This window comes from Trichoderma aggressivum (genome assembly GCF_033847375.1).
Source record: "Trichoderma aggressivum f. europaeum strain CBS 100526 chromosome Unknown scaffold_003, whole genome shotgun sequence".
NCBI lineage: Eukaryota > Fungi > Ascomycota > Sordariomycetes > Hypocreales > Hypocreaceae > Trichoderma > Trichoderma aggressivum.
The window spans coordinates 336,855-469,795 of record NW_026946369.1 but is presented as its reverse complement, the minus strand read 5'-3'; the positions used below and the strand labels follow the sequence as shown (position 1 = coordinate 469,795).

The 132,941-nt window shown below is 52.2% G+C and overlaps 45 protein-coding genes across 45 annotated transcripts; 20 read left to right on the top strand and 25 right to left on the bottom strand.

The window, feature by feature from the left end:
• Positions 1-2,098: 2,098 nt before the first annotated feature.
• On the bottom strand, positions 2,099-3,193 carry Triagg1_1265 (uncharacterized protein; the record flags this gene model as incomplete). Its single annotated transcript, XM_062895316.1, has 1 exon — positions 2,099-3,193. One exon carries the CDS (start codon positions 3,191-3,193, stop codon positions 2,099-2,101), a length of 1,095 nt encoding a protein of 364 aa, XP_062759604.1.
• A 1,270-nt stretch (positions 3,194-4,463) lies between these two features.
• Positions 4,464-5,438, bottom strand: Triagg1_1264 (uncharacterized protein; the record flags this gene model as incomplete). The annotated part of the gene is made up of 4 exons (XM_062895315.1): positions 4,464-5,002; positions 5,082-5,194; positions 5,275-5,346; positions 5,425-5,438. The coding sequence occupies 4 exons, from the start codon at positions 5,436-5,438 to the stop codon at positions 4,464-4,466; spliced, it is 738 nt and encodes a 245-aa protein (XP_062759603.1).
• Positions 5,439-5,915: 477 nt separating this feature from the next.
• On the top strand, positions 5,916-8,295 carry Triagg1_1263 (uncharacterized protein; the record flags this gene model as incomplete). The annotated part of the gene is made up of 2 exons (XM_062895314.1): positions 5,916-7,496; positions 7,552-8,295. 2 exons carry the CDS (start codon positions 5,916-5,918, stop codon positions 8,293-8,295), a joined length of 2,325 nt encoding a protein of 774 aa, XP_062759602.1.
• An 891-nt stretch (positions 8,296-9,186) lies between these two features.
• On the top strand, positions 9,187-11,664 carry Triagg1_1262 (uncharacterized protein; the record flags this gene model as incomplete). The annotated part of the gene is made up of 1 exon (XM_062895313.1): positions 9,187-11,664. The coding sequence occupies one exon, from the start codon at positions 9,187-9,189 to the stop codon at positions 11,662-11,664; it is 2,478 nt and encodes an 825-aa protein (XP_062759601.1).
• Positions 11,665-12,252: 588 nt separating this feature from the next.
• On the bottom strand, positions 12,253-18,107 carry Triagg1_1261 (uncharacterized protein; the record flags this gene model as incomplete). Its single annotated transcript, XM_062895312.1, has 4 exons — positions 12,253-13,189; positions 13,261-17,865; positions 17,944-17,966; positions 18,048-18,107. The coding sequence occupies 4 exons, from the start codon at positions 18,105-18,107 to the stop codon at positions 12,253-12,255; spliced, it is 5,625 nt and encodes a 1,874-aa protein (XP_062759600.1).
• Positions 18,108-19,753: 1,646 nt separating this feature from the next.
• On the top strand, positions 19,754-22,414 carry Triagg1_1260 (uncharacterized protein; the record flags this gene model as incomplete). Its single annotated transcript, XM_062895311.1, has 2 exons — positions 19,754-20,013; positions 20,080-22,414. The coding sequence occupies 2 exons, from the start codon at positions 19,754-19,756 to the stop codon at positions 22,412-22,414; spliced, it is 2,595 nt and encodes an 864-aa protein (XP_062759599.1).
• Positions 22,415-25,123: 2,709 nt separating this feature from the next.
• On the top strand, positions 25,124-28,641 carry Triagg1_1259 (uncharacterized protein; the record flags this gene model as incomplete). The annotated part of the gene is made up of 4 exons (XM_062895309.1): positions 25,124-25,587; positions 25,652-25,747; positions 26,223-26,562; positions 27,049-28,641. 4 exons carry the CDS (start codon positions 25,124-25,126, stop codon positions 28,639-28,641), a joined length of 2,493 nt encoding a protein of 830 aa, XP_062759598.1.
• A 333-nt stretch (positions 28,642-28,974) lies between these two features.
• Triagg1_1258 (uncharacterized protein) lies at positions 28,975-29,808 on the bottom strand (the record flags this gene model as incomplete). Its single annotated transcript, XM_062895308.1, has 1 exon — positions 28,975-29,808. The coding sequence occupies one exon, from the start codon at positions 29,806-29,808 to the stop codon at positions 28,975-28,977; it is 834 nt and encodes a 277-aa protein (XP_062759597.1).
• Positions 29,809-31,826: 2,018 nt separating this feature from the next.
• Triagg1_1257 (uncharacterized protein) lies at positions 31,827-33,226 on the top strand (the record flags this gene model as incomplete). The annotated part of the gene is made up of 3 exons (XM_062895307.1): positions 31,827-31,899; positions 31,977-32,860; positions 32,933-33,226. The coding sequence occupies 3 exons, from the start codon at positions 31,827-31,829 to the stop codon at positions 33,224-33,226; spliced, it is 1,251 nt and encodes a 416-aa protein (XP_062759596.1).
• Positions 33,227-33,561: 335 nt separating this feature from the next.
• On the bottom strand, positions 33,562-34,992 carry Triagg1_1256 (uncharacterized protein; the record flags this gene model as incomplete). The annotated part of the gene is made up of 1 exon (XM_062895306.1): positions 33,562-34,992. The coding sequence occupies one exon, from the start codon at positions 34,990-34,992 to the stop codon at positions 33,562-33,564; it is 1,431 nt and encodes a 476-aa protein (XP_062759595.1).
• Positions 34,993-36,713: 1,721 nt separating this feature from the next.
• Positions 36,714-38,456, top strand: Triagg1_1255 (uncharacterized protein; the record flags this gene model as incomplete). The annotated part of the gene is made up of 2 exons (XM_062895305.1): positions 36,714-36,836; positions 37,119-38,456. The coding sequence occupies 2 exons, from the start codon at positions 36,714-36,716 to the stop codon at positions 38,454-38,456; spliced, it is 1,461 nt and encodes a 486-aa protein (XP_062759594.1).
• A 534-nt stretch (positions 38,457-38,990) lies between these two features.
• Triagg1_1254 (uncharacterized protein) lies at positions 38,991-40,221 on the bottom strand (the record flags this gene model as incomplete). The annotated part of the gene is made up of 2 exons (XM_062895304.1): positions 38,991-39,387; positions 39,452-40,221. 2 exons carry the CDS (start codon positions 40,219-40,221, stop codon positions 38,991-38,993), a joined length of 1,167 nt encoding a protein of 388 aa, XP_062759593.1.
• A 1,159-nt stretch (positions 40,222-41,380) lies between these two features.
• Positions 41,381-43,648, bottom strand: Triagg1_1253 (uncharacterized protein; the record flags this gene model as incomplete). Its single annotated transcript, XM_062895303.1, has 3 exons — positions 41,381-41,930; positions 41,987-42,661; positions 42,732-43,648. The coding sequence occupies 3 exons, from the start codon at positions 43,646-43,648 to the stop codon at positions 41,381-41,383; spliced, it is 2,142 nt and encodes a 713-aa protein (XP_062759592.1).
• A 661-nt stretch (positions 43,649-44,309) lies between these two features.
• Triagg1_1252 (uncharacterized protein) lies at positions 44,310-44,715 on the top strand (the record flags this gene model as incomplete). Its single annotated transcript, XM_062895302.1, has 2 exons — positions 44,310-44,483; positions 44,575-44,715. The coding sequence occupies 2 exons, from the start codon at positions 44,310-44,312 to the stop codon at positions 44,713-44,715; spliced, it is 315 nt and encodes a 104-aa protein (XP_062759591.1).
• Positions 44,716-46,164: 1,449 nt separating this feature from the next.
• Triagg1_1251 (uncharacterized protein) lies at positions 46,165-47,689 on the bottom strand (the record flags this gene model as incomplete). The annotated part of the gene is made up of 2 exons (XM_062895301.1): positions 46,165-47,188; positions 47,406-47,689. The coding sequence occupies 2 exons, from the start codon at positions 47,687-47,689 to the stop codon at positions 46,165-46,167; spliced, it is 1,308 nt and encodes a 435-aa protein (XP_062759590.1).
• Positions 47,690-48,421: 732 nt separating this feature from the next.
• On the top strand, positions 48,422-50,898 carry Triagg1_1250 (uncharacterized protein; the record flags this gene model as incomplete). Its single annotated transcript, XM_062895300.1, has 6 exons — positions 48,422-48,466; positions 48,624-48,678; positions 48,793-48,866; positions 48,969-49,297; positions 49,388-50,611; positions 50,679-50,898. 6 exons carry the CDS (start codon positions 48,422-48,424, stop codon positions 50,896-50,898), a joined length of 1,947 nt encoding a protein of 648 aa, XP_062759589.1.
• Positions 50,899-51,782: 884 nt separating this feature from the next.
• Triagg1_1249 (uncharacterized protein) lies at positions 51,783-53,313 on the top strand (the record flags this gene model as incomplete). Its single annotated transcript, XM_062895298.1, has 4 exons — positions 51,783-51,816; positions 52,010-52,087; positions 52,165-52,589; positions 52,660-53,313. 4 exons carry the CDS (start codon positions 51,783-51,785, stop codon positions 53,311-53,313), a joined length of 1,191 nt encoding a protein of 396 aa, XP_062759588.1.
• Positions 53,314-54,397: 1,084 nt separating this feature from the next.
• Triagg1_1248 (uncharacterized protein) lies at positions 54,398-56,123 on the bottom strand (the record flags this gene model as incomplete). The annotated part of the gene is made up of 3 exons (XM_062895297.1): positions 54,398-55,162; positions 55,231-55,536; positions 55,620-56,123. The coding sequence occupies 3 exons, from the start codon at positions 56,121-56,123 to the stop codon at positions 54,398-54,400; spliced, it is 1,575 nt and encodes a 524-aa protein (XP_062759587.1).
• Positions 56,124-60,569: 4,446 nt separating this feature from the next.
• Positions 60,570-62,233, top strand: Triagg1_1247 (uncharacterized protein; the record flags this gene model as incomplete). The annotated part of the gene is made up of 3 exons (XM_062895296.1): positions 60,570-61,084; positions 61,159-62,145; positions 62,203-62,233. 3 exons carry the CDS (start codon positions 60,570-60,572, stop codon positions 62,231-62,233), a joined length of 1,533 nt encoding a protein of 510 aa, XP_062759586.1.
• A 677-nt stretch (positions 62,234-62,910) lies between these two features.
• On the bottom strand, positions 62,911-64,560 carry Triagg1_1246 (uncharacterized protein; the record flags this gene model as incomplete). The annotated part of the gene is made up of 4 exons (XM_062895295.1): positions 62,911-63,606; positions 63,690-63,970; positions 64,031-64,423; positions 64,491-64,560. 4 exons carry the CDS (start codon positions 64,558-64,560, stop codon positions 62,911-62,913), a joined length of 1,440 nt encoding a protein of 479 aa, XP_062759585.1.
• Positions 64,561-65,318: 758 nt separating this feature from the next.
• On the top strand, positions 65,319-67,468 carry Triagg1_1245 (uncharacterized protein; the record flags this gene model as incomplete). The annotated part of the gene is made up of 2 exons (XM_062895294.1): positions 65,319-67,220; positions 67,280-67,468. The coding sequence occupies 2 exons, from the start codon at positions 65,319-65,321 to the stop codon at positions 67,466-67,468; spliced, it is 2,091 nt and encodes a 696-aa protein (XP_062759584.1).
• Positions 67,469-67,871: 403 nt separating this feature from the next.
• Positions 67,872-68,323, bottom strand: Triagg1_1244 (uncharacterized protein; the record flags this gene model as incomplete). The annotated part of the gene is made up of 3 exons (XM_062895293.1): positions 67,872-67,911; positions 67,986-68,117; positions 68,202-68,323. The coding sequence occupies 3 exons, from the start codon at positions 68,321-68,323 to the stop codon at positions 67,872-67,874; spliced, it is 294 nt and encodes a 97-aa protein (XP_062759583.1).
• Positions 68,324-71,266: 2,943 nt separating this feature from the next.
• Positions 71,267-72,333, top strand: Triagg1_1243 (uncharacterized protein; the record flags this gene model as incomplete). The annotated part of the gene is made up of 5 exons (XM_062895292.1): positions 71,267-71,327; positions 71,387-71,693; positions 71,765-72,006; positions 72,089-72,159; positions 72,220-72,333. The coding sequence occupies 5 exons, from the start codon at positions 71,267-71,269 to the stop codon at positions 72,331-72,333; spliced, it is 795 nt and encodes a 264-aa protein (XP_062759582.1).
• A 402-nt stretch (positions 72,334-72,735) lies between these two features.
• On the bottom strand, positions 72,736-73,296 carry Triagg1_1242 (uncharacterized protein; the record flags this gene model as incomplete). The annotated part of the gene is made up of 1 exon (XM_062895291.1): positions 72,736-73,296. One exon carries the CDS (start codon positions 73,294-73,296, stop codon positions 72,736-72,738), a length of 561 nt encoding a protein of 186 aa, XP_062759581.1.
• Positions 73,297-73,694: 398 nt separating this feature from the next.
• Triagg1_1241 (uncharacterized protein) lies at positions 73,695-74,231 on the bottom strand (the record flags this gene model as incomplete). Its single annotated transcript, XM_062895290.1, has 1 exon — positions 73,695-74,231. One exon carries the CDS (start codon positions 74,229-74,231, stop codon positions 73,695-73,697), a length of 537 nt encoding a protein of 178 aa, XP_062759580.1.
• A 369-nt stretch (positions 74,232-74,600) lies between these two features.
• Triagg1_1240 (uncharacterized protein) lies at positions 74,601-76,814 on the top strand (the record flags this gene model as incomplete). The annotated part of the gene is made up of 1 exon (XM_062895289.1): positions 74,601-76,814. The coding sequence occupies one exon, from the start codon at positions 74,601-74,603 to the stop codon at positions 76,812-76,814; it is 2,214 nt and encodes a 737-aa protein (XP_062759579.1).
• Positions 76,815-77,077: 263 nt separating this feature from the next.
• Positions 77,078-80,785, bottom strand: Triagg1_1239 (uncharacterized protein; the record flags this gene model as incomplete). The annotated part of the gene is made up of 8 exons (XM_062895287.1): positions 77,078-77,484; positions 77,545-78,076; positions 78,139-78,172; positions 78,225-78,684; positions 78,735-79,751; positions 79,815-80,447; positions 80,517-80,696; positions 80,755-80,785. 8 exons carry the CDS (start codon positions 80,783-80,785, stop codon positions 77,078-77,080), a joined length of 3,294 nt encoding a protein of 1,097 aa, XP_062759578.1.
• A 526-nt stretch (positions 80,786-81,311) lies between these two features.
• On the top strand, positions 81,312-82,937 carry Triagg1_1238 (uncharacterized protein; the record flags this gene model as incomplete). The annotated part of the gene is made up of 3 exons (XM_062895286.1): positions 81,312-81,449; positions 81,501-82,398; positions 82,465-82,937. 3 exons carry the CDS (start codon positions 81,312-81,314, stop codon positions 82,935-82,937), a joined length of 1,509 nt encoding a protein of 502 aa, XP_062759577.1.
• Positions 82,938-83,015: 78 nt separating this feature from the next.
• Triagg1_1237 (uncharacterized protein) lies at positions 83,016-84,057 on the bottom strand (the record flags this gene model as incomplete). Its single annotated transcript, XM_062895285.1, has 2 exons — positions 83,016-83,865; positions 83,936-84,057. 2 exons carry the CDS (start codon positions 84,055-84,057, stop codon positions 83,016-83,018), a joined length of 972 nt encoding a protein of 323 aa, XP_062759576.1.
• A 475-nt stretch (positions 84,058-84,532) lies between these two features.
• Triagg1_1236 (uncharacterized protein) lies at positions 84,533-86,147 on the bottom strand (the record flags this gene model as incomplete). The annotated part of the gene is made up of 8 exons (XM_062895284.1): positions 84,533-85,044; positions 85,106-85,253; positions 85,309-85,378; positions 85,448-85,499; positions 85,564-85,595; positions 85,656-85,687; positions 85,926-86,015; positions 86,097-86,147. The coding sequence occupies 8 exons, from the start codon at positions 86,145-86,147 to the stop codon at positions 84,533-84,535; spliced, it is 987 nt and encodes a 328-aa protein (XP_062759575.1).
• A 900-nt stretch (positions 86,148-87,047) lies between these two features.
• Triagg1_1235 (CAZyme family GT62) lies at positions 87,048-88,217 on the top strand (the record flags this gene model as incomplete). Its single annotated transcript, XM_062895283.1, has 2 exons — positions 87,048-88,133; positions 88,197-88,217. 2 exons carry the CDS (start codon positions 87,048-87,050, stop codon positions 88,215-88,217), a joined length of 1,107 nt encoding a protein of 368 aa, XP_062759574.1.
• Positions 88,218-89,154: 937 nt separating this feature from the next.
• Positions 89,155-89,730, bottom strand: Triagg1_1234 (uncharacterized protein; the record flags this gene model as incomplete). The annotated part of the gene is made up of 2 exons (XM_062895282.1): positions 89,155-89,480; positions 89,565-89,730. 2 exons carry the CDS (start codon positions 89,728-89,730, stop codon positions 89,155-89,157), a joined length of 492 nt encoding a protein of 163 aa, XP_062759573.1.
• Positions 89,731-90,332: 602 nt separating this feature from the next.
• On the bottom strand, positions 90,333-91,247 carry Triagg1_1233 (uncharacterized protein; the record flags this gene model as incomplete). Its single annotated transcript, XM_062895281.1, has 1 exon — positions 90,333-91,247. One exon carries the CDS (start codon positions 91,245-91,247, stop codon positions 90,333-90,335), a length of 915 nt encoding a protein of 304 aa, XP_062759572.1.
• A 155-nt stretch (positions 91,248-91,402) lies between these two features.
• Triagg1_1232 (uncharacterized protein) lies at positions 91,403-91,989 on the bottom strand (the record flags this gene model as incomplete). The annotated part of the gene is made up of 2 exons (XM_062895280.1): positions 91,403-91,462; positions 91,519-91,989. 2 exons carry the CDS (start codon positions 91,987-91,989, stop codon positions 91,403-91,405), a joined length of 531 nt encoding a protein of 176 aa, XP_062759571.1.
• Positions 91,990-94,371: 2,382 nt separating this feature from the next.
• Positions 94,372-96,495, bottom strand: Triagg1_1231 (uncharacterized protein; the record flags this gene model as incomplete). Its single annotated transcript, XM_062895279.1, has 1 exon — positions 94,372-96,495. One exon carries the CDS (start codon positions 96,493-96,495, stop codon positions 94,372-94,374), a length of 2,124 nt encoding a protein of 707 aa, XP_062759570.1.
• A 645-nt stretch (positions 96,496-97,140) lies between these two features.
• On the bottom strand, positions 97,141-103,170 carry Triagg1_1230 (uncharacterized protein; the record flags this gene model as incomplete). The annotated part of the gene is made up of 8 exons (XM_062895278.1): positions 97,141-97,323; positions 97,372-101,732; positions 102,061-102,208; positions 102,264-102,500; positions 102,554-102,616; positions 102,678-102,737; positions 102,798-103,035; positions 103,091-103,170. The coding sequence occupies 8 exons, from the start codon at positions 103,168-103,170 to the stop codon at positions 97,141-97,143; spliced, it is 5,370 nt and encodes a 1,789-aa protein (XP_062759569.1).
• A 462-nt stretch (positions 103,171-103,632) lies between these two features.
• Triagg1_1229 (uncharacterized protein) lies at positions 103,633-107,154 on the top strand (the record flags this gene model as incomplete). The annotated part of the gene is made up of 8 exons (XM_062895276.1): positions 103,633-104,797; positions 104,873-105,390; positions 105,536-105,729; positions 105,783-105,861; positions 105,933-106,265; positions 106,320-106,681; positions 106,756-106,872; positions 106,965-107,154. 8 exons carry the CDS (start codon positions 103,633-103,635, stop codon positions 107,152-107,154), a joined length of 2,958 nt encoding a protein of 985 aa, XP_062759568.1.
• Positions 107,155-108,268: 1,114 nt separating this feature from the next.
• Positions 108,269-109,678, top strand: Triagg1_1228 (uncharacterized protein; the record flags this gene model as incomplete). The annotated part of the gene is made up of 1 exon (XM_062895275.1): positions 108,269-109,678. One exon carries the CDS (start codon positions 108,269-108,271, stop codon positions 109,676-109,678), a length of 1,410 nt encoding a protein of 469 aa, XP_062759567.1.
• Positions 109,679-110,087: 409 nt separating this feature from the next.
• Positions 110,088-110,793, top strand: Triagg1_1227 (uncharacterized protein; the record flags this gene model as incomplete). The annotated part of the gene is made up of 2 exons (XM_062895274.1): positions 110,088-110,388; positions 110,465-110,793. 2 exons carry the CDS (start codon positions 110,088-110,090, stop codon positions 110,791-110,793), a joined length of 630 nt encoding a protein of 209 aa, XP_062759566.1.
• A 446-nt stretch (positions 110,794-111,239) lies between these two features.
• Positions 111,240-113,120, bottom strand: Triagg1_1226 (uncharacterized protein; the record flags this gene model as incomplete). The annotated part of the gene is made up of 7 exons (XM_062895273.1): positions 111,240-111,573; positions 111,626-111,939; positions 111,994-112,243; positions 112,302-112,580; positions 112,635-112,745; positions 112,796-112,901; positions 113,012-113,120. The coding sequence occupies 7 exons, from the start codon at positions 113,118-113,120 to the stop codon at positions 111,240-111,242; spliced, it is 1,503 nt and encodes a 500-aa protein (XP_062759565.1).
• Positions 113,121-116,050: 2,930 nt separating this feature from the next.
• Positions 116,051-119,752, bottom strand: Triagg1_1225 (uncharacterized protein; the record flags this gene model as incomplete). The annotated part of the gene is made up of 2 exons (XM_062895272.1): positions 116,051-116,277; positions 116,476-119,752. 2 exons carry the CDS (start codon positions 119,750-119,752, stop codon positions 116,051-116,053), a joined length of 3,504 nt encoding a protein of 1,167 aa, XP_062759564.1.
• Positions 119,753-122,517: 2,765 nt separating this feature from the next.
• Triagg1_1224 (uncharacterized protein) lies at positions 122,518-123,808 on the top strand (the record flags this gene model as incomplete). Its single annotated transcript, XM_062895271.1, has 2 exons — positions 122,518-122,641; positions 122,709-123,808. 2 exons carry the CDS (start codon positions 122,518-122,520, stop codon positions 123,806-123,808), a joined length of 1,224 nt encoding a protein of 407 aa, XP_062759563.1.
• A 399-nt stretch (positions 123,809-124,207) lies between these two features.
• Positions 124,208-125,098, bottom strand: Triagg1_1223 (uncharacterized protein; the record flags this gene model as incomplete). Its single annotated transcript, XM_062895270.1, has 3 exons — positions 124,208-124,846; positions 124,926-125,006; positions 125,072-125,098. The coding sequence occupies 3 exons, from the start codon at positions 125,096-125,098 to the stop codon at positions 124,208-124,210; spliced, it is 747 nt and encodes a 248-aa protein (XP_062759562.1).
• Positions 125,099-126,409: 1,311 nt separating this feature from the next.
• On the top strand, positions 126,410-128,812 carry Triagg1_1222 (uncharacterized protein; the record flags this gene model as incomplete). The annotated part of the gene is made up of 1 exon (XM_062895269.1): positions 126,410-128,812. The coding sequence occupies one exon, from the start codon at positions 126,410-126,412 to the stop codon at positions 128,810-128,812; it is 2,403 nt and encodes an 800-aa protein (XP_062759561.1).
• A 543-nt stretch (positions 128,813-129,355) lies between these two features.
• On the bottom strand, positions 129,356-131,326 carry Triagg1_1221 (uncharacterized protein; the record flags this gene model as incomplete). The annotated part of the gene is made up of 2 exons (XM_062895268.1): positions 129,356-130,822; positions 130,901-131,326. 2 exons carry the CDS (start codon positions 131,324-131,326, stop codon positions 129,356-129,358), a joined length of 1,893 nt encoding a protein of 630 aa, XP_062759560.1.
• Positions 131,327-132,941: the final 1,615 nt, after the last annotated feature.

The window sequence follows — 132,941 nt, the reverse complement described above, 5'->3', positions numbered from 1 at the left end:
AACAGCTGTCTGGCCAATATGTTGGATGGACCCCGTCCAGGGTTTGGGAGGGGCGGAAAGAAGAAAAGACAGCGGCTGGGAGAAGGTCTGCTTTAGTGGCTGGACGGCCCGGGGAAAACGTCACAGAGGCGCGCTAGGGGCCTGTGGGAGCTGGGTTGGCAGCTGGAGGGTGCTGCAGCCGCTAAACGAGGTGCGCTATCAATCCCAACCTTGAATCCATCCATGCTTCACGGCTCTCGACTCTCGTCATCATTATTCTTCGTTGATGTTGTCAACAAATCCATGGATGTCCACAAGAAGCTTCCCCGGTCACTATACGAAACCATTCAAAGAGAGGCCGAAGAAGAACCGCCCACAGAGCGAAAAGACAACGCGAGGCACCTCTTTCCCGTACGCGCCGTCTCTCTCCTCCTGCTCTTTGGGATGGACGTTTCATGAGCTTCTGCTGCCCATCAGCATCCACCACCAGCCCCTCTTCCCAGCCATGGATTTCTGTCCCGCTTCAACCTGCATCTGCCTACATGTATGTACTCCATATCCTCGCCTACAGGACAGCATCTCACGCGTCCGCGTAACGCCTCTGTCCATTCACAAAGCCCAATTGCCGTCGCGACGTCGCTTCGCGGGAGCCAGAGCCAGAGCCCCGGTTCGCAAGTGTCCTTTTTTCCCAATCACGACTCCCTCGCTACCGCCAGGGCCTGCTTCCCTGGCCGTTGCAGAGTTCCCCACGACACATGGGATCCACTGATAACCCGTTTGACCGGACGAATCGACGAGAACTTGGTCGAAGCACTTTTGTTGATGCCGTGACCCATAGAGTCTGTACGGAGTACCGCTGCCGCCTTTTTCATGTGAAGTTGACGTGTCCAATGCGTTGCTCGCAGGCAGCCGAAGTGCATACATGCAGAGCCATCAAGGCCAGGTCGGCATGTCACTGGCAGCGGCTGGTTCCTTGGAGATAGCGGCGGGCCAGACTCGGAGTTGGAAAAAAATAGTAGCGCTGTTGCCCAGCAACTACAGCTGATCCTGTCTTTGCCACTCTAACAAGTGACGTATTGATGCTAGCAGACACCGCAGCCGTTAGCGTGGCAGTTGTAGGCTTTCAAGTTTTGACAGCGTTGGAGGTTGGTTGATTCCTTCGATGCTTAGCTATCCTGACTCTTCCAGCCTCCAACGTGCCCCCAGTTTCGAAGCCTCGAAATGGTGTCGTCAGGTGTTCTAGACCGTTGGCCATGGCTCACTGATTGCCGCCCCCGGCAGTTGGATGAATGATTGATTCGTGCAAGGACGCTCCCACGTCTCATCCAAGTACATGGCTGGCTGGATGGTATCACCGTGCCAAGCGCATGTAGGCACTCATCACAGAGCCAGAGCGAATGATAGACCAAGTCTTACGAGATGGAATCCTGGGTGGCGGTGTGATGGCATATTTTTGGTTCACGTGCTGGACTGACCAGCCACTCCGTGACTGTGATAGCACGAGTCGACCTGTCTAAAAAGGACTGGCTGGGACTAACCTGAAGTCCATGTGCCAGACTCGGGGCTCAACAAAACGGCCGACTAGACGTGGCCGTATTCGTATTGGTGATATTGCCTCGATGTTCAACACATGCGCACAACAACCAAAATTACCAACTTCAAACTCCAAAGAAAAAAAAAGTTTCACATTGGCCTATCTATTTCAGCAACGCGTCTCATGATAGTAACGGTATTGCGTAAATTGCCATTTATCGTTACAGCTGATATCATAGCGATTGACCGTGTTAACCCCAATGCCAATGCCAAAAACAGGTTGCCGCCCCGAAGCCTCAAGCCCTCCTCCGACGGATCAAATAAAAAAAAAAATACATGATGCATGATGGTGAATGTTTTTCAACGTCTCGCTCGCTCGCTCCGTATGTCGTGTCTTCCCGCATTAAAAAAGCAATAATCAAGAAAAGGAGGTTTATGCCGGCTTCCCACCCAAAGAAAGAATCACAATCACCAACTCCCATACCCAAGCCAAAATATTAAACAACGTCTGGGCAACCCAAAGCCAGTAAGCCAAAACTCTCATTGCCAGCAGCAATGCTTCAAAAGGAGCCATCGTGGCAATGAGTCACATCTTCTTAATACGCCTGTTAGCGACCCTGACTTTGCCATTGACCCGATCGACGTCCTCGTCGAGCGAGTCCAACAGCTCCGTCTGTCGCTCCACCTCCTCGTTGATTTGAATGCCCATCTCTTTCTGCCTCCGTATGATTGCGGCGAGCTGGTCGATTGCCTGGTCTTGGGCGTGCATCTCCTGCTTCTGTAGCAGCAGCACGCCCTGGTTGTCGAGCTCCCTCGTTCGGTCTGTTTCGGGCAATGGAGCGCCCAGTACCCGACTCGACGTCGCGGGTTTGACTCCCCCGAAGAGGTTCGCTCTGTTGGAAGAGGACGCATGCACTTGGGGCAGGCTACCGCCTCGGCTAGGGGTCATCACCGACGAGCCAGGCATCGTGCTGGCAAGCTTATCCAGACCATCTCGCTCCATCTTGGCGGCCGAGATGAGGTCGCGTCTTCGCCGTATCTCGCCTTCACCCAGTCTCCCCGACTCCTGCATCCTACGGAGGCCGTCCGAAAGGTTGCTAACCAGCCCGGAGGCTTTGACCAGCACTCTCTTGGCTGCCGCTGCCGCCTCCGCCGCCGCCGTGAAATTACCGCTGTCGGCCGCTCCGTCTCGTTTCGAAAGGGATTGTCTCGCTTCATGCAAACACTGCTTCACTTCCCTGTGAACATCCAGCCAGGCCCCCGGGTCCGCCACTCCTGAAGCTGTGCCAACCATACCTGCCGCCGACACTGTAGAGTTGCTCGTGCTAGAACTCGGCAGATTCAAGAACGTTCTCCAGGCCGACGTGTCTCGCCATCTTCGGTCCGGCGATTCCGCAATCACTCGCAGGTACTTTTCGAGGCCAAGCTGCCGCTCCCGCGTGAGCTCGGGCGAGTTGATGGTCGACCTGAGCCAATGCTTGCCGGGCAGGGGCAACGGCGGTGGAGCGCCAACTTGGCTGACCAAGGCAGTGTGAAGGGCGTCGAATTCGGAATATCGCTTCTGGACGATGAAGGAGCGCAGCGGTAGGCGAAGGCTGATGTTGTATAGCGTGTAGGGCTTCGATGAGCCTTCGTCAGAGACGCTCGTCGACGGTATCGCAATCTCGGGCGGTGGCGCCATGGCTCTTGTCGTTTCAAGGATCCGGCGACTTTTCCTGGTCTGCCTTGATGCTAGGCCGGGGGTGGTTCAGGTGATGGTGCTTTCTTTAGAGAATGAAGAGACAAGTTTTCTCTCTCTCTCTCCCCTTGTTATAGTCAGCGTGCCGAGAACTATGTCGTGGCAGCTTGTGATTAGAGTTTTGTGTACGGAGTAGTAAGGATTGATGACGATGCAAGTGTCGGGACAAGGAGTGACGGCTCTGTGCCAGTACAAGTACTTTACGCATACGCGCACAAAGTGTGTGCTAAATGCACGGAACATGTATGGATCTTTGGGGACTTTCAGTGGAACCAGCCCAGCTTTTAGTGCTTGCCAGCTGACGGCAGCCCCCGTAATACCGCTCAATCTGTCTCTGCTCAGGGCGAGCACTAACCGGTGGATACGCGACCCCTGCCTAGCAGCCGTGGGAAGTTTAATTGACGGCCTGCCTGGTGTCTCTCCTACTTTACGCTGTCCGAGTACGAGTGTTAGCTGGAGATGCAACCGAGTACGTCTGTGCAATATCGGACATCAGATGAGAGAGACGAAAAAGGCCCTGAATGCGGCGTATCGCGAAATCAAAAAGATGCGTGAAATTCCATAGCCCTAGGGCTAAGCATCATTCGGGACAAGTGCCCCCCGGATGGCGATGGCAACGCTGGAATGCTACTGGATACCGGGTAAGGACCACGTGCAGCTTCATGGCCAGGCACGGAGTCGGCATGCCACGAATCTCGCTGTACCTTGCCGATGCAATGTGTCGCGTGCTTGTTGGCAGACCACATGCAATCTCTGCCGAACGTGAGCGGAAAGGGACGAGAATCCCTTTGCGAGTGCGGCTGTGGATACGGCGTCGCAGCTGGTGGCCGTGGTGCACTTGACCGCTTCTATAATTGGACATTCTCGGCGCTTCGTGGTTGAAGGATCCGAGGGTATGTTCCTTAGCTGACTGTGCTTTGATCCGGGCAAATAAGAATAACATCAACCAACACAAAGACGTATTAATAGTAGTATTGTCCAAACAGTTGTGGTACTAGTTTGCTCTATAGGATTCACACCCTAAGTCCTCTAACAAAAAAAAAAAAAAGAAAGGTGTAAATTGCGGCACCCATGAATGCTTCCATCACGCATGAATGGCCATATGCTTTGAATCAACAGCCCCAGTCCTTCCAAATGCTCCTCCCCATCTGCTCCTCTCCCATCCCCTTCTAAGCAATCAAATATCACGGTCCGATAGCTTCGTTTTTTTTTTTTAAAAAGTCTCCTGGTCGTCCATACCCTCAGCCTCGGCTGGGATCTCGAAACCCTCCTCCGTAGAGTACAGGATGTTCTGAATGTGCTTGACCAGGCCGTCCTCTTGCTTCTCAAGTTCGGGGTCCTCCTCCACGGCTTGCTGGATCAGCAATTCAATATCACGAAGCTTGCTAAAGTAAAAGTCTCGTTCGCGCTCCAGGCCGCCCACGCTCTCCTTCAAAGTCGTTATCTCCGCCTGCAGAGCTGCGGTGCCCGGGCCTGGTGCTGCCTTGGCGAGACGAGGGCCAGTGCTTGGGGTGGTGCCGCCAACTCGTCGGGCAGCGGCGCTAGAAACAGCAGCCCTGGGAGCCGGCGCGGAACTGGCCGCGGGCGCACCGCCAGCCTTTCTTCGTGCAACAGCGTCGTAATCGTGGTCGGGGAAGTTGAGGTCCCAGAACTTCTTCGTCCATTGCAGGAACTCTAGGTTATCCTGCATCTTACATTTCACCAACGATTCGACGGGGATGGGCTTATCGACCTGGTGCTTGAGGAACGTGTCTATGTGGGCCGTTAGGACCTGGTCTGCGTGAAAAGGGGGCACCCAATCCAGGGGGGGGATTTGGGCAAAGGCACATACTCTGCAAAACCTTGAAGTTTTGGATGTAGGCGTAATCGCCGCTGACGTTGAACTTGACCTTGGACATAGGCACGTCCATGTATATGCTGTCAAAGACCTGGCAGAGCGCGGCGCTGGAGAAGCTCGTGTCAGCCGTTTGTTTATATCGTAGCGGGGTTGTTCGTCAGGCGGGGTGCCAAAAGAACACACTCACCCAGTTCCGCACTGCTCGACCTTGGTCATGTTGAGCTGAAGGAGGCTGTTCAGCCAATTGAGGAGCTCTTGTCTGTTGTTCTGCGGTCAGCCAGTAGCCCCCATCTTGGCTCCCGAGAGCCTCGGCGCGCGGAGAGAGAAGGCGACATACCTGGATTCACCCATTTTGTCAGGCTATGTGATGCAAATAGAAAGTTAGGGCAACCGAAGGAATAGCTATCGCGACGAGAATGCGAGTTTTCAAAGGAGAGAATATATAAAGGGCAGAGTACAGATGCTGGGTATCGCCTAGAAAAAGGGACTGCAGCAGCCGGTGTCGTGGCGCAGGGCAGCGAAATGAGGATGACAGGAGAAATTTATCCAGCTATTCGTTCGCGTGTTTGGATTGTCAAGGTCGTCCAGAGGCCTGTACTTTGACAGGGTCGGCCAATCAACGGTGGCGGGGTCGCTCGGAGAAACAGCTAGGGAGATAGCCGCTAATCTACCGCTTTTTTTGATTGAGAGCTGCCTCACCGCCAAAATTTTCAAAAAACGGCAGAAAAAACGGCTTGGCGCAGAAAAGTCGCTGCTTTGAATTTTTGCTTGAGGCCCCGCCAGCATCAACGAGCTTCTGTAGCAATTGCGTTGCGAAAAATCCTCAAAATGGCGCCGTCACAGAAGAGACCGATTGAGGACGATTTTATCCATACCCTCTCGGATAACGACGACCAAGTTGCCGAGGAAGAGCAGGTCGCCGTTCAGCCTCCCAAGAAGAAAGCAAAGACGAACAAGAAGTCGGCCAAGAAGAGCAAGGATGAGGAGCCTCAGCCGGAAGAGAACGAAGGAGTCTGGGGGCAAAAGGACGAGAACGACGGCGCCATGGACTCTGATTTCGAATTCATGGTCGACGACGCTGGCGATCTCGGCGAGGATGAGTTTGAAGGATGGGGATTCGAAGGTGCAAAGAAGGGAATGGCCGTCGAGAAGGCCGGCGTCGACCTGGACGAGATTATCCGAAGACGAAGAGAAAAGAAGGGCCAGAAAGGTGGCAAGGAAGGGGATGCTTCCCTTGATGATGGAGCGGACATTGACATGGACGACGGCGAGGACGGAGTGCTGGCAGAAGATGCATTCGGCATGAACGTGGACTCGGATGCCGAAGAATCGGGAGAAGATGCCGACGCCAACGGTGACAAAGAAGGTAATGGCGACGAAGACGGAGACGAAGACGAAGATGACGAGGCAGCTTCGGACAATGACTCGGTAGCCACACCCGTCAATCACCCTGACGATATGTCCGATGACGATGAAGAAGATGCCGAAGAAAAAGCCAAACGAGATGCCTTCTTCGCTCCTGAAGAAAAGCCAAAGCCCGGACAAAAGGTGGACGTTTCATCGTTTCAGGCCATGTCTCTGTCGAGACCGATTCTGCGCGGTATTACCACTGTTGGCTTCTCAAAGCCGACCCCCATTCAGGCCAAGACCATCCCTATCGCTCTCATGGGCAAGGATGTTGTCGGTGGTGCGGTCACAGGTTCCGGTAAAACAGCAGCGTTCGTGCTTCCCATCTTGGAGCGACTCCTTTATCGACCCAAGAAGATCCCCACCACACGTGTTGTGATTCTTACTCCAACCCGTGAGTTGGCAATCCAGTGTCATGCGGTAGCTACAAAGCTGGCGGCGCACACCGACATCAAGTTTACTCTGGCTGTTGGAGGTCTCAGTCTCAAGGCCCAAGAGGTGGAGCTTCGGTTGAGGCCGGACGTGATTATCGCCACACCTGGTCGATTCATTGACCACATGAGGAACTCGGCTAGTTTTTCTGTCGATACCGTTGAGATCTTGGTGCTTGATGAAGCCGACCGAATGCTCGAGGATGGATTTGCCGACGAACTCAACGAGATTCTCACTACGCTGCCAAAGTCACGTCAAACGATGCTCTTCTCCGCTACCATGACTTCCACCGTCGACCGTCTCATCAAGGTCGGACTCAACAAGCCCGTTAGGGTCATGGTGGATTCTCAAAAGAAAACTGCAGGCACATTAATCCAGGAGTTTGTGAGACTTCGTCCAGGACGTGAAGAAAAGCGGATGGGCTATCTGGTACACATCTGCAAGAACTTCTACACGGAAAGGGTCATCATCTTCTTCCGCCAAAAGAAGGATGCCCACAGGGCTCGAATCATCTTTGGCCTGCTGGGCTTTTCCTGCGCGGAGCTACACGGTAGCATGAACCAGACACAAGTAAGTAGTGCCATCTGGTCCAATCCAGTTGCTTGCTAACCTTCATCTCCAATAGCGTATTTCCAGTGTTGAGTCATTCCGAGACGGCAAGGTTTCCTATCTATTGGCAACAGATTTGGCCTCTCGTGGTCTCGATATCAAGGGCGTTGATACAGTCATCAATTACGAGGCTCCCCAGTCAGTAGAGATTTACGTGCACAGAGTTGGTCGAACGGCCCGTGCTGGACGCCGTGGTACATCAGTGACTCTTGCCGCCGAACCCGACCGCAAAGTCGTCAAGGCTGCCGTCAAGGCTGGCAAATCTCAGGGATCCAAGATTATCAGCCGCGTCATCGAAGCCAAGGATGCCGACAAGTGGCAGGCCGAGATTGATGAGATGGATGATGAGATCGAAGAGATCGAGAAGGAGGAGAAGGAGGAGAGACAGCTTGCTCAAGTTGAGATGCAGATCAAGAAGGGCGAGAACATTATCCAGCACGAGGCCGAGATCAAGTCCAGGCCGAAGCGAACATGGTTCGAGACACAGCAAGACAAGAATAACGCCAAGCAGGCCGGAAGGGTTGAGCTGAACGGACCACAAGCTACAAAGAAGAAGGGCGGCAACGTCAAGCTGAGCAACAAAGACAAGAAGCGTCTGGATGCAAAGGCAGACCGATCAGATAGCATGGGCTGGAAGAAGGGCAAAGGCGACGCCGAAAAAGCTGCCAAAGCCGCCAAGGCCAAGGGGGGCAAGAAGGCTCCTGTCAAGGGCAAGGCAAAGGCAAAGGTACAGGCGAAGAAGCCTCGGGGGAAGAGGTGAGCAGGTGGTTGGAGCCAGTGGATGTCAAGTGCTGTAAATAATCTCGTCGTTTTGCAAGTCTTGTTCAATAGGAACCGTTACTTTGTGCACGTTGATTCATGTTGATTGATTATACTCGGTACATGTACTTACTTATACTCGGCATATGCACATGCACCCCGGAATTCTGCCTTGGCGCGTGCCGTGATGATGACATAATGCAACTAGCTCCATCATTTCTCGACCGCAGGCTTGACGCTGTCATGAACCAAAGCATGATCACGAGGCCAGCACGAAACTCTTTGGCAATTTGCAGCAAATGGCGTGAACCGCTAACTGAAGCTTTGCGCATGTCAGGCGCCCGCCGCATGTGGTGAATCCAGGGAGCAACCGACAGCTGTCAGAAGACTGGCTCGCCTGAGAGGCTCGAACAACGCCTGGAGCTTCCTCTCTGCGCCTTTGCCGGCAGCGCATTGGCTTTGCCGGCTTTTGGCTCTGCCGTACGGAATATTATATCTATAAAAGGCGGCTCGGATTGGGGAGACCTTTCCCTGTCTGATTAGTCACTGCAAACCCCGGACCAGGCTGGCTCCTTTCAGGAAACTCTTCGGCCTTGTTCGACCTCGAACGCTGCATCGCCACAGCCAAAGCTTTATTCGAAATCTATTACCACGCGCTGTCCGAGATCGCTACCGAGAGCGACTGTTCAATTTTCGCCTCAACACCCTTCCGAAGCTCAAGCATCGCATACAGAGCCGTATATACCGGTACATACTTGGTCGACAGAGCAAGCGACGAGCCGTTAATCAATTCGTTCGGCACGGCCAACGGCTGCTGCAGGGGCATTCGGGACGGCGGCCGATCAAACATGTGACAGTGCGACCGACTACATCACCACTTAGACAACTCAAGATGCCACCGCCGGGGGAGATGGGCTATGGCCCTCGGATCAATGACACGCAGACGGGAGATGCTGACAGGGGCGAGAGGGGCTACCGACGGAAGCGGTTCGCTGCTCTAGCTGGAGCTGTGGCTGGCAATATCTATCGTACCGGCCAGATCGCCGTCACCGAGATCAGGGAGACTTATGCCCAATCCAGGGCTCGGGGCCTGGATGGCGAGTTCGACTCACCCGGTAGCATGCATATTCCGGGTGCGTTCCCAGATGTGGCCGTGACAGCGCAAGGGAGCGGCGAGCAATTGATCATGTTCCCAAGCTATGCGAAGCAACATACCAAGAAGGAATGGGCACGACCCTCTGCGTACGAGTCGGAAGCCGGCAACTTGGAGGACGAAGACTACTGGCGATCAGAATGGGAGAGACACCAGGACGAGAGAGCGATTGTAGATGTCGATGTTCGTGGCTGGATATACCTTCCCCATACCGGCCCTATCACGCGGCGAAATCGCATCTTGATCGGACTCGCGCGCCAGCTCAGTGGCATCCCCGTCCCAAGAGCAGATCCGGTTCAAGCTACTGCGCCTCTTAACCCGAACGATGAACTAAGAGAGCAGGAGAAGATTGCGCAAGAAGCTGCTATGATTGAGCGTAGGGGGCGGGAAGAGAAGCGCATAGCAAACGCTGGCGCCTACAGCGAGCAGCCCCGTGAAGATACCAGTTTTGGAGGGCCTGCCTACCCTTTGCCTAGGCCGTTGCCAACTCGAGCAGATAGCCGAACGCCCGACTCGCTCTCGGGGAGTCCCAAACCTCCTCCGACTAGACAGAACTCGGCATTGGCCAACGAGCTCACAGAAGCCGAGTTGACGACTGCAAACGACAACTTGATGGCCAGGATAGCACCTTTCATGACCAATCCTTTGGTTGCCCTCCCCATTACAATATTCTTTTATAATGAATCGAAATCCCAATCACGAAACGTCCTCACAGATGACGCCGGTCATTTTGCTATTCGAGCGCCTCTAGATTTTGTTCCTACACATGTTAGGGTGCTAGTAAAGGAAGGCCTCTCGACTACGCAAGAGGTTAACTACATTGAACCATACGGTGTCAGCCTCATCAGCGACATCGACGACACCGTTAAAATGTCGAACATCTCAGCGGGGGCAAGAGAAATCTTCAGAAACACTTTTGTCCGTGAGCTGGCTGATCTCTCAATTGAAGGAGTCAAAGAATGGTACGGCCAGATGCAAGGACTGGGTGTGAGCGTGCATTACTGCTCCAATAGTCCATGGCAGCTGTTTCCTATGCTAGCCACCTTCTTCAGGGTGTCCGGACTTCCAATCGGGTCTCTACATCTGAAGCAGTATTCAGGCATGTTGCAGGGCATCTTTGAGCCTGTGGCAGAGCGAAAGAAGAACACCCTCGTTCGCCTCTTGCGAGACTTCCCGCAGCGCAAGTTCCTCCTGGTTGGCGACAGCGGAGAGGCCGATCTGGAAGTGTACACAGAGCTGGCACTGGCGTATCCTGAGCGAATCCTCGCAGTCTTTATTCGAGACGTGACGACTCCGGAAACGGCGGGGTACTTTGAGCCATCGTTCGAAATGAATCGACGCACAATGTCTGGCTTGACTTTGAACAACGGCGGCCCTGCAAACAATCGGCCAGCAACACGGCAAAGCTCAGCTGTGGGCTCAGTTGGTGATTCAAAGCTTCCCTCCGGACCAGTAATGGGTACTCTGATAGACTTTTCCGATGAGCCTGAAGAAGCAAAATTAGATGAAGCCGCAGCCTTGGAGCAAATCAGAAAATCAAGACCGGGTCCGTCAGCCAGCGCAACAGATTTGCTTGCTCGAAAACCGCCGCCGCCGCCTCGCCCAGCCAAGCCCGCGGCTCTAGCCAGCGCTCCCACCTTGCCAACCGCCAGGAAAGCGTCCGTGGGCCTTGGGATATCGGGGGCTGGTGCAAATAACAGCCCTGAACCACCGCCGCCGCCCCCGAGGAAACCCGTCGGCCAAGGCGGCGGCAACCAATCGGTCCACCCGCTGGCACAGATACAGAACTCGTCCCAGCAGACAATAGAGTCCACCAAGACGGCCGACAAACCGCCTCCCCCTCCGCCGCGCCGGAGCACCAAGAACCTCAGCCCACGAATGGCCTCGTTCCTTCGTGGCTCGTCATCCAACGCAGACGTCGACTTTGATCCGCTGCCGCCATCGCTCGCACCTGTGCCCGCGGCTACTGGCTTATCATTCTACCGCCCAAGCAGCCGATCCGGAAACACTTCGCCTTCGGGATCGCCTACTATGGGCGCGGTGAACAAGAAGCTCGAGCTTTGGAGACGGCGTTTGGTGAGGGCGCATGATCAACTTGATCATTTGGGCGTGGCGCTGTATACGTGGCGCAAGGGGCAGGATGTCGAAGCCGAGGCTATAGGGATTATAAAGCGGTATTTGTCCGATTTGGACAAGGAGAAGAGGATGAGGAGGTGATAGACTAATAGAAATTGGGGCGGGTTGGGGATTTGGTTCTCTGTTCTTTTTCTTTTACTTCCTTTGTGTGTGGTCTGGATACGCATGGGTTTCTGAGATGGATAGACTCTTTGTACTACATGTTCTGTTAATTTCCTTCGTGTGGTATTATAACTGTTCGGAATAGAACGTGGATGTCGAAAGATTAGGGAGAGGGTTTGTGTATACCAAACAGACAGATAATATAACAACCAGTACTCTACATAGCCAACATCACATCTCATAAACAAGGACTGAGTAATCAATAAATGTGCAGTGCAACCTCCATTTCAGACACAACCGCCTCCTAATAGTAACTAGTTTTATACGAGAATTCCTACATCCAAGCTCAAATACAGGACAGGACGGGACGGGAACGAATACCACAATAATAAACAATGCACCATATGAAGATTCCCAAACAACTCCTCCAAGTGTATCCTCTTCCCCAATGCTCTTGACGCTCTTTGAGTTCTAAGAAACCAGCCTTCTTCTTCTTCTTCTCTAGAAAGAAAAAAAAGGAGGCTCGTTCCATCTACAACCCCCGACGAAAAAAAGCTGTAAATTCGACTACCGCGGATTATTATTGCTAAATGCCCCCGTGAGGTTCATGTGCATCATGGCATCAGTCGTCCAATCCGTTTCATCATTGTCATCTCCCCAAAAGTCGAGACCTTCGCGTCCATCGACACCCGGCAGCCGGATCTGAGGCGGCCCTTGACTAAACCTGTTTCTCCTGGGCGGCGGTGTGTTTGGCACGGGGGAGGAGAACTCTTGCTCAGCAACAGACGGAGCATCAGTTCCTCTGGAATTGAACGGCCTCTTCTCCACCTGTTCATAGTGTTGCGCCGGCTCAAAGTGTTGCTGCCGCGGTTGCGGTGGTGGCGGAGGTGGAGGCTGCGACGGCTGTGCTGGATGCCCCTGTTCAAAGTGATTATAGCCATATCCTTGGTTGTTTGACGCCGGCGGATTCTGGTTGTAGTTGTGCATTGATGCAGTTTCTTGGTTACGTTCCATACCGGGGTAATAAGCTGTCGGCGTTTGTGGCTCCTCCTGTGCAGAAGTATTATACGCAACAGTTTCCGCATGGGCCATATGATCCATCTGCTGTGTAAACTCCTCCTGTTCCAGAATCTGTGGTGCCTGTCCGACGTTTCTCATGTTGGGTGGGACGGCAGCGCCCAAGCTGCGGAGACTACCCGTAGATGTTCTGTTGCCCTCCGGTCCCTCACCTGGCTCGAGCACGCTGGCGTCGAGATCTCGGATGGCAAACTGAGCCACGGTGCGCATCTTTCGCGTAACCCAGCCGGCAAGTATCTTTCCGCGTTGTTTCTCTCCCAGACGAGATCTTGGGAAGTCGCCCTTGTTTACAAAGGCCACGATATCGGCAACGATTTGGTGTTCGCTCAAGATGGCGTTGACGATGACAGGCACTATGGAGGCAAGATAGGACTTGCGGTTCACCTCGACTAAGACTACAACCAACCCACCGGCTTGGAACACCGCACTATATATGAATTCATTAGCCATGATTGTTTTCATGTTAGATATTAAATCAAGTTAGATGAGACAACTTACCAGCCGTTTGATACAATGTTGCGATGGCAGCGCTCTATCGAGAGCTCAATGTCCATGGGGAAATGGCTGAGACCGTTGATCTCAAAAGTCTCACCGATGCTGCCGAGCACAAACAAGACTTGCATTTCCACCAGAGCGCCATTGGGCCCGATGGGTCGGTTGACGTTGTGCAAGAAGCCCAAATCGCCAGTTCGCACATATCGCACATTAGGATCGCCGTCTACTGTCCGGCCATCGAAGCGCTCCACGTCAAAAGCATCTTTCGAACCGTAGAATGCCTTTACACACGCCTCCGAGTCAACCCAAATCTCTCCGTACTCTCCATCATAGCAATGTGTACGGCTCTCGGGATTGACAATGGCAATCTGGGTAGACACTGGGACCATGCCGGAATCTTGCAGCAGGAGAGCTTGGGGGTCTGTGTCGTGGTCGACCGGAACGATCAGACCGCGTCGAAGAGCCTTGGTGTCAAGCCAGAGTTCAATGGGCTCGATGCACATGTACGACCTTGAGGCAATCATCGGGTTAAGAACATGAGAATAGACGGTATTGATGGCCGTTAGATCTAACCCGGCTCCCGCGAAATGCATCCGAACCTTCTGGAATACATCTACTCGCGGCCGGCCTTCCGCAGAGATCATCATATTCTTGAGCTCGTGCATCGTGAAGCCCTTGGCTTGCATCGACGACATGGCGTGATCAAGCATCTGTGGCGTTGCGTACGTGTCTTTAATCTTGTATCTTGACAACGTAACAAACAAGGATATGGGGCTTTGAGCGAATTCAACAGGAGACAGCAAATACGTAGGAGTGCCGACGTATATGCCCATCAAGCAAGTATGGACGAAGCCAAGTCCTGTTGTGCTTCGTACGCACCCAAGTACGGGCCTCGAACTCGTCATCTGGCAAGTCTCTTTCTGCACTTTGCACATGCCCAAGATTGTGTCATGTCCAAGCTGGACGGCAATTCTTCGTTGATCCGGTGTCCAGTATGTCCAGATAAGAACAGGATAACCGGGTCGAATCCAAGCAGGATCTATTGTTAGTCCGAGCTCTCGAAGACCATTGTTCTGTTTAGGAGGCTTCGAAGTGTTGTAGGTATTTGGCATGGAGATTTTCAGAATTTGGGCCGACTGTTTGATGTGGCTCGAGACAATCTTGAGCTTGAGCAGATGGTCCACATCCTGGTTGACCAGAACCGCCTTGACCTTGTAGTCGGCAATCAGGTGCAGGAAAGCAGGGACATCTTCATTCAGCCGGTTCTGGTCGAGCGGCGCCATTGGTATGATGACTGCACCAAGGTTGATTCCCGCATGAACGGCATACACGAATTCCTCCGAGTGCGTATACATGAGGACCAGATGGTCGCCTGGTCGTACCTTGACTTTGTTCTTTAGATACATGGCCACAGCAGCCACCTTGGAGTCGAACTTCTTCCAGGTAATTCCCTTGCCCTCTCTGCCCCTGCCATCAATGGTGCAGTAAGAAAGCTCTTCTGGCTGGCGAGCGACTCGCCATTGGATGAGATCAGTGATGCACGAAAAGTTGTTGAGCGGTGTAGACGTTCTGTCGTCAATGACAACTTCTCTGCGATCAATTCCAGAGTACTGCTTATCAGCCGGAGCCAGGATGTTTGTCCTCGACTCGGAGGCGATCGGTGACCAGATACCACCAATTGGATCAACACCAATAGGGAGGTTGAGAACTGCATGCTCAACGCCAAATTTGACATGCACGCAGGGAAGGTTTCCTAGGTCAAACTCGCGCCGACACAACATGTTTCCAATTTCTCGTCTCCCGTTCTTGATGACTCGCGGAAGCGCGTTCGGGGCTGTGATCATAACGCAATAAACCCGAAGGTGATGTTCCTGCATAAGAATCTCCATGCATTTGTCTGCCAATGAATCCAACAAGACAGTGTCAGGTTGCACAGGTGGGCCGCCTGAAGTGAGAGGCGCCGTTGACGCTGCTTCCGACTCGAGAACCACGACAGGCAAGTGTTCGTCATTGACAAATACGTCAAACGCAGAGCAGTCATGAATCTTGGGGACATTCTTGACGATGCTCACCACAATGTGCTGAACGAAGAAATACCTATACTCAGCGATACCCGCGTGGCCGTGCTCAACCCATTCAACCTTTTGCCGGATTCGGTCCTCGTACAGACCCAGAACATAAATCTTGCCCTCGATCACTGTACCAAGAAGGCCAGTCCGCAGGAACTCTGGCTCCACGGCAGTTGGTGTTGGCTCTCCAGGCTCAAACTTGTAAGGGCGTGCGTGGAAAATGAGCTCCGTGTTCTTGGGTTGCGCCCAGAAGCCTCCAGAGAGAGATGGCGAATCAACCCATATCTCACCAACCGACCGCGGAATTGCCAAAAGGCCAGTCTCGGGGTCCACAACGGCAAGCGTAGCATCTGGAATAGGGTATCCAAAAGCGCCAACTCGGACCATGGTGGATTCCAATGAGGTCTTCTTTCGAGCTTCGTTGCCGTGAGCGATAACAATGACTTCGTTGGTCTTTAAAGCCTCCCGATCCAGGATGACCTCTCCTAACTCGATCTTTTCATCCAATTCCTTGGTAGTTGCTGCTCCACCGCCCAGCAGACTGCCGAATCCGTTTGATGGAGCTGGCTTCTCTTCCTCTTCTTTTTCACCATCAGATTCCTTGCCGGAGTCGTCTAGCTTCAGTTGAACTCCCAACCGCTCTTCGCCGCCGAGCCAATCTCGAACGCTGATAATCATTCCACCATGTTCCGGAAGACAGAGCATCGGGGCCACAACTTCGCGCGCCCGCGGATTTCTCAAGGGCCGCAGCCATCTATCTGCCAAAACTTCGTGAAACTCGCTATCAATAGTAAGAGTGTCAATCAAGCATAGCTTCACTGCCTGAAAATTCGGCTCCATCCCCTTTTTGAAGTTTCGTGTCGTCATGGGGTCTTGCTGGTAGTTGTAGGCAGCCCGTTTGAGCCCTGGGTAGTCCGCAATCATGACGGTTGCCCTGTATTTGGTAATCAGATGCGCGTAGAGGCCAGGGGACTCAACGGCTTTGTTGTCAAACCAGACGGTTGTGTGGCCGCCGTAAACAGTCAGCAAAATACCAAGTATCATACCGACTCCCTGTCGAGGATCAAGATAAGAGAGCAAAATCTCGCTACTTGCTCCGCCACCGATGAGCTTTCCGTTTTTGTCTCGTAGGGAAGAGTTGAAAGTATCGCCGGGGCCATTGCCAGGAACAGTAGAGATGATAGCACTTAGACAGGCCATCTGGTGCATTATTGTTCGGTGGCTAAGAACGACACCCCTCAAGTCGCCGGTTGGAGCACGAGAGAACTCAATGTAAGCCAAGTCTGGAACGGTCAATGGGGGCACGTCCTCCTTCTTCTTTGGATGGTAACTGCCAAACTCATTGGTCTTCCACCACTCGACTCCTTTAGGCCACGTGAGTTTCTGCGTGGTAATGTCTCTCTGGAAATTCTTGAGGTTGTTTTCCGTCGTGAGGGCCAGATGGGCTTGCGTAGAGGTGAGGATATAGTTTAACCGCTGGTAGTCCTGCAAGTCATTGATTGGAACTGCCACTACTCCAGCAATAAAACAGCCTAATAAGGCGATGGCGAAGTCGATAATTTCAGTATCGCGATATATGAGGGCTACTCGGTCGCCACGGTACAAAGGGCTCTTATCTCGGATGACCTGTGCCACCTTTTCGGCTCTTGACGCAAGCTTATCCCATGTGATGGACGCCATCTCCTTGCCCTTGCTATCAAGGACCCAAAATGCCGGCCTTTTAGCAGTAGTGCGGGCACGATGACGGAGCACTGCGGCCATGTTGTCGAATGATGACATGGGCGTATTGTTATCGTGAGGGTCCTGAATGGCAAATGGGACTTCTCTTGGCTCAAGCGGAGCCTGGTATTCCAGTATTTCGGGCGGTGGCATATCGTTGGCAGTGAGCATCGGAGGCGCCATGGCGGCCGTTGGAGAGAAGGCGTCACCAGAGTATCTCGGACCTCCGCCATAGTCGCCCATCTGATTCTGTTCATAGTGCTGCTGCCCTGCGAAATCCGAAAAGTATGCCTGGTTATCAAGCAGCGTTCTGGTTCTGCCGTCGTCCGGCTGGTGGTATGATTCGGCGTATGCACCGTGTTGGTCGGGATTAAAGGCATAGTCTCCAGAAACCATAGTTCCACTTCGCGTGGGAGGATCATTGCCGCCCCCTGGCAAGAAAAGCGAGTCCCGCTGTGCTATAACGGCATTATCGGCCATCGGTCTTCCGGGGCGTAAGAGGTCGGCTGGCGAAGGGTTTGAGGGCCCGTACGAAGAGCCCGGTGGCGGAGCGGCATAGCTTGAGTCGGGGCGCTGCGCATAATCGCCATAGTTGCTGTTCTGGTCGTGATAACCGCCTCCAGCACCGTATCCACCTCCGTAGCCACCGCCCACAGACGTCGAGGTCATGACAGAGGCTCGTCGGCCATCGCTCGAGGGATGCGTCGAGGTCTCGGGAGAGTGTATGCTCAAGCCGGAGCGAGACTGCGGAGGAACCGGGGCCGGGGCTGCTTGATGGTGAGCAAACTGCGAAAGCAGCATTGTCCGCCGCTTCTGATATCTGCAACGTTCTTTGTCAGTTCGCGATCCGCCCCCTCCGCTGATGTCATCGCCAGCATGTCTGAAGCCTGTTGCTCACCCTTTCTCAGTAATATCGCCCTCCTGCGCACCACATCGTCAGCCCAATGTTTATGTTGAAAGTCATGGTGAGAGGGCTGTAGAGGCTTCTGGCGGACAACCTACCTCCAACTCGCGGTCCAGCTCCGCGAGCCTCGCCCGAAGCTCAGGATTGTATTCCGCCATGATGCAAAACAGCGCGCTGCTGGTCAGACACTTGCGCAGCACTTATGCTTGACTGAAGACGAGGGACTGGCGCTTCGCCATACCCAGACTCACCAATAGCGCGAGTCTCGTGATGTTGAGGTTTCTAGGTAGTTTGGCGGCTTGCTGCTAACGGCGAGCTTGTTGCAGCCATTGCTCACCTAGAGAAACGAGGGGCTGCTCCAGGTCTTTTAGCGGTTGGCCAACCGCTATGAGGTAGCGCTGCTTAGCACAGAATTGCCAGGGCAGAGGCTTCGCTAGGCCGAGCTAGGCAAATGTCGAACGCGCGAACACGAGGTCTTATGTAATGCTGGATGAAGATCACGAAGAGATGATACCGGCTGTTTTGCGCCGTTTGCGGTGGCCTTGCAAGTATATTTTCTCTCCATTTGCGGAGAAATACTCTTTTCCCGGTAACCCCGGCATCTCCCTACCTATCTCTGAATTTGGCGCCTGTAAATGCTCAAACTGTGACATTCCGTGCTCGGAAGAGAGCGCTGTAATGCGGTGAATAGCACCGGCAAGTTACATATACGAGGGAACGGCTGCAGAGGTTCACATGATGCTCTCGTATAAAATGGGCAGGGAATTAATTATAGTATCTGGTGCCATGGATTTATCTCTCGTTGACGCCTATCTACTAACCCTGGCCGTGAGAAACCACAACGGTACAGACACGAGTTGCCGTCTTACTATCGCGATGCTATCGTGCATGAGCGATATACCACATTCAGTTGATGGTCAGAACAAACCGACATGCTGCATTCAATTTTTCATTTCCAGGCGAATAAAAATAGCACTGCTTTCATATTTCATATTTCATATTTGCACATTGACAGCATCCTGCTAGCATGAACCTCTGGGTAAGTCATTGAAATCTAATACGCACCAAAAAAACACCAATATCAGGTCAAAGAACATGCAAGTCAAAGAGACTGTCGCTATGATTGTCCTTGCACTGTTTCTCCGAAAGGATCCGTCACAAAAATAGAACTGTCCCCCACTCTCTTTCTTCTTCTTTTCTCTTCTCTTCTTCTCTTTCTACTCAGTTGTGGGTTCTCATTCAACATGATAAGCGTTCAACATAGCTGCTGTTCAAGGCGCAATCACAGAACAAAACTCTGTCATTGTAGTTGCGGCTTTCAGTCAATGTTTCATTATGATGAAGGCTTTCATACTTGGTTTCAGGTCCTGAAACTGTTCGGTCATTCGGCTATTAATATCTCCTGTTCAGTGAATCCGGGGTAAATGTTCTTTATATGCCAACGTTTTCTTTAGCCTTGCTCTTTGTCCAGATTTCTTCAGCGGATCCTTTCAACTTTGTTTCATCTGTTCTACTCTTCTAGAATAATTCTACAACAAATAAACAAGTCATTGGGAACAATGAATTCATCTGTTCACTTGTCCTCATGTTTCAAAACTTGATGTTTCGAAACTCGGTGGTGAGCTCGTGCCATGAACTTAAATATGGTCTACTTCTCCCCGTATAATTTACTTGATACGAACACAATCTGCATTCCATCTCGACTGACACCAACATCTGACAATTCTTCTTCATCTGAACACAATACTGAAACTCTTTACCATATCATTTTCTTCTACGTAACATCAGGGACAGCATACCGAACATGTCCGACTCATACGGCTCTCAGCACGCCAATACCGAGTTCCTAGACACATGGCACCCTGAAATCACAGACACGGTCAACTTGGACGGCCAAGATTTCGTGCCAATCTCTTTCTCGGAGCAAGTATATGCCGAATCACAGTCAGGAATGAATCCCGAAACGCTGGATTTCCTGACTGCTACAGATCCCTTTAACCCCGATGCGGCAATGACACAGGAACACACCCTCAATATTGATCTTTCCCTTGACTGGATGGCACCGTAAGTACAATTATACAATACGGACGTCGTATCGTTCTTCATTCAATTGCTAATAATTTGTTGAAGGGGTCCATCCAGCAATCCATTCCCACATATCGGGATTCCGGAGAATAACGCCTCCCCTTCACAGAATAGCAACCAGCTATTGGTACCATTCGGCCAGCAACCCCCAGTATACAATTTCTCAGATTCTCACTTTGACCAATACCCAGAACAAAGCCTTCAGGATAACCCACTGTCCTCATATCCGTCCCCCAACTTTGCCACTCGCACCATCTCTCCGCCATATGGCCGCCAGGTTCTTCAACAGCCTAGGCAACTTCTGCGTTCGGCCGCCGAAACCCCTTACAGCAACAACGTTTTTGGCTTCGATCCAAGCCCACAAATTACATCTAATTATAACACTCACAAAACCCCCGCCAGCACAAAAGAAACGAATCCATCTTCCCTTTGTAGCCGAAAGATTAGCCTCAACAGAGCCGCAAAGAAAAGAGGTGATCCGAGCTGCGACCCATCTCTTTGTTATGCATCGGATCCCGCCAAAATCACCCCATGGGGCAGTCTGTCTTGGAACGGACAGCACTTGTTCAGCTACACCCCAAAGGGACAGTGGTTGCGTGACCGTTGCTTCACCAAACAGCAGTTTCGAGAGTACGCAGACAACTGTGGAAAGGACACCGTCTTTTGGGTCCAGCAAGCCCCCACGCAGTGCAATCATCGACTGGAGCCCGAGGACAGGATCTGTCGCTGGGCGAACTGCCCCGTCGCCAACAGAACCATCACGGCGGGATGGCTTCGTGTAGCCTTCGACGAATTCCCTCACCTGACTTCCAGTGGAGTCCGGGATCCATTGAAGTGCGCTGGCTCGCTCCATCTATATTGCTTTGAGCAGATTTTCAACCCTTTGGAGTTTCATCTATCTGGCCGTCTGCGCCCCGAAGACAGACAGTTTCCTTTCGAGGATAAGAGCGTGGTGACGCTGGAAAAGCTGACTGATGCGGGCATCATAAGGGAGGCTTACCAGCCCTGGTTTGAGCAGAGAATGTTCAGCCCCTATCAGCAGCCACGAGAATATCGCGACTCTCTGTCTTATCGGCTGACCAAGTATCATCTAGACAACCAGACGGCAGCCCGGCAAAAGGCACGATCGAAACGAAACGTTACCAAGACTGAGGGCGAGCGCAGGACCATTGATGTCCACATGGGCGATCTGAAAATGTTTGTTGAAGCCACGAATAGAGTCAGGAGGACGAAGAAGGTCAGAAAACTTGAAAGGGCCAACACCGAAGACGCCGATGGCTTGAGCAATTCTTCTTTACAACAATGGGTACTTACTAGCACACGCCCAACGATGAACGCAACACAAAGCGGCATTGTGGACTGGGTTCCAGAGCTAAATCGAGGGGAATCGCTCTCGCGCGAATCATATCAACCAAGGGGAAGCTCTTTAGCTGATGGAAATGTGCAAGAGGTTTCAGGTCATAGAATGGGACGGATCTCCGCACGGCAGACGCAGTCATACCTATCACGCTTTTCTTCCCCTGATAGCCAGAATCAGGATTCTAATACATATCAGTTCAATCCTGAATTCAACCCAAGCATGAACAGCAGGCAGCCGCCGAGCTATTTTGATCCCCTGAGTACAAGGCCGTCAACTATTCGACCCTCGATCACCGCAGCGGGCACATTCCCCAACTACCCTCAGAATAGTCACATGGACGTGTCTAATCACAACTACTCTCAGAGTGGTATGCGACAAAGGCTCAACAGGGCAACCCAAACGCACCCTCGCTCGGGCCTTGGGCCGATCATAACGCAGTTTCAACAACATCACGCATATTCTGTGAACCGCTCAATAAAGCGTGACGCCTTTACTCAGACAAAAAGAGGAACCCTGCAGTTGCCTGTAGGCGGCAGCAATATGGGCTTCTTTGACTCACACCGAGGGAGTATCCTGACTCGCGGGGAGGTAGATTTTGATCTTCTCATTGACCCTAGGATATCCGAGGTTGAGCTGGAGAGTAGCCAACACCAGAAAGAAGCTGGAAGCGAGGCGAATGGTGCATTTACGGCCCACGCACTAACGGGCACAGATGCATCTCAGCCTCTAGGACTCATGGACGGTGCCGTGAGCCCGCGGGTCACAGCTACATCACCATCTTGGGATAGCCTCCTGGATTTTGGCGGTGCTAATGGTGCTGGTCTTTCTCCTCTGGGCAGATTCTTTACAATCACCAATCCCATTGGTGGTGAGAGAGCCACAGCTCTTACTGGCGTCAGTGTACAGCATGTAAGCAGTCCCGGAGTGGCCCGCTTTAAGCGGAAGAATCTCAGCCCCAGCTCGAGCACGCAAAGCAGGCAAGGCAACAAAAGACGGCGCACGGATACCTCACAATTGTAGAGGCACGCCTCTTTAGATCAACACTTGCAGTTCCTCGGGCGGTGTTGGCGAGGGGGCCCTTGCAGCCCCCGATAAGGCCCATGAGAGAGCTGCATCGGCACTCCCGAGGTGGAGAGCACTTTGGGCTGGCGTTGACTTGCAGACACGGGCCTAGCTTGTGGCCAGCTGGCAGACTAATGGGATGCCCTCTCGCCGAAAAGAGCATATGAGTGCAATTAGCTTCTCCGGGACAAGGAACGTGAGGGCGTTGGCGGTTGTCAAGGTAGCCGGACAAGATGAGGCGAGTATCGACTTTGCTTGGCATGAGCCACAGGAAACCCCGAGCATTCGCAAGTTGTTACCGGCACAGTCTTGTGAGCTGACAACAGAGTCTGCGGGACGACATGTTCCACACAACAGGCAGGCGGACGCAGTGTTGTACATTGTTGTCTGCTCGCCTGACGCTGGATACTGAGGGAGGGGGACCGAAAGGCGTCTCCGATTCGCTCGTCACCCACACATCTAGACAAGTTAGCAAAGATGTTCTCGTCACAACTTGAAACTTGAAACTTGATAGCCGCATATACTTATACGTAAAGCTCGCCCCGCCTTGCTTTCAAACTATTGTTATATGGGGAGCTTCTTCTCAGGTTGTCAAAGTCCGATTGGCTTGCTCTTCTCGATGGTGATTACAGCAGGACGTGAACTGAGGCTTGATGCTGCGTGATGCTGCTTACCATGGGAGCGGGACGCAATATCGACAGGGGCCCTTGTCGTCTTATTGCATTGCTTTCTGCCTGTTGCTCGTGTCTATTAGTAGCAGCAGGAATTGTTGGCACATGCCTGTCATTTCACTGGGAAAGCCGTTTGACATTTCTGCTATGTGGAGGAGGGGTTTGGGAATATACATGTACGAGTACATGCAATTGCACACTTGGGCGCATGGGTTCTAAAAAGGTGGTGTGGGATCAGCACGTGTTTTCAATGGTATGGATTGAAATAAGCAGCGCTTGCGCTTGCAACTTGTTATGCATGGATTAGAGGAGTCGTTAGAGGGCGTTTTGTATGTAAGAGTAGATAGAGGTTTTGGATTAGATGAGTGGTTTGATGGATTTTCGTATGTAGCAGATAGACATTTCCTTATTCATTTCATTTTGTTGATTGTTTATTTCCATAGTGATAGAACTGGTTACGATAACATTTTGACAACGGCATGGGGAGATACTCTAAGAACCAAGTAGGTGAATACATGGATGTGCTTCCTCCGTATCTCGCCATGATCCCCAACAATGGCTGTAAGTCGCTTAGAATAATTGATATGGTGAGAGATTTGTCAATTCCACGGACTACAAAGAAAGCAACTCCCGCACATGCAAACCATTGGCTCGGGGTTATTCTGGGGTCCCGTCAATGCGTCCTTGTTTGCACATGCAAGCTCCATCAGGCTGAAGCCAACTGCAGGGGGGCCTGTCAACACATAATACCAGTAATACTCACGTGAAGCATCTCATACTGTATCAGCCTGCTGCTCGACGGATACAGTGATGGGGAATCGCGATGCTTAGCCCATGGACCCAACAAAGTCCCTGGGGCTCGACGGACGAACGCCGATGGGCCTAAAGAGCAGTGCTGTTTTTAGCTGTCCCAAGCACTTGCATCAGCGAGACATGTTGCAGCTCAGCCTCCCCACAAGATGCCGGGGTGCGGGTGGGTTAATGCACGTACGGCGTAGCTTGAAGTCGTTTTACTGGCCGGAGCGGCATGTTGGAGATCCAACGAGGCCAGATCCATCCGTGCTGATCAAACAACTGCTCCCGCAAGACGTCAGTCGACTAAGTTAGTGGTTGCTGTTGGCGCTACTGCTGATACAGGCGTGCTTCTCGTATCTACATGCAGCTGCTACGATATACCTTGACGGCTTACATGCCAGGTCGGCATCTTGCCGTATCTATTGTTACCGGTTACGGCGCTTCTTTGCGGCGGGACATGGAGGTCAGACTCGGAATCAGCAGAGGCGTTTCCAAGGTAGCCCGGATATCGCTACTAGGTACTCACTACGTATAGAGTTCATACCGTGTGCATTTCCGTTGACTGAGGGGGGCCTCGTGCCGTGCTGTAACTGTCAAGTCCCGGATTTTCAGAAGCTAAAAGCCGCCACGCTTGCTCCAACAGGCTTGATCGTTGAAGATCCAGGAGGTCAAGTGGCAGTGTGCTTACCTGATCAGGCCATTGATCTCAGCGAAGCCTCTTTGCACGAAGAATTAATCTTACACGTAAAGTTGGATGTTACCTTGCCCGGTAATGAGAGGCCAGGCGCCTCCGTGTCGTACAGAGTGTAATGAGATACCCGTGGTACTTGTACTTCGCATAGCTGCATTTAGAAGGACGACGAGGAGAACAAATGCCATCCATCCAAGGATCTGCACTTGCACCCAAGTACCTATGTAAAGTCGATGTTATAAGTGAGGTGCAATATATCGAGCGCGCAACCTAGCAAGCAAAGCCGCAGTAGCGCCCAAACCCACGGCCCCGAGGCTGGGGGTCCAGCCCGCTGGAATGGCGTCTTTTTTTGCAACATGAGCAAGGGTTACATTTCAGTTCCCGTTGGGTTGCTCATTTAGGGCAAATGGTGAAGCTGCCTTGATGCGCGTATCACCGAGCATCGTACGCCTCACCTTTACCTGTGTCGTACAGAGGTAAAGTAAAGTGCCTGCCAGGTACCACCAGTGCATGCAGCAAATTAAAAGTACCCGGTACAGTCAAAGTCCCGGTCAACCCTGGGGCACTCCAGGTCCTCTGTACAGCTGCCTCCACGTCCTCCACGTCTGTCCTCCCAGTCGTCACACATTTTCCTTGTTCTTCGCACGCCCCCTCCCCTCCACCCCTTGCAACAGCATCGCGGCGACGCCGAAACTAGACGCGCTACGAGGTGACAATAACGACGCTAACAACCATCGAACGGACTGGACGGACAGCCTGTGCTGCGTTGCGCCGCAGCGCTGCGATGCGATGCCGCAGGCGCAAGCAATCGGAGCCCGTGGGTGGGTTCAAAAGGCGAGCCGTGATCCTGCTTGTCGGCCCTCGACGGCCATCTTGGGCGAGGGACTGGGCAAACAGTTCAGTTCAGCACAGGCACGCGACGACGACGCTCATCACGAACCAGTCACAAGTCTTTCTGCTTGGTGCCGTGCCACGTACGAGTCCTCGTCCTCGGGCTCGTCCCTGTAGAATCGGCGGCTCCGTAAGTCGACGAGCCAGCGAGCAGCATACCGAGCCCGTGAAGCGATACAGTGTCTGTGTCTCTCTGCTGGTGCTGTCTGCCGTGCTGCCGCGGTTGGTCCAGCCCAGCCCCAGGTTCGTTCGTGTCTCTGCAGTGCAGTAGGCACGAGAAAGCAGGATTCCCGGCTAGCCTGCCTGCCACATACGTACGTGCGTACATATCCCACTGCAGAGCGTCATCACGTCTGCCATTGCATTCCCTCGGCGATTTACATATTACATGTTGGTATCACGGCACACATCTGCGAACCAAGCAACGCCAGAAAAAAGATCCTTGGCGCCGGGGAGCATCGACTATTTGGGAGCCTGAGATAATTTCCCAATCTTTCCCATAATATTTTAGACTCTTCCCTCCCCCATCAAGCAGACGAGAGCCTCGGTGCTTTCTCCCACACGCCCCTCGGAAAACAACCACCACTGCCTCGCTCCGTCTGCTCACCCACTCTCACATCTCACCTTGATCTTATTTCCTTTTTCTTCAGCGAACCGGCTAGTCAGGGCAACAAGCTCGAGTAGCGCCTCGTGGGGGGAAACAAGACGAAATCGGTAGTCCAGCCTCGGTCACGTGGGAGCCTTTACCGTCCGTCAGCGCCACTGGCCAAGGAGAAGCCGAGATCAAGAACTCCCTCTCTGAATCTTTGCCTTCAAAGAACCGCCGTGGTACTTCTGCCCCTTCACATTTTCTGGGGTTTGTCTCGTGTTGGGAGGCCCCTTGGAGTTTGGGATTGGAGATCGGCGTCGGCTTTGAGCGTTGCGCGCAATCTGCAGACTGGCTCGACACTATCGCGGCATCACTTGGCCATCGCGACTCGGCAATCCACCAAATCCTGCAGCGCTTGTCGAGCATGACGGAGGGATTGTCATCACCTGCTTTGCAGGTAATCATATTGGTATGTTCCCAACTTACTTTCTTTTTTTCTTCTTCTCCCTCTCTCATTTTGATTTTGTGCTCGCTTGCTTGCTTTTTCTCGTATCCCCCATACGCGAATCCCCATGACTTTCTCATAAAACCTCATTTCCCATCACCTCCTCATAGAGGCGATGCTCCGTCAGACTCGAAATTGAGAGCGCGCAGATCGGGTAATTTGGCCGTGGCATTTCCGATCGGGATGCGTCTGCCGCCAGGGGGTCAGTGCCCCAGATCAAGGGACAGCCAGCCAAACCACCCCTCTGCATGAAACGTCTAGCCAGGTCAGCTATTGTCTGGCCACAGTCGTTACCCCATTGGCACAGCTTATCGTGGGGCAGCGTCTCTCATCTGACAGCTCCGGCTTACACGCATGCCATGCACCTTGTTCTGCACTCACTGGAAGCCGTCACAACATCTCACAAATGGATGCGCATCAGATGTAGCATAATTGCTCACTCTTACACAGGGTTCGGGAGGAGGTCCCCAAGAGTCAAATACAACGGCGTTTCTCGTTCGCTCAGTACCATTGAACTGGCGCAAGGGTTCAATAGTGGCCGTTGACGGAGGCGTTCACTTGTCGGCCATCACTCGTCTCATCGAAGAGGCCTTGCCAGAGTCGCCGCCGCCGACACCGACGCCGTCGTCTGTTCCCGCTCGCCAAATACTAACCACCGGTCCCTTTGCCGGCCTGGAATTGCCGTTCACCACGGCTGCGGCAAACGCTGCTCATGTGACTCGCACCCTCGTCGACACCTATCTCATCACCCACCCGCACTTAGACCACATCTCTGCCTTTGTTATCAACACGGCAGGCCTGCCCGGTACTCGCCCCAAGAAGCTAGCAGGCCTTCCGGGCACTATCAAGGCTCTCAAGGAACACATCTTCAACAATGTCATATGGCCAAATCTTAGTGACGAAAATAATGGAGCCGGTCTCCTGACATATCTTCGACTGGTCGAGGGCGGAAGTCCTGCGCTGGGCGAAGGATATCTGGAAGTGTGTGACGGGTTGCTCGTCAAGACATGGAGTGTGAGCCACGGCCACTGCATGGAGAAGCATTCACATCGTGGTTCCTTCTGCCACCCAGCGCCGACTCGTCAAGGTAGCCAGGATGGGTCAAGTATACCGCTTCGACGTGATACCTACTACCCGCATGCTCATGACTTTGCGGCTCAATTCGCTCGTCGTGAAACCTTCAACCATCTTTACCCTCCCACATCCTTCTCACGGCGCCAGAGCTTGATGCCCCAGGGCATGGCCACGCCCATATTTGGAGGAGGGGGAGACTTTGAACCACGGCCCTGCGTCAACGACTCCAGTGCGTACTTCATTCGGGAAGAAACGTACGAGCGTGAGGTGCTCATTTTTGGAGACGTGGAGCCGGATAGCCTTTCTCTCAGCCCGCGGAATCTACTGATCTGGCAAGAGGCGGCGCCCAAGATTGCATCCGGAAAGTTGGCGGCCATCTTTGTCGAGTGCAGCTACACTGACGCACAGCCCGACGAGCGGCTATTCGGTCACTTGAAACCCGCCTACCTCATCGAGGAGATGCAGGTTCTGGCAAACGAAGTAGAGGCCGCACGAAAGGTCCGTGCCCTTGAGTCTAAGAAGCGCAAGCGGGACGCCGAGGAGGACGCCGAAGTTCAGCGGAAGAAGGTGCCGGTTGTGACGATGCAGAGCCCCGGGTCTGATGACCCCGTATCTCCCAAGTCGGCCAATCCGTACAACATGCCCAACGATTATTATTTCAACGCCAAAGAGTCCGACTCCGAGACACCGCACATTGCCACCCCTACTGGGGAGCTATCACTGGACGAGTTTGCGGTTGATGGCTCGATGATACCGCCGCTCACGCCCGCCATTACTGCCGCCGCTGATTCTGCTATAAAGAAGCCCCTCGAAGGTCTCAAGGTCGTCATCATTCACGTCAAGGAGACGCTAGCAGATGGGCCGCAGGCCGGTGACTCAATATTGAAGGAGCTGAACGAGCATGAGCGGGGAGCACAGCTGGGCTGTGAGTTTATCATTTCCAAACCGGGCCAGAGCTTTTACTTTTGATGCCTCTCGATTCACTTGATTTTCTCTCTTCGCCCTCTTGAATTACTAGCATTTTCATGTTTACTTCATCTGGTTATAGGGAGTCCTTGGTTACGGGACGGTGGTTGGGAGGGGAGTCTTTGCTGACGATCTTTTGCAACGGCCTTTGTTTGAGGTCATCAGTACGATTGATATGACGAACACGTTTTGTATACCACTGCGTTTGAATAACACGCTGATTCTTTTCTTATAAATTCTTTTTATCGTGCGGTGCCTTTACTCATCTGTGCTCATTCATCTGTGATGTTCCTTTTCTTTAGAACAATCCTATGCGCAATCAGCGTCACTTGTTGTTTATTTGTTCCCATTCAAGAGCTTCTCATAGCCTTCAGCACCGCCAAGATCAGCCTCAAACTGCGGTCTTGGTATCTGCAAAAGATCAGTCGTCTTGGAGTAGATGACGCCTCCCATGCGACCAATGGGCTTCAAGACTTCGGGGTACAGCTCATCCTTCTTTTCGCTCAGTGCATCATTCCTTGCCCAGAACCGAGTCCCCTCAAAAATGACCAGCCAGGTGGACACTCTCCCTGGGTTTGCTCTACTCTCAATCTCCTTGATAGATTCCACCTTGGCCTCGATGCTGAATATCGCCTCCTTGACTCGCGGGGCCTTGACGGTCTCACACGAATAGTCTGCTGTCAGGCCGGCAACGCCCCATTCAGACGTCCCGTAAGGAGCGTCTATGCTGGTTGAGTTGGCGGCCTCGATGTAGTGCTCCGAGATGATGTTGATGACACACTCCCCCGAGTCGCGCACATTGACAAAGGAATCCCTTGGCCCGCTCGGGGGATGCGCAAAGCCGACAGCAAAAGTAGGCGGATCGTGAGTGAAGACGTTGAAGTAGCTAAAGGGAGCGAGGTTTGCCTTGGTGCCGTCGGCGGAGAGGGTGCTGATGAAGGCGATGGGGCGGGGGGCGATGGCGGAGATGAGGAGCTTGTAGTTGGTGAGGCCGGAGGCTCGATCCTCTGCCTGGGGGTCGATGAGCGTGTGACTCTGGGCTTTTTCGTCTGGTTGGGAGGATGAGGGCGAGGCTGCGTTGAGATGGTTGCTGCCCTGGCCGAATTTCCAGTCCGGGTTGGGAGATGGGCCTATACGGACTTGGCTCGTGGTGGTAGCTGAAGGGGCCATTTTGGATAGATGTCGGGCTTTTTGTGTAATACGAGTGGCTACAAAGAAACGACTACTTCGAGAGAGCATGGCAAAGACGACGGGCGGGTTTCAAAACTAGGTATATATACGTAGTATATAGGCATTCGTTCGAGTCAAGGAGCATCAGGATTTGGCAGTTGGTGGAGTCGTGGGGTTTCGGTGTGTGGCGCCCCCATGCCATACCCATATCAACTTGGCGATGCAGGTAGTCGCCATCCTGATTCATAAGCAGAGGACATGGGAGTGCCGCTTTTTCAGGAGATGCAGATAAGACGCCGATGGCAGACCGGTATGAGACGATTGGGACATTGTTTTAACGAAACGAGGCAAAAGGTCCCCAAAAAGACCGCATGAGTAATCCATCACTAACCAGCTAGGTTCGTGTCTTTGGAATCAGACGGTTGCTAATTTTGGAGAGATCTGGCATAACTAATGGGGACGCTTTGCCTGTATGCGTATTAATTAAGAATGGGGACTGCCTCGGTACATCGTAAAGAGGGTCGACAGAGGAAAATAGCCCTAGCGAAATGCCATGCTTGGACAGATAGGGCTGCAGGGAAATGGCCCAAGATCATCTACGCGGTGACACAACGGTACGAGCCGAGTGAAGCTGAAAGTACATGGATGGCGTATTTCAAGCTTGATTGAAGAAGAGATACCGATTAGGGACTTGCACGTTTTTACAGTAAAGACGAAAATGGTTTATATGGACATCTTCTGTCGTGCTTGTAAACTAAGTGCCACGCCATTAAGTGGGATGCCGAGCAAGATCTTGTACAGTGCACTATAAAACTGTGTTGGAAATACTGTAAGCGCAGCTTCGTTACGAATCACCTGTTTCTTAAGACCCCTTGGAGAGAGAGTCAGGTATGAAATAGCCCAGATGGCAAAGAACAAATTCCAAATCAAGATTTGAAATAGGGCTTCTGAAAGAAATATTCAACTTTTGCGCCATGTAAGCGCTTGAGTCGTACGCTTGGCGTGTGGCATAGGTATATATAGAGTTTTAGTGGTCTACTGTTCCAACAAGTTCACAAAGCAATTTGGCGCAGTGGAAGCGCGCCGGGCTCATAACCCGGAGGTCGCACGATCGAAACGTGCAATTGCTACTCGCTTGTTTCTTTTTTTGTTCTTTTTTTTGCCATTTTTACCCGTTCTATTCTGCTTTCTTGTTCATTTGTTTGTTTCATATCATCCTTTGTAATGTTATTTTTCTCCTTTATGTACGCTCATATGAGGAGAAGAAAGGGAAAGCAGCCTCCTACTCACTGCTTTGTTCCTGTTCTCATCATGGACCATTGTCTACTAGACAATCTGCACATCAAAAATCATTGAACGCAGCATATCTAAAACATCCGGATTGCGAACAGGGGATGTCTTCAGCCGCCTATTCGCCCCCCTCCACAACTTTTCATCATCTTTGGTATAATTGTATTGGCTTAACTGCCTCTTCTCGTGGTTCATATTACACCACCTAGTTTCTTACAATCATCCAACCCTGATTCTAGACCGCCAACCGTAGGATACAAAAGTTTCGTGGCGATTGGCAGTTGGGGCGTTTCCTATGCATTGAGGGTTTGCGGACCAGCCACCCCCTAGTCAAAGCTTGAATTTCCTCTTACAATTTTGCAATTGATTCGCTCAACATGCACAACACAGTCAATTGACACGCGCCAAAGCCACAGGCGTGATTTATCTAGAAAAAAGAAGAATTAAGGGCTTCCATCCAGGGTAGGGTTGCCAAAAAAAAAAAAAAGTCCTTGTACAATCACTTGCTGCAGACAAGTGCGGTGACTGCATGTGCACAGTACCTCGAGCCTCCCCTGTCCTCAACCTGTCTTTTAAGTTTAGGCACGTAAATCTGGCCTTGCTCACCGTCCCACATAAAAGCACGTCGATTCGCCCCCCTTGGAGACTTTGCGACAATCCAAAACACACGACAATTGGGAACTTGGGCTTCGTAAATGCAAGGGTAAGCGAGTCGAGCCTTGCAAGTCATGAAGATCGAGTATCTGGTTGTCGGGGTTCTATCCCTGCTGACTCCGCTGGCAGCAGCATGGAGCAAAGAAGGTACGGAGCAGCATGTTAGCAGCGAAGACGCTGGCCTTGAATTGCACAACTGACGAATCATCGGCGGCCTTGTCCAGATCGTGAAATCTTCCGCATCCGCGACGAGATTGCCGCGCACGAAACCGATCCCGCGGCCAACTTCTACGACGTCCTCGGCGTGACCAATTCCGCCTCGCTCGACGACATCAACAAGGCCTACCGCAAGAAGTCACGGCTGCTTCACCCCGACAAGGTCAAGCAGCAGCTCGTCGCCGAAAGGACCAAGACGGACAAGAAGAAGGGTCCCGCCTCCAAGAAGCCTTCGCAGGCAGAAGTCCGCAAGGCCGTCAAGGAGGCGTCGGAGCGCCAGGCACGTCTCTCGCTCATCGCCAACATCCTCCGTGGCCCTTCGCGCGATCGCTACGACCATTTCCTCGCCAATGGCTTCCCGCTGTGGAAGGGAACCGACTACTACTACAACCGATACAGGCCTGGGTTGGGAACGGTCTTGGTGGGCGTCTTCATCGTGGGCGGAGGCGCCATCCACTACCTTGCGCTGTACATGAGCTGGAAGCGACAAAAGGAGTTTGTGGAACGCTACGTCACCTTTGCGCGGAACGCCGCCTGGGGTAATGACGCCGGAATTCCTGGCGTCGATGCTTTGCCTACGCCGCCTCCTGCCCCTGCCCCTGCTCCCGAAGAGGATGAAGCTGCTGCCCCGCCCCAGCCTAGGAACAGGCGCGAGAGACGCATGCAGGAGAAGGAGACCCGAAAGGACGATGGAAAGCCCTCATCCAGGAAGGCTCGCAAGGCTGTGAGCGCAAAGAGCTCGGCGCAAGGAGCATCTGCCTCGCCCACCCCTACTGGTGTTCGCAAGAGAGTCGTTGCTGAAAACGGAAAGATTCTCGTGGTTGACTCTCAGGGAGACGTCTTTCTGGAGGAGGAAGATGAGGAAGGCAATGTCAATGAGTATCTTTTGGACGTAAGTATTCAAAGTAGCCTCTCAAAAACTACAGACGGAGGACGCCAATTGCTAACGCGCACATCTACATAGCCGAATGAGCTTCTTCAGCCTACCTTCAAGGACACCGCCGTGGTTCGCGTGCCTGTCTGGATCTTCCAGTCAACCGCCGGACGTTTCTTGCCTCAGGGCAGCGTGAACGCCGAGACTGACGAGACCGCTGAGGAGGACTCTGACGTTCCCCAGCACACGCCCCCAAGCTCGGAATCCGCTGGCGAGGACTTTGAGATTCTTAGCAAGAGCACGGATTCTCTGAGCAAGGTGAAGACTTCTGGCGCTCAACAAGGAGGAAGGCCCGTTAAACGCAAGACCAACAAGAAGAAATAAATGCAGGGGAGGAGAGTTGCGGTGTTGGACACTGGCTGTTGATAATGGAGACTTGATGAATGTGAAAATGAGACGATGAGCATTTTGTATTCCTTGCGTACTTATCACTTTGTCCTGCGAGGAAGGGGGCCGGTGGATATGGCAATATGCCTGGTACACGATTTCCATTGATTCTATGGACTGAATATTTAGGCGAGGAGGGGTGGGGAAAAATAGAGTGAGAATTTCAATGACTGCGATGTATCATCGGAACAAGAGATTTCGGTTTATGTGACAACTCGGGCCCTTGTGCCATCTATTCAATCTTTCTTTTCTTTCTTTTCTTGGTCGAGAGATCAATCTATTACATCATCTCGCAAGGAAAACAAGTTCTGCATTACTTCCTCGGCCTTTGCGCGCACAGCGTTGTGGTACATGACGTTTGTCTCAAACGTCTTGACGTTCTTGACCAATTTCGCCGTGTTCTTGGCAAACTCGTAGTCCACATACATGTCGGGGATGTAAGAGGCTGCATAGACGGGAACTTCATTCTCGTGTAGCTGCTGGATATCGTAGAGCGCCGGCCAGTCAGAGGCAGTGGCAAGCCGCTCGGCAGCAGCCTTCAAGGGGATGAGCTCCGGATAGGTGTCAAAGTGGAAAGGAAAGATCATCTCCCCCGAGAAGAGGAGCGGCTGGCCGGGGGCAGTGGCGGAAGCGTTGTCTCTGCTGAGCCAGGAGAACTGCGGAAGGGATTGGCCGACACGGTGGGCAGCCCAGTTGGAAACACTGCCGGGCCCGTCGCAGTAGATGGCCTCGTGGAGGATGGCGTAGATGATGTTTGTGTCAAAAGCGGTAAAAGTCTCGAGGGGGGCGAGAGAAGCTCGCGTGAGGAAGCCAAACTGGTCGAGCGAGGCCTTGAGCTGGAGAAGGATGGCGTGAACCTGGTCGACGCCGCCGTGGCCGCCAAAGGCAATGCCAATGGTCAATAGACGGGGCACCGTTAAGAAGCCTCCCCCGGGCAAGGGGAGGCCCTGCTGGCCGCCCTCCTTCTCGATGTGCGTCGCGATCTGGCGCAGGGTCTCTGCGTCGTCCGGGAACTTTTGGTAGTAGGCGGCGTTGCGCTCAATGGTTCTCTGGAAAGTTGCCTCGTAGACCTGCTCGGCGGTTTTACCTACTGGGGCGAGGCCGCCGGTCAGGAAGACCTCGCGCAGGCCTTCGGGGTGGAGAGACAGGTAGGAGATGGCGATGAAGCCGCCGTATGACTGGCCAAAGATTGACCACTGGGCCTTTTGATCGGGCAAGCCGTCAGTTAGGAGCTTGCGGACAGCTTCGCAGTCGCGGACGGTGTTGTCCTGACGCATAAGCTTCAGGTAGTTTGTCTGGATCTCGACGGCATTGGGTCCATTTCCCCCAGGCAGCCGGGCAAGCATCGCTGTAGAAACAGGAGTGCTCAGGCCGACACCTCGATGATCCAGAAACAGCACCTGATAGCCACGAGACAGTGCGGTGCGCGTCAGGGGGTGATCTTGAGGCTCTCGGTTACCAAAGCCCGGGCCGCCCTCAAGATAGACGATCCATGGCTTGGGAGTGGGAAGCTCGTCGGGAGGGAAGATGGGGACCTCATGCTTGGTTGCACTGCGGCCAAAGAGGGTGATGGATCCGGCAGATGGGTTGGCATAGTCTAGAGGAACCTGGAAGAAGTGCTCGGTGACGAGAAGCTGGCCAGGGACGATGTGGCTTTTGCTGCGAAGCAGTTTGGCCGCGGGGATGGCGAATCGTTGCAGCATGGTGGCGATGTTGACTTTTGAGGTGAGAACAGTGAAAGGATGAAACTAGACAAGTTGGTGAGCTTGAGCAGATTGAGGACACGAGTGAATGCGAGGGGCTTTGGAAACCCATCAACCTCACCCCGCCAAAGCAACGTCTGATGATGTGCAAGCACTGACCTATGGTGCTATGATATACCTCTGCTTTCCCTCACTGCAAGATGATTAGGGCTCGTGCCTTCACCCTAGGATAAGATTCCGTTTGTATGTTTAGACGGATTCTTATCTCCATTCACCAAGGTTGTCAAGATTACGAGGGGTGGAGAAATTGGGTGTAAGCGGCCGTGTTATCTCATTGGTAGGCGGCATGTGGCCACTTTGGGCCGTTGTACCGACTCAAGCCATAAGCCCGAACCGCTGACGGTGAATCCGCTTCTACTAGGTACCTAAGGTATTGAGGCATTCTTATCTGTGCATAGGTGTGTCACATGTGTTGTTATTGCGACTACGGTCTGGCTTATAAAGAGATCTATCGCAGTGAATCATTGCTCCTCGTCGCTGTGATTGCTTTGCGCCTGGTGCATCTTCTGTGGTTGACCACTCACTGTGCAATGATGTCATTCAAGGGTATCCCGTGAAGATTCTCGATCAGATTACCTACTAGATCTCGAAATGTCTAGCAATAATTACAAAGCTGGTGGTGTTCCTGTTTCTCCTTGAAGAAGCCCGTTTGCCTACAAAGTAGGCTCAAATATGAAGACGCTTGGTACCTAGGTCTAAAGGCAATGTGCTGTCTTCAAATATCAGCCTGAGCTGAAGGATTCGTCGAGCCATGGCGTATGAGCGCGCTCTTGTCGATTTTGTCCAATGCTGTCTGAAGTCGTTCCTTCATGCCATTGTAATCCCAGCCATCAAAAGAAATCCATCGTCTGCTTGGTAGCTCTCCCGACGGCGTGCTTGCTGCCATGGCACAAATCTTACGAACTCGGGACCTTGATGGAGGGTGATTGAATACGTGGGATTCAATCTCGAGGCAATGAAATCAGGCTCTGAGGCCCTTACTGGTGAAGGAGGACCATGACCAACAGCTTGAGGCATGTTGGCTGTGTGATGTGTGGAATGACGAAACATTGGGATCCAGTGTCTCGGGGTATTCACCTCCTAAATGGTTCATCCTCCCACTGGCGGTGATGTTTGAAGAAATCCAACATGTCCGGGGCGAGGCTGTTCATTCTCCTTGACATCTCGAACCACTACCCGTGGTGACTGACATAGGTAGCTACCTCTAAAGAAGCTCTCAAATCCAGCCCCGCTGTACCGCATGTCGTTGATATTTGTTAACCAGCGAACCGAAATTGCCCCAGCCTTACCCAAACCACAATGCTTCCCAGGTTGGACCTTTTATGAAGCTGTGGCTCTGCATAGCAATGTGGTGACAGTCCATCTTTCATAAATCGTATTATTTACCTTTTTATTGTCCAGAAAACAGGCATCAGTACGGAGTAAATACATCATCCAACTACAATCCTTGCTGACGAATCATTCCCACGAGTTCGTCACGCGCTTTTGCGGCACCGCAACCCGCAATCGGCCAAAGCGCGCCCCGCTTCAGCCAGTTAAAACTCCGGCCTTGCCTTCTGAGCCTCTTTTTCTTCTCCCTGTTTTTTCTCTTCCATTTTCTGTTTTCTTTCTTTCCTTCTTCTTCTCGTGGCCAAGTCTCACAAAAACTTGAGCCATCCGGAATGGCAGATTTTCATCTTACTCAGACCGTAGCGGACGCTTTCAACGCGCTTGCGGATGAGGTTCAGGTTTTGACGGACCGAAAGACAATTCTCGAGCATAAGCTGCGTTTTGCGCACGAGCAGGTAAGCCTCAAAAAAAGAGCTCTTCTCTTTTTTCTTTCCTTTTTTCTCCGACATCACTGTATATAGCCTTGCATATACACAGCCTTTTGGGGACTGCCAACATGATGAGATATCATTAGCTCTAGATCAATAGCAGCCAATGCTGCCGGGATTGACAACCTGATTATCACTGATCCGCACTGTCCCCCTTTCGTTTTTCATTCTAGCCTGGCTAGAGATTCCTCGAGGTCGTCTTGCATCTTGATACATTGTCCGTGACTAACTCGTCACCTGCTCTTACAGTTCCAGTACTTGGCCGATAAATATGCGCCCGCTACACCAGAGATAGCCGAGACTTTGGCAAAGCTCCAGCTCCCAGCACACACCTCTGTCGATGATACTTTGCCCGTGCCTCTTCCTAAGCAAAGCTCTCTGCAGTCCCAGCACCAGATTGCTCTCATCATTCGTGACGGACGCCGCGCTGCAAACAAACTGGTCGCCTCCTTGGGTGAAGCCAGTAAAACCACAGCATCATCCAGAGACACGCTGTCTCAAACCTCCCACGTAGAAACCTCCATGTCGACTGCTCTGGAACAAGATTTCACCGTTGAGGGGAAGAAAGGCAACCTGCAGTGTCCCTTTGCTAAGGATGCCGCTGCTGGTGCCGACCAAGACCGGGAGCCTGAAACCGGCCCGGACTTGGCCCCAGATCACACTGAAGACCCTATTTGTGTTGCCATGTACGAAGAAGAGACGTCTCAGCAAGGCGCCGTAAACGGAACTCAGGCGAGCAAATGCCCTATCCGATTCTTAGACAAACACTCCCCAGAGGAGATTGCTCATTATGTTGAAACGCACAAGCACGAGCTGCCTCGCAGCCACGAGGTCTGCGTGCGGAGATATCAGCGCAACGAAGAACAGATTAGGAAATTGGATGCAAAGTATGGAAACATTGTGAGCATGATTGAAGACCTGAGCCATCTCCACAAGCCGATGCTGCCTGACGAGGAGCACGCACGCCGCCCAAGCGATGCCACGAGAACTTCAGCAGACCGAGTAGAGAGTTGGGCGCACGCCGTCAGCTCAAGCACGGACCCAGAAGCCCCTGCTGAGCCGCCGACCGACATGGATGAAGACCGACAAAGTCATTTCGACCGGCCGCTCAAGGAGGTTCGAGTAGGAGAATCACCGAGCCGCCCCTGGGGCATTTCCGTGCCCGTCTATCAACAATCCGGCAACGGAGGAGGCCATCCTATGTCGCCGCCCCCTGCGCCCGTGCGAATGCCGAGTCCTGCACAGAGCACTCAAACTCCGGCGAAGCCAGCTGGAAAATGCCCCTTTGGCCATGGAGCTAAGCCACCTGCTTTCACCGGTCTGAACATATCGACTTCACCCAATCCCCAGACTCAGAATGCCCCAGCTCCGAACAACGCCCAGGACCAGGCGCCTTACACCCCAACAAAGGCGCCTCATGAGCACAATCCTGTCCAAGAGTACCGCACTTCTATTCCGCAGCCTACCTTTATCAACCCGGATATATCGAAGGCGCCAAACGCTCAAATGGTTTTCACAGGCCCTGTCTTTATTGGGTATCCAATGGAACAGGCCATTCAATTTATGAATCAGTATCAACAACGTTGAAGACTGACTTTCATATTGTCCTCATTTTCGACCCTACTCTCTGTTACACTTTTATTCAGCAGTCTTATTCGCAGCAGAGGACCAACATCAGCATTGCTTGTTTACGGTTTTAGTCTATTCGGTCAGCTCTCTATAGCGGCGGCGTTTTGGTTTTTTTTCTTTTTCTTTTTCTTTTCTTACAGGGGCAAAGATGGTATTGCCTGGGGGCTTTTCAGGGCTTTTGTCTAATTGCTCGGTGAATATTGAGCTTGGGGTTTCTTTGATAACATGATTGTGAGCAAGCGACTACTTGATGATTATACGACATACGGGGTTTGGGTTCGAGCAAGTTTTAGTATAACATAGAATGGCACAAGAGCTATCGTATGCTCCGATTTGAATATTGATATTGATTTTTTTTTTTCAATTAATCATCTGATGACCTGCACGCCTTGTGAAACACGTCAACGCCAGTGCTCTTATTCTATACGTAAAAATTCGTTATAAACAAAATCATGACATGTTTTTTTTCATAACCCCCTGTCCGTGTGTAGTCTAGTCTTTATTCAGCTTTGTCAGTTTCGTGGTAACGTCTTGTTCATCATCATCATAGCCATCGCCCCAACCATCATCCCCCTGGTTGTCCCACAGCGAAACGTCATCATCGCCCATGACGTCGGCCGCGTCCTCGGGATCCATGAGGGTATCGTCGGTGTCCTCGTAGCCAACGACACCCTCCTCGGCGGCATTGATGGTGGCCTCCTCGCGGGCGAGCTCCTCGGCGCGGGCCATGGTGCGGCGGTAGATGATGAAGCCGGCGGCAGCGCCGATTGCGCCGCCGATGAACATGCCGATGTAATTGATGATCTTGTCGCGAAGGGACATGGCGTCGCCTTGTTCGGCGATGATGGCGAGACGGCTTCCGATGAAGATGTGGATGAGGAGTTTGGGCCTGGAAAGACAATGTTAGTCAAACTGGTGGTGTGACAAAGATATGACAAGGTCTGGGTCTTTACGTTGACAACGCTGTCGAGATGACAAATGATAGAGGGGATATGCTCGGGATCGTAGCAAGGAAGCCGTTGCTCAAGCTAAAGGGCAGCGGGCAGAAACGGATGCCCGTCAAGTAGAGGATCCCGTCTCTACGCAGAACCTGGCCGAGCGCAACGAAGCGGTGGTCGTTGCCAATCAGCTTGTTGACATGGCCGCTCAGGACGGTTCGACAGGCCATAAAGGCAGCCAGACTACCGATGATGCATGCCGACGCAGCAATGGGCCAGCCCATGGGGAATCCGTAAACGAAGCCGGCGATGGTATTGGCGGTCGAGTATCCCACAATGGGCGGGACCGAAGTGGCGAAGATGAGCATAAAGGCAATCAGCCAGCCACCGGGAATCTCGCGCCACGACTTTGACACCGTCGCCAGCCAAGCAAAAAAGGCCTCCGAGTACAAGATGGACAAGATGATAAACGTCCACCCCAGGCAAATGACGAAAACAACAAGCGACCGCTGCAGCAGCGAGAGCTTCCAGAACGCCGCGTACATCCTCTCGCTCCATCTGAGATACATGGTCCACTGGTCGCGCACCCAGCCCTGCGCCCCCGACGATATCCGCTGCGACCGCGAGATGCTTCCCGAGAGGCGATGGCTCGCATCCCTGCGAGCCCAGCGCTGCGGGTGCGGGAACCGGGTTTCCGACGAGGACAGCGGAGGAGTCTCCGACGAGGGAGAGGATGGTGTTGGAGAGACGCTTTCGGCCCTCGGGGGCTGGTATTGGTCCGCCATTCTTGTGATTCTAGCTCGGGATTCTGCCTATTTGGCCTTTTTCCTTGTTTTCTCGTGGTCGTTTGAGGGGTAAAAGCAGCTCGGTGCAAGATCAGGAGCTGTCTGTATATCCGCGACGTCTTCGTCGAACCGAACCGAATAAAGTAGATATCGTCAAAAGATGCAGAAGAAAGGATGAAGTCGGATATGCGAATATCAAAGACCCCCAAAAAGTATTATCCTCTATCCACCCTAGCTCTCCATTCCGGATCCAACAGAAAAAACAAGAATATCGTGTAAAAAAAGTCAATGTTGGTTTTGAGTTGGCTGGCGGATTGCTCGGTCGATATTATCGAGATCGGAAGCGCTCCGGCTCGTATCCCTGCGGCGAGTCAAGTCCGTCGACGCCCAATCAAGCTTAAGAAGAGGCGAAAGAAAAAAAAGAAGAAGAAAAGACGATTGTTGTAATTGCAATGGGCCTTTTACGAGGAAAGAGAATGATGAATCAAAGAGGATGAAAGGGTTTAGCATAAGCCCTTCGATTCCTCGTCATCTATCGGTGGCGGTGTCGCTCGATAACAAGGTACCTCGCATGTACTTGTGCGGCCCATCTTCTTAGACCCTGAGTGCAGGTACCTGTGCGTCCACCCGTATCCTGTACCTGAGGCGCTGTATTCCCCCCAATTGGATGGATGGGACGTAGCTCAAGGAACTGGTACCCTTACGTCAGCCCCACCGTCACCTTAAAAGCTTTAAAGGAACGGCCCTTGTTGTAAGTCCGCCAATGGGAGCTGCTTCTGTAGAAACGTTGCGATCCGTGAGACTGATAATTGCTTGATACATTGGCTGTGTCAGTCAAAATCATGCAACCGTCAATAAGGATGTAGATAGTCAATGTGTACTCGTATGTGATGATGCTGTCAAGCGTGTATCACCGCACTCAGTACGGAGTACCGGCTGGGGAACAATGACTGCTAGTACCTGTCAAAAGGTACCTGATGGATACATGTACAACACAACACACCATTCACCAAAGTCGACGTGCCGTGATAATAGCAGAGTTCAGTTCTTCATGAGATACGTTCTACCTAACTCTCTTCCTCCAACTAGGTAGTCCTTCACACTTCCTCCTTTTTTTGCATCGGTTTTTAAGTCTTTTACTTGTTTAGTTCTCGCATTGTCATCGGCGGCCGCTTGGACCCTTGGGAGGGTCCCTGACCAGCAGCCTGACTTTGCCATCGCCAATCTCGACACCTTGGCTCAGAATGTCGACTGCGGCTTTGTCTTCGTCGGCCCCATCTCTTGCTAGTGACTTGTCCCAACTGCTGGCATCCACTCCCAAGATGCCGCCCATGCTGTTGCGATCTCCCGGTACGGAGAACTCGCGGTACGCATATCGCCACTCGTTCAAGAATGCACGGATTGCTTTTCCCACCTTGTCCTTGCCGTTCTTGCTGTGGTGGCCAGTTCCGGTGATGGCGTAGACAGGCCTACCTCCCTTTTCGTTCTCCAGGAGGACCTTTTCCAAGTACTCAACGGCTTCCTCTGGATGAAGGCCGTGAAGGTCGACGTATACCTCTGGCATGCCGTCCAAATTCTTGTTTCGCTGCTCGTAGAGTTCGCGAGCTGCCTCCCTATGGGCCTTTCTCATCAAGTCATTCTCGCTCTGGCCACGGAGACTGAGAGCCTTGGCGGCTCGGGCATCGTTACGATTCCATGCTTGAGCAGCGCTGGGATTGGTGTTAGAGTTTCGATCTATTTTTGTTTCAGAGCCATGTAGACGTACCTTTGCAAGAACTTATTCCTGAGGCCGCCATGCTTTATAGCATCTTGACGGGCCTTGAGATATGCCTTGTTGGCATGCTCTCCAGTTTCCAGCCAAGGAATGTGTTTGGGGCTAGGAATTGCGAGCGCTGCAGCACTGTTTTCGCCATCTCTGCCAATAGTGCCGTTGCCATTGCTAACGGGTTTACGCACCTCCAGCCTTGGAGACGCAGGTGGGTTCATCTTGACAATATCCGCCAAAGAGCTAGGGGTGCCGTTCTCCTTGTGGCCGTGCCCTCCTCGCTTACCGTGATGCTTCTTCCCTTGTTTTGCAATGGCCGACCCAAGAGACGGGAAGGCCTCGTTGTCATCGAGGGCTGGGGCTACGGCATGATTTTCCTTTGCCTGATGTCGGCTTCCGGGCCTCGATCTAGGTCGCGGGCTCTCTGCTCGCAAGGATCGCAATCCCGGCGATGCGCCGATTCCAAAGGCAAAGTTGGGACTACCAACAAAGGCTCCATCGGAGTCGCTAGACTGTAGGGAGGGAAACGAGTTCATATCCTGAAGCATCAAACTGCTGTGGCTCCTAGTAGGAGTATTCGTGCCGCTCTCCAGCGACATCTTGCTCACAAGCTTAGTTGGGTCATGCGAGAAGATGCACGTTTCGCCGGCCAGGCAATTGCCCATGATCCAGTACCTAGGTTGACAGCGTTAGCAGGTTTGGGCTTAGAAGTACCCTATATGAGTTTTACGCTGTCTGCACTTACTTGCACAAGTGGTTGCTGAGGTCATGACTGAACCGGCAGTCTGCGCGCAGACACTGGCCAGTCGACATGTAAAATTTGCAAATAACGCCGGCCTTTTGGTTCACCGGGGTGGACGGGCGACCCTCTGCAGATATTGACTTGCCAATGAGAACGTTCTTGGGCTCATCAAGTCGCACGCCGCCGTCTTGCGGAACCTCCATCATGGATGTGATGGTTGCGCTCAAATCGTAGTTGTGTGCCGCAAGGGCTGATTCAATCTCGTCATCAGTTCTCGTATGTCCCAGGATTGACCTGAGCATGTCGTAAGGCGACATGTCAATCTGCTGCGAGGACATGGACGAAAACTCAGGGGCGGCGGCATTGAGGCTCCTGGTAGTGCCCACAGACGACGAGAGACTAATGGTGTCATCGTTGACCAGCCAGTCGACATTCTCGATCTGATATTCTCCGAGAATCTCGGTGGCGGGGGTGGGATCGCTGGCAAACTCATATGCGTTGAGATTTGGGCTATGGGGAATCACGGGGGTCGCAAGGGCCAGACGAGGAGAAGCCCGTGGCGATCCAAAGGGTGAAGCTGTGACCGATTTGGTCCTGCCAAAGGTAGCGGGGATATATCCGGGCGGCGCAAGGGGACTAACGGCCAGCCGTGGCGAGCCTGACAATGGAGTGCCGCCCCTCCACGAAGCCGGAGATGGTCGTCGCAAGATGGTCTGACGGATGGGAGGCGGTGACGTTGAGGTCCCTCCGCATTCACGCCATCGCCACATGACATCGAGGATGGCGTTATCCAAAGACATGCCAATCATGTTGGTTTCTCTTTTGAACAGCTCCTCTATTCTATCCGTCTTATCTTCGTCTTCGAGCCTTGGGTCCTGCAGGATAGGCAGGCACATCTCGTAGTGCTCGTCTAATACCATGATTGCGGTTGGTTGGACCTGGCGAGACGGGCCAGCTCAAATACCAGAGTATGTATATATGTGTGTGTAACAAGTCGGCGAGGTGTTCTACTCGGTAGAGATTCGGTATCGAGGCAAGGCTAAAAGATCAACGCTTGCGATCAAAGTAGTCGTAATATATATGGCCGAATGGTGGGGACCAGCGCCGAAGAGTAGATAGGGAAGCAAGAGCTTCGGGAGTGGTGGTGAATAAAAGAAGACAATGAAGCTGAGAATCAAAGCGCGGACCGATGATAAAGAAAGAACAAAGTACAAGCTCCTAAGAATAGGTGTTGTCAGTGCTTGCTGAGCAATAGGCAAGGTATGCTTTCACAAAGGTCCGATTATCAAAGCTACCTACCTAGGGGTAGGTAGCCATGTATCAGAGTCACAAGCACTCACAGCTGCGAAACTATTACGAGACAAGGATGACGATGAAGAGTGAATCAGAACTGGATTTATTATAGACGACGGGAGAAGCCGAGAATCGAAGAAACAGAGAGGCCAGCAAGCGGACACAAAGGCGCGTGGACGGTGAAGAAAGGGCGGAGAAGGGCAGCGACGAAGCTTACATTGCGTCGCAAACCCCGGCCCAGCAAAGACAAGTTTCGTGGAGAAGTCGAGCGCCGCACTCGCTGTGCCGATGGCGAGCTGCTGTATCGTCGCCCCTCTAAAAGGCCCTGCTCCGGTCAAGGCAGAAGATGGCAGAGGATGGACAGACGGCGAGAGAGATGAAGGAAGGGTTGAAGCTGACCAGATGGACGAGACTCGCGACAGGTCGGTCGGTGGTGGAGGCGAAGTTGGTGGCCCGCCCCTGGTAGGTGGCCCAGTAATAAAGCCGCTAGCTGCCCGGGCGGTCCTTCGGGGGGGTTTTGGGTACCTAAAGGCTAAAGCTGGACAAGGTACAGGTGCTTTGGAGGGGGACTGCCGGACACTTCTGGGGTCTGGTATTGGATTTCTTTGTGCTTCTGCCACTTGTTCTTGCGGCCGGGAACTTGCCGGGACAAATCAAGTCGGACCAACCAACATCCATTGTCAAGATCGATTGAAACAAAGCTGTGAAGAGCCGCAATGGCGTGCTTATGGCTGCCTCGTTGCTGTTGCTGTTGCTACTGCTGCGGTCAATACCTTAGGCGGTACCTCGAGCGCTAACTGACTTGTTGTACTCATACTCACTCACTGCCTTAGCACCGACGAGTACACGAGTTGGATGGAGCACTGGAGCTGTCTTGGTCTGTTCTTTGTCCTCTGTGTTGCTCTCCTCTCTCTCTCTTCAACTAGCTCCTCCCCCCCTTCGACCAGCGGCCAACTGTAGGTCAAATATAGATCAGTCCATTCAGCAGCACAAAGCAACCGACAGGTCCAACAGCTACATCCATGGCCGCGGACGCTAGAGCCTCTTTCGCGGGTGCTCTAGCATGAACAGTCCCAGCTAACTCGCAGTGCTAACAACAGTAGTGCCGAGTCAGTGAGGTGCCAGTCCTGGGTTCCGCCGGCGGTGATTGGAGGGAGACAGATTACATGGATGGACTTGAGTTGCTTCTGCGGGTGGCTTCTCTTGCTGCAACTCACTCGGAAGCTGTGCTGTGTGGTGACGTGGTCGGCTTCTGCTCTGATTTGCAACCAGTCGTGATCCCCCTGAATCCCACCCGCTACTACATCCCACCACCACCACTTGAGGTAGTCCAGTCTGGTGCAATATTGGATTTGATACCCTCTAAAGCCATCCCCTGGACCCTCTGCCTGAAACTCTCCTCCATCCCATCGAATCTTACGCCTTGACATCTAGGGAAATCGGGGTGATTAGCGTCTGGTTTCTTGAAGCCCAAGCGCCAGTTGGTTCATCCCAGTCCAGCACATGCCCAGCTAGACTGATATCAACCCCAACTCGGATATCTACATAGCCCAGCCAGCACCTTCATTCGCATCTCCGTAGTGCTGCCACTTCCAAATCCGCCCGCATGGCAAACGGTCACTCCGAATCTTGTCCCCAATTGTGTCTCGCATCAGAGGTCAAGAGTCGGGGACAAGGATGACAGCATTGATTCCATCTTTTAGCTCGTGTTCACTATTACCCAATTGGCAATTGCCCGCAATGGGCTTGAGCAATCAGTATTCACAGCCAGCGCCACAGGTCTCATGGATATCAACCTCCACGTATTTCCCTATTTCAACTTGTGTCAGGGGTACCTCTCTGCTTACAAAATAATCACATCACACACAATAGAGGGCCATGCAGGATCAACCCTGTAGAGCCCCGCAAAGTTCAAGTTGTCGTGCATAGGTACATGCCCAGTGCGTTGTACTCCGTATACCCACACCCAGAACTCCCTACTACCTGGTAGTACCTAGTAATCCTATATCTACATGCCGATACTTGCAATCTATCACATATCGCAAGTTGTATATACGCGTGTACTTGTATGTCAATCATTCATGCCAACTCCCAAGATATTCATCAATCATAGATACAGTGCCCAGCTATACATAGACTGCCGTTACGGGATCTCATCATCATCGCCTCCAAACCCAAAACTAAACCCTTCTGCTTGCTCTTCATCTCGGCCCACCGCCGTATCCCACTTTCTCTTTTTGCCATTCTTCTTATCAGCCAATTCTAGTGCCTTCTCCAGAACGTCTGGGTAGTTTTGCTTGAGTCTGGCTGTGAAAAGGCCAAAGGGATCTTCCACGTCTCGCGAGAAGCCAGAGACTTGATCCGGCTTGTCCCTTAGGAACGACAAGACCTCGGAGACTAGATTTAGGCTGGGAGACTGAGGGACAAAGTTTTGTGTCAGCGCAATGCCCTTTTCAATGTTCACCACGAGATGCCACCATCCACTCGGAACATGAAGTATCTCTCCAGCATTGCAGATGCCCTCAACACACTCAGGCATGTGTCTCGCCTCCTCGTGGAACGTGAGCAGCCACTCAGCAATGCTCAGGGGGCTTGTCACCTCGCTGCTGTCTGAAGATACGTAGACTCCGGGTACCTGGGCCGTTGGCGGAAACATGATCCAGTATTTGGACCCCTGAATCACGGCATTCCACGCACTCGTCCCATTGGGATCCTTGTGGAAAGTAGACCCGCTTCGTCCGGGCCCGATAATCAACCACCGGTGAGCCGGCCGCTCGTCTCCCAAGACCTCAAAGAGATCTGGCCCGAAGCAGTCCGGCCGCCAATACGAGGCACCCTCCGAGTGTCCGACCTTGAGCTCCATCTTCTCAGCGAATTTTCGATCAAACAAGTAGAGAGGGCTCTCATCTCTGTTCCGGTTCATATAATCACAATACTGTGAGAATGTCCAGTCCACTGCTTCGGCACGAAACTCAACATTGGCGAACTTGTCGAGTAAGGAATGAATGGTCCACTGGGAGTAAACTGGCCATTCTTGAATGCACTCTGTCAAGACAAAAGGTTGTTCGGTCCATCTTTCGGCATACTCTTCATATGTGAGGTTCTCAAACCGGTGAATCTGATTCGCTTTTGGTATCCCTGTGACATATTTTGCCAGCTCAATATTGCTGCAGGCAAAAGGTCGATGTAGGACATCGGAAAAGACGTTGCTACAGTCAACCTTTGCTTGTCGATCACTGTCAAGGCCCAAAACGGTCGATCTCCATGATCCCCGCCAATTAATAGATGAGCTGCTCGTCGATTGGGATCTAGAAATTTATTCCACGTTAGCTCGTGTCATATGGTAGGTATGTCCACACAAGGAAACCCGTGGCTAAAAATTACCGAAGATGGAGGGCTTTCCATAGCTCTTCAGAGTGGCAGAATGCATATAAAAACTTGCATGTAGACCCAAGGCTCAACAGTGAACTTTTGTCGAAACCCTCGAGAACAAGGGCAAGGATCTCATCAGGTAAAACTGCCCATGTGCCAATACTTCTTCGGGCAATCGGCCTGGTGGCGAGATACTGATTCCCCAGGGGCTTGACTCCGAGAGGGTGGGTTGGAATTGAATCAGAATGGCTGTCGCCAATCGAGTCGCTGGCTTCGTGTGAGATTGCTGAAGGCATGATGCTATTCGCGGCAAAGAATTGAACAATTTTTAGGCATTGAAAACCCTGTTGCGCAAAATTCGAGCTGATGAAGACCAAGTAAAGTGTATGTTCTAATTTGGTAAGTAATGAGATGATATTTGCTATTTCTAGCGAAGAAGACCAAGATTTTTTTGGCTATCAAGCACAGCTGGTCGTGTGGTGTTGACAAAAGTTGTTAGTGGGCAGATTCTTTCTTCTCTGCCCAATGGCTGCTGTCGTGCCGAGTAAAATGGGGCCATCACAGCGAGAATACCAGGACAGAGAGGAAAGAATCCCGTTTTGGTCACCTCGATTCTACAATTTATGTTTGATAAAACTATTATTAGAAATAAGGTGGTATATACTTCTCGCCAAGTATTTATCTAAGCCGCTACTAGGTACTCGATGATCCAAAAGATATATCGACCCATCGTCTTATAAACTGCTTCGCGCGGCATCACGAGGATTGTTAGGTACCGCCTAGCAGCAGCGCTGAGCCGTCTGCTTCCCAAATCCTTACTAATCCCGATCCCACTACAAATACACACCCTCTGATTGGTCCAGATAGCCGAGGACCGACACATGCTTTTCCGAAGTCTCCATCTACGAAAACGTGACATACGCTGCCAAACCTCCAAGCATTGCCGAGCTGTCTGTGTAAAGCCATTGCTGCTTCAAATTTTTGCGCGGACGCAGCCTGGTGACCCCGGATTTCTTGCTTCGCTCACAATGGCATCTTCTATGGCTTTGAGGAAGTTGGCCTCTGGCTCTTCGGTACGTGACCAGGAAAAAAACCCTGCCGATTCGCTCGCTGCCCCTCCGTTACTCTGCGCGCAAAACGGATCGCCGGGCGAGCATAGCTTGGAGGAAGCATGAGCTGGATTGGCCTCTTTTCATTCTTGCAGCTTGCCGAGACTGACATTGACCATAGTTTTCGCGATTTGCCAGGAGCCAGCTTAGGAACTTCTCATCTACTCGACCGGCAGGTAGGTCCACCCTGTTCCGAGAGCTACAATTTGCGATTTGCGAATTCCGATCGAACATCGCGGGAAGAAAAGACACGCATGCGATCAGGTGCTGATATATGTTTTCGGAAATAGCCCGCGTTATCACAAATGGACCTCTGAGAGCAAAGGAAGCTTCCCCCTTTGTTAGCTCCAAGTACCCCGTCATTGTACGTCGGCCCCCTCCCCCGCCCCCAGATTGAGATCTCTCTGGGTCGGCGAGACAAGTTGCAAGAGGACATTGTCAATTGACCATGCGTCGCGACTATTAGGACCATGAATACGACGCAATTGTTGTCGGTGCAGGCGGTGCAGGTTTGAGATCAACAATGGGTCTTGCTGAAGCCGGCTTCAAGACTGCCTGTATTTCTAAGCTCTTCCCCACACGAAGTCACACGGTAGCTGCTCAGGGCGGTATCAACGCTGCCCTCGGAAACATGCACGAAGATGACTGGAGATGGCACATGTACGACACTGTCAAGGGCTCCGACTGGCTGGGTGACCAGGATGCCATCCACTACATGACCCGTGAGGCCCCTGCTTCCATCATCGAGCTGGAGCACTACGGCTGCCCTTTCTCCCGAACTGAGGATGGCAAGATGTGAGTTTCTTCAATCATGCCATGATACCAAGCACCTTGCTTGGTGCCCCTCCCCCGCATTTTACTAATACGGATGTTTTTTTGTTTTAGCTATCAGCGAGCTTTTGGTGGTCAGTCCCAGAAGTTTGGCAAGGGTGGCCAGGCCTACCGATGCTGTGCCGCCGCTGACCGAACCGGTCACGCTCTTCTGCACACTCTCTACGGCCAGTCTCTCCGATACAACGCCAACTACTTCATCGAGTACTTCGCCATCGACCTGATTATGCAAGATGGTGAATGCCGTGGTGTCCTCGCCTACAACCAGGAGGATGGCACCCTGCACCGATTCCTGGCCAACAACACCGTCCTGGCAACTGGTGGTTACGGACGTGCCTACTTTAGCTGCACATCTGCTCACACCTGTACCGGTGACGGTATGGCCATGGTGGCCCGAGCTGGCCTGCCCAACCAGGATCTTGAGTTCGTTCAGTTCCACCCCACTGGTATCTACGGCGCTGGCTGCCTGATCACTGAGGGTGCTCGTGGTGAGGGTGGTTATCTCTTGAACAGCGAGGGTGAGCGCTTCATGGAGCGATATGCCCCCACCGCCAAGGATCTCGCCTCTCGAGACGTTGTCTCTCGATCAATGACAATGGAGATCCGCGAGGGTCGTGGTGTTGGTGCTGAGAAGGATCACATCTTCCTGCAGCTCAGCCACCTGCCTGCGGAAATTCTCGCTGAGCGACTTCCTGGTATTTCTGAGACTGCCGGCATTTTCGCTGGTGTCGATGTCACCAAGCAGCCCATTCCTGTCCTGCCTACTGTCCACTACAACATGGGTGGTATCCCTACCCGATACACTGGTGAGGTTCTTACCATTGATGAGAACGGCCAGGACAAGATCGTCCCCGGCCTGTTCGCTTGCGGTGAGGCTGCTTCAGTGTCTGTCCACGGTGCTAACCGACTGGGCGCCAACTCCCTTTTGGATCTGGTCGTCTTTGGTCGTGCCGTTGCCCACACCATCCGTGACAACTTCACCCCTGGCGACAAGCTGAAGCCTCTCGCCGCCGATGCCGGTTCTGACCACATTGAGGTCCTTGACAAGATCCGAACATCTGACGGCCCCAAGAGCACCGCTGAGATCCGTCTGGCCATGCAGAAGACCATGCAGACCGAGGTCAGCGTTTTCCGAACCCAGGAGAGCTTGGACGAGGGTGTCCGCAGGATGACCGAGGTCGACCAGACCTTTGCCGATGTTGGCATCAAGGACCGCAGCATGATCTGGAACTCGGATCTCGTCGAGACCCTTGAGCTGAGAAACTTGCTCACTTGCGCGTAAGTGTTATCTACGACACCCAAATCGCATGTGACAAGAACTATGACTAACTTTTGCATATCGCAGTGTTCAAACCGCCACCTCCGCCGCTGCCCGAAAGGAGTCTCGTGGCGCTCACGCCCGTGAGGACTTCCCCGACCGTGACGACGAGAACTGGATGAAGCACACTCTCAGTTTCCAGAAGCAGCCTCACGGCAAGGTGGACCTGACATACCGCAAGGTCATTTCCACTACTCTGGACGAGAACGAGTGCAAGCCTGTTCCTCCCTTCAAGCGTGTTTATTAAGCAGCTAACTACCCAGCCGTTTTAATATGGACGTACAGTACGTGTTTGAGTTTATGAGCAAAAAGTAAAAGGGTCATGTTGGCGAAAAAAGAGTTGTCTAATATAGTATCCTCTGCATACGCGCGAAGCAAAGTTTCGTTCGTAAGGGTAAATGGAGGTCCAGTTAGTACGGATATTGATTGCCACCGAGGCGTAATATCTCGATTAACACTAGCTATATTGTATTATATCAAAGTTTGAGATTTAGCAAACACAAAAAAATTATTAACATTCCCCAATGAGTCACAGAACATTCAAGCCTTTTGCGAGATAAGCCAAATCCTCTGTGACTCGATGCCAGCCAGCAACACCAACATGTGATGGAGCGTAACCAAAAGGCAGAACCCGCCACAAAGTGTACTGTACTGCGGCTAGGGACTAAGTTTCTTTACGGCTAGGGACCTTACTGGATGCTAGTGCACTGTACTCCATATTGACAGAATGGAAAAAAAATTCTTGAATGCTAACTTCGCCTGTACAGTGCTCTAGGTACCCTAACCGCTGCCCCACCAGGCCACCCCGACCCCCAAGTGATTGGCCACAGCCATGGTGGGTAGGAAAAAAAAAACAAGCATCGCCCCTCAGTCGTCTTTTTTTTTCTCTCTCCTCTCTCCCACCTTCAACTGACTATATCATCACGACTTTTTTTTCCTAGGTTCCTTCTGCTCTCGTATATTTCGAGAGTGTACGAATCTAGTCGACAACTTTTCCAGTTTCTCAACCGTTTCCAGCCTTCTCTCGAGAGAAGTCTGTTGTCTTCTTGTCGCTTCCACCCCGCCTACTTTTTCTTCAACCATTCTAGGTCGAGCTGTGCTTGATCTAGATCTTCTTCTTCAACCGCAATCATGGCTGACAAAGGACTCGAGGATGTCCCCGAGGGTGAGTTGGACTGCAAAATCTCCATCATATATCTGGCGGACTGTGGTGTCGGAGTCTTGCGGAGGCTTTGCTTGTGCGCGCAAACCCTCGCAGGCTCTTTTCTGACTTCGACCCCACGATACCCAACCTTGCGATCCCCATGGCGGCCCCGCCCTGGTTGTTCGAATTTTTGCTAACGGCGGTTGCGTTACAGGACAAATCGAGTCTAACTACGACGAGACCGTCGACTCCTTTGATGACATGAACCTCAAGTCTGAGCTCCTCCGAGGTGGTGAGTGCTATCCATCCTCCGCTCCCGCACGAAGTGACTTTGCTACAAAAAGGGGCCAAAATCTAACAAGGGGCTAGTCTACGCCTACGGTTTCGAGCGTCCCTCTGCTATTCAGCAGCGTGCTATTATGCCTGTTATCAAGGGCCACGATGTCATTGCTCAGGCCCAGTCCGGTACTGGAAAGACTGCCACTTTCTCCATCTCCGTTCTCCAGAAGATCGACCCCGCCGTCAAGCAGTGCCAGGCTCTGATCCTTGCCCCCACCCGTGAGCTGGCCCAGCAGATCCAGAAGGTTGTTGTCGCTATTGGCGACTTCATGAACGTTGAGTGCCACGCCTGCATTGGCGGCACCAGCGTCCGTGAGGACATGAAGGCCCTCCAGGACGGCCCCCAGGTCGTTGTCGGCACCCCCGGCCGTGTCCACGACATGATCCAGCGTCGTTTCCTCAAGACCGACGCCATGAAGATGTTCGTCCTCGACGAGGCCGATGAGATGCTTTCTGTAAGAAATCCTCCAACCATGCCTTGTCGGCTAGTGATGCGGCTTTGCTAACATCTACCGCCTCTTCCAGCGTGGTTTCACCGACCAAATCTACGACATCTTCCAGCTCCTTCCTCAGTCCACCCAGGTTGTCCTGCTCTCCGCTACCATGCCCCAGGACGTCCTTGAGGTCACCACCCGATTCATGCGTGACCCCGTCCGTATCCTCGTCAAGAAGGACGAGCTTACCCTGGAAGGTATCAAGCAGTTCTACATTGCTGTCGAGAAGGAGGAGTGGAAGCTCGACACCCTGTCCGATCTGTACGAGACCGTGACCATTACCCAGGCCGTCATCTTCTGCAACACCCGCAGAAAGGTCGACTGGCTGACTGACAAGCTGACTGCCCGTGACTTCACCGTCTCTGCCATGCACGGTGACATGGACCAGGCTCAGCGTGACCTGATTATGAAGGAGTTCCGATCCGGCTCCTCTCGTGTCCTGATCGCCACTGACCTGTTGGCCCGTGGTATCGATGTCCAGCAGGTTTCCCTGGTCATCAACTATGATCTCCCCGCCAACCGGGAGAACTACATCCACCGTATCGGTCGTGGTGGTCGTTTCGGCCGAAAGGGTGTTGCCATCAACTTTGTCACCGCCGACGATGTCCGCATGATGCGTGAGATTGAACAGTTCTACAGCACCCAGATTGAGGAGATGCCCATGAACGTTGCCGATCTCATCTAAAGAAAGATTGCCGCCGCGTCTTTTTATTTTTCAACCCGCTCCGGGCTACCATCTTTTTTTTTGATATCGCGTAGCCCTGTTTACGATAGTTGGGGACCATCTGTGGGAGAGAGGCATCGTTCCAATATTTGACGGTAGCTGCTGATAGATTCAAACGTTTCTAGAGAGGGGGGCATCCGGGACCGCAAATTCGAAAAAGCCGGTCTCGAGGGGGCGACTTGCAAGGAAAAAGGGGGGCAGGATTGACTGCGTGACGAAGGCTCAGGAAGTCCTTTGCACCTTAATGACATGAAGGTGTGGCGGGCAACCAAAAGTAATGCAATGATTCTCTTTTTTTTAGGACCCTGTTCCTGTCGCCTCTGAGTGTCTGTATCTAGGAGTCGCTATCATGATATGTGTCTTTTGTTCAAAAAAAAAAAGTTTAGTACTACTACTTCAAGCTTGCCTGCTGCGTGTCAACGTGAAATCATGTCAAGTGAGCTATCGTCTCTCTGCTCCTTCGTGTACTCTGTATGGCATTACCAAGTCATTAACCCATCCCCCATGTTATAAATAGCTCATACGCAACTGCTGTCTCCCATATGCAAGTACAAGTAAGAACACACATTTTTAAACAAGCAAAAACCCATAGCTCACACAGAAACAAGAAGAGAAACCGGTTTGAACGTGATCAATGTACTGTCAATTAGAAAAGTTGTCACAGATATATAGGTACATAGTATATATATGTCCATAGAGCACTGTCGAATCCAGTTACGACATGAGATTTCCAATCATTTGCCTGCCCCTCTCCAAAATAAAAATAAAGAAAAATCGCAAAAAGAAAAGAAAGAAAAAACGCCCCAAGTGGTATATGTTGTAGGGTAATTAACATCCTTTGCCCCCCCTACTGTCTCCCATAAAAAAATAACTGAGAGGAAAAATAATCATCCTGTTCCCCAGGGGAGGTTTTTAATCTCGCTTCATCAAAAAAAGTAGTAAACAAAAGAAAGTAAAGAAGAGTAAAAAAAAAAATCGTCATCACAATTTTGAAAGGGTTTTTGTTTTTGTGTTTTTCCTTTTTTTCGTGTTGTTTGGTCATATCTTACATTGCCTGGCCAAAGGAGTTGGGCGGAGGAGCGCCGCTGTATGCGCCGGGGATGGGCACAGCGTCGTATGTTGGCTCGTCTGCGGCTACAGGAGCGTGCTCGTGCAGGGTCTCAGACTGAGGCGGTGCGGGAGACAGAGGGCTCTGGGCCTTGTTGGGCGTGGCAGAGGGAGCCTTTGTAGGAGGAGCCTGGAGCTTGAAGGGAAGCTGAGGCTTGGAGAACTGAGAGGGGGGCTCGGCGACGGCCTGGACGCCTGGGGTGAAGGTGCTCTTCTCGTCGATGCCGCCGAGGCTGCCAAAGTTGGCCGGGGCGTGGCGAGGCGACAAAGCGTATTGGCTAAGAGCGGGCGACTTGGGCGGGAACATGCCAGGCGTCATGGGGACGCCTCCCATGGTGGGGGATCGCGGGAAACCAGGGGTGTTGGGAGCAGACTGCGAGCGAAGCTGTGCGAGGTAGAGATCGGAGCGGGCGCGGTCACGAACGTCCATGGACTTGTGCAGGCGGCGCTTGGAGTAGTAGCGGTAGAAGATGACGCTGTAGAGCAGGATGCTGATGACCTCGAGCACGACCTCGATGATGATGCAGATGAGGGTCCAGTTCTGCAGGCGGCACACCAGCGAGTACTTGACCTTGTCGGAGAAGACTTCAGATCGGGTGTTTTGCACGCAGGACCATCCCCACATGTCTTTGTTGCCGCCGTTGCTTTTGGAGTTGGAGAAGACGGCAGCGGCGAGAACCCAGAGGATGAGACTGACGATGAACTAGACATGAGATGTTAGTCTGAATACAAGCCTGAGTATTGAAGATGTAAAACCCAGGATATACGTACCCAACCAATGGCGAAAATCGTATAATAAGTGCCAACCTTTTCAGCGCGGCGATGTCCTCCGCGGCAGTATGCGACAAAGACCAGGACCGAGATGGCGAGAGACACACAGGCCATGGCGAGGACGAGCTTCTGGGCCCAGGGGTTGGTTCCATTGGCCCACGAGGGCATCTTGCTCTGCTGGGGGAGAGACTTTGTGGCGTTGAAGATGGCAAAGGACGACGAGAGCATGGCGAGGATGATGAGCGAGCAGCTGAAGTGAACACTTCGGAGGGCGAACTTGGCCATGCGTACGCGGACCTTGATTTTCTAGAATGGGGGAAAGTCGTGTTAGCTGTCATTTCTTCCCTTCCTTGTTTGGACATTCAGATTGCTCTCGAATATAGACGTACCAGATCCCTAGCCTGCTCCTTTTCCGTCTGCTGCTCCCGCTTCTCCAGAATGTCCTCCTCGCGGAACGTGGGGCTCATGATGTTGAACGTCCTGGCAGGTGTTCCGGGAACCTTCATGGCGCTCTTGAGGGGGGACTTTGGCATGCGGACAGACTCGCGGTCACTGCCCGAGTTGCTGATGTAGCCAAAGCCGACATCGCCGGGCTGGGAGTCGGAGGCTTGGGCGTTGGGCGGGTCGGCAAAGGGTGAGGCGCCGTTCTCGACGGGCGAGTGGACAGACGTTGCTTCGGCGAAGCGAGGCGTCCGCGGTACCTTGAGCGAGCTTTCTGACGAAGAACTTGACGAGGTGCCGGTACGGGCGTGTGTGAGGTTGAGAGCGGTGGGCCGCTTCTTCTCGCCAAAGTTGAAGCCTGCGGGCGTGGGCGTGTCAATGACAGCTGCGTCTTGCTGCGCCGAAGACGGCTTCGTCTCCTGCGTCAGTGATGACGAACCTTGGTTGTCCATTTTGGACTTTTAATGTGTTTTGTTTTTTCTTAGTTTGGGGGGGTTTGATATGATATCAAATATGTTGTAGTGTTTGTTGATCGTGTAAGTCAAAGGCAGGACAGTTACACTCGAGAACCCAGAACTCTCTCGACCCAGTCGATGCGTGTTAGGCCTCGTAGCAAAAGAGAGAGAAAAGAGAGAGTAAGGGAAATACACCAAAAAAAACAAGCAACAGTACAGTAATCACGATTGAAGAAAAGTGTGGCGAGTCCAGCTATCGAGGAAGCAAGAAGGAGGAAAAAAAGGGAGGACTCCAAAAGGCCGTGGCGGGAGCGCAAGAGTTTTGAGGACAACGGCGACGACGCAGATGCGACGAGCTCATTCGACAAAAAGAAGACGAGGCGAGGCGCCGGCCAAAAAAAGAAACCCGGCGAGTAGTAGTATTGGATAGTAGTACTCCGTAGATGCAAGCTCTCTTTTTTTCCCGCTTCTGCGGAGCCGAGAACTGGGTTACCGCTCTCTTCTCACTCGCCTCTCTGGCCTGGGTTTGAGGGGTGTCGATGGCAAGGGCCCCCAATACAGCTCAGACGACGATATTGGATGGGATGGCGGGCGATCTGATAGGCGACTGGAGGGTGTGATGCGCCCAGAGGCGTGCGCGGCTAGCCGCCGAACTGGCCACGGCGAGATGCAGATTGGCCCTGGAGGGGTCTGATTGTGCAGATTGGGCGCTTTGAGGGCGGGTCTGAGTGAGTGCCTGTCCGTCTATATTGCTGGCAGTTTGCGTGTTATTCACACGAGTACGAGCAAATGTGCGTGTGGTGAGATGGAGTGAGACGACGGGAAGAGAAGGAGGAGAGACAGACAGACAGTCGCCAAGGTAGGTAACAGACAATGGTAAAAAGAAACGAGAACAGGAATCACGCAAGGCTACGGCTGCACTATTATCTCACCCAGCTTTAACCTCCGGGGGACCAAACCAACCCAGCCCAACGTCCATCAACTCGACTCTGCCGTGTGTTCCATACAAGCACTCCGTAGGTACACACGCACGAGTAATATTGAACCCGGCACGTCTTTTTCCCTTGCTGGCGGGCGCGGACCCGGAAGTGGCTGGCAAACCTCGTGGTTGGTTCTGTCAAAAAGAAACGAGTACGCAGCCATGCTAACTCAACTTGTAAGCCGCCAACGCCTCCCCCCCCTTGCTAGTTTTTTTTTTTCTCTCTCTCTCTCTCTCTCTCTCTCTCGCCTCTACTCTCCGGCTTCAATTCCAGCAGGCAATCAAAAGGTAGCAGCAGCAGCTTCTTTCTCCGCTCGACGCGCTGCAGCTGCCGCCGGGGACCCGAATTTCCAGTGAGACGACGACGACCCCCCCAGCCCGGCATCGTGATTGGCCCAGCCCCAGAGGCACCCGCGGGCCCATTTTGGGGCCTTTGCAGGGGCTCCAAGTGCTAATGTCTCTGTGCCCGCACGCTGTCGGGCCAATCAGGGACCCGGACGCCTGTGATGGGCGCAAGCCACTGCAGTCTGTCGGCGGCAATCAGCGATATGGGATTTGCTGCTGCCAGGGCCCGGGTCTTGCTTCGCGCCCAGCTTTTATTCTTTCTTTTTTTCCGTCTCAAGACATGGAGCGAAAATGTTTCTGCATATCGAGCTACGAGCATGTCGTGTTGCTATTTTAAAACAACACCCATGTGCTTCAGCAGCCGCCCGCCAAAAACTTGATTCTTGATTTTGTCTCTCCATCTCCATCTCTAATCAACTGATTCAATTTTCACGCAGTCCATTCTCGCCTTCTTATTCTTCTTCCTTTTTCCATCGTTGGCACTAAGGCAGCCCGTGGCGTGAAAGCCCGACCAAGCCCGTCAGCAGACGCTGACCATCCCCCACAACCAAAGTTCGTCTACGCCTTTTCCACACTCGTACTGCAGCTCCGGCTCTATCGCCATCCGGGGGTGGGCGGTCAACGGGTTTGCCCGTGGGCCGTGTTGCAGCTGATTTTCCCTTGTCTTGTGTCTGCTACGGGAGCAGAGTTGTCGTTGATCCGGAGAGCCGCATGCGGTTATTTGTAATACTGAGATATCCCAACTGCACAGGCGGTGCTACAGGAGTACGAGTACGGCAGCAACAACATTGGCCCTGTTCATGTTGGTGATGGAGGCGCTTTTCGTGCAGTGATTCTCGCGTGTGGACCCTGCCTTGTGCGACGAGCAACTCCATTGTCGGTTCATGGTATGGGTGCATGCATGCCATGAGCTACAAAGTGCCCGTGCTACCATTGCTTTCCACCACTTGGTTACCTATATAGTAGGTTTACACACACACAGTTTCAAATCACATCAGTGTGATAGCAGTAGTACCGTATAACCTCGCAACATTCGCCTGTGGGTCTCCCCAGTATTAAACCCTGTTTTCGCCCAGAGAAGAAAGAGGCTAGCTTCCTTACGTTAGCAATTGCTATCATTAGGAACGGTCCACAGGCGAATTTTGCGAGGTTATACGGTAGTAGCATGAAGCCCGTCGAGATATTACTGTCCGTCTCCACGCCAAGAGCCAAGCATCTGCACGGTTGCATCTCTCATCACCAACCAACAGATACAAGTGCCCTCATTGTATGTACGGGTTTTCATCCGTGGCCCCCCATCAAATCCCAAAGCAGAGCAACATTTCTTCATTCTTTCTGCTTTGCATCGCCCCCAACACCCGTTTCTTCCCCATACGAGCACGGCCTGTCATCACTTTACTTGCATGACAACCCCATCTACCGGGAAATCACCAAACACCCAGGCACGTCATCGGGTCAGCATTTAGCACAACTGCTAGAGGGTGAAATCGAGTGACGAGTAACTTCAATGCCATTTGCCATATGAGTTTTGTAGAGCTCCCGGGGTTCAATCGGCCGTCACGAGCCTTTACCCGGTACTGAATTACTACCTACTACTAAAGTGCCTTATCTATGTGAGCTTCGACGGTTGCTTGCGGGCACATACCGGCTGATGTCGAATATCGAATTATCCCAACCAATGACCAAACGACTGGTCCCTGCGTTGGTGAACTACTGGTAGTAATCTTCCGCCAGATAGACAAGACGTAAGAATTGAATGCTTTTTTCAGCCAACTCCCTGCACCCTGATCGGCCCTTCATCTCTTCCCAATGACAGCTCCGTCATGTGTGTAGTTTCTTCCCTGGTTGGCGTGGAAGCTCTCTCTTCAGGGTTGCCTAGGTTAGTTGATAGCTCTCACCTACGCCATAAAGTAATTCCATGTTTAACCTAGGAATAGCGCAATTTCCAGGTTCAGCTCTTGTATCCCATTGAGTGCCATAAGGTGCCATCTAAGTACCGTCGAAAGTTGTAGCCAATCAAAGAGTTCGAAATTGAGATTTCTCCCCTCAATATAGAAGAAAAGTGGGTACGGTACATAGATGGCACCTTATGGCACTTAAAGGGATCTAACGGACATTTTTGGGACATGTATAACAACTTGTTGTAAGCCATTTGCTCAGTAGAATAATGAAACATCTCAGTTTCCTGCCTTGGGGGAAAGAGAGCGCGTTCTCAGATACGAGAGCGCTCAGTTTCTTCGCTCAGTATCCCGCTGCCACTTTACTCTTCGTCTAAAAATTACGTTCATACCTACCACTCCACCTATACCTAAGGTATCCGGATTGTCGCTGCTTTTGACGCCAAGTGAGCGGCCGGACGTGTATACTAAGGGTGCTACAACAAGATAGAAAAAAACACTCAAGTCTAATAGCTTCGACCTATCTAGGTGTTTTAGTATTCTTTACTTACCTAGGTACGCAGTGTCATTGGTATGCGTGCTGCTTGCGGCTGGGCGTTGTTCCATACGTGTCGTGCAATGGCTGTCTTGGGAGACTCGAGTGCACTGGATCGTTGGGAACATCGAATATGTTCCTGGGTGGTGTTGGCGTGTGGAGTAATGTAATTCTTCACGTATCTGCTACTATCGCTACCTTCTATACCATCTGCTATTATCCGCTACCATATGATATTGGATGATACTATTGCTGCTTCCGCTACTATGACTTGGATCTTTCGATATGCAAGTTCAATGTCTACTGTACTCTAGGCCTGTAATTCCAGTCAATTTCATAAAGCTCCATAGAGGGGCTTGCCAACGAAATCTGGCTGTGGAGGGGCAAGAATCCTTATCAGTTTATCGCGCCTAATCCGGCTTAGCGTAAGAGTCATCATGCTGCACACGATGAATTTTGACTCGACGGTGAAATGACTGCTTGTGCTTGTGCAAACCTCCGCAATTTTATAGCAGTCAAAACCTTGGAGGTGCCTGCCTTTTCCCTATTGAACTTGGGTCGTTTGCACGTGAGCTCCCTCACCTCCCTCCAACCGTCGAATCTGTCCAATTCTTAAAATAATTCGCAGAATACCCTCTCTCGACCTCCCTATCAAGCATCAACTGCCCCGCCCACCTCCCGTCACAATGTCCGACGACCCCAAATACGACGATATCCAGTCCGACTCGGACTCTGGAGAGTCCATCGACGCCCAGGATAACGTTGAATCCCTCGAAGACAAGACTCTCAAGCCGGCGCTGAAGAAGTCCAACCCCGTCATCCCCAACCAGGCAGTCGTGAAACCTCCGCTGCCCCCACAGACCGATCCCAAAGATCTCGATGTTTCCGTCCTGACGCCCCTCACCCCCGAGATTATTGCTCGCCAGGCGACCATCAACATCGGCACCATTGGTCACGTCGCTCACGGAAAGTCCACCGTCGTCAAGGCCATCTCTGGCGTTCAGACCGTTCGATTCAAGAACGAGCTGATCCGTAACATCACCATCAAGCTTGGATACGCCAACGCCAAGATCTACCAGTGTGACAACGCCGCCTGCCCTCGTCCGGGATGCTACCGAAGCTACGGCAGTGAGAAGGAGGTTGACCCTCCTTGCGAGCGAGATGGCTGTGGTGGTACATACCGACTACTAAGACACGTCTCGTACGTATCAACTTCTCCCCCCGTCCCGTCCCTCCTTAGCCAAAGGACCGTAACATGAGATTAACCTCTTCCAGCTTCGTCGACTGCCCTGGTCACGATATTCTCATGAGCACCATGTTGTCAGGAGCCGCTGTCATGGACGCCGCCCTTCTTCTCATTGCAGGCAACGAATCCTGCCCTCAGCCCCAAACGTCAGAACATTTGGCCGCCATTGAGATTATGAAGTTGGAAAACATCATTATCCTTCAGAACAAGGTCGACCTGATGAGAGAAGAGGTTACTCAGCAGCACTATGAGTCAATTCTCAAGTTCATCCGTGGAACTGTTGCCGAAAAGTCTCCCGTCGTCCCCATCTCTGCCCAGCTCAAGGTCAACGTTGATGCTGTTCTCGACGCCATTGTCCACACCATCCCTGTGCCCGTCAGAGACCTCTCCCTGGAGCCCCGTATGATCGTCATTCGTTCCTTCGACGTCAACAAGCCCGGTGCTGAAATCGACGACCTCAAGGGTGGTGTTGCTGGTGGCAGTATCCTGCACGGTGTCCTCAAGCTGGGCGATGAGATTGAGATCCGCCCCGGTATTGTCTCACGCGACAACAGCGGTGCTCTCAAGTGCACTCCCCTCTTCAGCAAGGTCATCTCTCTCAACTCGGAGGGCAACGACCTCAAGTATGCTGTGCCCGGTGGTCTGATTGGTGTCGGTACCCAGATCGACCCTACTCTTTGCCGTGCCGATCGTCTGGTCGGTTTCGTCCTCGGTCTCAAGGGCAAGCTGCCCGACATCTACAGCGAAATCGAAATCAACTTCTACCTGCTCCGACGTCTGCTGGGTGTCAAGACCGCAGATGGCAAGCAAGCCAAGGTCGCCAAGCTGGCCAAGAACGAAGTCATCATGGTCAACATTGGTTCCACATCAACCGGTGCCAAGGTTGCCGCCATCAAGAACGATGCTGCCAAGCTGGTCCTGACCAGCCCCGTCTGCACAGACATCGGCGAGAAGGTCGCCCTCAGCCGACGTATCGACAAGCACTGGCGTCTTATCGGATGGGCTACTATTGCGGCGTAAGTCTCCCTGCCTCTTCCCCCTATTAGTTGTTGAAGCTAACATGTATCGTTCAGTGGTATTACTCTGGAGCCCAGCTCAGCATAAGAAAGAAAAACTTGTCTAGGTATATAGCTATTTATTATGGAATTTTGGGCTGGAAGATACGCCTACGGGTATCTCTTTAATAGAGTTAAGGCGGCTTTTTTATTCTATAGTCAAAAAAAATTTCAAATTACCCCAATTCGATCATCAGAAATAATATCACGTAGCTGAAAATGTCCGAAAGATGGAAACAGGGGCACAGGTTATTAAGATCGACATCCAGCTAGCATGATCTGTTATGACAAGCAGTAAAGTTAGGGCAACATGAAAGGAGAGGAAAGCTACACAGCCTCTATCCCAACGGAGCCATCCATTATTACCGCTACCTTCTCCTACCATCTGCTACTATCGCTATTTTCATCTGATATATACTACTACCTAGTACTACTACCTCCATCTACTAGCTGGTGCTACCAGGTAGCATATTTATTTGATATATAGCCGAGAATAGCTGATCGAACAAGATAGCCCTGCTAAAGAGACAAGGATATCGAGCTTCAGTGTGTTCAGTTGAAACGACTACCAATCCAACTAACGAAAATTGAACTTGGAAGAAACCCAACTTGACGTACGGGGATGGGCATGAATAACGGAACAAGATCGCAAGGCACAAACCGCTACGGGATCAATTGACTTGAAAATTGGGACAACCCATAGTATTTACTATACATGATGCAAATCTACTTGCGCACTTTTCGGGCGTGGGCTACCAGGTTCTCTATCACACCTTCAAATGCCTCGCGATCCCCGATTTTCTCATCTGTCCGTTTTGTCCAGTAATCCAGCATCTCTTTGGCTGCTCCCTGCATGGCCTCTAACTTGGCCACATGCTGTTTTAATTCTTGATCCGTCATGCCGTCTAGCGCTTCATCCGTCGTCTGGCAAAGATGCTTCGCTACCACCAGGTCTAATTCCGGCTGAGGTGGAGGCCCCTTCCTCCTCTTAGATGTCGACGGCTTTCCTTGAGAGTCTATTGATGTGGACGAAGCATTTCCGTCGTTTTGTTTGAGTCTTGTCGCTGATCGCAAGTCACTTGAGCCTCTAGGTGAAGATGCAGGGATGTTGAGTGACGGCAGCACAAGCTTCTTCTGCTTGGAGGCTGGGAGGATCTCATCTAAATCTACGGGAACTCCGAGGGAGACGAGGAATAAACGGCGTGTCCGTGAACGAATCCAATCGGGTGGCGCGAGGGGCGGGGGAGCGACGAGCTGGGACCATAGGGAGGCGGAACGTGGTGTAAGGAAAATAGATGAATCTTTTGATAAGTGTGGAAAGGGCTGGAAGTCGAGTTCTTCAGGGGGAAAGAGATTCGGTAAATTCGGTTCTACTGCGGAGATGACTTCATCTAGGCTGAGCCCATCGAAGTCGGGTATCGACTGCAAGAATGTTAGCGTTGAAAAGCAAAAGGCAGCATTTAGGAGTTTTTGTTTCGAATCTGACGAGGGAATCATGCGCATACAAATGGTAATGATTGTTGTTGGAGAATCGGTGGAGGTGCCGGTGTTGTGGTTGTAGGCTGGGCATGTTGAAACCCATCCTCAAAGTCATCAAAGTCATCGTCGTGACCGCCCTCCTCAAAGTCATCGAAATCGTCACCGAAATCGTCGACCTCATCTTCCTCTTCAGCTGCTACCTCTTCATCTGCTTCTTGATCCTGTGTAGCTAAGACTGTTGGTTGGGAAGATGTGTGAGAGTCCCTCCTAGAGCGACCTGAAGAGGACGTGGGTGAAAGAGGAGCATCTGCAGCTCAGTCAGTGAGCGTCCTACTGTAAGTGTTGAGAGCGCTTCAAGTATCCATACCCGAGATGGCATCTTCATTGCCACTTCTTAGCTCGCCATTTGGGCTCAATATTATATCGGGGGTGGCATCTGCCTTGTGCTTCTCTTGCTCTTGTGGGTCGTATTGGCCAGGATAATCGCCTGTAGATTCTTCCACGAGTGTGACAGGAACATCGACCGATTCTAGAGGAGTAGAAGGTGGGGACTCGGTGTCTTTCACGGGTATCATGGCAATCTCATCAGGCTCAGCATCTTGCTCCCTCTTCTTGTATGCCTCGGTACCAGGCACTTCTCCAAATGACGGTTCATTGTCGACCTTTTCCACTCTGGTCTTGGGGAGCGGCGAGCTGACGCCAGGACTCGTGGGCGCAGACTGTGCGTCTGTAAACTGGTCTTCCGAATCTGAAGCCTCAGCTGTAATAAAATGTCAGCAAGGTCTGGGGATCACATGCATCGTCCAATACCCAGAACAAAGACATACCCAGCTGATGGGCCCCCGGGTCCTCGACGTGGGTCTGTGGCGGGGGTTCAAGTTCCCGGGAGTCCGCCATTGCCTCGTGCTGGCACTCTATAAAGCTGGAAAACTATTGGCAAATCGGTTCAGGGGTGTATCTGGATCCAGGGTTCGATTCGTGGAGGCGAATATCGGGTATGTAGGTGTAGTTGAAAGCAACGGGGGCGTAGTCCTATGTCGGCGTCGAGGCCAGGTACACCAGCGTCTTCAGGACATGCCGTTTGCACAGTGGTTCAGCCGTACTCGTATGTATCTAGACTCGTCTGAGCTCGAAAGGGGGAAAGGGCACAGTGTCTAGCCAGGAAATGAAGGTGTCTCAGTCGTTGGTAAGTCGACTATCATGCAAGTAACATGGAGCTCTTGGCCGGAGGCGTGCTTGCGCTATCGTCACGTGGAGGAGGCCACTAGTACCTGATACTGACAGGGAGGCTGTGGCTGGAAATTTGGTCTCTGTGGCTGGGGTTTCGCGAACAGGCTCTCTCCAGCCACAGCACGGCTGCGCGCTCTAGGCCTAAGCTCCTAAGAAAACAGAACCGCGAAAAAAGCACCTAGCCAACCATCAGCCTTGGGGCCGCTCAGTAGTTTTGTTTTCGTTTTCTTCCCTCTCGAATCCGAACCATCGCAGGGTGAGCTGTCGGCAATCCCACACGGCCTCCAATTCCCCGTCTTCATCTTGGCTGAGCTTTGGGATATTATGAAAGCCTGCTGAATCTCCTGATTTACAAAGCAGCTGCCTCGCGCGCATCACGACCGCCGACGATTCAGACAAGCACCAGATAAACCACCCCAATCGCCATGGCTTTCAGCTTTGGAACTCCGAGCACTTCGGGTGCCGCGCCCAATAACACTACCAGCACAGCGCCAGCCGCAGGTGGTCTATTTGGCACTGCTCCTGCTGCTGCTGGAACTCCCAGTTTTTCTTTCGGAAAATCGACGACTCCAGCCACCAACCCTCCTGGAGGGCTGTTTGGAGGCCAGAGCAACACCGCTGCGCAGAAACCAGCTGGCGGTCTTTTTGGAGGTCCTGCTGCTTCTTCAGCTTCTGCCACTCCTACCACTTCCGGGGGAAATCTGTTTGGTGGAGGATCCTCGACGACTCCGGCGACATCTGGTCTCTTTGGCGGCGCGGCCACTGGAGCGTCTGCTACATCGGGTGGCTTGTTTGGCAGCGCGACAACTAGCACAGCACCAGCCGCTGGTGGTCTGTTCAGTAACAATGCATCTACCACTCCGTCTACAGGTGGCTTATTTGGAAACAATGCTGCCAAGACTGCAAATGCACAGACAACTCCAACGCCTGCTCCATCCGCTGGGAATCTGTTTGGAACCGCCAACCCTTCACTCTTTGGAGCCAAAACACCAGCCTCTGGCTCCCAGGCTCTTACTCCGGCTACTGCTAGCACTGCCGCTACTGCAACTCCCGCCAAGCCCTTGTTCTCTATGCCATCGACGACGCCGGCCGGTGTACCGCCAGCCAAGCCTGCAAGCTCAAACTTGTTTGGAACCACAGGGACCACTGCTCCATCGAGTGGTTTGTTTGGCAACGCCGGGGCCAAGCCTGCTGCTACCTCGGCCTCCGCCTTGACTGAGAAGCCTGCAGCTGCTGCCACATCAGGATCAGGGCTGTTCGGTGGTGGAACTCAGTCATCTACAAGTGGCCTATTTGGCGCCAAACCTGCTGCCCCCACGGCTGCCGCACCAAAGACTACAGGCCTCTTTGGCAACACCGCAACTACCGCTGCGGCGCCGGCATCATCCACAACTACCGCGGCGCCGACCACTGCTGGAACAACTTCCTCTCTATTTGGAGCTAAGCCGGCTGCTACCACGACCCCAGCGGCGACATCTGCGGGAGGTCTCTTTGGAACAGCTCCTGCTGCGACCACTACCTCTGCAGCCTCTGGATCTACCCCAGCTCCCGCCGCCGCTTCTGGTTTATTTGGACTGAAGCCGGCTGCCGCCACTACCGCAACTTCATCCTCGGCAGCCCCAACAACCGCCAAACCTACTACTTCACTGTTTGGTACCACGGCTGCTACTACTACTCCTCAGCCCGCCACAGCTGCGACCACCACCGCAGCCACGACAACAGCAGCACCAGCGGCCGCAGCGACTACGACTGGCGGCTTATTCGGAGCCAAGCTTGCTGGTGATAGGGATGCTGCGAAGCCAGCTACCACGACTGGTACCACCAATGCTTTGGGAGCTTCCACTACCGGCCCCCCCTCTCAGATGGCCCGGCTAAAGAATAAGACGATGGAGGATATTGTGACGCGGTGGGCTTCGGATCTGTCCAAATACCAGAAGCAATTCAAGGAACAGGCTACCATTGTGTCCAATTGGGACAGAAACTTGGTGGACAATGGCGAAAAGATCCAGAAGCTATATCTGGACACCTTCGAAGCAGAGCGGGCCAGCCATGAGATTGAGCGCCAACTTGCCGCTGTGGAAAGCCAGCAAGAGGAGCTGGAGGCTTGGCTGAACCGTTACGAGTCAGAAGTTCAAGACATGTTTGCCAAGCAGATGGGCCCTGGCGAGCAACTCGGAGGACCTGACCAAGAACGTGAACGCACCTATAAGCTGGCGGAGAAGCTTACCCAGCAACTCGACGAGAAGTCGCGAGACTTGTCCAAGATGGTCAAGGAGATCAATGACATTTCCGGAACTTTGAGCAAAGGAGCCAAGGCAGAGGACCCCGTAAGTTTTGGCATAATCTTCAATTTTCAAAACAAGTCTTTGCTAACGGCATGATGCAGCTGAGCCAAATTGTTCGGGTGTTGAACAGCCATCTTACACAGCTGCAATGGATCGATGCCAACTCCTCAGCTCTGCAAGCCAAGGTCACGGCAGCGCAGAAATCCAGCAGCAACCTGGGTAGCCACTACGGAAGTGGAGAGAGCGATGTGGCAGAGAGTTTCTATAGATCTTACATGGGACGGAGGTGAAGCATTTCATTGGACATGGGTGATTGAAATTGGAGTTCTGGGATGGTATCAGGAAAGAATGAATCTAATAAAGGCCTTTTTTTCACATGCACAATCAACAGGGGACCCGGTGGAACACAGCACCGGAGTAGCTCTTTTTTCCTCTTGTTTTATGTAATTCTTTTTTTTTGTTCTTGTTTCGTAAGATGGAGAAGAGTTCATGTGGCTGTCCAGTACCTAGGTAGACGGCAACATGGAAAATATGCAGCATATCAAAACAATGTGTAGCCCAATTCGACCTCCAGAGGAGTTGCTTGTTCCCAAACTTCCCGGTCTGAACTGCTCAGTTAATGGCCCGCATGTGCCAAACATGAATCGATTTCGTCTTCTTAGTTCATCTCATTTGTGTCTTTTTCCACCTCTTTTAGTTTTGCTCGCCACCCTGTTCCTTGGTGATCTCATCGCTAAGACGCCCGGTTCATTAGTATTGGGGACGGGCCAATTGGGAGGGGGTTACTAGAAGGGCTGTTGCGCGTACATGTGCTTGGCAAGGCGGTCGAGGTGCTCTTGCTGCTCGGTGAGCTTCTTCCGGAGCTCGAGGAGCTTTTCCTTCTCGCGCTGGCGGATGGCGTACTCCTCTGAGGCTCTTTCGCGGCGCTGGAAAGCGTCGCTATACCAGTGTGCAAACTTGGCGTTAGATGACGATCTCTTCTTTGTCTGACTTGGCTGTATTTAATTGGGAATTGTGACTTACCCAGCGCCGCCCAGCTTGGGGGGAGCACCAGTGTCTCCTTCACTCATGGCGCGGGCAGTGGTGGTGAAAGCGGCGCGCATGGGACGGAAGGCAGCCGTCTTGGTGAGGGTTGTGCGGAGCATGTTTATGAGAGGGGGGTTGCTTTTTGTTGTGGCGGGAAAGGGATTCGAGGTGGTGCAAGTTGAAGGGAGGGAAATTGAAGCGTGGGGGGAGGGAAGTTGAGGTTATAACGGTTGCTTGTCGCAATTGGAGCTTTTTTTTTGGCCTGAGGAGCTGAGCCGCGGGCAGAGAACAGAACCAGCTGCTGTGCTACGGACCTGGGAGTGGCCTGAGGGGCTGAGCGTCATAGGCCGGCAATGCCAGTGGTTCGATGGCCGTTAATCGGGAATAGTGTCGTTGCTGCTTTTTTTTTTCTGGGGGCTGTGGGGAGATGGCAGATTGTTGGCGAGGCTTCCAGATGGGAATCGAAACACAATGATGGAAGCAAGGCTGCAGGTGTGTTTTATTGTTGTTCCAAAAAAAGAAACTAAAAAAAAAAGTTGATATCACTGCCTGTCCTGTTAGATTTGCAGGTGAGGTGTATTGAATTGGTCAAGCTAAGTGACTACCATTTATGACTTTGATATTGCAGCAAGCATGCAGCAAAGCACCGGACAAGAACTTGTATTGGCATTGGCAAGAAAAGAATTCAGTTTGCTTCATCCCGCAAACCAATCGCCACTTGTCATGCGGAGACAGTCCAATCTCAGAACCATACATCACGATACGATCGGATAATGTGGTGGACTGATCGGATGCGTTGAGTTTGACTCGAGCGCAAGCAGCTGATGTGGATGCCGGGTCATTTCGGTACAGATGGTTGCGTGCATACATTCTCCATCTACTCCGTACTGGATTCAGAATCAAATGGAATCTGGCCCCAGGTGTGAAAACTCTCTTTAAAAGCTACCGGTATCTAAGCATATCACTTCACACACTGAACTGGGCTGGTTGCTTGTATTTCTCTTGTTGGTGTAGAAAGTGGTTAGCTATCCAGTATGCTCTCTCGCTTCGTATTGCAAGGTACTCATAGTAGATAGGTACTAGAAGATGGATAGTGATACTAGCAGATGGTTAAAAATCCAAGTAGAGAAAATTTGCCTCTTTTGCGGTCTACTCATGATAATCAACCCTGTATTCGCTAGATTGCTGGGTTCCCTGCCTCTTCACCTTTTCATTTATACCAACCATTGTATCCCGGGTAAGTTAGTAATGCGAGACTGTCGGCTCGTGACGGCCCATATGACCATCGCGATCCTGCTTACTAAGGATCATTCATGGTTCAGCACAGGAGGTGCGAGTGCGAGTGGAAATTAACACCCAAGGGAGTATGATGTAATGGTAATTTCACCCATCGCATCAACTTGGTTGGGTGATCAAAAGGTACCACGCTCTTACTACCACTGGATACCACCTAGCAGGTACGAGTTGTTGCTCTTGTTATTATGGATATGCCTTGTTTGGATCACAGAGAGATTAGATTCTCTCCAACGCATCTCAGAGTGGGGATGCGCAAGGAGCTGGATTGCCGTCCGGGATAAAGGGAAATGAATACCCAATACCTTAGTTTGCTGCTGGACATGGCCGTAATCTCCTGCCGACCATTTGACCAGAGCCGCGTGACTGGATTGCCGGAACCTCATCTTATCAATGAATGGGAGGGCGATGCGAATTGGTCGCAATGGCACCAGGCAGCCACCACGGCGAACAAGAAGGTTGAATCGCGATTATGCCCTTTGAGCAAAAACTTGAACAAAAAGGCAACCAAGGCACAGGATGATGACGACCCATGGCTCGGTTTAGGACTAACTCAACAATACGTCAACGCCACCCACTTGGCGCATTAGGTCTTCAGTTGGTGCTATTTCTCGTCCTGTCCCGTCCTGTCCTGTCCTGTAGAAGCAGCATTTGCAGGCTGGTGCTTCTGCTTCTCTTTGGTTGGGTGCTGGGTGCCCCCCCCATCCTCCCTGTACCTTGCCGTGGTACCTGTTCTCAGCACTGTGACGTGATGGAGAGACAGGGTATGTGTGAGGGACGGTACCTAGATGTACGAGATTAGCAGGTCATCCGACTGCGTAACCAGGCGCCGTTCAAGTACCCACACGTCCCTGTACTTTGCCCACCCCAAGCCCTGGAAAGGGTGAGGCTTCTACGGCACGTGAGGCCCGTGGGCAAAAGCGTTCGACAACCGCTATTCGCTATTAGGACGCTTGAATCAATGCGCTGGCTAACTGGGACCCGACCTCAGCAACAGCTTAAATCTTGCAAGTTCCATTCCCTTTTCTTCTCTCTCAACGAAGCATCAACCCCCCCTTTTCTCCCAGAACCGCGTCTCATCGCACGTACGTATTCTCTCCCGCCCTATGCCTATGCATCCTGCCGAACTTTTCCATCACTCTCCTTTGCCCACGACAGCAGCCCATCCTCTCCCGCCCTGATAGCATTCCCGCCTCGCTATGTGAGCGCCTTATGGCATGGCGCGCGCCCCTCCTCGCTGTCGTCATGGGCCTGGCAACCCCCCGGGCACGCAAGAGGCAGCGCTTCCAGAGCCGTCAATCGCGTTGGGACCGAGCAGCTGCTTGCGACTCTATCAGCGCTATTGGGCCCTGGAATCGCCCTTGTTTCCGTCGCTCGGGCGCCTGCTTGTCTGTCGCGGTAGCTGGCGCATTCGCTGTTAAACCCCCTTTGGTGGGGTTTAAGGAGCGGGGGAGCAAGCCTCACTTGGGCCTTGTCGTAAAGTCAGCCCTGCGGCACTTGTTCCTGCCACGGTGCTTTCGCGCAGGATTTGCTTGTTCATCTTGATGAGGCTGTGGCTGCTGCCTTGATCCCCTTGCACCGATTTTTCTTCCTCTTCGTGTTAAATTCTTCCCATTCCCCTTTGTCAAACCCTAAACACTCGCCTTTTTTGCCTGATCCAACTCTCTTCTTACTTTCTGCGTTACGCCATCTCGGACGCGTGCAACCTGCTGACTGATTGAGCCCAGCTGCCATAAAACTCCAAAAAATCTCAAAAACCAACTGTCAAAATGGGTCACGAAGATGCTGTTTATCTGGCCAAGCTCGCCGAGCAGGCCGAGCGATATGAGGGTTCGTTGATGGCTTTTCTCTCGCCCCGATCGACCGCGCTGACCGAAGTTTCCCAACAGAGATGGTCGAGAACATGAAGATCGTTGCCTCCGAGGACCGCGACCTGACCGTCGAGGAGCGCAACCTCCTCTCCGTCGCCTACAAGAACGTCATTGGTGCCCGCCGTGCCTCTTGGAGAATAGTCACTTCTATCGAGCAGAAGGAGGAGTCTAAGGGCAACTCTTCTCAGGTTACCCTTATCAAGGAGTACCGCCAGAAGATCGAGGCCGAGCTTGCCAAGATCTGCGATGACATTCTCGATGTTCTTGACAAGCACCTGATTCCTTCTGCCAAGTCTGGGGAGTCCAAGGTCTTCTACCACAAGATGTGCGCATCCCATGCTGCTTCCATTGACTCCAATATGCCGAGTTGAGCTAATTTCTTCTTCCCCATCACAGGAAGGGTGACTATCACCGTTACCTTGCCGAGTTCGCCATTGGCGACCGCCGCAAGGACTCCGCCGACAAGTCTCTCGAGGCTTACAAGGCTGCTACCGAGGTTGCCCAGACCGAGCTGCCTCCTACCCACCCTATCCGCCTGGGTCTTGCCCTCAACTTCTCCGTCTTCTACTACGAGATCCTCAACGCCCCTGACCAAGCTTGCCACCTCGCTAAGCAGGCATTTGACGATGCTATTGCTGGTAAGTTTTCTCTTCCGAGATGGGGAAAAGAGCCCATTTCGTTGGGTATTCTAATTGAAATCTGCTGACGCATCTGCCACAGAGCTCGACACCCTCAGCGAGGAGAGCTACAAGGACTCCACCCTCATCATGCAGCTGCTGCGTGACAACCTGGTTCGCATTTATCCCACCCCCGTGATTGGCTGCACATGTTTTGCTAACTCATCATCAAAGACCCTCTGGACCTCTTCTGAGGCCGAGAACACCTCTGGCCAAGCCGATGCTCCCGCCAAGGAGGAGACCCCAGCTGAGGCTGCCGCCCCCGCTGAGGAGCCCAAGGCTGAGTAAACTCAGTTGGGGGAGCGCAGGATGAATCTCTAGGCTTTGGTCGCTTTGGTATCGGATGGGCTGGTGTCTACGGAGTGGATGGAAGACTTCGTTTTTGATCAAGAGCTTCGGCATCGTTTAGGTAAACACGCAACTTTCGGGGAGAGAACCGATTTGGTTCCCCCTCAACGGACTGGCATGGAGGATTGAAGAAGAGCATATTGGAGGTTCTGCTTTTAGACTCTTGATGCGTAGCCGTCTGGACAAATAAAAACTACTAAAATTGCTTTTTAATATTATTTTACTTTTTACCATGTAACCCTTCCCATATGCTTGTCGGTTGCTTGACTCCTGAAAACGCCTTGCTAACCATACTCACGCTTCGTCCTTGCGGTGAAATTTGTGGTAAATTCTACAATGAGGTCAACTCGGTTCCTTTTTATTTGATGTCGACGGATGACTGTCATCTGCTTCATCTACAACGGCAAAGTGAACTTTGAGCCAAAGGCTGCAGTCGTGACAGCCGACCATGAGCACCCCCTCGTGCTCAACTTCTTCTAAATCTGACTCCTGAAAGGAATACCCGCGATCATTGCCGCAGCGACAGGATCTATACCAGCGCTCTTCCTCTTCGTCGAACTGCAAATCGTCCAAATCGACGTTTTCGATGCCTGTCTGAAAGCGAGCCTGTGAACCGTCGCTGTTGGCCCTGGTGAGACGCAGGTTGGCGTCGTAGGTGCTGCGCTGGCGAGGCGATGAGAGAACTGTGAAGGCTTGTGTGATTTGGTCTATGGTGTAGAGTTGAGACGGGGATGAGGCTGATGTTGAGACCGAGGGAGTAGCAGCAGCAGCCTTGTCGGGATGGTGACGGAGGAGAGCCTTGCGATAGGCCTGTTTTATGAGTGTGGAGGGGTCATGTTGGGAGTTGAGGAGGGTGGGGGTGAGACCGAGAATCTCGTAGTGAGATGGCGAAGAGACCGCCATGAGGTGTGAAGAAAATTAAATTAAACAGAGTGAAATGCTTAAAAGACTTGAGCGTTTCTACATATGGCTCTTAGATGTTGTGTTTGAAGATACTGGAGGCGGCAAATTTAGACATGTCAAAATCACGTGATGCTAATGAGCCTTTGCTAACAGAGGCAAGGACATGATGGAAAGTTGGATCAATGCAAGGTGAAAAAGGAAGCAGAGAGAGTTTGAAGTGAATCTGTATATTCGTTTCTCATTGTTGTACATAGAAATACACGGCACATGTACATAGTCGCCGGGATAAAGTGGTTTTTCTCCTGCATCATTTCGTTTATTTCGGGAACTTGGTCCAGTTTCTCTTCCCAATCTGTTGTGCGTTTTTCAAGTCAGCTATGTTCCATGGCTTGTAGAAACTAATGGGGGATAAGTAAATCCTTACACTTTTCCATGCCCGGATGAGTCTTGGCATCTCGAGCATGGCTTTCCTCCTCTGTTCCATCCTGGATGACTGTGTTAGTCTCGAGTGATCCAACAACACGAAGAAGATGGATAAGAAGGTGATTGACATACTTTGCAATCATGTGTCGTTCGTGGATGTGACCCTTGACCTTCTGTCCCACACCCGTACCCTTGACTCTCAGACCATGCTCAACACGATGAGCCAGTTGGTATTCGGTGCCCTTGGTCGTCTCGGGCAGCAGCTCTTCAACGCCGTGGTCCCGCGCGAGCTTGACCAGCTGCGCCTGTCTTCGATGTGAGTAGACGGGATCCTGCCACCGCCCGGTCACGGGGTGTTTGTAGAATCGAAAGGGATTTGGCCGTTGCTCCTGGAACGGCGTCGGAGCAGTGCCGGGTGCGACGAGCGCTGCGGGCGGCCAGCGCGCAAAGAAGCGCTGCAGCGGCTCTGGGAGGCTCTTTGCGAGCTGGACGAAGCTGGAGGAGGAGGCCATGGGCGCTATGAGGTGCCAGACACTGGCATTGGCCTGGTTTCGGAGGGACGAGGGCGGAATGGCAGGGCTGTTCTGCTAGGTATGACTTGATCGCGGGGAGGCTCTTTTTTAGAGGTTCCTAATTTGAATTCGAATTCGAGATTGCCAAGGCTGAACATCCACTAACAGGGACCCGCTAATACTAGTTGACCTCATTGGTCATAAATCTTTGGGTGGGCCTGAAGCTCTCCATAATTCATAGCCTTGTCTGCTTCCTGCTTGCCCAAGTTCAACATTCAATTTATTTCACGTCAGAAACTACCTGTGCATGCGGACCCTTGATTCCTCTTTACCTTGCCTACTGAATACAACATATACCACGGACCCGAAATGCCTCTTGACATAGAAGAGATCCTTCGGAAAAAGAAGGCAGCCGATGCTGCTGCGGCTAAACCTAGATTTATCCCCAAGGCAGAACGCGAACGACTAGCTGCTGAGAAGGCGAAACAGGAGGAAGAAGAGAAGAAGCGTAAGGCGGTGGATGATTCACAACGGCGGCGGGACGAAGAGAGAAGATGGGAAACCCGCGCAAACGGCCTGCCAGCCTCTAATGGCGCCCTTAACGGCGCCCCCAACGGCATCGCGCCACCCACAGGTCCAAGGGCGATGAATCAACAGGCTGGAGGCGGCGGCGGCGGTAAAGGCCGAGACGGGCGAGATGGACGGGACGGGCGGGACGGACGAGATGGAAGAGATGGAAAGAAAAACTCAAAGACCGAAGGCGTCAAGCGCTCAGCGGCGGAGATTGAGGACTCGCTACTACGCTCGCGGTACCTTGGCCCAGAGGTCAACCAGCAGTCAACCTTTTCGGCCAAGAAGAAGCGGATGCGGACGACGGAAAAGAAGTTTAACTTTGAGTGGGATGTAGATGAGGACACATCGAGAGACAACGATCCGCTATATATGAGCCAAAGCGTCAACAGAGGCGGCTCCCTGGCCGGCGTCGGTGGCGAGTTCGACAAAGAAGCCGAGCAGCGGGCGCGCAAACGAGCAAAGATGATTGAGCAGCGCGACCTAGAACATGGCAAGGAGAGAGCAATAGGAATCATGGAAGACTTTTACAGGGCGCGGGAGAGGGCGCGGGAGAGGGCTGAGAGGACGGGCCTGGGACGGCACTGGTCGGACAAGGACCTCAACGAGATGCGCGAGCGAGATTGGCGCATCTTCAAGGAGGACTTTGGCATTTCGACCAAGGGAGGCGCGATTCCCAATCCAATGCGTAATTGGCAGGAATCCGGGCTGCCGCAACGGCTGCTTAACATTGTGGACAATGTTGGCTACAAAGAACCCTCTGCTATTCAGCGAGCAGCCATTCCAATTGCTTTGCAAGCTCGCGATCTTATTGGCGTTGCCGTCACAGGTTCCGGTAAAACTGCTGCTTTCTTACTGCCCCTTTTGGTGTACATCTCCGACCTGCCGCCCCTCACAGAGGCCAACAAGAACGACGGCCCGTACGCGCTCATCATCGCGCCAACTCGTGAACTGGTGCAGCAGATCGAGACGGAGGCGAGAAAGTTTGCTGAGCCGCTGGGCTTTAGGTGTGTCAGCATCGTTGGTGGGCATTCGCTGGAAGAACAGGTCTTTGCTCTGCGCAACGGTGCCGAGATTATCGTCGCTACGCCAGGTCGTCTCGTCGATTGTATAGAGCGAAGACTTCTTGTCCTAGTGCAGTGCTGCTACATCATCATGGACGAGGCTGATCGAATGATTGACCTTGGTTTCGAGGACTCGGTCAACAAGATCCTCGATGCGCTACCGGTATCCAATGAGAAACCGGATACAGATGACGCTGAAAACGCCCAGCTCATGAAGCGGTATGTAGGAGGCAAAGACCGATATCGTCAAACTATGATGTACACGGCCACCATGCCACCGCTGGTTGAAAAGATTGCTAAAAAGTACCTTCGCCGTCCCGCCATCGTCACCATCGGTAATGCAGGCGAGGCCGTCGACACCGTCGAACAGCGCGTCGAGTTCGTTTCCGGCGAGGACCGGCGCAAGAAGCGGCTGCAGGAGATCCTCTCCTCGAATGCCTTTGCGCCCCCCATCATCGTCTTCGTCAACATCAAGCGCAACTGCGACGCTGTCGCCCGCGACATCAAGTCCATGGGATGGTCCGTCGTCACGCTGCACGGATCGAAGACGCAAGAGCAGCGAGAAGCCGCGCTCGCATCCGTCCGCTCGGGGCAGACGCAGGTCCTCGTTGCCACCGATCTTGCTGGTCGTGGTATCGACGTGCCGGACGTCTCGCTCGTCATCAACTTCAACATGGCAACCAATATCGAGAGCTACACGCATCGTATCGGTCGTACTGGTCGTGCTGGAAAGAGTGGTGTGGCTATTACGTTCCTGGGCAACGAGGATGCGGATGTCCTGTATGACCTTAAACAAATCTTGAGCAAGAGCTCCATCTCAAAGGTACCCGACGAGCTCAAGAGACACGAGGCGGCGCAGTCGAGGCCGGTTCGCGGAGGAGCCAGCAAGAAGGATGAGGCCGCTGCCTCTGAAGGAGGCAAAGGAGGAGGCGGCAAAGGAAACTGGTAACTTGGCCAACTTCTTATATAATGTTTTATGTAAAAAGACGGAGTTTAGGTTTATTACTTTAATCAGATGGCAAAGAGATACTGGTCATCATAGTTTACGACTCCTTCTATTTTGGAAGAAACCTTGACTATCTTAACAGCTTTTTATTATTCTTGTTTTACTTCTCTGTCGTGTCCTCTAGAGATTTTACCCCTTTTTCCATCTACATGAGAATACAGCCCTTTAGATCTCAGGCTACTGTTTTCGCACACAGTCTATGCTGTCTACTCCAACTTGAGCTGCTCAAACTGCTTAATTGTCTCCTCCAAGCTGTGCTTCTCCTGCTTGGCATCAGCCAATCTCTTGAGATCTCCCTCCTGGACGGCCGCAGACACCTTCTCCTTATATCCAGGATCCGCGAGGAGCTTCTCCTGCTTCTGGATGTTGGTGGTGGTCTTCTCGAGCTTCTTCTGGGCCTTTGTAATCTCGGCATCCATGTCCACTCGGCCCTTGACGTGCAGGAAGACGGAGGCAGCGGTAGAAACGGGGTAAGCAACGCTGCCCAGAGGTCGAGGAGCGTCGGGGCCGACGACCTCCATGGTCTTGACGCTCTTGCCGCTGAGCGACTTGATTGAAGACACTTCGTTCTTGCAAGTCTTGAGAGCTTCAGGGTTGTACGCCTGGATGATGACTATTTTTGATGTCATGTTAGATAATGGAGCGGGCTGATTTGTTATGGAAATCTACTTACTCTCAGCGTCCTCCTTGATGGCATACTCTGACATGAGCGATCGGGAGGCCTTGGTGCAGTCGAGCACAAGCTCATAGGCGGCCTCTGACGCCGGATCGTCAAGAATGGCATCGTAAGTAGGATACTTGGCAACCATGATGGACTTTGTCTCATCGCTGGGTCTTCGGGGCATTCTCTGCCACATCTCTTCGGTGATGAAAGGCATATAGGGGTGGATCATTGTGAGAGCTCCTTCCAGAGCAGTGTACAAAGTCTGGATGGCCGAGTTGCGCTCCTCCTCAGTGCCGTCGCGGATGATGGCCTTTGAGTTTTCAATGTACACGTCACAAAGCTCGTTGTACCAGTAACGGTAAACAATGATGGAGGACTTTGAGAACTCTCGATCGGCAAGGGCAATGTTGATCTCCTTGGCGGCCTGGTTCATCTTGTGGAGAATCCATCTCTCAGCCAGAGTCTTACCAGGAACAGCTCCAGTTTTTGAGGGAACAAAGTCCTGGGGAAGACTTCCCAAGACGTACTTGGTTGCTTGGAACTAATGCTGATGTTAGCCGCAAGAGAAGGAAATAACAAGGTGTTGGAATTTTCATGACATACAATCTTGTTGCAGAATTTTCGGTAACCGTGGATACTAATGACGGTGTTAGCGTAGTCGAGAGGAATCAACATTGAGATCCGCTTACATCTTGACTTCCAAGTTAATGTCGCCACCACCGGTTGTGGCATTAATCATGGTGAAACGGAGTGCGTCAGCGCCGCACTCCGGAATGCCATCAGGGAAGGCAGTCTTCTGGTACTTGGTCGCCTTCTGGACCTCACTGGGGTGCAGATTACCCTGAAGGAGCTTTGCGTGCAAATCTTCCAGTTTGATACCGGCAATGACATCGAGAGGGTCAACGACATTACCCAGACTCTTGCTCATTTTCCGGCCCTCTGAATCTCTGACGAGACTGTGGCAGTAGACCTCCTTGAAGGGAACCTGTCCTGTTAGCTTCAAGCTGAGCATGATCATTCTGGCAATCCAGAAGAAGAGAATATCCCAGCCAGTCTCGAGAACGCTCGTGGGGAACAGCTTCTCAAAGTCAAGTGTCTTCTCGGGCCAGCCCAAAGTGCTGAATGGCCACAGACCAGATGAGAACCATGCTATAATAGTGTTAGTGTCGACGTTGTAAATAGAGGCCGTATGAACTCACTATCAAGAACATCCTCATCCTGCTCAAGAGTGAAGGTCTTGTCAGGGAAAGCCGCTTGGGCTTTCTTCTCGGCCTCTTCTCTGGTTCTTCCGGTAAACCAGAGCTTGTCCTCGGGGATGCCCTCGGAGCCGCCCTCAATCTTGGCAAAGTATGCAGGGCATCTGTGACCCCACCACAGCTGTCGGCTGATACACCAGTCATTGATGTCCTCCAGCCAGCGGAAGTAGCTCTTCTCGGCGCTCTCGGGCTGAATCTTGATCTTGCCATCTCGAACGGCCTGGAGAGCAGGCGCAGCAAGCTCCTTCATTCTAACCCACCACTGGGGCTTCATAATAGGCTCGATAATGTCCTTGGACTTTTCACACAGAGGAACCTTCATCGGGTTGTCCTTCTTGTCCACATACAGACCCTTCTCCTTCAGAGCATCCTGGATGGAGTATCTGACATCAAAGCGCTTCTGGCCCTTGTATGGCCCAGCATTCTCGTTCATCAGTCCATCGTCAGTGAGAATGTTGATGAATTCCAGCTTGTGCTTCTGGCCAAGTGTGAAATCGTTGGGGTCGTGGGCCGGAGTCAGCTTGACGGCTCCGGTTCCGAATTCCATGTCGACATACTCGTCGGCGATGATGGGCATCTTGCGACCCGGGATGAATGGGTGGACGGCATTCTTGCCAATAAGATGCGTGTATCTCGCGTCCTTGGGGTGAACAGCAATACCAGTATCACCCAGCATGGTTTCAATACGAGTAGTGGCAACCTCGACAGTCTCGTCGCTACCCTCGATAGGATACTTGAAGTGGACAATGACACCGAATTCGACCTTCTTATCATATCCGGGGACATCGAGGAGCGTCCTTCCAGCGAGCTCCTTGTTCTGGACCTCGAGGTTCGAAAGAGCGGTGTTGAGCTTTGTGCACCAGTTGACAAGTCTGTTGGCACGGTAGATGATGCCCTCCTCGTGAAGCTGAACAAAGGTTTCAACGACGGCCTTTGTCAAGTTGGGATCCATGGTGAAGGCTGCATATTGTTAGTCACAAGGAATCAGAACTCCAAACCCTCGTTTGAATTGACGATACGCACCTTCGCGGCTCCAATCAAAAGAGCTACCCAAGCTAGTCAAGGCCTTGTTGATACGCTTGTGGTAATCCTCCTTCCACTCCCAGACGGTCTCAACGAACTTCTCTCGGCCGAGGTCGTGTCTGGTCTGCTGTTTCCGTCTCCAGAGCATGTTCTCGACAACACTCTGGGTAGAGATACCGGCATGGTCGCAGCCGGGAAGCCACAGAGTAGTCTTGCCTTGCATCCTGTTCCATCGGATCATGAGATCCTGAAGCGAGTCGCCCAGGGCGTGTCCCATGTGCAGGTTGCCGGTGACATTGGGAGGCGGGTGGACAATGACGAAGCTACCTTCGTCCTTGACGTTTCCGTCTGCAGTGAACTCGGGCTTGAAAAAGCCCTCCTTCTCCCACCAGCTATACCATGCGGACTCGACGGCAATGGGATTGTATGCCTTGAAGTGAGGGTCGTCGAACGATCGAATGCGCTTCTTCTCTCCGACGGGGGTATCTTCGACGTACTCGGGTAGCGGCTCCTCCTCTACCTTCTCCTTCTTTGCCTTCTTCTCCTTGACAGGAGCGGCGGCAGCGGCAGCAGCCTTTGCCTTCTTCGCTTCGAGTTTGGCGGCCTTCTCAGCCTTCTTGCGCTCCTTCTCCACTGAAAGGATAAGTTAGATGGCAGCTCCTGGGAGATGAGGTTGGACGTGGTAAAACTGGGGTTCCTTACACTCCTTTTCAGACTTTACTTTCGCAGGTCCCTCGGGAGCAGGGACAACGCCGGCATCTTGACCAGAAGCGTGCTCTCCAGGAGCAGCAGATTGGGTCGAGTTGGCAATCTCTTGCTTGACCTCGCCGGAGACCTTGGGAGGCGCGGTGTTGGTTTCCTGGATACCCTCAGTCGCCGCGACTATGAGCCATCCCTATTAGTGACAATCTCCAACAGCCCTGTTCTAACAGTAACGTACTGGGATTTCCTCGTCCAGAGTTGGTCGCCATGATTGCACGTGTGGTGGTAAAAGATCTTGCAGGATAAACTGACCGCACTCGAAGTGCTCGAGCCGCGAATCTGAACGTCGTGCTGGATGTTCTTCGGGGAAGCCCTAAAGTGAATTGGCCTCCTCGTCAATCCTAAGCGTCAAAAGTCCTATGATTGCGCTATCGGGATCCAGAGTCAAAGATTCTTGGTCTGAAATTTGAGTCACTGCCCTTATCAGGTGGGATGTTGAGGGGTGTGGCGGTGCCGCGGGGTTCAGATCGTAATTTGGGTTCCAATTAGCGATCAAGCCACAATGAGCGCCACAGACGCTCTTACATACATGGGCAAACCAACTTGACTAAGGAATTCCATGTAAACCGACGTTCTTCGGCATCATCATCATCTTTCCATGAAAACTTCTTCATTTTGTTTTCTCTTTCATTCAGTAATGACGCATTCACTATAACGAATTACTTGAGCACCTGCCTTTAAATAAGTTCAGCCAGCATAGTCTTCGCGCATGTTTGGCCTGGCCTCTTGTATAAAATGATCACCCGGCTATCCCAGCAAGCTGCGAGAAGCTGGCTTTCACGGAGAGGCCCATCAGCTTTGCGAAAATCCTATTCAAGCTCTTCTGGTAACAGCCAAACCAGATTTACATACGCTCTGAAAGCGGATGAAAAAGTGAAGGGATTTATTTAATCTTTTGGATATCAATTTGTTAATGCTTCTTAGATCAACTATGGAGAGCTCTTCGAGAAACTGAGAGGCAAAAAAATCCTGGAAAATGACGACGGCCACAACGCCGCAGTGCTCCTCGCAACGCCCAGCTTTGCCAAAGACCTAGAAAATTTAAATATCATGGGAGATTTTGCCAGACTGATGGCTGGTTCCGCGGAGGTGGGGAGATTCCATGTGTTAAGCGCAGTGGTCGACCATCTGGCAGCCCCGATAGGCTCGCTGAGGCCTCGCCAGGGAATATCAGTCTTACGAGGCCATTTGGATGAGATGTTGCCGCATCTGTGGCAGCAACATCTTCCAAAGTCCAAAGACGACGCAGATTCAGTGTCCGCTCTCACATTTAGCCTGGGAGATCCCGCGTTGACGTTGCCGCTGGCCAGAACTACATTCCACAACAACAGAGCATCTACACTTTTGTTATCCGAGTTTGACTTGACTCAAAGTCCTGCCCAACTTGCCCGCCAAACGGAAAAGCACACACAATTTGTGAAAGTCTCACTAGACGATGACCTCAAATCATTAGCCCATCTAGACATGTGGACGCCCCTGATGCCGTTGACGCAGCCCCGAACCGTGACTGAGAGTTTCGGTAACATCATTCGAGGAATTGAAGTTGACGGAACCACTATTCCCGCATCTACTGAGCTGGAAGACATCGTAAATGCTCTTCATAAACAGGATGCCCAGTCTGGAGTCTTATCTGGGCCAGTTGGAGTCTGGGCAATGGTCACTCCCAACCCAGAGACGTCAGGCGCATTGGAAGAATGGCTCGAAGAAGCCCCCGAGCCAATTTCGGCCCTACCAGATGTTGAAGACATTAGAGATACTGTGAAAGCCACCGCCCAGCATCTCAAGCTGCTTTATAGTCATGGCGGCCGCCTGTACAAGATTTGTAAGTGTGAAGCTCGTAAAGATAACATGTCTCTTAAGGCAACAAAGAGCTGATTATATGAATTAGTGAGCGGCGGCGGCGGCTGGGGAGCCAAGAAGGGATTATTATCCCTTGACCCTCAACGAACGCATTTTTCCCTGTCAGAAGAGGAAGAGATGCAGAACTTTATACAGTCAATGAACGGCGGTGGCTTCACTCCTGAGGGCTCACAGATCCAGTTCTTCATGTCCGCACTGGCCCTTCCAGACATTACGGAACCCTTTGCTCCTGGCGTTGCGTTTGGCGTTGCTGGAGATGTTGCGATTCCCAGAGAGCCTGAGCCAATTGATGGCTTCATCGGACAGCATTTTGGGGCTCTTTCGAACTCGGCCGTCTATCTCTCTGGCCAGGGCCTGCCCGGCGGTAAAGAAACAAAGCTCAGTGTGCCGCATTCACGGGTATATGGGAGGGAACCCGAGGCGAAGATGGGTGTTTTGGGAAACTTGACCTATGGATTGGCGGATGTCGGAACAATCGTGTTGGCAGGACTGAGGCACTAACAAGGCCATTCTATCTAATAGCTGTATATATCACCTCTCATCACCAACTATATACTAAATCCAAATAATCGCAACTGTCTATTCTGTCTTCTTCTTCTTCATCTCCAGTCCCTCCGCCAACGCCGTTGCAACATCATCCAAGCTGGTCCCTCTCTTTCTCTTCCCAATCTTCTCCTGTCCAAGAACCCCGTCTTCGGCAACCGCCTTGTAAACCCCAGCAATGCCCTCAAACACCGTTCTATCCCAGCCGCCCTCCTCATGGAACGTCTTGGAAATCTCCTCCATCTCCCTCACCCAACGATAGGCCTTTGGAGGCATCCCCGGCACGCCCTTTTCCGCCCTGGTTAGCATTGCCGGCACCATTTGGTTGAGCTCCAACTTCAGCTCATCCACCACGCCAAGCCGATGCGCCGTCGTAAAAGACTGCGTCACCAACGCCGTGAAACCCTTTGTGATGGATGCAAAGCACATCTTGAGACCGCTCGCCGCACCAATATCCTCCGAAATGGATCGCAGCTGCAGCACAGACGCGAGCTTCTCCCCGTCCGGCAACGATGTCAACGAATGGGGCCCCGAAACAGGAATGCTCGGCTGATCCCACACGGCTTCTTCACCCTCTTGGCTGGGCTTCTTAAGGCTCGGGGGCCCGCCCAGGATGCAGGCGTCGATGAACTTGACGGGCACCCTCGCCTTTTCAAAGAGCGCTACGATGCTCTTACACGTCGATGGTGCAACGGCATTCAGATCGACGTAATAAAGCGTCTCTTTTCTCGAACCACCCGACGAGGCGTCCACAATTCGCTGAGCCGTGGCCTCGGCATCGCGAGGCGGGACGACCGAGAAGATGACACTGCACTGCTGGACAAGCTCCAAATCGGACGACAGGAGCTCGACACCTGCATTGCGGGCTCTCTCAATTGTGTCCTCGCTAGAGACGAGCTTTTTAGTTTACAAACTCTATGTAGATTTAGTCCAAGTTCATCAATATTCCTACTCACCTTCGTCCTTGACAGTTTGTAGAGACGGGGAAGCCATGCGCAATTAAGAGCCTGGCAATGCCAGCGCCCATATCACCCAACGACAAGATGCCGACTTTTGTTGGCACACTTGTACTCGCCATTTTGATGGGTGATGTCTATCTGGTAGATTTTTTCTTATGAGAGAGGAGGGGTAGATAAGAACGATGTGCCTACCAGATTGCACTCTATAAGTTGCAGCAATGGCGTATTACAGATCTTAGCTGACGAAATAATAGTGTCCATCAAGTTATATCCGGGCCGCGATATCATTTGGATGCTATGGCGCTTGTCAATGGTGGATCTGCCCCTATCTCTCAGCAATACACCCATCCTTTTTGATACGCCTAAACGCGGCTTCTTGGGTCTACGGACGCTGAAAGTCACAGGCAATGGCGAAGCAACATGCCATAGCTTGACCCGAAAAGTAATACAATTGTAATGGCAACACACCCTGCTTAAATATATATATATGCACCGTCCTCCCATGCTTCAGATGGCATTTTCTGTAAAAACGAGTCCAATACTCCAATACCCTCATAAAACACGTTCCCCTTTACCAAAACATAATGATCCAGGTTACTCAATCATGTCGATGTCATCAGGGTTAGCGGGTGCAGCAGCCTCTCCGCTGGGCGCGGCAGCTTCCGCAGCAGGCTCTGGGGCACCGCCGTGGGCGTTGAAGTAATCCTCCATCTCGGCGTCCAGTTCCTCCTGGGTCTTCTTGAGTCGCGGCGTGTTTGTTCGTGTAGCACGGTCGCTTCCTCCGCTTCCTCCGTTTCCTCTGCCTCCCCGGCCGCCACGAGCAGCATCCTGATCCCTTCCACCACCCTCTCGTCGGGCACCAGGGCGGCGCCCTCCCCCTCCACGGCGGGGCGGCATGGGGCTTCTGGAGCGACTTCCACCCGGAACATATCGATCAATGCCCCTGCGAGCGGCATCTTCTTCATCGTACCGCCGAGGGGAGAGTGATCGAGATCTGCCACCAGGAGCAGAAATGCGTTCGGACAAAGGCTTGCCTGGCATCACAGCAGTATCAAACGGGTTTCGAGAAGGCCCGCTTGACATGACGCTCAAACGGATTGGCTGGCCTATAAGGTAGTCTTGTCAGTTACAAACATCTAGGCAGCGAGCTCATTTAGAGAGATGTACCGTTCGCGTTGGCACCATCGAATTGTCTCACAGCCTCCGCGGCATCGTCCTTGCTTTCATACGTTACGAAAGCTACGCCTTCGGACCGCCCAGACCGATCATAACGCAGTTGCAGCTTTGTAATCGGGCCAATTCTTCGGAAAAGTTCCTGTCGTCATGTCAGCCGCGGCTTCAGGGCATCCTTCATCCCCAAATTGACATACATCGAGATCTTCCTCGGTGAGATCGTAGTGGATATTTTCAACTCGGAGTCGTGCGCCGCGGGCCTCTCCCCTATGAAAGAGAGTCAGTAAAGGGGAGAGACTTTGAAGCATGGCTTCTCTGGTTTATGAGTAGGCTTACCCGCTGGGAGATTCGCGCCTGCGACGCGGTGCAGGGCCTCTGTTGCGATACGCTGGAAATCATGAGTTGGGTTCAACGGAGAGGAATTGATTCATAGAGGCAGGATGTGACTATACTGTTTTCTTCGTATCGATCGTGTACCCATTCGCTGCACCAATGCCATCAGTATGTATCTAGTTGTTTGTATATATGGTTTCTCAAGACCAACCTATCCAAATTTCGAGGCTCGTTGCGGAGAGACTGCGCGGTCGACCAAAGAGCTGGTTAGCGAGGAAATCACAGCGTAAGACCCAGTCACGGATCGGCAAAAAAACTCCGAAAATCGATTGACCGAAGGAGTGCGCAGAGCAATTGACGAAGTCGAGTGCCAGACGATTCAGAGGGAGGAGAGGAAGGGCTCAGTTTCAACCTTTGACCGAGTGGCAAGTCAGCCTCGCGTGCCAGCTGGAAGCCTGCAAAGGGGAACGACGACACGTACCTTTTTCACCCCGTCACGGGGATAGTCTTGACGGTCTTGACGGTCACGACGGCGGTCGCCACCGCGTCGGGTTCGAGATCCATTGCTGCGCTGATGGACGAGTTAGCCATGGTCTTGCGACTTCGGGGGAGGACGAGGCTGGCGGTATAGAGATGGGATGCGTGCACCAACCTTGTCCGCAATGATTTCGTCGAGGCCGCGGTCCATCTTATCAGAAGCCATTGCGAAGATGGAGATAGGAGATGCTGCAGATAGATGTACACTCGCGCGGGTCTGGCCTAGGGACTCGACGGTAGAGGATGCTTGGAAGAAGAGAAATGTTTTGAGTCGTGACAACTGAAGGCGGAATTGTCCTGCTAGAAATGCAGCGACGACTACTACTACTAGCGATGGAAGCCGGGAGCGGTACCACTCAGGCACATGCGTAAGAACAGGGGGGTTTCGGGGTGCCCAGTGCACTTGGTCTATCGCTACAGGTATGACTACAGGCGATGTGGGATTGATGGATCTTTTTTTGGCTCCCATCTGCTTTTGTCAGGCACACACCGCATTGACCATTTCCGACATTGAAGCGATTTACTCTACTCTTGGGGATAATTTTCAGATTGATCTAGAGCACTGAGAGAGTTGCATTGATCTCTGGCGGTACGCACTACCTTGAGTACATTGCCAGAACTGCCCGTAGCATGCGCTGGTGCTATCAATCCCATTGATCCATATGTCGAAATTTTATACTGCGATAGGCCTAGCCTGACATAATCGGAGACCCCTGATTTAGAGGCAATTGCTCGTATTTTTGACTCTGTCCTCTTCCCAGACCAGAGTACCACTTGGTACTAGCGAGGGCGTACAGTACCAGAGCACGAGCAGTTTGCTCTGCCTTCTTTCGCAACTCCTGCACAGACGACCAATATTCAACGTCCATGCCCTGACGCTCGTTTCTGCTGGACGCATCAGTGTCTTCTTCTTCTTCTTCTTCTTCTTCTTCTTCTTCGTCTCATCTAGCCCTCCTGTACAAGCGCCGCGCTGCTCTCCGGTCGAATTGATCGCGATAACGAAACGAAACCAAGCCTCTACACCATCACCACCGCCCACGAAAAATCAGGCTCCATGGCTCGTCCCATGGGGTCGGTCCGCCTCAAGAAGGCCAATTCCTCGACGTTGATCCTGGGAGCGGTGCTTTGCATCTTCATCATCATCTTCCTCGTCTCGCCCTCGAGCCCCGCCTCCACCGGCCGCCTGTCCACCATCGTCTCGGCCCAGCATCACCTATCGCCCCCTACCTCGCCGTACCAGAGCCCGCGGTCCGGTGCTGTCCAGGGCCCTCCGCCGGTTACGCGATACAATCTCAACAAGGTCACCGTCACGTCCGACCCCATTCGGAACCAGGAACACATCCTGATCCTGACGCCCATGGCCAGGTTCTACCAGCAGTATTGGGACAATCTCTTGCACCTCAGCTACCCCCATGAGCTGATCACTCTGGGCTTCATCCTGCCCAAGACCAAGGAGGGAAACCAGGCGACGTCTCTTCTGCAACAGCAGATCCAAAAGACGCAGCATGGCCCCGAGAAGGACCGCTTCAAAAGCATCATCATCTTGCGCCAAGACTTTGACCCTGCCGTGGCGTCCCAGGACGAAAGCGAGCGCCACAAGCTGGGCAACCAAAAGGCCCGCCGTGAGGTCATGGCCAAGGCACGCAACTCACTACTCTTCACGACACTGGGCCCGTCCACCTCATGGGTGCTGTGGCTCGACGCCGACATTGTCGAGACTGCGCCCACGCTGATCCAAGATCTTGCGGCCTTCGACAAGCCCATCATCGTTGCCAACTGCTTCCAGAAATACTACGACCCTGAGACCAAGAAAATGGCTGAGCGGCCGTACGACTTCAACAGCTGGCAGGACAGCGAGAATGCGCTCAAGATGGCGGAGCAGATGGGCCCGGATGACATCCTGCTCGAGGGCTACGCTGAGCTCGCAACATACAGAACTCTTCTTGCGTACATGAGCACTCCCGGTGGCAAACCGGACCTGGTGGTACCCCTCGATGGAGTTGGCGGCACCGCGTTGCTGGTCAAGGCTGACGTGCACCGTGATGGAGCCATGTTCCCTGCTTTTTCCTTCTACCACCTGATTGAGAGCGAGGGTTTCGCCAAGATGGCCAAGCGATTAGGGTGGCAGCCGTATGGGCTTCCCAACTACAAAGTAAGTCATCAAACTCTTTGTTCCAAGTTTCAAGCATATCTTATCTAACATTAATGTTCCTAGGTCTACCATTATAATGAGTAAATCAGCATTTACATTCGAATATTTTTCTCATTTGACAGTTCCCTCGTATCGCTTTATTTTAATAAGGTTACGGCTGTTGGGCTGAGCGTCGATGGCATTGGAGACGGGCTCGTAAGAAGAGGTGTAAGGGATCAAATGCCCACGTTGCATGATGCATTCTTCCCTCCTTACGACTCTTTGGAATCGATTTCTTCATAACACAAATGTTGGTCGGGGTGTCTTGGGTAGGAAGTCAGGGCAGGGTCAGGCACGGCGCGGCACGGCGCGGCACGGCGCGGGCGTTTTCTCGTTGAAAGCATCTAACCTCTTAACCTCTGGCATGTTGAGATTTATATAGAAAAACCTCCCTTCCCCCTTTCTTTTATATATCCTTTTCAGTCACTACTGTCGGATCGCAGGCATCAGCAGGGAGGAGGGGAAACAGACAAACCCAAAAGAGGGGGGAGGAGGAGGAGGCCATTTTTTCAGTCTTTTTTTCCAGTCACACACTTGCCTGGTTTCTTGTCATGGTCGATGGTCTGGAACCGCTGGTTCTGTTGAAAAAAAAGGGGAGAGGAGGTAATCAACGTTGTTTCTCAGGGGATGCTCGATGCGCTACTTTATCATATTGTCTTTTTAGTTTATGTTACTCGGGAAGGGGGCGGGCGGCAGTACAGTAGAGCCATGTTTTTACGCGAGTTGGAATAGAATCAATCAATGAATGCAATGCGCAAACGATGATCTTTTTTTTCTTCAGCATTTTTGCATTATTCATGAAGCTCGATCCACAGTCAAATCCCTTTGTAACCTCCGTACTGGAAGCAATTCGTCCAGCCCATCCATAGATATCCAAATCATTCAACATACCCATGTCTTCTAACAATTACAACGTTCGTACATATAACCCATCAAATATCCGAATCCAGAAAAAAAAAAACCAAGTCCTCTCATACCCCTTTTACGGCCCATCATATCTCCCCTCTGGCTCCGAGCACCAATATTGCACCAGCTTCCGCGTCCCCAACACATCGCCTCCTCTTAGCAGCGCCGCGACGTCGACGTTGAGCGGGCTGTCCGTCTCGGGATAGCCCAGCAGCATGCGCACGGCGCGCACGCACTGCAGCACGCTGTACGTCGGCGTCCACTTGTCCTTGAGCAGGTCGAGGCAGATCTCGCCCGACTGCAGCGCAATGTTGGGGTGCACAATGGTTGTCACGAAGCGCATCTTGGGCGGCTGCAGGGGATACTGCGCGGGGATTTGGATGTGAATGAGCCAGCGGCCCTCTATTCCAATCAAAAAGAATTAGCAAAAAAATAGGAGGAAAACAAAAAGGAAATAACGAGGAAGAAGGACACCGAAAGACGCACCATCGTAGCCCGATCCAATCTCCCTCCCGTTGATGACGGCCTCCCACTCGAATAAATCATCCTCATTGATCGGGCCCAGCCTCTCCACGCCCTTCTCCTCCTTGCGCTCCTTGCGCCAGCTCTCAAGCTCCTTGATGAGTCGTTTCGCTCCGCTTCTTGCGCTCATTGTAAAGATTGCGTCGCTGTGCTTTGTCGCTACGTTTGGGTGGTGTGAGGATAGACAAAAGGGGGTATCGCGTAGTGCTGGACGAGTATCGCTTCGCTGTAGATGCACAAGAAAAATGGACGCGAAAGAGAAACGCTCCTTATTGTAAAATATTATTAGGTATTACGGATATGGAAATGGAAACAATAACAAATAACAAGCTGCGAGGCTGGAGCTGGAGCTGATGGCAGGGATACGATGTCACCCGCAGCCGCGGTACCACGTTAGTCATCAAGCCGAGGGTGGGTATGGCGGCAAATCTCCCGTTTCAGCTGCTTTTAGAATAGAGGCCGTTCGTTGTTTACTCTGTGCTTTATTCGGATTACATGAAATGGTACTGCGATTCTAGCATGAGGTAGAGCCAGTATTTGATTGTTCCGCAGTGGAAACAAAAAAAAGATGAATCAATGGACGAATGGGTGGCATGGGAATTGCTTGTCATCTTCATGTCCCGGCAACACTCGTACGTCTGGCAATGGGTATCCTGGCACAAGTATATATTCATCATAATAATGCGAGCCTATTAAATCAAACTTTTCGCAGGCGGAAACAACTAGACCGAATCAACGCGCCTCGCCCTCTCTCCTCTTCCTTCGCACTCCCGTCGAAGTCCCTGATCCCGTAGTCGTCCTGCTCGATGTCGTCTTCCTGGTTGGCGCCGGCTCAATCCTCTTTCTCGTTGTTGAACGCGTGCGAGACGAGGCTGTTTCACGCGCGGGAGGAGACTCGGGTTCTACCTCGACCACTATATCTTCTCTACCCTTGGCAGCTTGACCCGGGCTCTCGTCCGCCAGAGCTAGCTCTTCGCTGGTCTCCTCGGAACTTTGCCGCCTTGACGATCCTTGCTGGCTCCAGCCAGAGGTCGACCCGGGTCTGCCACGGCGTGACATGGAACTCAGGTCTGACTGACCAGAGCCATGGCGCTTGGGAGCATGTGAAGCACGAGGTCCAGCTGTTTGATACAGGAAGGGGTCTTTGGATGTGTCCTCATGGATGCTGGATGGTCGAGATGTAGAAAGGCCAGACTTTGGCCGAGGACGCGAGCTGGAGGGAGGAGGAAAGTAGCCCATCTGAGGAGAGGCCTCGTCCTCTTCAAGTGCGTCGCTCCCGGAAGGCTGTCTTGACAGGGAGCCGGAGCCGGAAGCTTGGCGTGGAACTGACAGTCGAGACATTGACTCGAACTGAGCAAGCGGTATAGCCACACGCTCCTGACGCCGCCTGCGGTTTCTTCGCTCCTCCTCCTCCATGCGCCGCTGTCTCCGCTCGAGGGCCGCAACCTCTTCCTTGCTCAGTCGTACGTCAGTCCGGCCCTTGGCTTGGGCCTTTTCGATCCGATAGAGCGCCTTCTGCACCAAAGCCTCCTCCTTGTCATCCTCGTCTTGCTCGCCATCATCCGAGTAGTCCTCGTCGTAGCTGTCACCAGATGAACTACCCTCTTCGTCTTCCGTGTCATACCGCCGGTGCTTGCGGCGTACCATGCCATTTTCTCTATTCCCTTCCATACCATCATCGTCCGACACCAACTCTTCAACCCTGCCTCCGTATTGCGCAGCATCCCCACTTGTTTCCCTCCGCCCGCGCCGCGATGGTCTTCCCCATTGGGGCGCAAATTTGGGAGCTCGCGGCCGACCATTTAGACCGCCTCCCCGGAAAAAGCCTCATCGATAGGCTTGTCCATGAAACTTGCGTGACCCTAGATCCAATTAGCATGTCGGAGTCGCCAAATAAGGTTCTCGTATTGCTACTTACAAGAATACTTGCGCCGCTAGCTCCGATGAGCCACAGCAAGGTTGAGAAAGGAGAAGCAATGAGACCAATGGGAATGCTGACAACCAACAATCCAGTCCAAAGCTGGGAAGTAGTCGCCTTGAAGGTTCCAATCTCGAGGTCTCGGCCGTCGAGCTTGCTGATCAAAAACATGCCTCCAATCACAAAGATGATGTCGAAGAGCAGAAGCCAGTTGGTCAGCAGAGCGTAAATGCTGAGCATGAGGAAGAGGACGGCATAGTTGCTCGAGAAGTGGCCCAGGTTGTAGTTGACGCGGGACTGGACCTCAGCAAAGTTGGCCGGCTTGGACAGGCGCTTGAAGTCGAAGAACTCGGAGATTGGGCGCAGATTGGAGAAGCGGCCGCTCAGAGGTCCCGCGCGGAGGCCCTGGAAGCGCTCTCCAAGATTGAGGCGGGACGTGATGAGATCGAGGGGGATCTGGATGCGAGACATGTTGGATGGATGTTTGTTGTTCTTGTCCTTGTCTAGACACCGAACTTGTCTGTATATATAATCTGCGCGTGCGCGGGTGCGAGGAGCGATCAGGCAACAGCAGCTGTTGATGCCACGGTAATCCGATATTTGATGATGCAAGGAGCTTGGCTATGCGGCTAGAGAAAAGAGGACCCCAGTTAGCGAACGGCACTTGGTAATATCGCAAGGCTTGCGTGGCCGGGTACCGAATCCAAAAGACGGTTGCGTCAAGGCGGTGATGCCGCTATCAATTGGATTGGAGAAGAGAAGATTACCGTGCCAAAGAAGAGCAGTAACAATACGTACCAGAGCTGAAAGGCGCAGGTCCCTTGAAGCTGGTTGAGAACGCGGCTGGTGTCTGTTTTCCTTTTGGTTTAAAAGGAGTAAAAAATGTAGATCTCTAATTTTTTTTTAGAGTTCGGAGGTTCCTGAATGCCAGGGGGTGCGAATACGTGGCAAGTGGAAGCCAGAGATACGAGTGCTAGTACGTACTGCCTCAGCCACCCAAAATGTCTGTTTTGGGGCAAAGCCGGGCTATTCTAGGAATCACATGTGAGTTAGAGAGCCGCACTCTGAAGGAGCCATTGAAGTCAAGACAGAAGAGAAGAAGAAGAAGATGTTCAAGGGAATTCCATTGCATCCGAATTCAATTTTTTTTAGGAGTTTCAAGCTTCGTTTTTTTTTTTTTCGAATCATAGACGAGCAAGACGCGAAATTCAGTCATTACAGCACAAAGTAGCATGTACGTACCTCGAATGTCCCCGCAACCCCTCCTCAGGAAGCGCAGACCGCCACCTGATGGATTCGTCGTCTTCTATTTTCCTCCTCAGGATGAGAAAGGAAAGACGAAGAAGAGGAATGGGGAAGAAAGAAAGGAAGAAGAGAAAAGAAGAGGAAGAGAGAAAGGGAAGAGAAGAAAAAGAGGAGGGGAGAAGCGACGTGACAGGATGGATCCGTGGGCAATCGGGCAGCTACAGGCTACAGGCCGGACTCTTCCCAGCAAATGTTACATGTACTGCACTGCTACACTCTTATCCACCCCGGTGCAGCAACAGGTCACCGCTCTCTGGCTCCCGGTCAGCGAATGGGGTTGCAGACCAGCTGTCTCGCAGAAGCGACTAAAAAGCAGGCCATGTCTTATGTTGTTTAGCACTTGAACCTGTAAGATGGTGTTGCAATCGCAACATATCCGGGGGCCAACCTCCCCGTAGTGTTCTGGTAGTAAGATCTCGGGTACCACTAAGATATTTCTAGCGTCTCTAGTTCTTGATCCGACTTCTGCGACAATGCGGTGAACACCGGTTACCTCGTATGCTAAACTAGTAGTAGATCTTGATGAGTTTTTCTTTCTAGATGATTCTTCTATCCCCGAGTATCCGAACATCGAGGTTGAGACGCAACGCCCCATCACGCATGTCTGATGCGAACGTGCCCACATGCCATGAATGCAATGGTGGGAGCATGAACCCAGCTTGGGCACCCATTAAAGCATGAGTACCTAATGAAGAGCATGCAATCCTCATTTGTCTGCTGCACTCTTAGATTGCAGTAGCAATGCTTTTTGATCGGATACTGTCTCAGAGAGCTTACTTACCTACTACTAAGGTATGAAGCTGTTGCATTCTCTGCACGGACCTTTTCGTCCATGCACGCATCATCCCTCTCGTGGCCCAGCAGAAGGAGCGATTCGACCCAGCAGATAACTGTGACGTCTTCCTCCCTTCCGCCATACGCTCTCGTAGATTTGTACCTATGTCTGCTATGTGTAGTACCTTAGTAGTAGAGACTTCCCAACAGCTTCAATCACACCCTAGAGGAAGATCATCGACTAGCCCTCCAGGTACCCAGTACGAACTTGAGCAAGTACTAAGTCATCCTCATCACGTAGCATTCGCATAAAGTCGCCGAAACCAAGCAAGAATACACTCCCTGTCACCCCAACTCCATCCTCCACACCCAAACTGACACACAGACCTCTTTTCTCAGATATCAGGGTACAGGAACCAGATGCATGATTGGGACCGTACCGTGACGGCCATCATGAGGATCTACCCAGAGACGCACCGCCGCAGTCTGTACTATACATTACGATCTCTTCGTAACACTCTTGCTTTCTCGAAGCCCATACAAGCATCAAGTATTTCGGCTAGTATTATACACTGCGTAAGGTATTATTCATAGATACACAAAGTAGAAAAAAATAAGGCATGGACCCAACGCACAACCAGTTGATGCTCTCACTATGCCAGACCTGCCGTTCAAAGATGGGGTATATCGCAAACAAAGAGGAAACAAAAAGCGACTGAGATGAACAAAGAAGAAAAGAACATCGTAAAAAAAAAAAGAAGAGAGTCGAGCAAATTAGACCTCATAGAAGTAGTCCTCATCGAGCCCCTCTCGGCTCGGCACGATCCCACCTCCAACAGGTGCTTCATCCATCCTCACGTTGAGTAGCCGAATCTTCAGTCCGTATCCGCCCACCAGATTGACCAGTTTGCTCGTCTCGGCTGTGATCGGAGCCTGGTTCAGTATCATCAACATGCCGTCGAGCCACTCCGAGGCCACGCTATGGCTGGTGGGCCAGAGAGCCAAGATTGGGTGTTCCTTTGCATCCGCATTGCCAGTCACAGCATCGGCGGGGTTTACGAAGCTGTAGATGGTAATTTTGGTCGTCGACTTCTCTCCACCGCTGGTGATATTCTGGATCGTCGCCCCGCTAGCCGTCGTCTTGGAGTCGTCGGTAGACGCAGAGACATTGGACACGACAGAGCTTATAGTGGTGAGATCAATCTTCTCCTGCAGACTATTCAGGCCAGGATCTTGCGCCATCTGCTTCTCGAAATCGGTGTAGTGCAAATATCGGCGGTTATGGGACAGCTTGGCGAACCTCCACGGCTTCTTCTCTCCCGTCTCATCCCTCTGTGAAGCAGGCCGATGGAACCAAGCACCCTGGAGCAGGCACCGAACCCTCTGCTCCTTGACAAACTGCAGGGCCTCCTGTTTCAAGACATCTCGCACTTGGTAGAGATGCTTGCCCCACGTTTCCTCAAATGACATCTCAAGCAGCTCCATTTGGAGCTCTCGGAGTCTAGCAATGTCGTATTCTTGTAACTCGTCCTCCACTTCTATGACATCGCTCGTCCGGGGAGATTGGCCAGCAACCCGCTCGATCAGGATACGCACCAGCTCTGCCACCTTTTCAAAGTCTTCCTGTACGGCACCAGTAGCTTTCCAGACACGAAAGAAGGCATGCAGCCCAGCAATGTGCAGTCGGGGCCACTGCAACAGTAGTGGTCGAAACACCCTGTCATAGTCCTTGGTATCGACTCCCTGGTACCCCTTCATGTCCTCCATATCAGCCTTATCCACATCAAAATGCTCGTAGAGCATCATCGTCACGGCTAAGCTCGCACGGGCAATTGGACAGCGCTCATGTAATGGCTTGGTGGCCTGTTCCAACAGCAGCTTTTGGAACCGGTCCTCGTTCTTGCGCACGTAGTCGGTCAGGTCCATCATGCCGAGATATCCGGTCACGTCAAAGTCTTGGGCAGGGCTTTCCGTCTCGAAACCCAATCTCCTCCATTTCTCCGGGTTGTGCTTCCTGCCGTCTTTCTTGGTCGTCGTCGTGTCTCCTGATCCCTCTCTGAAATGGCCATTTGTTGTAGATCGGTCCGGTGCACTCGACAGATGAAGACTCTTGAGCGACCGCCTGTGCTCTGGTCGTTCCAGGTCCACCTTGACATCCCTCCACTTTCTGAAGACAACTTTGTTCAAGTTCTGGAATTCCAATGCAGGGTGGGCGAGATCTTGAAGACCGGACCCTTGCATTAGCTTGTAAACCGCCTTGATCAAGCCCAGGTCTTGCAGCCGTTTCATGAGCTTGGGCCACTCTTCGCCGGCCCCCTTTCCATTCCCGCTCGCCATGACGCTCTTAGTCGACAAGGCATCTCGAATCAGGGCGTTGACCAGCATGAGAGCGTTCGCACACAGGGCATGGTCGGCACTATTGAGCTGCTGCACAACGACGTCGAAGAACTGCGGGTACACGGCCACGGCCGGCTTCAGCGCCCGAAACCCAAAGGCTCCGTGATCTTGAGTCGGCGACTCGGGGCTGTTGGACTGAGAGTGTCCGACCAGGGCAACCAGAATCGACATTGCGCCCCTAAGGATGTTAACCAGGGGATTCGTCACAATCAGTTCCACAATGCGCTCCACCAGCTCGCTCGCGGTCGGCCCTTCGAAAATGTCCCAGCCCATGTCGACCTCGAGCAGCCTCGTCAGGCTCTGGAGCGAGTAGGCAAGAGTGTTGCCGCCGGAGCCCATGATGAGGCGCCGCAGGATGACGAGGCCGCCAGAGGAGATGAAGACGTCGGCGAAGGCGGGATCGTTGATGGACGACTGGAGCTTGAAGACGGCCATCTTACGGGCCGCATCTTCGGGACTCGCCAGGCGAGAGAGCAGCGCGGGGATGTCTGCTTGATCCATGGTGACGGTTTCGTGAGGATATCGGAGAGAAGAGGAGAAGAGACAAGGTTAGATTCACCAAACGCACGTGTCTTGGTGATGGTGCGTTGATGATAGAGTCATTGCTTTGTTTGGCGAGGATCAAACGATTGGGACAGCGTTTCGTGTACGGCGATTTCGCATGGTGAAGAGTCGAGTCTCCAGCGTCAGGGGATGTGATTAAAGGCATGGCTCAATGGAGTATAGCACCGTGATAGCTCTCTGCAGGTCCCCCAGGTTAGTGCCAATTTCAGGCAGGCGCGTCGGGGCGCGTTTCTGCAGCCCTTCCAAAAGAGTCTCGAACAGAAAAACCAGGGCCACACTCTGCCATGCTCCATATGTTCTCTACAGAATTCATTAGGTTAGATGTCAATGTGAGCTATAGCCAGTTTGAAGTACTGAATCCGAGATTGAATTATACTGCATTAGGTACAACGCCGTTTAGGGGCCTCTCACTGGAGTGTAAGGACTGGACTCCGCTTTTACCGATACCTAACTAGTATGCCTTCACCTGCGTAGCATCCAAGTGTGTAAACCACATCACCTTTTATTAACGCCTCGTGGAGGCTGAATTGCCTGCCTCAGTCTTCTCAGTTACTCTACATGCAAGTATGCGAAACATTTCCTTCACTCATCAGCACCATCATCACCATCCTCCTCATACTCAGGCTCACGGCTCGACCCTTGTCCTTCCGGGTCCGCCCTGAAGCTGTGATCAGGATCATGTGTGGTCTTCGCTGACCAGTAACACTTGAAGCACAAGTTAAAATCGACGCAATTCTCACACTTCCACCGCACCCCAGTTATAGGCTACAACATGTGTTAGTACAACTCTGTTACTCGGTGTATCTGACTTACTGCGAAAAGGCAGCCATCGCAGACTATACCCCAGTGCTTGTGTCCGATCTTCCAGCGTGAGGGGCGGGACTTGGTTTTCCCCTCTGGGTCTGAACCCCTCTCGGGACTCTCGGTGTTCAATTGCCTTTGTCGGATGAAGGTAGCAATGTTGCTCACGTCATGGAAAATGGCAATATTCTCAGGAGTCCAGTTATCGTTGGTGGCCTCGGCAAGATCCGCCCCAAACAGCAACCCGAAAGCCCTCACAATATCAAGGTTGCCCTTGTGGCGGCAAGCCCAGTGCAGGGGCGTCCAGCCATCATTGTCCTTGATCATTCCGCCGCGCCAGTCCATAGTACTTTGCCGACCTGTTTGTTCGTCCTGGAAGACATACAGAAAGGGCCTTAGCTTCCGACTCATGGCTGCGTAATGCAACAAGGTACGACCTTGGTTGTCTACTGGGCTAACATCTATCGGGTCAGCGCTGAGTAGCTGCTTGAGGGTATCCCACGACCCTCGAAGAGCGGCTATGTGGAAGGCCGAGCGCCCCTGGCGATCCCTGGCACTGACTTTGACGCCTGCATTGAGGAGTGGTGTGACGAGGTCATCACTTGAAGGATGGTAGTACAACACCGCGCAGAGAGTGTTGGCGAAGCCACCAGCGGGGAGGTTTGGGTCAGCCTTGTCTTCTTTCAAGTCGAGAAGAAACCGAGCAATATGAAAGTGGCGATTGATGGCCGCGGCGCTGAGCGCAGTGTTGTATTGGCCGCCTTGAGCGTTCACTTGTGCCCCTAATTCGATCAGCTCCTCAATCACCTCCATTTTGCCGTATTTGGCTGCATTGTACAGCGCCGTAGGATGAATACCGCCTCCAGAGTTGGCGTCTGCGTGATTCGGCAACTTGACATCCAGTAGGGCGCGAATCATCTCCAAGCCGATGTCAGTCGGTCCTTCTACCGCCGCAAGCAATGCCGTGAGCCCTTCCTCATCTCGATGCTCGGTGTCAACTCCGAGCTTCAGAAGCCGACAGACAATATTCGTCTGGTCCGTTTTGATGGCCACTATCAGTGGAGTTTCTTCCTTTCCGGTCATTACGGCACACAAATCGCCCAAGAGGGCATGGTCGTTCGAATAAAAGTCGTCCAAAAGCATTTCAGCGAATGCCTCCTCACAATTGAGAATAGCGTAGTGAATCGCCGAGAGGTTGGCCTCGTCTTTGAGCGACAGGATTTCTCTGTGCTTCTGTAATAGTTGTCTCCCGACGCCAATATGGCCACTCTCTGCAGCAAAATGCAAGGCATTTCTCCCGCCCCGGATAGCAAGTTCTGCATTACATCCGAAGCGAAGAAGCACTTTGACAGTCTCGTCCAATCCCAAGGTGGCTGCCACCATAAGGGGAGTGCGACCGCTGCCATTTCGAATATTCCCATCAGCCTTGTGATTCAAGAGGCATTCAACACACTCCGCAGACTCGATGCCCAAATGCAAAACAGAGCGTCCATCGCGAGTCTTGGCTTGTACGGTCTCTGGGTTGAGTTTTAGAAGTAGCTCTAGCAGTGCAATGTTGCCCGCCTCGGACGCGAGATGGATCGCTAGACAGCCATTGTTATCAGATGCCAGCGGGTTTGTTCCGGCCTCGATCAAGAGTTCGGCGATCTCGGTCGATGTTTGTACACCGGTTGCCGTGTAGTGGAGGGCATTCCGCTTCCATTGACCTATGGCCTTGGGGTTGACTTTATGGCTATTTAAGAGGGCTTTGACCAGCTCAATCTTGCCTAGTTGGGCGGCCCAGTGAAGAGCAGCGTGCGGACATTCTTCACTGGTAGAGTTGGGGTCTATATTTGTATCTTCCAGCAATGCACGTATCACTTCGGCGTGCCTGGTTGAGTCTTCGGCGTCTCTGATCAATTGAGACAGGTCTAATGGCATTTTTGCATCAGCTTCAGCGCCATTGCTTAGGAGAAGTCTGACGATATCTGCCTTTCCGTTTTGTGCTGCAAGCGCCAGGGGCGTTTGCCCATTCTGATATGCTGCATTCTTTTCTGCTCCCAGAGAGAGCAGGAGTTCAGCAATCCGTACATGTCCGTTTTCAGCGGCATAGTGAAGGGCTTTCTTCCCCTCCTCTCTCTCTTGATCATGGTATTCCATCAAAGAGGCCTTGTTCTCCTGGGTGGTGGTAGGCCCCAAGCAATGGCGTATGACCCTTTCGAACCCCAACTCCGTCGCTCGGAGAAATACGCTGCCAATGTCTTTAAATTTGTCGACCGAGTCAGCATGTTCGAGTATTGCCATGACCAAATCCTCATCTTGTGGGCGGATGGCGTGATAAGCCACGGTTTTGTCATCGTGATCGTGCAGTGTCACATTTGCATTCGCATCTAGCAAGATCTTTGCAATCTCACCATGGCCGTTGATGCATGCTATCATCAGTGGTGAGTTTCCTGATGAGCTCTGACGGTTCAAGAGGGAGTGTCTCTGTATTTCATCGGCAATTAAGCGTCGAACAATTGCTTGGTGTCCATACTCGGCGGCGAGGTACAATGGTGTCCGCTCTCCCTCGTCTCTAGTGACACATGTTATATCAGCTCCCGCAGTCAGTAGGTGTTGTACCGTGAGCTCGTGACCCCTCCTAGCAGCGAGGAGGAGAGGGCTGTCCAGGTCAATTCCTGCCTTCGAGTTCACATCTATGCCCTCATACTGAAGGAGAAGATGGACAAGTGGCGTATGGCCATTGCAAACTGCCAGCTGTAGTGGCGTGATGTTGTCAAGAGCCGTGTTTATATTGGCGCCAAGACCGATCCATGAGACAGCTTGGTTGTCGTAACCAAGTGATGCCGCACAACACAGCAGCTGGTCAAGCAGGGCAGCCAGCCTCTGGGGCACTTTTTCTTTCATGTATGCCACGATGAAGTCGACAATATCATCATGACCGCGTGCTGATGCATACTTTAGAGCTTCTCCAACTTCGGTTGGTTCCTCAGAGACGGCGCATTCGCCAACCAGAAGTTCCGTTACGGTATCTAAGTGCCCAGCCCAACTAGCCAAGCTGACGGCGACGCTGAGATCACCATGTTTGATGTCTTTACCGTTTGATTTGATGATCCGAGTAAGTCCTAATTGGGAAGCAAGTAGCAACGGGTCTACCGTGCTAATATATGGGGGAGAATGAATACTGTTTAGCTTGGAATTCAGTTTTGACCACATGACAAGTTGGTGGTCCTGGGCTGGCTCCAATCTCTCATTGCTGTTCATGTAGGCCCTATAATGGATGGGTAAAAATTGGATGGCATAAGCCATTAGATGAAATAACTCTCCTTGAGGTTGTATGAACTTCTCTAGCCGGAGCGCCTCCTCCACGGGAGTGGTGAATTTTGTCCAAGAGAGGTATCTTAGTAGAATAGCTGTGATTTCTGTGTCTCCCGGTATTATAGGCCTCGGCAGGTTTTGAGTAGAAGACTTGGGCTTTCGGTCCTCTTCAATCAATTCGACAAACTGGTCTCTCACGGCCGTGTCGCTGAAGATTATCCCTCCCCCTTCGAACCTCACCAAGGGTCCAAACAGGAACTGTAAATCAGAGCCAAAATCTATATGCAGACCATCAGTATCGAAGGTGGATGAAAACTCGGCCCTCTCATTTGTGAGAGTTACTGCGGTTGCGAGCTCATTCAGCCTCAGCGGCCGCCTAGAGTATACAATCCAGCCTAACGCAGCTTTTCCCCAGTTTGGAAGGCTGTTGAAGGTGTAGAAGACGGCTTCCCTTACGGGCGTCTGAGGGCTGCTCATAATCGACTTCATGACTTTGGGTGTACGAGGGTTCGATTTCGGATCGTTGACAGACAGGGCTTGAATCATGAGGAGCGTTTCCGTGGTGTGCTTGCATTTTTCTAGGGCTGCAATGAGGCTCTGCTTGAGTTGAAAGAGATGTGGCCACTTGCTGATTATCTGATTCGCCAGAATAGCTGCCAACGGTTTGAGCATGTCCACCGTAAGGACAGGTCCACGCATGCGAATATGGTCCAACTTCTGTAGCGCTTCCTCTATGAAGTGGCTCTTGTCTCGCTGCGTGTTATAGAATAGGGCTCCTTTAAGCTTTGTAAGTGAGCTTCTGTTGCTCACAGCTTCCGCTAACGCCTCGATAAGTTTTGAAGCTGCATCGCATCTCTGGAGGTCGTCCACAATTAGGTACAGAGGATTCAAGCCGTTTTCGGTATCCAAAATAGAATAGAACAGCACAAGAAGGCCAGCTTCCGTCCAGGCATCTGAGAGGTGCATAGTCTTGAGGAGATCTTCAACCCTAGAGTATCTTTCCGGATTTTGATTCAAGACCTGGGAGATGACTGACCCCAAGAAGGTGACAAAAGAGCACCGACTTGCATCAGTTTCTGTGAAAGAAAAATACGCAACCAAAGTCGAAGATTTTTTCAATCTCCAGAAGAGAGTTCGTGCGTTAAGACTCTTTCCAACCCCCGGGGGCCCACCTGTCGTAATAATACCTGGTAAGGGCGTTTCGCACCAAGCATCATAGGTATTTTGCACCTCCACACCGGGATTCGATATAAATAGATCGCATTGATCGTCAGGGAGTGTGAACATTGGTGATATTCTGTATAAACGTGAGAGACAAGCTCGATACTCTGGCCTGATCTCTGCGGTTCCATATGTTAAAACTTGACAACTTTCTATGGGCCTCAAGGGGCTATCAGTACTTACCTGCTCTAAGGCAAGTGGCGATAGTAGAGATGGCGTGGTCGTCGTCTAAGAGCTTGAAGATATCCTTGCCTTTTGTTTCCATTGGGATATTGATTTCATGAACTAGGCCAGTCGTAACCGAATAGTAGTTGATAGCCTGCTGCAAATTCTACGTTTCATTAGCCTCGGAAGTCAGTGGGCATTAAAGTGTGTAGGAAACCTACATAATCTTCGTCTTTTACTTCGTCATCGAAACGCTGGTAGACATTGATGATGCATCTTCGTGCACGGAGCGAGATGAAATTGGCCGATAGATCTTCAAAGAAGACTGAAAGTTGTCGGAGTTGAGTGGCCAAGTTCTTTGTTTGAGAAGGCAGCAGTGACGACGAGAATATCATTTTCGAGAGCAAGTTGTCCCAACCAGTGGAAGGCGCAGCTCGATGAATCATGTCAATGAAAATCTGTGTCATTATTAGCAGCATAGATCAACGCAAGGAATTCGACCAGGACTAACCAGCCAAGTGCAATCCTGCGAGATGCTAAAATAGGCTGCATCGCCCTCAGCCATGACAAGAGCCTGGAGAAATGTGAGAGATGAACAAAATGTGTCTCCAACAAGTCGAAATGAAATTAATCACCTTTTTCACGATGGCTCCGCCAAGATCACGCGTTATGAAGGCTATCGGGGTTCTCTGACTCTGCAGCATACGTTAATGTTAGCATGTACCCAGTTATGCCTCCCATCAAAATTGCCTGACCTTATCAATCTCAGATCTTTGAAGCGACAGTGCCTTTAGGAGCACTTCAGAAATCCGAGTGAAGCCCTCGGTTAGGAGAGAGTCAACGCCATCATTCACTTTGGAATTGAAAACCATGACGCGTGCATTGATTTGCACATAAAGATCTTGAAGAACGGCATTTCTCTCTTTCTCATTAGTCGTGTCGGTCATCCAAGGTTCACGCGAATCTCGTCCCATTCCATCAACGATGATGATGCTACTTCAGCTGATTAGATATCGAGAGACATTTTGACAACAAATGTTGTTCTTACTCAATGTTGGGGGAATCTTTGGGTTGGTGAATGACTTCTAACCTCCCCGCATGATCCGTCGGCTCATTGTCGCTCGGCATACTGATATTCGGGCCGTATCAGGGATGGAATATGTTCTAACAGATGTCTCTTAGGATAGGTGATCTTTTAGAATCTCAGCGTATGTTGAAGCAATGGGGTGAATTGCGAAGTCTCGCTGCTTTTAAACTGCGGCACAGAGTGGTGGGTGGATGGAGAGGGCCGTGCGGGAAGATACGACACGTGTGCAGTACAAAGGGATGTTGTGTACATGTAATAACTCCGTATTAGTAGTGGGTGGTTGAAATGAAACTCGTTATCTTGTGTAACCATTGTATTTCTTGCTGGCTGAGTATGGTTACACCGAATTCTGGCCCCCACGAGGAGGAGTAAGGCAAGCAGCAAAGCAGTAGGTATAGTTCTCACCGCAACTCTGATTTTTCCTCCTTCTTTTTTTTTGTTGCATCTTCATCGGCTCAATTACAACGTTCAATCCTTGACTGCGCAAGTCAAAGCTCGCGAATATGAGTGAAAAAAAGGAGTATTCGGCAGGAGCTGTCAAGAATTGGTTCCAGAACCTGGATACTCCCGACACGCCAGCCAACGAAACCGAATTAAGCACAGTCGAGGCGTTAGAGAAGTTACTCTTGCCGGAAATTGATACCCAACAGCGAAAGAAATTCCTAGAAGTCCTAGGCACTGGGGAAGACAATGCGAACTTGCAAGAGCAACAATGGAAAGTTACCTCTATGCACCGGGCTCTGGCAAACAAATTTCAAGAAATTGGCATGGAAATTAAAACGGACAAAGACGTCTTGAACATGCTTCTGAAAGATGAACATGAAAAGGCTGAAAAGGATGAAAAATTCTTGGCATATCTGTGTGCCTGTGGATGGGGGGGATTCAACATTCTACACACCATCCTCAACCCGACTATATATGAAAACAACTGCTTCTCTATTGATGCTGTAAAGCCTCTGATCAGATTTCTTCTACACATTCATCCAGATCTGCCCACGGGAAAATCAACAGACGGAAAGAACCAGCCACCTATATTTGTGGCGCTTCAAACCTACCGAAACTCTAGCAACAAGACGAAGGACAGTAATCAGACGTTGGAGTTTAAATCATCTATCAAGGAAAGTATTATCCGCTTTCTATGCGAGACCGACGATAATGGATTGGGTTCAAAAATGGCCATCAGATCTCTGGCACAGATGGTCGAGGGCAACAAGGACAGCTGCAACGCGATCCATAAGATCATCTCGAGCGCCGACTTTAAAATCTCTGAGGCCGTACTGACGGAATTGAGAAGTATCATGATTTCAGAGGGACAACACAGTGGAAACGAGATATGTTGTTTGGAAACGCGCGATGGTCAGGGCAGAACATGCCTGCATATAGCACTCACAGCCCCCCTGAATGAACGCAGCATATGGTGGGCTGAAAGACTATCCGAGCTTCTCCCTGATCTACTTAAAGCTACATGCCCATCAGCCATCAAGAAGCAGGACAACGATAAGGAGCAGCTTACGCCGCTGCAATACTTCGCGGAGCAAAGGTCTCAAAAAGAAAGCGACGGTGAACTCAATTTGACACTTAACGACTTGGAGGCCTTTTTAAAGCGCCAGTGCCTGATAAATTTTAAGATTGACACCTGCAAGAGCATTATGTATGGGAAAGGCGCCGGTGAGCAAATTGTACCTACCTATCTGGAGGTGCCAAGGTGCCCATTTCTACCTATGGAGACTGACACAAGAGTAGCGAAAGAGATTTTTCTCACACTCGACGATGACATCGTCTCTTGGGAGTCTCTTGAGTCTCAAAAGTTACACTACAAGCTAGATACGTCGCTCAAGAGAGTACACATCTCCAACAGTGTTTCCATTCATTGGGATGAATTTAGCTTGGAGGCTCGCAAGATTGCAACAGGCTGGAAATGCGCCGGAAACTTCGATCTCTTTATGGTTTTCTTTTGGCTAAAGCACGAAATCGATGTCAAGAAGATCATCGAGGTGGTTGTTGACGACGGAGCTGGAGGGGAGGAGAGCCCGAGCGATGGTTCAGAGATTGACAAAAAACCGCACAGCGACCAAGCTATCATCGAATGTCTCAAAGGCCTAGCTGTCGAAATTCTGAACTGGAAGCGAATGGATATCCCTGCGGAAGTAATTATTAAAGGGGCGGGGAAAGACGTTAGGCGTCTACATTTATACTGCAGTGGTTCTCAGGCCGTGCTACAGAGCTGGGCAGATTCGAATGGCCTCTCGAAACTTGAGAATGTAAGCATCTTCCTCCTCCATCTAATATATGTGGTTTTTGACCGTCCGCAGCTAGCGCACGTCTTTGTAGTGATACACCAAGTAAGGCTCCGAGAACCCTTGAACGGAGACTTGCGCTTACTGAACTGACTTTACCAATATATAGGGTCTAGAATCATTCGATTGGGTCAATGAACACGCGAAAGAGTTTGCGGCAGATTTGAAAAAAAAATTTGAGGAATTAAACCCAGGGAAAACACCCCTGGTTGTCGATTATAAAATCATCAGACCCAAGAAAGCGCTTGGGGCTAAATCTGCTGAATCGGAGGTCAAAAATCGGGACCAACAGGGATTTGAAGAGTATGTCTCTTGCTGGGACAAACCAGATATCAACTGCTAACCATGCTATTTAGGCAAGATTGGCTGAAGTGTATGGACGAGTTTGCCGATATTATGGAGGCAGTTGAACAGCAGCCCGACTCCGCCAGCAAAGTCAGTAAAGAAGTCCTTGCTGCTCTTACGTGGTTCCTCATGGGTGAAACTTCGCTAATCCAGCGATACAGGATATCCAAAAGTCAACACACCCCATCAGAGTCGCCCTGATCGACGACGGAGTCAAGACGAGCTATGCGGGGCTGGACAACAATATTCATACAGGCAGGTCAGGTTGGCAGCAGCCGGATTCTCCAACCATCCAGACGGAAAATAGCCAGTGGGAACACTTTCGAGGCTACAACAGCTCCCACACTGGGCATGGCACCGTCATGGCCTACTATATCAAGCGGGTTTGCCCAAGGGTCAGCCTCTACGTAGCAAAACTCGATTGTAAACCTCGCCGAGGCGGTGCCGGCGGCGGCAGCGAAAATGTCACCTTCTCCCTCGATTCGGTTGCCCAGGTGAGTGAACAGATATTACCTACTACCTTGAGATACAAAGGACTGACCATGTAGGCGATCGAGTGGGCTGTGGAACAAGAGGTAGACATCATATCTATGAGCTGGGCCATCGAAAAGGGCAGTACACCGCCCTACAAGCCGCTGCGGGATGCGATCGAAAAGGCTGTGGAAAAGAACATCATCCTTTTCTGCGCAAATCCTGACAATGGCACAGGCTATATAGATAATGGCACATACCCATGGTCCCTGGACAATGCTCACATCATCTGCGTCGGCGCTGCTACTCAGAGCGGCGTCCGCTGGAATCAGATCGACGCCAAAGATGGATCATGCAAATACTTCTTCCCCGGCGTCGAGCTCGGCATCCAGGTCGAGACGAAGCAGCGGAGGAATCCGGATGGGCCCCCCCGAGAATGGTGCGTCTCCCCCTGCCTTACTTGATCCCTTAGATCGTGATCCAAACTGATTAATTCCCGTCTCTATATGATAGGCGCACGCATAGTGGGAGCTCGTTGTCGTGCGCACTTGCAGCTGGGCTAGCGGCTATGATATTGCATTGCTCCTTGGTTACTGGAGTTGCGACATTCGGCAGCCGGAAATGGGAGTGGTAGGTCGTCCATGCCTCTTGTGATGATACAACTTCAGTCACCATACATTCAATCTGAACCGTGAGAAATGCTAATCGCTATTTTCGGCTAGGCTGCGGTCTCATAAAGGCATATGCAGTGCGTTTGATAGGATACAAGTCGATAAGATGGCCAGTGGTTGGCTGCCAGTGCGTAGGTTTTTTGGGCCGGTCGTGGCCAATCCGAGTGAAGACAGTGACAGCAAGGCGCAAGCGATCCAGAGTCTGATCAAAGACATCTTCCAAGGAATGCCATCTCACTAGGCATTAAATAGCAAGTTTAGCAATTGATCTATTCTATTTAACCGTTTAGAAACGAACATCTCGTAAAAGGGCGGCACTGCTCTGATCACGCCGAAAGATTGCATCAAATACTCAATATTGTACCTATGCATACGCCGTAACTTGGGTACTCCCGGAATAATTGACAAGGTCACTGTTTTATTGGTGATCTTTGCATTAGTAGTAGTTTCGTGATTGTTGGAAGCATGGCCTGCATGAAGTATCCACTACTTACGTGGTTTATTCATATTTCGTGGTTTGATTACTAGTATGTGGTTGTACATCATGTTTGGAGGCTGGTAGTACGCACAGATTTGATCCCTGATTGTACCTCCCCATCTGCTACTAAGCTACAGTGCTACCTCGTATTACTACCTACCTACAGGTAGGTATGCTATCAAGGTCCTGAGGTATTTCCTAATATAAATCCCCCCTAGTTAGTACCTACCTACTAAGGTGTGTAATCCAGGAAGAATATATTGACCTAATAGAATTTACTACGTTATAAAAAGTACATGGATACTCCTTCTTCCTAAAGGACCTATATATCAGCAGAAAAATCTCGACACTGTTATCTACAGGTAGGTATATTCCTACTACTAAGGTACCTACCTCACTTGGTGCCTGTAGTTTGGGCTCCTACCTGGGAGGTAGCTTGTAGTACCTCCAGGTAGGCAGCAGGTACTACCTACGGCTGCCTACATGTACTTTTGTAAATTGCATGCTCGTTCTCACCGACAAAATGTCGTTGCAGCTCCTTGTATACCCATGACCATGCATCTCGGGAGATAAGCAGCAGGCGTCCAATGAGCGCTACGTACGGCTTATGCCGGACACAAGCCAAGCCGTAGCTATAGGAACCTTGATAGATATGTTGCTGATATGAGAGTTAGTTGGTTGCGTTGATCGGGTAGGTACGGTATGTTCAGTATCACTTCAGAGCCTTGCGGACCATTGTTCCCGCGAGAGACATGTATAGACCACAAGGGGACCCCCTTTATATACTACTAGGTAGCTACGCTGGAGATACCATCGGCATCTAGTCTTCTTCCGCCCATCGACAAACAGCTTGATTACATTCATCTTAGCAGACAAAATGGGTACCTTCACTATGAAAGACAATCCAGACATCAGAAGGCTCCTTTCTAGCCCGCAGTCTGAAGACGACACGCGCTTCGACGTCATGCTTCTCGACGAGGATTCTTGGAAAGATGATGACCAAAAGGGTGCAGTACTAAAGACATCCTTTATCATTCCGGGATCTAACCTTGGTGGGGATGAGGAGCATGGCATGAGGGTGATTCAAAAGGATCTCAGCAAGGATGCGCTCACAGTTCAGTGTGATCTGCCTCAGATCACCCACGGCACCATGTCAGATGGGGGGGCACCCGCAACGCTGATTGTGTTCCAATTCGCATTCATGCCTCGAGACAATCGCAAGCGCTTCAAGAAAGCTACCATCACGATACGCTTTTCAGATGGCGAAGTCACTAATATTACGCCAGATGGCTCCTGGGCGACGTTTCAGTCGGAGACACAGCAAGAGCTGAGCCATAGCGTTAATCCTACTTTGGAGGCGGGGATTGAAATCGCGAAAGCGACGGTGGGATACACGTGGCAGCTTAAAAAGAACACAACGATTGAGGGCCATTCCACTGTGTTAGGCTGCACTCAGACGCTGGGGCAATCAAGCAGCACGAGAAAGGCGAGAAAGAACGCCATTCTATGGGTATTGCAGGAGAACCCACAAACAAAGAGCGGAATCCCGAGCTTCATGCAGGCCGCTGCCCTGTTAAAACGGGAGGGGACAACTGCAGACCCAATGGGCCATATGTTCAGCGCCGAGATCACCATCCGAGGCGAGGTAGAAACCCATAACTTGGTCACAGACAAGCTGGAGAATCTCAAGAAGATGTTTGGTAATCGCAAAAGGGGGCAAAATATCTTCTTCGACCCAAACAGGAACAGGGGAGTTTTTGATAACGTCGATGACTTGGGAGAGGTGAATCTGGATACCTACAAGCAATTAGTCACCATCAGGCCATGGGTGGATGGAAATGGAAAGGCCACGGATCAAGTTCTCGTGCCCCCAGAGGTAACACAGGATGAGTTTGCGGCCCAGCCTCTTCCTCAGTTACCAGGTACGGAGCCTGTTGCTGTATCTACAGCTCAAGGGATTATAGCTGCTAGTCCTTCTGTGGAGGATGGAACCGGGGAAATCACTTCACATCTTTCAGCTGGCAACTCCGATGAGAGGCTTTACAGGTCACGAATGAAGACAGATGCCCTCATGCTGGCAAATTCGACATCAGCAAGTTCAATTTCTGAAGATGATGGGGTTGAGGATCGGGTTACATCTCTCAACACAGACGAGAAACGACAGAAGCTCGAAGATTTGGAAGAAGAGCTGCTGTTGGTGAGGAATGAGACAAGACTGGTAACTCAGCTGTTCATGCTGGGGAGGGAAGAGGGAAGGCTCCTCAAGGAGAAGAGAAAGCTGAGGTGATTTCCTTGAGGAACCAGCGATCTGTGTAGATCACAGACAGGTTTTCCATACACAGAGCATACGAAATACGTTGAAGTTGAAGCAAGCACTCATTGATGAATACAATACCCAGTATAAGCCAATCAGGATCCGGTTATCGAGTTTTCAGATCCAGCCCAAGTCAACTCCATCCTTTGAACCGTTTCCAGGTACATCGAAGCAGTTCCACTCAATTAATCAGCCACGCACGTGACTCAGCCTCGTCCACGATTGTGGCGCTCCCAAAGCTCCCAAGCCATATCGATTCTTTCCAAATCCTCCCCATTCAAAGCAAATCTCCCAATTGATATCATCATCCCCCCCCCAAAAAAAGTTCACAACATCATCACAGCCTCGTCACATTTCTCTGTATAAAAAAAGCACCCCCAAGATGGCCAATTTCCTCGCCTCCATCTTCGGCACCGAGCTCGACAAGGTCAACTGCTCCTTCTACTTCAAAATCGGCGCCTGTCGCCACGGCGATCGCTGCTCGCGAAAACACGTCAAGCCCTCGTACAGCCAGACCATCCTCATGCCGAACCTGTACCAGAACCCGGCCTACGACCCCAAGAACAGGATGAACCCTTCGCAGCTGCAGAACCACTTTGACGCCTTTTACGAGGACATTTGGTGCGAGCTTTGCAAGTACGGCGAGCTGGAGGAACTCGTCGTCTGCGACAACAACAATGATCGTATGTTGTACCTTTTCCCCCGACCTTCTTCCATCTATATGGCTCTCCTCCCATAGCTAACAATCTCTCTTACTAGACCTCATTGGAAACGTATACGCCCGCTTCAAATACGAAGACTCCGCCTCCGCCGCATGCGAACAGCTAAACAGCCGCTGGTACGCCGCGCGCCCCATCTACTGCGAACTCAGCCCCGTCACCGACTTCCGCGAGGCCTGCTGCCGCCTTAATTCAGGCGAGGGCTGCGTCCGCGGCGGCTTCTGCAACTTCATCCATCGCAAGAACCCCAGCGATGAGCTCGACCGAGAACTCACGCTCAGCACCAAGAAGTGGCTCAAGGTGCGTGGCCGGGACGAGCGGAGTGTGAGCCGGTCACCCACGCCGGAGCCCACCAGACGGAGGTTTTAAGGAGGAACATGCGTATTACGCGTAATCAATGGGAACTGTTTTTGGGAATCAAGGATAATTAAGGGATACATGTACTCTTGCGCTCAAGGTCTGGCGTTCCGGTGGGCATCTTCTAAAGCAAAGTTAATAAGTCATCAAGAGAGTTTACAATGTTTAGCAATATATCGAGCACATGAATCAAAATTGATATAGTTGATATATTGCCAGCCCTCCCAACGCTGCCGTCCCATCGCATGCCCGTGTTAAGACCCAAAGATCTGCTCCCTGCCAACACTGAAAATTAAGCTCAAATGCATCACGGTGCGCGCCCATTTATATCGTAGCCTAGCCCGATGTTGTTTGCGCCGTTATTCTGTCAAGGTATTTCCTAGCCGCCTAGCCAATGATTACTCCCAAGATTTTCATTCCTCACACAACATCTTCAACCCCCATTTTTTGATTTTGTCCTACAGGAGGTCGCCATCTGCGGGCAAGTCCTTCTTCAGGTCCTGAGCAAAGTCGATCAGGGGGCCTTCTGCGGGCTTGCCAGTCGCCGTGAGCATGCGCTCGATTTCGTCCGGTGACTTTGCAGCCGGTGTGGGAGCATCGTCATTACCAAAGTCGATAAGGCTATCCTCTTCCTTGGGCTCTTGAACCACATGGGTTGTCGACTTTTTGGCCACCTTTGGCGAGGAAGCCCGTGATGGGATGGACGTCGCGCCACTAGATGTCTGGTTAGGTACGATTGGGTATATGGCGAGGATCTGTTCAGTCTGTTTCTCGGGAGACGCTGCGGTATCGCTGCGGGGTGTTAGCTGTTTGACCAAAGATGCTTTGTGGGGATGGCACCAACATATGAGCATTGATGATCCACTCCAAGCTTTCTTCGCCTTCCTCTGGCTCTCCAGGCCTGCTCTTAACAGGACGGAAGAGGCGCGGGAGCCATTCGACATTGTCCTGGGCCCTGGCGGCCGCCTCCTCGCGCTGCCGGTCTTCGATCTTTGTCTTTTCGTCCGTGGCCAGCTCGTGGTTGCGCTCATTAACGGCCTTGGCAGTCTTTTCCCATAGTCTTTGAGATTCTCGCTCTTCTTGCTCCTCAATTGGCCGAGCCTTTGGTGAGCTGGGCTTTGACTTGGTAGCGTTAAAGAACATGTCTTGGTGGCCGGTCTTTCAAGTTACTCTTGTCAGCAAAATTCGCTATGCCTGGAATGGGCGACTTACCCTCATATCCTTGATGTACATTTCTGCGCTCCATAGGCCCGAAAGCTCAAACAGGACTTCGCCAGTACTCTCCCTCTTGATTACACCGCCAATAGCGTTGTAAGTGCCTCCAACCCAGCCCTTTGTCTTAAAATCAATGTCGGCGGTCAAGTCAAGTTCGGGACACCGGACAAAGCTGTGGTCACCAAGCTCATACTTCAAACCGCCGATTAAGATTCCCCTCGCATACATGTTGGGTTGTGTTAATATGCTACGAGAAAGTTAGCAATTAGAATCGCTGCGACGGATCTACTGGGGATGTGACTGACTATTGCTCTCCCTTGGACCTATTGCTACCCCTGTTTAGCAAGGTAAGGAAAGCAATGCCCTCCATCAAGCTGGCAGCGGAGTTGCCCAGGAATCTACTCCGGGGCTTGAGGGTACCATCAATTCGGATATGGTGATCGGGGGCCATGTAGAAGTAACTTGACTTGGGAGGGTGGTGCGAAGTCTGTTCGGAGATGTAGTAGGCTCGCTTCTCGTTCTCGAGATCCCAGTAGCAGGAGAAGATTTCGCCCAGGATTGGATTCAGCGGTTTCTTGACTCCCCTATGCTTGATCGTTAGCCAAATGCACCGTTTCCGTTAGAACAGGCTCACGTACGGTGGGCGAATGTGCCAGCCGCTCAGGTAGAATTTGACGACGGAAACAAATCGCTCGGTAGGATCGTCGATGGTGGGAATATGCAGGAGCATCTCGGGGTGGCACATGAAGCTGCAACCGGGTCAGCACGGCTGCCAAGTAAGCAGAGCTCAAAGACATACTTTGTTATCCTCTCCAGCATGCTTCGGGGCTCGAGAATAAACGTGGGCAAGACCACGCGACTCAGGTCCGCGCCAGGACGCAATTGTGAGATGATGTGCATGAGAACTGCAGTCTAGTGAGCCCAACGATTCCCATTTTTCAGAGCGATTCCAGCTCTCCATGTCGCCATGCCAAGCTTCACCTCCCCTCCCCCGCCATGGTGTTGCGCAGCTTACCATTGCCCTGTTCCGGCTCCAGCCCCTGGGTATCGTCATCTTTATCGATCTTGCCTTCGTCGGTTGAGGATCGATTGCCTGCAGATTGCGTAAGCCAGCCGGTAAGCATTTTGAATGTTTTCGCAAAGCAGTTCAACAAGTGGAAACGTAGGTGAAGGGTCGTGAAGCCGCGGGACCGCCCGGGCTCGCAGGAGGAAGGGAATAAAAATGAATGGGTGTGTAGGGCTGCTCTCCCTAGTGTGGGTAGACAAGGGAAAAGCCTCGTCGTCTCTGCTTCGTGCGCGTGTCTTGGGAAACCCGGGGATAAGAATTTAAAAAAAAAACGAAGTCATCCAGGTGCTGAAGAAATGACGAAGGCGGAGGGGTCAAATGGCACAGCACTCACTACCAGCCGTAGACGCTCTACTCCTCCGGGGGAGATTTAGCACCGACGTAAGCCCCATGGCCCGAAATTAAGCTGCTGTAGAGCTCGCTCGTTCGGGAAACAGTGGAAAAGAGAGAAAAAATCCAGCGGCCGGCAGCCCCTCTCACTCCTAAATTTTTTAAGATTGAGCAGAGCAATGGCTAGGCTCAAGCATACAAGACGAGTCGTAACGAAAGCAGGTATTCGAATTGCAAGATTGCGGCAGAGGAATTCGGGTTGTCGTCTTCGTCTGTGACCTTTTGCACTTTGGTGGGCGTAAAAAGCAGAGCAGCGCAGCGCAGACCAAGGGTGGCGGAGCGTCGGTTACTCTGGATTGATGACTGACGTACTTTGGGGCGAGCTGTGAAGCTTAGTAGGTGTTGTAGGTCTAATGTAGTAAAAATGATGGCTCGAAACCCACGACCCCGGGAGAGTGCTTAGCAAAAGCGAGGAGAGGAGGGAAGCGAGGAGAAATGAGGACAGAAATAAAAGGGAAAAGGAAGCGAAGACAGAGGGAAGCTACGTCAAGCTAGAAAACCAGGGTATTGTCTTTCTGGTATTAGCCAAGTAAAAAGTCAACGTCCGTTGTACTCATCCTGCGGCATGTGTGTATGAGCTGATCTACCTAGTACCAAGGGCTCGAATTACTGGCCAACCCCATGTACGGCTTTTCATTTACAGGTGCCTGCAGCCACAGGGCGGTTGAATGCGTCCGGCGGATGCCACCGAACCGGCTATTGCACTTTGGCTGCGTCTTGAAAGAATCCGGGTGCCTATGGAGGAGAATGGGGGATACGTAAGGATATTCGTACATACTGGGCCTCCTGTACTTTGAAGAGACCCAACCTCTAATGATGATGCCATAGCTCCGATTGACAGAGGGCGGCAAAAAAAAAGCAGAGTGAGGGCCAGCCACATGTAAATCCACGCCTTTGTCTGTACGCTTTTGCGCAAAATACGATGTATCGGGTACCTATCAGGAACCACATCATCACATGCCAATTACGTACTCTCTACATGAATCTATGACGTTGCCGCTAAACCTGTCACAGGGTCAGCCAATCTAGCCGCCGGGTGATGTACTCGGTACCTCTGACAGCCCTCACCAAGCTTGATCTTCTCAGCGGAACACGCACCTTGGACCGCCGCGTGTTGCCGTGACGAAGCACCCACAGAGACAATCCGCATATATTCTACATACCTGTCTGCACAGGCACATATCCCCCTATCTACGTCTAGACGCATGTCGAGATACCTCAGCTCCTGGCCAAGTCGACTCAACAGTTTCTGTACTAGCTACATGTACCTACTGCTAACGCTCAGCTGCTAACCTCCTTCGACGGCAAAGCTCTCTCAGTCAGATCCGGCATCGTGCCAATATACCGCCTTATTACTGGACCCCCCGAATCTCATCTCTCCAGACAACGCACGCGCACGTTAGACATGTATTCTTAAACCCCCGGCTAACAAAGGGAAACACTGCACAGAATCACTCTACTGTACTTTACCTTCTACAAAGTAATCATCCCGAGCCAGATATTACAGCAATAAGCTGGCAGCAGTAGTTACCACCTCTGTGCTAAGTAACGAGACCAAGCCCATAAGCAGCCAACAAAATCTCCTTACGGCCGTAGTTTTGTCCAAAAATTTAATAGAACATACATTAGCAAATCCCAACAAATTCCCCCCTTCCCTTTCACAAGCCAAAGAACAAAGAAGAAGAAAAAACCACCTTCGACTTTCCCTTTTTCTCAGCTTCCCCATAATACTTCGGCCGCCGGAACCCTCTCCGAGCCGCGGTTCCCCCCCAAACTGCCAACGCACCTCGGAGTCGATATAAAGTCCGGCGATCAACCATGCACCGGACAAGGGGGGAAACAAAACAAAAAGGACGCTGTAAATAGAATAAAGAAAACCGAGAAAAAAAAAGAGGTCATGCAATCTTACTAGCACCAGAAGCTTCAATATCCCGCCGCTCCCGAGTTTGGCACATGGGAACGAGACTTTGCCGCTACGGCCTCATGCAGTTTAGAGAGGGGGCCCCAAAAGGTCGGGGGGAGAGGCGGCTTGCCTTGACTTCTTTGGTTTATCATGGATGGGTGTAAACACAAAAGAATTGCCACCGCCCCTGATTACTATTGCTTTCTAATAACTATGTTGTTCCGGCTGACGGACATCATGATCACGACTTTACACAAGGAAACTAGGCAGCGGATGTGGCGACTTCACACAAAGACAAAGACTAGCCCGATAATTGTGCGCGTCACACTGAGTCCTCAAAACGGCATCTCATCTGCAGACCAACATGCTCCAATTATGCTAGCTTGCCCATCTACTCTTCCAAGGGGCACTCGGTTTCTAGAAGAGCAGAAAAAGAAAGAAATCCAAACGCTCTAGGTATATACACATACTATTATCTTCATGGCCCATCCATGGTTGCACATGGACTGCCGGGGGAGGGGGAATACGAAGGGGGAAATAGTCTTTAAGCTCTCTCCGCCAATGCTTGCAAGAAAAAGTACATCCATCGCTAAATTCGACCCTGCTCTTTATATCAGGTCACGCTCCCGCCCATCCTTTTTTCTTCTCTCTTGGGTATTTCATATACGTCTCCTCGGAGCGACGGGCCGTTTGCTCTACCGGTGGATAAACCTGACCAATGGCTCTTTTTCCCATCCCGTGGCTTCCTGCTCCGCCTTTTCGTCCTTGTTAAAGGCATATCCACGATGCCAACAGTCCACTCCAAACTCCGGTCCGCTACAAAGCATGGTTGCATACCGCTTTGCTAGATCGCAGCACCTAGACAGTGAGTGTGTGTTTGGAAGCTGCGGCGCGACCAACTGCTCATGCGCATCGCTATCGGCTGATGGGAATTGTCATGTACGTATCCGCGTTAATCACTATCTCGCTCACTTCATTCGTGATATCCTCGAAGAACCTTTGATAGGGGCCGGAAGGCATTGGGCAAGACGATCCCGATCTAGGTATGTAACCGTTAGCAACAGCTCAGATCCTGCACCGCAGTGTTTTCGGTATACAAAAAGCCCTCTGCTTGGCTTACCTTCTTCGTTTTCAAACATGATGGAGATATCGTCGTGCTCGCCCGGCAGATCCGGGAGATCTAGGCACACAAAGGCCATGTCATCGTAGTCCCCGTCTTTGTCGGCCGGCAGCCGCGGGAGCGGAAACTTGGCATCGACAAACCGAATGCCTGACTTGCTGCCTCGGTGGAAAGCCTCGTAAAGATCAGTGCCCTTGAGTACGAAATTCATGCAGTGCCCGTGGCTGAACTCTTCGAAGAATGCCAGTAGCTGCAGCTGCTTATCTTCTTGCTTGATGACCTGAATTCTGGTGTATCCCGCCTCCCACTTCTTGTGAATGGGGACAACCATGCGGCGCCGCGCAATGGCAAACGTGACTGCCAGAGCATCGAAAATGACTTCGAAGCCAAAGACTGCGTATTGGAAAGCATGGAGGTCCTTGAGGCTATTGAACTCGATTGACCGTATCGTCTGGTTCATTTTGATGAGCTGCAGCGAGTCCCACATATTTCGCGGCACGTCCTTGCCCACTTGCGATTCGGCGATTGCAATCGTCATGTCCTGCTGTGGTTGGCGAAGGAACTTGAGCACTTTGGCGTTCTGGACCTCCAGGCGCATCCGCAGCTCCCCAGGCTCGACGTTGATTCTGTCGGTGATGGTGCCGTACTGATGCTCCAGGACAATCCTCAGCCTGTCTGCAAGGACCGTAGGAGCCGCATCTCCCTCGGAGCTGTACTCGTCATTCACGACTCTGCCGGCCTTCCATTGCAGCCGGCTAAAGGGCGCCATGCCAAGTGGTTCGCGAAGGCTCTGGGCAATGGTAACGCCGGTAATTTGCACATCGGTGAAGACTTTCTCGCCTGGCTCTATGGACGTGCCAGTGAGCAGCGAGTGGAAGCGGCTGCGTTCTTTTTCGTCGCTAAACACCATTACCATGCGGCCTTTTTGTCGACCATTTTCGAACTTGACTGAAAAGGCAGGCAAGTCTCCCTCAGCCCTGAAGAATCCAAACTGCACTGGCAGCGGTGGAGGATACGTGTGGGACACTCCACATGCTGTCCTCGTCTTTGGCCCTGTCACAACTGCTATGCGGAGCCCGGTGTGCCAGCAACGTTGGCCCTGTGGTCCATTCTCCTTGCGGAGCTTTTCGAAGAGGGCTAGGTCACAAGAAGGTATCTGATCCTTGGGGAATGCGCGGGAGTTGGGGTCCGCATCCAGGTACTGAAAGGATTTGAGTGTGTTCCGGAATACCACCTGCTCGTCGGGCCGCGGTTGGAGCGTTTGCTGGAGCTTCGAGGCGTAGTCGTACATGTTGTAAAGCATCCTGTAGTCGCTCTGGTTCAGCTGCACCGACAGCTTGAAGCCACGAGGCAGGCGCAGGTCAAAGGAAGAGGTCTCGGCCCTCCAACGAATGTCTTCCCAGCAAGGCCCGCCTGCGCTTGTTCGATCCTGGATTGGCAATTGGATGTTGCCGTCCTGGCTAGAAATCACAAAGATGAGCCCGTTCTGCTTGGTAGGTCGAACCAGAGACAACATGCAGACGAAGCGCAGCTGCTTGTTCTCTCTTCCTTGCTCCATGAGGTACACCTCCGTGGGCAATCTGCCATAGCAAAACGTGTCTGCCGTATCGCCCACGGGGAAAGCGTCCAGAAGCTCGAGGTAGGTCATGGGGTGCTGCATTGCCGTCAAGCCACCACCCCAATTGCCCGTTAGCAAAGCGACCATATCCTGGCTCAGCGGAGGATATTCCACCCAAATAGACTTGTCAATAGTTTGCGGCAACACGGTATCTTCTGGTGGCAGGATTTGGTTTCGCTTCATCGAGATTGCAAGCTTCGTCAGAGCCGTTACCAGATTTTGAGCTACATCCGCAACTTCGGCGTCTGGCGCCAGGCCTTGAGCTTCAACGAGGTCAGGGAGGACTTCCTGGCAGAGCCAATACGATTTGGCCAGGTTGGAGTGCGCCTGCTGTCGGTCTAGGTCGAGCTGCATCTGTGACTGGGGAGTAGTAGGGCGGTCGCGAATAGCTGCCTCCAAGCCCATTCTACCTTTCAAAAACCACCAAAGACTTCCCCGTGCAAGCTGTGACTGGGAACAAGATGATAGCGGTTTCACCTGCTCAGCATGTAGACGAAATAGCGCAAAGAGATGCCTACTTCTGGCGATAAAGGTCTTGAGAGCTTCGCTGCCGGCTACCGCGTCTGTGACACGAACCGAGAGCGCTCTCGAGGCCATGGAGGGTGGAGCGCGGGGCGGGGGGTCATTCTGAGAGCTGCCGCTTGGGCGCCGCGGAATCTCACGTATCGACTTTGATGCAGTTGGATTGCTCGGCGACGGGAACGTGCTGGAGTTTGTAGACATGGAGGTAACAGGGCTGTAATCTGTGGTTGGCCTGGCCTGGGCTTCGGGAGACGTAGGTTCTGGGGAATCGTTAAGCTCGCGGGATGAGGGCAGCTTCCTCTCACCCCAATCATGCTCAGATGCTGCACTGGCGGTGCGGGCAGCCTTGGCAAAGGCCCTTCCCTCAGCCAGCGCCATCTGGGCCTGATGAATCTCGATGAAGGACTTTCTATTCTCATCAGTGTTGCTTGAGACCCCCAAGAGGCCTGGAGATTGGTTTCGACCAGGGTTCTGCGGCTCCAGAAACGACGAATTGGTTCTCGTCTTTGGCAACGGCCTGGGCTCGGGCTCAGGGCTGTAGATGGACGAGTAGCCCGTCTGGGTTCGGGATATAGGCTTGGGAACGAAGTCATCTTGCGAGGACGACAGGTCATTGTTGGAGTAAGAGGGCCTGCTCGAAGGTGGGTTTGGCCGGCTCTGAGGCGGTGTCGGCGGGGGAGGTTGCTGGCGGTCCTTCTTCCTCCTCGATATCTCCATCGTTGGCGTCTCGGACTCGTCACCGCCTTCGCCCATGATCTCGGGGTAGGATTCCGTGAACCTCACCGAGAGGCCCTTGCGACTCGGTCGTGGGCTTCGCTTTGGAGATCGGACGTCATTGCTGGCGCCCGGAGCTATAGCGCGGTTCTGCTGGGCCTGCTGGTTGACAGCCAGCGCTTGGGGAAAGCGGGAGATGCTGGTGTCCAGCTTGGGCAGCGAGAGCGAGATCTGGGGAGGAATCGGGGGCGGCGGGTGGGAGACGTTGAGCGTGTCGGCAGAGCTGTGCAGGAAGGCATCTACAGATGCAGCGTTGGCCGTGTCCTCAGCCTTGCGGTCCTTGCCAAACAGCTTGCCCATGAGGCGGCCTCGCTTCTTCTTGGAGTCGCCATCATCGGGCATGTAAGACTGGGCGCTCTCCATTGCTGGGGGGTCGGCGATGCTGCTGCTCTGCTGGAGATGCTCAGTCTTTGTTTTTCTCAGACTCTCTCTCTCTCTCTCTAACTGTCTCCTGGATTTCGGGGCGCACTGGTCTGGGACTCCCGTACGTGGTTGGTTCCCCCGTCACCGGCTCTGGAAAAACACTGGCAGCGAGGAGTCTGACTCCCCGTGCGCGACCAGGTGCTTGTGGCTAATGGAAATGGAGCTCAATGCTAAACGGACGACGAAGCTGCAAACCGAATGTTTTTTGTGGCCGCCAGCATATGCAGAAAAGGTGCAGGCTGGCCCTCTTTGGCATGGGGCGGCGGGAAGGTGGTGTAGATTGGATTGCTGCCAGCTCGCCTTTTGGGACAGACACACTCTGGTACAAGTAGTACCGGGTCGGGTAGTACCTCGTCCGCCTTTACATATGCCAGTACCGTTTAGTACTCGCGGTCGAGGCAGGTACACAGAGATTATTGGGATTTACTGGCTATGTCGTCACGAGGGAATCCAATTGGACTTGATCGGCGCGTCCAGGGAATGACAAGGAAGTTTCAGAGCATTGAAGACGGCTAGACCACAGCTCGCAACCCACAACCCTTTGACGATGGAGACCCTTATCACAGACAAAGACCCAGGGGTGCAGGTACCAATGTCTGGTACTTGGAGAGTACATGTACATGCCCGTACGTTGCAAGCGAGAGAGCGCCTGCAGGAGCCCTATTCTTGCAGCCGGCTGTTGATACGAATGAGCTTAAACGGCGATGTGCTCGTATTCCCGGCTCTGGCTTTCAGCGCCCATTGTTTACGAGCACCTTAGTAGGTACACTGCCTCGTCCTTTGACTTGCTGTTGCTTTCATCGTTTTCCCCTCATCCCTCATGCAAGCGCCACACCATCGAACCCACCCCGATGGACTCACTTTGTGCTACCTAGCCGCAATCTGTAGAAGCAATTGGGCCCTTTTTCTGCTCACAGCGACCCCAGTGACCTCTCCCCCACCAACCAAGCCCCTGAGGTCTCGGGGGCTAGAGTGGATCAGGCCCATGACTGCGCGCCTAATTCGCTCTGGGAGGTCGCTAGCCGGTACCTTAGGTTTTCTTTCAGGTGATGTACGAGTACTCGCGCAGAGGCTGTGAACCTCTCTCTGGTCAAAGGCAAACAACCGATAAATAGCTCTCGTACATATAGTACCTCGCAAGGTAGCACTCATGTGGTACTGCTACCAAACTCCTTTGTTTGTGCACCAACGTTACGGAACTGGCCCTTCGATAGTACTCGTTTGTTTTTACGTGCCGCTTCTGACGTTGGACCTCCTCCCCTATCCCCTGCGCGCCAGAACCGCATGTTGGGGCCGGGATGCCTCGATAGGGAACGGATCCCTGAAACTAACGCCAGGACCACCAGAACCTCAAACCGAATATTGGAGGACGGCGCATGCTAACTGCTGCTTAGCACGTCGTGCTTGATATCGTCAAAATGTTTATTTCCCTCGATAGGGACTGTTCCCTGGCTCTCTTTCTCTCTCTCTCTCTCCTTGGAATAAACAAATTTAGCATGAACACAAAGGAGACTACCCAGGAATGGAGCTGAAATATTCGCTGTAAATTACCTGGTTCCAATGTTTCGAAATCCTAAAACAGACCCATGATTGATCGGATAAAAGATTTGTCGGCATTTGGCTCAAAGCGCCCGTAAAGTTTTTTTGATACGATCTACGAATATTACAGCCCTTTTCATCCAAAGTGTGCCGCCACTGCGACGAATCAAGATCTGCTGTCGTCAAACACGAGGTAATCATGCATTTCATGGTCGAAAATCTATGTGCGCTCGAGATCGACCTCGTAAACGTGGGTTGACACCTGGGACTAGCACACCCTCCCGGCACATTGCGACAAAAATAGACGCAGCCTCGCATCACGAACAGACGGCCAAACTAATCGAACGAATACCGAATCACCGTCGGGGAATATGCTCGAAATAGTCTCAATTCTTCTGTTCTAGACCCAGCCGCTCAGTCTACTCCACCAAAATGAAATCGCCTTGACTAATGCTGGAACCAAAATGCCAGCTACCACTGCTATTCTTGACCTGCCTTTCTATCAACCCACCTGACGGGAGGCAATGTTGAGTTGCTGTACCACTCGTGTACCTTGACTGTATCAAATCTTGTCTCGCTCCCGAGTCTTGGATGCTACCTCATTCAACCTGCAGCAATCTACCTGCAGCCCCCCGCCAAAATGAAGTTTGCCGTTAATCTTGTCACGCGACCTTAATTTCTCCTAATATTGCAGGCCTTATCAACGGCAATTTAGCCAATATTCATCTACCCATGGCCTGTGTCACAGCCCCGTCCATCTACTTTTAAGATTATGTGCATTCCCGTCGTTGCTGCATGGTGATTTGCGCATTCCAGGAGCGCGCATTCGTAACTTGGCGGCTCAATATTGACTCCCGTCCCCGTTTAAACAAAGACATTCAGGTGGCTGAAACTGAAAGGGCAAATCAGTCAGAGGCGGAACAGGTTTCAAAGCTCGGCTCCGAGTTCGGATCCACATCGGAGCGGTCTCCATTTTTAACTATGGGATATTCCGTTATCGATAAGCGATATGACCGATAAGCGCTAGCTGAATCATTTGTTATGGCATCCCACCTGGGGGTCAGGATTTTGGATTTTGTCATCAAGCAAGAAACTTGCACCGTTGCGCCTTGCGCCAAAGTGGCATGCTGAGGTTGCTGAACAGAATCATGGCTTCAGAGGTCAAAATGGTCCCGATTCCTCGCCGTGGCGTGGACTACCGCGGCAAGGTGGTTCTTGCGCCAATGGTGCGCTCTGGAGAACTTCCCTCTCGGCTGCTCGCGCTCAAGTACGGCGCTGATGTCGTGTGGGGTGAGTAAAAGAGGCAACCTGCTTGCTTCTTGAGGTATCAAGTTATTTTCTGACATGATTTCTCCAGGCCCGGAAACAGTTGATCGAGCAATGATTGGAACGACGAGACGATACAACGAAGCCACCCAGACACTCGAGTGGTTCCGAGTGGCCTCTCACGGCCAGAAAGAACCGCCGCCGGATGCAAAGGAGAATATCATATACGCAATTCACCCTGAGAAGGAAAAGGGCAAGCTCATCTTTCAGATTGGAACCTCGGACCCGGATCGCGCATTGGAAGCTTCAAGACTGGTCGCAGCAGACGTTGCCGGCATAGACGTCAATGCTGGATGCCCGAAACCCTTCAGCACAAGTGGAGGCATGGGCGCTGCCCTCCTGCGAACTCCGGACAAGCTGTGCGCGATCCTGGAGAAACTGGTCCAGAACATCACTCCTGAATTCGAAATTGGCATCAGTGTCAAGATTCGCATTCTCGAGACGCCTGCCGAGACCGAAGCCCTTGTCAGGAGACTTGTCGCCACAGGTATTACAGGACTCACGGTTCATTGCAGAACAACGCCAATGCGACCTCGCGAGCGTGCCATCCGTGGCCAGCTGCGCATGGTTGCCGAGATTTGCCACGAGGCTGGCGTGGCCTGCTTGATGAATGGTGATGTGGAGTCCAAGGATGAAGGATTAAAATTGGCAAAGGAATTCGGCGCAGATGGTGCCATGATTGCCACATCCGCTGAGAAGAATCCCAGCTGCTTCAGGACCGAAGCTGAAGGAGGCCTTGCTCCCTGGGAAGAAGTTGTCAAGGAGTACGTCAAGGCATCCATGGATGTCGAGAACCGATTCGGCAACACGAAATATCTCCTGGCCCAGATGGTCCCTGGGAAAGCCGGGCTTCACCAGCCTTTGACCCAGAGCAAGAGCTACTCAGATGTCTGCCGGATGCTGGGCCATGAGGAGTTCATGGAGCAGGCCCGAGAAGCGGACGTGAGGCGGGGACTCGACAAGCCACCAGTGAAGCAGTCGAAAAAGGGCAAATCCAATGCCGCTGCCCTAGCCGCCGGTGGGCAGACGGGACAAGCCAGAGTCAAGACACAGCAGAAAAAGGCCCTGTCGGAGCGGGGAGCCATCGCGCAGCCGGAGCCTGAACCATTGCCGATTGCTTCTGTTGGATGAAGGGGGAGGACATTTTTTAATAGACAAAAGGAGGGAGACACAAAAGGATGCATCACGGGCGGAGTTTGGGAGGGAGGCGGCTCTTGAAATTAACGCAGCATTGAGGGATGCCCTGCGCGTGGTGACTATACCACCCATGATAAACACGAACTTACATAGTTGAGCCATTTGAGAATATGAACCAGATCTGAATACTTCTGAAATGTGTGTCTGTTTTACTATCTCTCATGTATTTTATGCAGCCCACGGCCCCTCTTTTGTATTTTCTGCCTCGTCTCGACCCATTTTTTGAAGCTCTCATATGAACAAAATGAGATGTAGAACAGGTTACCGAAAAAAAATCTCTATGTGATGGTACAGTCGCTTTTTTAAAATTAACACGTGTGTTCCCCTCCGGTTTTACTTTCCCTGCGCAACCCAGTTCTCAACCGCCTCACGGACGTTGGTGACCTTGTCGTCGACGTATTGTACACCCACTTCCCTGTGGACCTTTGCAAAGTGAATTCCCCTCTGGATGCCCTCGCGCAGCTTGATGTGAGACTCGGCCACGGCGGGGAACTTTTGCTCGTACTTCCACGCAAGGTCGGACACGTTGCGCATGGTGATGGGAAGCACCGTCCAGCTGGCACCGACGCCGAGGGCGAAGGGGAGGGTGGCGCGCAGCACGACGCTTCGGTTCCTGGTGAGGATGCTGCCGGCCATGGCAGCGACCAGGACGTAGATTCCGCCGGGCATGAGCTTCTCGCCGCTCTCTCGCGGGGGCGCCAGGGAGGCGATTGTGCGGGTGAAGGACTGCTCCAGGTCAAAGGCCGAATCCATGGTCTGGTTGACCTTGTTCTCGGCGGCCACGGCAACGTCGTAGAGGAACAAGCGCGCGCGTCCAATCTGGACGGCCAGTCGGTCGGTGGGCGTAGGGACTCGGGACGCGGGCTCTTCGTCGGCATTGTCGTTGATGGGCTGGCTGGGGAGGATGGCCGGTGGTGAGGGCGCTACGGGCAGCGGAGAGTGGAACTCGACCTCATCGTAGATTGGCTTTCTCTGTTGTTGTTTTGCATTGCATATTAGAGGTCGTCGTTCTTCTTTTACACAAATAGGAGACACGAGGTCATGGGCACACCTTGGGAGCCTCAGCAAAGACCACCGCCGGCGAAAAAGCGATTCCGCCCAGGGCGGCTGCGGCCAGCGGCGCAAAGGAGCGCTGAATTCACGACTCAATTAGCTGACGCGTACCGCCGAACGGAACGTTGGAATGCATTGCCTTACCCGCTGCAGGAGCACTCTCGCGGCCATGATGCAGGGCGAATTGGTTGGTCAAAAACGACTTCGATGATGTATTTTTGAAAAGGCTCATGCGATCTTGCCAGGATCCCGCACTATTCCGACGGGCGGCGCCAGAGAAATTCCGGCCCCGGCGGCTAGCAATACTGGGGATATTGCCGCATTGGGGAGGTTTTGCTGCATGATCCAATGGGAAACTGAACACAACTCTGGTCTTCCTTTGGTCTGTTCTTTTTCCTTTCTTTTTTTAATGCTGTATTTTGTGGTAGCTTATATAGTATTAGTCCGTGATTCAGGGTTTGTTTAGTTTCCCTATTCCGTATTACGATGATGAATGTTATGCACGCTGATACGAAAGGATCAGGCCAATAAAAAAGAGGTAAACAGCATGTCCCTGGTAGGTTGACATGTATGAAAACAATTGTATTCTTGTATACACGCAGATGTCCAGTTTCGGCTTCTAGCTGTGCAAGTCATATATAGTCATAAATTGTCAACTATGAAACAATAATGGACAGTTAAGATGAATTGGTTTGGATAGTTCTATACCACATGGGTTTTAGCATTTCTTTCACCAATAGTCTACTGGTTTATTATAGCCTATGAGGTCCATTCTCATCTAGGACATTGATATTGCTCGCCAATTTCCACGAAATATATCACAAGATTATCGAAAGAAACCCAATCTGTAGGGTGGACATAGTGGTGAAAGTATGCCTGACCTACGTAATGGCTTGTGTCAGTCTCCAGATGAAGAACACGCACGGCCAAAGCCATCTAGCCAACTCAGTAGCAATGACCCTCTTTGCTTACGGGAATCTTGATAATCCCAATCATATTGCGTATGTCGCAGAGAGCGGTAAACCTGGGCAACAATTAGGCACGAGATCAGCGATCACTTCCGTGTGTGTAAGTGAAGTGCCTCTTTCCCGGAAACAATGAGGGGTCTTGGCCTGCAACAAATGGACCCCCAGCCAGTCCACTCGGAATGGAAAATATTGTTGTTAATATGTTGGGATATATATCTATTTTACAATGCTTATCAACTATATCTGAGCCCCTTTCCTCAACGAATATAACTCATCTTGAGCCAATTCGAGCTTGGCGGTTGCCCATATCGGCTTTCGGGATCGCGTCGGTACATCTTTAAGGTACCACATGTCGCAACTCCGAACTTCGGTTCCCACCTTGATTTTTTCTGCCTCGTTACAACACACTCGACTGCAATTAGGACTTGCTTGGCTCGGATTCTGCGCATGATACTATGAGGACGAATAGTTCTACGTATGCCCCCAATCTCCGTCTTCATTCCCAACGCTAGCAATGCTCAACTCCGGGGGTTCCCGCCTCCGGGTCTGCACCCGATGCTGTCGTCGCGTGATCAAGCCTAAGCCGCATATTCGATGGGAGTCGAGCGCTTCCGCTGCTGCTGCTGCTGCTTCCGCTTCTGCGACGCCGGTGGCCGATGCTTCGAAGCTGCCGGTCGATCACTTTACAAGCTCTCAGCATGACGATGCGCTTCTCCGCGAGCTATTCGACGCCCCATCCGGCCGAACGTTTGCCAACTTCAGCCTGAAGAAGAGCCAAGGACTGTTCAAGAATCGCTACCTGACCAGTCCAGATGGATTCCTCGTCTTTGCACAGAAGAACCTACAGAGAGCGACTCGCATCGTTCACCGAGTGCTCGCCGCTTCGACAACTCACGAGTACCAATCGCTGGTACGGGACCTCGACCGGCTGAGCGATTTGCTCTGCCGTGTCCTCGACATGTCCGACTTTGTTCGCATGACGCACCCCGATGTGCGCTTTCAGCAGGCCGCAGCAGACGCCTGGTCCATGGTGTACCAGTACATGAACCAGCTGAATACTATGACCGGGCTGAGCGACCAGTTGGGAGAGGCCATGTCCCGTCCCGAGGTCACAGCAACCTGGTCCGAGGAGGAGAAGACAGTGGCAGAGCTGCTCAAGCTCGACTTCATGAAGTCTGCCGTCAACCTGCCCAAGGCGGCTCGCGACAGGTTCGTTGAGCTATCCTCCCGCATCAGCGACGTCGGTTCGGCGTTTGTCCAGGGCATGGAGCCGGAGCGAAAGGATGTGACGCTGCCGTCGCATCGCTTCTACGGCTTATATCCCGGCCTCGCCGCATCCCTCAAGGTCCGGTCCAACATCTCGGTCCCCACCACCGGCTCCGAGGCCGCAGCCGCCCTGCAGAGCGTGTATGACGAGGAGACTCGCAAGGAAATCTATCTCGCCCAACGGAGAGCATCCGGCCGGACTATCAAGCTTCTGGAGACGATGCTCAAGCTACGGGCAGAGTTGGCGAATCTCGCCGGCTTCCAGAGCCACGGACACATGGCGCTTAAGGACCGCATGATGGCCAAGTCGCCCGCTTCAGTGATGCAGTTCCTCCTCGCTCTTAGGGACCACAACGCTCCCATCATTCAGCAGGAATTGAGCGAACTGACGCAGAAGAAGCGGGAGAGGCTAGCCATGCAGGACGCCACTCTCCAAGCGTGGGACAGGGACTTTTACATGGAGAAGATTCGAGCCGAGATGCGGTCGCGGGTCAGGTTTGACGATCACTTGACGGCTTACTTCTCCGTCGGGACCGTCATCCAGGGTCTGTCCCGCCTCTTTGATCGTCTCTATGGCATCCGCCTCGTTCCACGGGAGACGCTCCCGGGCGAAACCTGGCATCCCGATGTCAAGCGCCTCGACGTCGTGTCGGACAATGGCGGCCAAGTGGCCGTTTTATACTGCGATCTCTTCTACCGGCCGCAAAAGTCTCCCAACCCAGCCCACTTCACCGTTCGATGCTCCCGCGAGATCCTCCCCGACGAGATCGACGAGGTTGGTTCAGACCTCAACGGCCCCAACATGCCTGCCTTTGAATCCGCCGAGCAAGCTGCCAACGACGGCATGGAGATGTCGTCTCGCGACGGCACCCTGAAGCAGCTGCCCACCATCGCCCTCGTCTGTGATTTCCCCAAAAACGACAACGCCAAAGAGCCGGCGTTCCTGTCCTTCTACTCGGTCGAGACGCTCTTCCACGAGATGGGCCACGCCATCCACTCCATCCTGGCGCGCACCTCGTTCCAAAACGTCTCGGGCACCCGCTGCGCAACCGACTTCGCCGAGCTCCCCTCCACCCTCATGGAGCACTTCGCCGCCGACCGCACCGTGCTCTCGCTCTTCGCCCGCCACTGGAAGACGGACCAGCCGCTGCCCTACGACCTCGTCGCCGAGCGCATCCGCGTCTCCAAGCGCTTCGAGGGCATCGACACCGAGCACCAGATCCTCCTCGCCATGGTCGACCAGGCCTACCACGCCCCGGACGCCGCCTCCCCGGGCTTCGACTCCACCGCCGCCTTCCACGACATCCACGCCCGCTTCGCCCACGGGCCCCGCGACCCCCCCGAGACTCGCTGGCAGGGCTTCTTCGGCCACCTGCACAGCTACGGCAGCACCTACTACAGCTACCTCTTCGACCGCGTCATCGCCGAGCGGGTCTGGCGTGTCGTCTTCCGCGCCGGCGAGGACGGCGCAGCCATCGGCCGCGATAACGGCGAGCGCCTCAAGGAGAATCTTCTCAAGTGGGGTGGCGGCCGTGACCCTTGGACGTGCCTTGCCGATACGCTCCAGGACGACCGCCTGGCTCCAGGAGACGAAAAGTCCATGGCTCTCGTCGGCAGCTGGGGACTCAGGGACGATTTACTCCACTCTTAACGGAATAATAGGCTTCCATGTTTTTAAATGGTAAATACTATTGAGCCGAATACCCAATGAGCATGGGCATGTACGAATAACGAGGGCTTCTGATTCATCTGGCGTTAAAGGGAAATTGCAAAACATATGTCACTTCAACCCGACACGATATCGGGAACAAATCTCAATTAGAGCTTCCCCCTTTCCTGTAGAAACATCACTATAGAATTGTACGTGCCTTTTGAGGTCAAGATATTTTATTCTTCTTAACAAAAACTATCGAGCCATCCTTCTATCTATGGTCCCGCGTGCAACCCTTGGCCAAAGGGCCTCAATTGCTCCCAGTCCTTGCCCAACCTGAAATCACACCCCATCCGCGCCTCACAAACAACAATGCTATAGACAGTATTCCAGACGATTCAACGTCGTAGGAATGGGGTATATAATACACAAGCAATACAGCGCTAGCAGTTACCAGAAGTCATGAAAATGCCATTTGGTTGAGTGTTTTGTTTTTTTCTTCTTTGGTTTTTTTTTTCATCGCGATCCAGATTCACACGTCATCTAGATCGTCTGCGATAATGCCTGTTGGGATGACGGGATGCCACCCATCATTGTGAGCTTAGAAAGCGACAACGCCGCATGGGGCGAGCTGAATGGTAAGTCTGGGTTGTGGTTTTCCTCGTTCAGCGTGGCAAATGATTCGGGATAGTCTTTGTCACCAGCTTCGGTGCCTATGCCAGAATCTTCGGTGTGCTCTCTCTTGTAACTCAAGCCCCCATCCTTCGTTATAAAGTCCCCGTTGGTGTCTCCGAAATCGAAAACGGACGTTTGCCCGAGGGGGTGAGATGCGGCGTCATCTCTCGTTTGGGCGGCAAGAGTGCTAGGTAACCCTTTCGAAAGGCGACTAACTTGCCGGCTGAGTTCCATTACTTGCGCTTCCAATGCTACTCGAGCAGCACGATCGTTCTCCATTGTTGTTAGGAGTGTATTGTAAGTTTCATGATCCATTAGGAATGATCCAGTAGGGAAGGATTTGGAAAGCGTGGGGAGACTGGATGCAAGCGCCGGTCGCTCAGGGGTAGCAAACATGGGCTGCTTTGTTGCTTGTTGGCTTGCTGATCGTGCATAAATCGGTATCTCGCCGAACGAGAGTCTAGATGTCCCAGAAAACTGAGCAGAGGAATGAGAGGATGGACGAGCCGCCGTTGCGAAGGTAGACGGCCACGCAGGCGCAGGCGGCGCCAATCGTTCCGAGACATCGTCTGGCAACCCAGCACTTGGAGTTACCTGGCGGGCATGCGTCAGAAGGCCTTCCACCAGGCTTAAACGGTTCTCCACTTGGCCAATTCGCGTCTCGAGATTCACGGCATCTGTAATTTTCATGCTCGTGCCGGCAAATTCTGTCATGTAAGGTATGTTGCTAAACGTAAAAGGCTTCACGGGTGACTCGATTTCATCCGGCAACTCTGCTTCATCATCAGTCTTGGACTCATCATCTGATTTGTCGCTAATGAAGGTGGCCCGGTCCTCGGCATCTGGCGCCGTTGATGATATAGGGGATGCGGGTTCTTGGTCGTAGCTTTCTCGCCACCCGCGAGGAATCTCGTCGCTGCGGCGCCGTGTAATGCTAGGGGCTGGAGTAGAAGTAGTTTCGATTAAAGGAATAAATGACAGGCTCCTAGACCGACGTTTAAGACCTGTCGTAATAGCACGGCCAATCTCTTCCGGATCATGGCTATCATCAACCAGCCTACTTCCCCAGTCCTGAGTGCTGGCAGGACGCGGAGTCAGCCCCGTCGGCTTTACCCAGCGAGCACTGGCCGGGTGAGCATCACTGCCAGTTCCGGTGCGCCTTCTTTGGTGGCCACTGAAGTCTTGGTTGACGGGGCTGCGAGCACTTCGGATGGCCATTACATCCTCGGGACCAACAGAATGGGACCGTAAAGCCCGATCATATTCAGAGACGGGAATGGGTTCAGAGACTTTTGTAGGTGGGCTCCGGGCAGGAGAAGTGTTGTTCGCGGGATCCTGTTTGGCTGCGTCAGTAAACTATTATAACGAATCGCTCGCGGCTCCCCAATGAAATATCAAGAGATGCGCACTTACACTGTACTGCTCGTTTTGCCTATCCTCCTCCGAACCCGCCGAGGCCAGTCCCGTCTTAGGTCGGGGTCCCTTCTTACGGCCAAATATTCTGCTAAATGCCGTTCGGAGAACTGACCGAGATCGCTCAGGTGTGAAGGAAATGCGGCGGCGAGAAAATTCCGCCGAGGGTCGTGAGATATCCATAGAGGGTTGGGTGAGGTTGGCGTGCTGAGGCATGTACTCGGAAAAGCTCACGTCGTGTGGTCTAACGGACAGCTCCTTGTCCAAGGGATCTGGTATGGGTATCGGGCTTGAGATTTGGGCCCGAATTATCCTAGAGCTGGTCTGAGAGCGAACTTTGAGGTTGTTAATGTTGTTGATAGCTGCGGCGCTTGACGACCGGGGCATACCCTGGGGAGGTAGAGGTGTTGAAGATGCTCGGTGCATCTTTATTTGCAAAGATGCTGAAAAAAGGGTGTTCGAAGAAGACAGAGTTAAATAACAAAAGAAAAAAAGGAAAATAAATCGATGAGAGTTTTTAAAAATAAGAGAAGGTTGAATGAGTGTCGAGAATTGTTTGGGAGAGAAAGCACGGATGACGATGGTGAGAAGCTTCAACGGCGGCAGGAAACCATGGACCTGGAGAGTTTGCTTTTTACTTCTTTGCCGTCATCCGCATAGGTAGGAGCTCTCGGACCAGGCGATGGAAGCTTCGGATTCTCCGTGTTCTACCAGCGTTAAAATTTGGCGTCGGTGAGGCTAGCTGACCATATCGGTTCAAGCAGAGGCCGTTCCCAGTCCTCGGTTCTTGGATCGTCTACCAGGTTACAGCGGTGCGATGAGAGTAAACTTGGTCCAGGCGTTTGTCGAAGCGTCCTGTGCGGTAGCCGCGGGGCAAAAGGGAAACAGCAGTAGCAAAAGATAAAGGAAATAGTATCACAATTAAAACGAGGGACACGAAATAACGTCAGTGCGATCTGGCCAACGGCGCCATGACCCAGTCGCTATAAGAAATGGAGATGTAAAAGTTGAAGTGCCACAAAGGTGTATGGAGCAGCAATGAGATCGATTGCTCGCGGCCACGGCCGGGGCGAATTCCTTTGTGTAATAGGCCTTGGGAAGACGGAGGATGAAACACGATGGCGCCCTGGCCGTATTTGAACGGAGCCCCCAGATGGCCCCGAGCTGCAGCCAAGCTAGCGAGGGATTGGGATCGAAGCACGCCGAGGCGCATAGCTTGAAACGCCCAGGAAGGGCAGGTCAGAAACGCGCTATCCGTGATCAAAGAGCCACCCAAGATATGAAGCGTATGGAGTACGGAGTACCGGTGTCAGGACGGCCGCTCTGGTTCCCTCTACGGAGGACTGGGGTCTCAATTCCGTACCAGGGCCCGTACAAGTACGCACGCAGATTGAATGTTGAGTACACTTGGTACCAGCAGCAGTAAAACCTGTAATGCAATACGGAACTTGTACGTACTTTACGGAGTACGGAGCACAAGCACAAACGAGAGTCGCGTGCGTGGAAATACGGCCCTTTACCGGATCCAAGGATGCTGCAGCAGCGATACCGTCCGTACAGTAGCCAGGCCCCCCCTCTGCCGTGGTGGATTGGATTGTGCTTCAACGGAACAGCCGAGGGGCGGCACACGAGTGTACTCGTACACATACAAACACAGCAGACGAATCAATGGCCGGCAAGCATTGCCTCTTCACGGCCGAGACCAGCGGTCGTGCATATCGATGACGACTGGCGACTTTGCTCGACCTCGCTCGACTGGCTGGCTTGCCTCCATCTCGTACTGTAACGGCTCGTGCGTGCATTTTGCCCAGCAGGGCTCTCCGCCAAGAGATGCCGGCCACGTTTCTCGCAGGGGAGGGTCCATGGGGCCTCGGGATTGGACCGCACTCCGACAACAAAGAAAGGGGCTCGCGGCGGGTGCAGATTCGGTGCGTTGTCGCAGAGCCTGGGGCGGCAACATGGCGATTCTGGCAAGCAACTGCTCGGTGCCAAAGTCGGCGACTTGACAAGGCCTCCTTGCTTTACAGGTACAAAAACCTCG